The following is a 134,368-nucleotide window of genomic DNA, read 5'->3' as shown; positions in this document are numbered from 1 at the left end:
TTCTCTGTGAATTTGTCTTTTAAATAAAAATAACCAAGTCTCATGAAATAAGGAATAATTAGCACCAAAAGGAAAGTAACAAGTGTTGCTCAGGATATTAAGAAGGTAGAAATTTTGCTCTCTCACACACACAAACTCTTAAATAAATGACATGAGTTTTTGATAAATGGGCATATAGCTGAGCAGCTTTTTGTTCAGAGGGCTTTATAGAGGTTGTGTGTATTTTCTGCCATCTTCTGGTCATGGTTTGGAATAACCACTGCAGAAGTGTTTGCATTCTTTAATGAAGGATTGAATTCCAGAATTTGAGAGAAGGCAAGTCTAGGTTCTGTTCAGTCATTGGCTTCACACAGGTAAAATTTTTTAGTAGCTTCATGTGTTTCCTTCCCATAATAATATGCACAAAACTTCCAGCTTATTCCTACTTTGGGCAAAGTATGACATCTTTCCTATAATGGGAAATAATTTGGATACATTTTCCAGCAAGAGTCCTGAGTCACAGAAGCCTCTGCATTAAAGAAACTGTAATCTCTTTCATAGTTAGGGAAAGTCTGGAGCTTAAATGGCTTTGGCAGACTTTGAGTATTTGCAATCATCCCTATGATAGTAAATCCATTAGCTGTGCCTCCATACTAATCGGCAAACATGAATATTCTTGCTGCGCTTCTGTAATTGAGAATCAAGGATGTGCTACGTCCACTCATGATAGGAAACCCAAGGCATTTCTTTTACAATCCGGCAGGCTTCTCTGTACACTAGACCCAGTTTTAAAGATATTTATTTATTTATTTGAAAAATCAGAGTTGCAGAGAGAGAGGTAGTCACGAGGAGAGATCTACCTACTACTTCATCCCCCCAAATGGCTACGATGACAGAGCTGGCTTGTGGTCTGCAACCAGCAGCCAGAGATTTCATCCAGGTGCCACAAGGATGCCCAGCTCTCGGGCCATCTTCTGTTGCTTTCCTAGGCACGTTATTTGTGGAGAACTGGATCGGAAGATTGGAAGTGAGGCGGCCAGGACTTGAACTGACACCCATGTGGGACGCGGGAGGTGCACACAGCGAGTTAAATTGCTGTTCCAAAAGGCCTGCCTCATGGAATCCATTTTTTTGAGTATCTGCTCTCTGCTCTCCACTGAGACCAGTGACCTTGAATGCTGTCTTTTGCTATGCTTACTAGGAATGTTCTTGACTCCCATTATCCCACAAACATAATTATATGTACACACACATTTACATGCACATACTATTTTCATGAGTCAATTCAATTCAGTATTGACATTCAGTCATGGCATTCCTCTCCAGCAAAGAGCTTGGCAGCAGCTGTGAGACTGCTCATGTGTCATTGTGACCGCAGTTGCTGTGGTTTTTTTGGACTCACATTGTTGGAGATATTTAGGGTATTCATCACATGCAGGTTCATACACATATTCTCTTCATTGAAGTACATGGGTTCTAGTCTCTTACAAGAGATGTGACATTTGATGAAAAAATGTGAAACATTTTCTTTTTTTAAAGATTTATTTATTTTTATTGGAAAGGTGGATATACAGAGAGGAGGAGAGACAGAGAGGAAGATCTTCTGTCCCAGGTGACCTCAACGGCTGGTGCTGCGCCGATCCAAAGCCAAGGAGCCAGGAGCTCTTCCGGGTCTCCCACGCAGGTACAGGATCCCAAGGCCTTGGGCCATCATCGACTGCTTTCCCAGGCCACAAGCAGGGAGCTGGATGGGAAGCAGGTCCACCGGGATTAGAACCGGCGTCCATATGGGATCCCGGTGTGTGCAAGGTGAGGACTTTACCACTACACTATCGCGCCAGGCCTGAGACACATTTTCTTTCGTATATACTTCAAATTCAAAATCAAAGAGTATATTCATGGGGGGAAAATGAAAGAAAAGTTCCAACAACACATTTCTAGTTTGTGGGTCCTGTATGTGTTGATATTTATTATCTATATTTCTTAAATTGTCATGTTTACAAAAAATCTGGCAAGGATTTTGCTTCTAATAACTTCAATGTAGCCTGCTGTCTAGGAATATTAAAATAGCTTATATTTGTTTACTTCTTAAATCTTGTCTTTCTGCCACTAAGTTTTTAAAAATATATGAATACTATTGAATTAAGCATGTTTTCTCTGTTCTCACTGGTTCAAGTTTGTTTCCTGATGAGTCAGTCTGAATAAGCAACAGCACTTGGCAAAAAAAACATGCTGGTAAATTTTTCTGGACTTTGACATTTTGCTAGTAATGTACTAACTTACTTAGTAGACATGTAACATGAAGACAAATATTGATGCACCTGTGTATGTTTTCAGAGGTGTTGGGTAAATGATATTTGAATGTTTCTATTATTATTTGCCATGATACACTTTTTGCAGGTATAGGATTTCCCCTTTCCCCTCCCCTCTTTAACCCATCCTGTTTTCCCCTCCCATCATTTTCCCCTGTATTATTACAGTAGTATCGTCCTGTACTAACAGCTACACGTTTGACAACTAACTGACATTTTAAGCACAAAAGCACTTGTCTCACTAAAATATTACGTGAGTTTCGTGACAGAATTTTGAAAAACTAGATTATATTTCCTTATGGAAATATATTCTAAAAAGACATGGGTAAATCTATAATGCCCGACAAAAGTAGATTTGTTTAGTTGACTTTTGTTATGTTGTGACACAATAAAGCTATCGATCAAGTAAGTGATCCAAACAACTTGCTGAAATAAAAAGATGATCATATTAGAAATGTGATGTTCACTTAAAAATACCATGTTAGAGCCTGGCGTGGTGGCCTAGCAGCTAAAATCATTTCCTTGAACACAGCAGGATCCTATCTGAGCATCAGTTCTAATCCCGGTGGCCCCGCTTCCCATCCAGCTCCCTGCTTGTGGCCTGGGAAAGCAGTTGAGGATGGACCAAAGCTTTGGGATCCTGCATCTGCGTGGGGGACTCAGAAGAAGCTCCTGGCTTCTTGGCTTTGGATTGACACAGCACCAGCCATTGTGGTCACTTGGGGAGTGAATCATCGGACAGAAGATCTTCCTCTCTGTCTCTCCTCCTCTCTGTATATCTGACTTTACAATATAAATAAAAATAAATAAAATAATTTTAAAAATACCATGTCAACATCTCTAGCTATAATTAAAAGTAAGTGCACTTGTTTTTGGGATGCTTTTGGCAGATTTTTTCATGAAATTGGAGTTTTCATTGTGTCTAGATAGCAAATATGCTCACACAAAGTGACTAGCAACAGAAATCAGGTGGAGAAAGACATGTTGACATTTGAAGGTACCATGTTAATCATACTTTTCTTTATTGTCAAGATTCTTGATTTTTGAAAATGTTTTGGATTTCTGGAAGCACTTTAGATTTAAAATGCTGAAATCCTTTTTTTTTTTTTTTTTTTGAGGATAAAAGAGATGAGTGTGTGCTAGTAGGGTAGTACAGTGGGGTAACTGGCTCCCTGGGATGACAGTGTCTGAGCATTTGTTCATATCCTGGTTGTTTCACTTCTGATTCAGCTCCTGGATACTACGCCTAGAAAAGCAGTGGAAAAAGAACCCAAGGGCTTGGACTTGGCTACAAACATGGGAGACCAGGATGGAATTCCAGAACACAGGATTTGGCCTGACCCAACCCCAGTTGTTGTGGCCATTGGGGACTAAACAATGGGAGGCCGATCTTTGTGTTTCGCTGTGTGTGTGTGTGTGTGTGTGTGTGTGTGTGTGTGAGAGAGAGAGAGAGAGAGAGAGAGAGAAAGACACAGAGAGAGACTTATCTCTCATCTCTGACTCTACTTTCAAATTAGTAAATAAACTTTTTTTTTTAAACAAGAAAATACTAATTTTCCCTTGGCATGAAAGAGCTGCACTGCTAGTCCATTGATCTATTCCCACATTCATAAAATTCTACTTCCACCTACTTTCCACATCTCAGGTTCTTTTTTATTTATTTATTTCTATTTGAAAGGCAGAGTTACAAAGAGAAGGAGAGACAGAAAGAGAGTATCTTCCATCTTCTGATTCTCTCTCCAAATGGCCCCGATGGCTGGAGCTGAGCCAGTCTGAAGCCAGGAGCCAGGAGCTTCTTTCACACTTCACACATGTTCAGGGACCCAAGGCCTTGGGGGCCTGTCCTCCACTGCTTTCAAAGACCATCTGCTGGGAGCTCTATTATAATTGGAGCAGCCAGAACAAGAGCTAGTGCCCATGTGAGATGCTCGTTACTGCAAAGCAGTGGGTTAGCCTATTGAGCCATAATGCTGGTCTCACATCTCAGGTTCTTACAGTAGAGTAGCAATGAACTCCACGGCAGTGTGTCCCAAAGTGTAGGAAAGTTGAATCTAGGAGGTCTACCCAACAGTGCACCTTCCTGCCTCTGCATGGTATCTGATTTTTTTCTCTTAAAATACTCAGTTCTATTTAAATTATTTATAATAAATGAATGGATGGATCTTAAGAAAATATATGAAGGTGTTTCATCTCTTTAATATTATAATCAATAGTCAATTATAGGCAACTCATGTCATAAAAATGTTTTTTCTATACTAGGCGATATAAACTAAGGCCAGATTTCTGTTGTGACTCAGAATGCTTTTTGAGTAATTCACACTGCTGCAATCAGCACATTCTGTCATAAGGGACTGCAGTGAGATGCCAAGAAAGAACAACAAAGCAATGTTGGTAATAATTACAACGATAATAGCAAATGTCAGGGTCTCCTGTTCCAACGTTCCTGTTGATGGTGGTACCTATCCTCAGTAAGTTGGCAAGGGGGTAACTGAAAAACAGGAGCTATGGATGTACTCCCCTAGTAAAAGAAGTGAGGGTTACCACACATTGAGGGAATCCAGGAGCTGGTGATGTTTTGATGTGTTCCAAGTAGACAGAACAATCTGCTAGAATTCATGCCCCTTTTGGTATGGTGCTGGGACAGCAGAAGTTTCCAAGTGCCCCAGGAATGGCACACAAAGGCGCTAAATGTGATGCAGAATAAATAAAATGGAGAGGAAATCTAAGAAATGATGTTTTATTTTAAAATTCCATTTGTAAAGAGTGTGGTTTCGAAAATACCACTTTAGATCACATTTACTGGGTTGAATTTAAATTTGTTGCTTAAAACATTTTTTTCTCCAATATTTAGAGAAAAAGATGAGTATGAAAGGTTATAGCAGGTTAAGAAAATAAGTGAGTCATTATTTCCCTATGACTTTGCAATGCACTGTTAGTCACTTGGTGACCTGGAAAGATTGGCTACATCGATTGCCCCGTGTCCTGTTGTTGGTCTCCTGCAGCTAGTCAAACCACCTGGGTTTCCTTGGTTATGGCACCCCTAAGGCAGAACTTCTGAAGTTCTTTAATACCTATGTGTACTTGCCAGTGATACATTGTTTTGGATAAATGGAGAGTGCAATGGTAATTTATGTGCCTCTGAGAAAACAAATGTGGAAAACACGTGGTGTGTATTTGGTCCAGCTTCAAGTGAAGCCACTGCTCCTATGTTGGAGTGCCTGGACTGAGTGCAAGCCATCCCAATTTCACTACAACTTCCTTCTGTTGCACAGAATGAAACTCTCTGGGAGACTGTGGATCTTGGCCTAAGTGATTGGGGGTCCCTGTTTTCCATATGCGAAGCTTGGATTGAGGCTTGATCTCTTGGATTCAGTCTTGCCCAACTTGGGTTGGTGCAGGCATTTGAGAAGAGAATCAGAAGGTGGATGATCTCTCTCTATGTCTCTCTCTCTCTCTCTGTCTGTCTCTTTATTTTATATATATATATATAGTGGAAAACTGAAATAGATATTTTAAAAACTCAAACCAGTTGAAAATACAGTAATATGGGGAAAATAGGAAATATAATAAGACATTTTAGATGTTGATTTTGTTTTCCCCAAGACTTTTATGTGAATTATTTAGCTGTGCTTTTACAATAATTTCAGAATGACAGGCTAACTTAAATGTTTAGTATTCTTAGGAGCAAACTTAGCCGTGATGTGTATGTACCTCCATCTAGTGGTAATAAACCAGAATTACATGTCATGAAATTCCCAAGATAATCAGAATTAAATAATCCACTGGCTGTTCTCTGAATAGAACGCAGCCAATGTTTTCGCTCAGAGACAGACACATTTATTTCCTTCTTATGTCTAACTGAGGCGTTTGAGGTAACCTATCACATAAGTCAGTTCGTAGGATCTCACTGGGGCAGGAATATAATTGTTCTCATTAGTAAAGAACTGGTAAAGAAAAATACATTACTATGACTTAGGTACCAAATGTTTAGCACTGGCACATGTCCAGCTAAGTCATGACTGACTACTTGTATCAAGCGTGGTCTTTTTCTGCACTGCAGGGCTTACTCTCCCAGCAGACTGAAGCTTCTAAACAGGCACCTAGCTGTATTGTCCTCTCTGAAGATTCTCTTCATGAGCGGATGCATCCCCTGACCCCAGTTCCTGACAGTCCACATTCCAGAGTCAAACGTTAGGCTGTTGTTCTACAACTCCGAGTAACTCGGAAGAGTTCTACAACTGTTAAAGCTTCTTGTGGGGATAAGCTGTGGCTTGCACTGTGATGACATCACAGACCAGTTTCTCCCTGGGCTTAATCCTCCTTTGTCTCCTCACGGGTGAAGTGCAAACCTGAATATCCTCCCACAATACACATCCTACATTCTCATCTTCATCTCATGGCAGCTTCTCTTGTTGGAGGAAACCACCTGGGACACTTGATAACATCCAGTGTTCATTTCAGACCACTTTCAGGAAGCTGTCCAGGATATTGCCTCTGGTGAATGTGGTCAACCTTCTTCCTTTCCCGGCATGCAGCTGGTTAAAGTTACATGTAAGTCTGCATGGTTGCTGCAACAGAGTTATAAATTCTGGCTTTAGCAAGTGGTTGCATTGAGTCAAGTTCTCACTTTACATACAGATACTTCTTTTCTTCTCTCTTTTTCTTTTCTTTTTTTTTTTCTTTTTGTTGTTTTAATTCTGTCAACAGTTAAGTTTGGCTTTTCAATCCTACTGCAGTTCTTTCCATTTCTCCTTACACACGGATGGCTTATACAGGTTACAGGGGCAAGCTTTGGCCTAGTGATACAGCCACTGGTTAGGATGCCCTGGCCCCACATCAGAGATTCTGGGATCAGTGTCCAACTCCATCTCCTAGTTCCAGATTCCTGGTAGTGCAGGTCCCAGGAGGTGACAGCAATGATTCAAGCAGTTGGGTTCCTGCCATCCACTTGGGACATCTGGGTTTAGTGTCCTGGGCTCCATTTCAGCTATTGTGGACATTTGGGGTGTGAGCTTCACTGGATTGAAGCTCTTTTAGGTGCATAATCTGTACCTCAAATAAATCAACACAAACGTTAAGAAAAGCTTATATTGTATTTCCCACAGTCTCATGTTTCCTTTGAAATATTTCTCAAATTTATTGGTACACTTAATAGTTCCTGTTTTTATTCCTCAGCAGCTGAATATATTCATCATTGCATTATTTTCTATTTTTTAATTCACCTTAATTCCACAGGAAGAAGTTCTTTGAAGATGAGATTCGGCTTTCCATTTTTGTTTGTTTGTTTTTTTCAGCTCGTAGTTGTGTTTACTTGTTAATTTGGCAGGAGTTCAAATTCTATTTTCTTGAAGGGAGATAGGCAGTTAAGAGCAGGGTCCCTGGAGCTAGCCTGGCAGATTTTGATTACAAGTCTCAGCAATTATGAATTTATTAAATTGCAATGGTTTGATAGTGCTACCCACTTGATGAGATTATTGAAAGTAATGAGTTGATAGAAGCCAGTAGAGAATATCTACCATTACTAAGTGCCACACACGTGACCAACAGCACCCAGCACAGGCATTCTATAAAAGTCATAGGCTTTGTTTTATCCAAATAACTTCTTGCATTATCTTAAAAAAATAAGAAAAAAAGAATTAGCAACTGTGCTGGTATACTGGTATTGTTAACGCAATTTTGGCATTGCCAGACCCGGAATGCCTACCAGGTTCTGGCCTTTTTTGTGCCAGCAGTGTAACACTTACCTAAATGCATGGCAATGTAGGCAGCTGCTGCCAGTTATCTTGTTTTTGAACTGCCTGCGGGCCATTTCTTGTATGTCCTGACTGCTGAGGTCACCAATTCTCTCAACGCAGTCTCAGTGTCCTTCGTATTCACGCTTCTCATCAGGTCTTTCTTCCCTAACCATATGATCCTATTAGCAGTTCTTTGGTCAGAACTCTATCCAACAATCATACTCTTTATTGTTAAGAGAGAAAATTCCAACTCTGCATTGAAAGAGTAAGGCACAAAGAGATTTTTCCTTTTTTTTTTTTTAAGATTTATTTTTATTACAAAGTCAGATCTACAGAGAGGAGGAGAGACAGAGAGGAAGATCTTCCGTCGGATGATTCACTCCCCAAGTGAGCCACAACGGGCCGGTGCGCGCCGATCTGAAGCCGGGAACCAGGAACCTCCTCCAGGTCTCCCACGCAGGTGCAGGGTCCCAATGCATTGGGCCGTCCTCAACTGCTTTCCCAGGCCACGAGCAGGGAGCTGGATGGGAAGTGGAGCTGCCGGGATTAGAACCGGCGTCCATATGGGATCCCGGGGCATTCAAAGCGAGGACTTTAGCTGCTAGACCACGCCGCCGGGCCCACAAAGAGATTTTTAAGTGGAAACCAGCAGGAACATGGCTGCTGCCTCACCTTTGCAGTCTGCATTTGTCACAAAAGCCATACCAGAAATGGCAATAATGGACTTCATTGGCAAGGTACCAGTGCTTTACGCTGGTGGTAGCTAGAAGTGTTTAACACCAATTGTGTTTGGTTGGTTGATAGCGGTAAAGCTTTCACATTGACACTGATTTTTACCTGCAGATTTTTTTTTTTTTTGAAAATTTCAAGAGAGAGCTGTCTAAATTGTGGGTCTTTTCCCTACTTCTTTTTACTATATATTTCAACTTTATCCCAATAAAAAATCTGTTTACTTAATGTCAATTGCTCTGTGGGAAATTTTCACTACATTTGATAAATACAGTGATAAACAGTGTCCTGAAAACCGAGTGTGAGCATGCCACACATCAAGGCATAGGTTCAAATTGCTTTTAAAATTTTGATATTTGGGCGCAGTACCTCAGTGGCTAAAGTCCTTGTCTTGCATGCACCAGGATCCCATCATGGGTGCCGGTTCTAATCCCCGGCAGCCCCACTTCAGCTGTGGCCACAGTCGCCATTTGGTGAGTGAATCAGCAGATGGAAGATCTTGCTGTCTCCCCACTTCTCTGTATATCTGACTTTCCAATAAAAATAAATAGTAATAACATTTTAGTATTTATGATATATCTGTTAGCATTCTTAGAATATTTGTGTGTCATTCTCTTTAACTGCATGAATCCCAGTCATGAACACACATTTCATAGCTCACTGTTTTATTGATAGTTTTAAAGTACTGACTCATGAAAGGATGGATAACTGGTGCTCAGTGCAATTAATCTCAGAAACGAGAAACAAATTCAACATGCTTGTTGATTTATTTTTTTATCCAGAAGTAATTGTCTAATTTTTGGTAACTTCAAAGTTTTTGAATTGTAACACTGGTGCAGTAACCATTATAAGTAAATACTGAGGTCAATAATGCAAGAGAAATCATTGTTGGTTTAAGAGGCAATACAATATTGCAAATTGCGTAGTTTCAAGAATGAAAAAGATGGAGTGTGTCTCTGTTTCCATAATTAAGCAGGGCAACAGAGGAATGCTTTAGGTTAGAACTGTATAAAGGGAGTTGCAAGTAATTCTGATGACTTAATAGAAATCGCCTTCAAAATATATGTACAGTTGGGCCCGGTGCGATAGCGTAGCGGTTAAAGTCCTCGCCTTGAATGAGCCAGGATCCAATGTAGGTGTTGGTTCTAATCCCGGCAGCTCCACTTCCCATCCAGCTCCCTGCTTGTGGCCTGGGAAAGCAGCTGAGGACGGCCCAAAGCTTTGGGACCCTGCACCCGCGTGGGAGACTCAGAAGAAGCTCCTGGCTTCAAATTGGCTCAGCTCCAGCCGTTGAGGCCACTTGGGGAGTGAACCATCGGATGGAAGATCTTCCTTTCTGTCTCTCCTCCTCTCTGTATAACAGCTTTTCTAATACAAATAAATAAATCTTATATATATATAAGATTTATAAGATTTATATCTTATATATTTATAAGATTTATAAGATTTATAAGATTTATAAGATTTATATAAGATTTATATATATATATATATATATATATATACAGTTCAGAAAATGTTGAGGCATCACTCATTCCTTGTACGAGATGGATATCTTAGCAATAAATGGAAGTTCAATATTTGATTTAGCATTGAAGATAACAGAGTTCATAACAGATTCTTTTTTCTATTACAAAATTATCTTGACATTGATAGACCCTAGGAATATTGCTGCCTTTGATTTTGTGGAGATGTGTGGAGAAAATGCTTTCGTTTCTGGATAGGAAATACGTTGTAGAATACGCATTTTTGTTTCTGTATTTCTCCCTCCTTTGAAAGCTGTTGAAATCAATCCAGTGGCTGAAATTCAGATGCTCTTTGGGCTTTTGGGGATAATAACAGTAGACAGAAATGGGATCTTTGATGAAATAACTGCTGGAAATATGAAAGGAGAAATAAAAAAACTAACAAAAGGAAATATCAAAAAATGAAAGGAGTTAATGGAAATCTACTATTATTAAGAGAGAGTATCCTTTTTTTAATGAATTATTTTGTTTGTAAGACACACACACACACACACACACACACACACATGCATACAGTCACAGAAATCTTTCTTCTGCCGGGTTCATTCAATTCTCTCCAAATGGTTGGATTGACTGGCCCAGACTGAAAGCGTGAGCCTGGAACGTCATCCGGGTCCCGTACCTGAGCAGCAAGGGCCAGGGTGTTTGACTGATCCTGTGCTGCTTTATCCAGCACATTAGCAGGGAGCTGGAAGTGAACAGTGCTCAGAATTTTGGAATTGCAGGTGGTAGCTTATATCACATAATTACAGGAATTTCTTGCTCCTTTTGTGGTTTTAGGGCAATTTCAGGAACATGCAGGAGGCTGGGGCAAGCAGCCTGTAGGTGAGGACTGAGTGCAAAATAGAGCAAATACACTTAGCTCTGTCGTCTTTGACCTGGTAACAGAAAGGGATACAACTGACCAGGAAAAGAGGACGTGAGGAGAGTAGACAGAGATTGCCTTGGATAGAGGAAATGCCTGTTGTTAGCAAAACAGAGGGAGGGAACTGGGAACTGCTGACAGCGACATAAAATATGTCAGGATTGATGATGTTACAATTATTTTCAACACATCAAATAAAAGTAAAATGAAGAGGAAAACTGGTCTGCAGGCCTAACTAATACAACTAATAAATACACTGGTCAGGAAACATTCATCAGGTAGCTCTAGGACTGCACCAGAAAGACACTAAAAAACATATCAAAGAAAGAATGGTTATCTGGAAAGTGAACACAACTGAAATTAAACCCAAGAGATGATTCAAACAAACACAATGGAAATCTAAGTGGTAATCAGACAATTAAACTACATACCTTCTTCTTTAATTTTATCTTTTATTAGAAAGGCAGATCAGATTAACAAAGAGAAGGACAGATAAAATTCTTCCATCTGTTGGTTCACTCCCCAAATGGTCACAACAGCCTGAGCTGAATCCATTCTAAGTTAGCAGCCAGCAGTTCTTCTGGGTCTCCCATTCAGGTGCAGAGTCCCAAGGCTTTGTGCCATCCTCTGCTGTTTTCCCAGGCCACAGTCGGGTAGCTGCATGGGAAGTGGTGTAGCCAGGACACAAACTGATACCCACATGGGATCCCCATGCTTGCAAGGTGAGGATTTTGCTATTCAGCCATTGTGCCGTGCCCCTAAAACATATGTTATTAGTGATACTGGAGACAAGTTACCACATAGTTCAAAAGAAAAAATTAAAATTTGAAAGGATGGCTTGCATAATTAATCAAATATAAATATAGATAATGCATTAGTTATGAGATTCTCCACAATGATTATATAAGACACTAGTTATTATTCTACAAGCAAGCCCTTGAATAGCTCAATGTGATGCTCAGGTTAATAAAAGGTTTACAATCCTCAGTATAATATGGTTAAATGGAAGAGCCAGAAAAAAATTTCAAAGCTCAGATTTCATTCTAGGCTTTCCAGATCAGAAGGTTTTAATGACGTGTGGTCTTACTCCATCTTTTGGCACAGTTTCATTGCCTCTAAGGAAGTATCCAGAAACTTTGTTTCTAGTTAATTAACTACAAGGAAGTAATGAAATTTTGAAGACAAGTTGTAGACAGACCTGTGTAGATTTATGACAATCTATTCTGCCAAATAAGGTTGTTGTATTACTGAGATACTATTAAAATACTATCATAATGTATGCTAAGCAATTTGTCAGGCATCTGAATAGAATAACTATTTACAACAATGATTTGTATGTTCCACAATTTTGACTCAGAAATCTAGTAGATCAAGACGTAGTATTTGCAACTGAGATCTGCGGAAATGAAATAACTGTCTCTTCAGAAATCACAAGTTTGCACATTTTTTTTTGAGAATTCTAACAATATACTCACATGATTCTTTTGGTAATTTTATTCATTTCATGTGTTGTAAAAGTTCTGATATCTGCCAGCTTTTCTAATCAATACAGGTTTTAATACACCAGGGTGATAGATAAATCATTCTTTGAAACTTCTATAAGATGGCATAAAGTTTCAGTGAAAGCTCAAACAAGATCCACTTGAACTCAAGTGATAGCCTCCAACAGGCTTACAAACTGTAATGTGCATGTACTGCCATCTAGTGGTCATATGTTGGAATTACTTTTTCGAAGGCCTTTTTCTCTGCTTTTTAAATTTTTCATTAGTTCTTAACATACTGAATGTAGCTTGTACAATTGTAAGAACATAATGTCGCTTCCTTTGCCCCACCCTCTCTTACTCCTCTTCCTTCCATAATTGTTCCTCCTCCTTGTCTTTCTGTTTTCATTTTTGAGATAATATTTTAAATTTATATTACAGTAGCAAGGCTTAATACTTCACAGTATCAGAAATTCAATCAATGAAAAGGAAAAGGGCCTAGTTTGGTGGAAATATTGTCAATTACTATAAACAATTATAGGACAGAGGAAAAGTACCAGCCATAGGGTTATCACAGATCATTAAAATTATAGTGATATAACATTATTATCCACTGGCTTGACCAAGGCATAAAACAAAGTTTTATAAAACTGTATTTGTTTTGATACTAATACAAAATTTGTTCTTATTTGCTTTGCTCAATTATTTTATTTGCATAAAATTTGTAGATTTCACATTTTGTATGAAATGGATTTAGGAGCATAGGAGACCTTCCTCATATCCGCTCATTTATTTTTTTCCTCCAACTTGCTACAAATTCATTTACTTCACAGTAATACACTTAACATTCCAACATGTAAAGATGTCATGATATAGCAAATCAAAAAAAAAAACCGTCAAAATTTTACTGTTATTTCAGAGCACAAAGGTTATGAACATCTGTTAATTCCCACTATATTAATCTCACAAACATTACATTTGTGTTCTGTGTATTAGTTGTTAAGATCAGAGATAACTTATATTTGTCTTTATTTGTTTAGAAAAAGATTTATTTATCCTTATTGAAGACAGAGTTACAGAAAGAAGGAGAGACAGAGACAAAGATATTCCCTCCATTGGCTCACTTCTCAAATGGCCACAAGGACCAGAGATGAGCCAATCTGAAGTAAGCCAGGAGCTTCTTTCAGGCCTCCCATGTGAGTGCAGGGTCCCAAAGCCTTGGCCCATCCTTTGCTGCTTCCCCAGGCCACAAGCAGGGGCTACTAGATAGGAAGTGTAGCACCCAGTACATGAACCCTTATGGGATGCTGGCTCTAGCAAGGGGAGAGGATTTAGCCAATTGAGCCATCATGCTGTGCCCATTACGTCTGTATTTTTGGAACTGGATTATTTCACTAAGCATAATGATTTCCAGCTAGAACCAATTTGTTGCAAAAGACAAGATTCTGTTCCTTCTTATGGCTCAGTAGTATTCCAGAGTGTATAACTATCACATTTTCTTTATCCAATCACCATCTGATGGGTATCTGAGCTGGTTCCACATCTTAGCTCTAGTGGTTTGCACTGCTATTCAACATGGAGGTAGAGAAAACTTCCTCACATGCAGAGTTCATTCTGTCTAGATATATATTCCCAGGAGTAGAATGGCTGGGTCACATGCAAACCCATTTTCTGAGAAATAACTCTCCATACTCTATCCCGTAATTGTTGTATTAGCTTAGATGTCCGCGGCAGGGGGTTAGGGTATATTTTTTCTGATATTCTCACTAGCATTTCTTGTTGTATGATTTTTATTTGACAGCCATTCTTGTTGGCTGAGCTGGAACCTCACTGTGATTTTTGTTTGGTTGTTTTTTCATTTGTTTGTTTTTTTGCATTCCCCTGAAAGTTAGAGAATCTGAGAATTTTTTCATATCTATATCAGCCATTTGAATCTCATCCTTTGAAAAATGCCTGTCAACATCCTTTTTCTATTTCTTAAATGGATTGTTTATTCCTGCTGCTCTTACGTTTCAGTGGTCTACTCTGCTATGGTTTGTAGGGATATACATGTGGCTTGGAGATGAATAAAGATTTCCCTGGGTGTTTATCTGCTGCACAGAGAGTGCAGTGTCAATCTTGCTGAAAAAAGTGATATAGACTTGGTGTTGGGCCCAGGGTGATAGTGTAGTGGTTAAGTCCTTGCCTTGAATGCACCGGGATCCCATATGAGCGCCAATTCTAATCCCCGCGGCACCGCTTCCCATCCAGCTCTCTGCCTGTGGCCTGGGAAAGCAGTCAAGGACAGCCCAAGGCTTTGGGACCCTGCACCTGCATGGGAGACCTGGAAGAAGCTCCTGGCTCTTGGCTTCAGATTGGCTTAGCTGCAGGCGTTGCGACAGCTTCGGGAGTGAATCATTGGATGGAAGATCTTTCTCTCTGCTTCTCCTCCTCTCTGTATATCTGCTTTTCCAATAATAATAAATAAATCTTTTAAAAAATGATATAGACTTGGCATTGAGGGAGAAATGGGTGGATGTCCCCTTGTCCTACTGGTAAACCTGAACGATTTTGGGGATTGTGGCACTGACTATGTTTGCTTTAGGACCATGCAATATGGGTGGATCCTTCCTTAGGCTCAGCTAGGACAGTCTAACGGGTAATGTGGATTATACTACCAACAGTCCTAGGAATAGAAGATGTGAACTGAACCTTGTTTAAGGCCTACAGATTTTATTCTGGAGGGATGGAGTTCAGGTAGGGCCTTCCCTAAGTCCACTAGGCAGATTACAGCAGAGATTGTTGAGCTAATTGCTACAGTACTGGTGTAGCAGGGAGTAGGGGGTGTTATAACTCAGATGTTTCAGCGTGGGGGCAGATTATTTCATGGTCTGTTTCTCATTTTAGTTGTCAGAAACTAAGGTGAGCCCTTTGGCTCGAAGAACATATATCTGGGCCTAATGTCCAAAAACTCCCACGGTTTAAAATGCAGGGCATCTGTCCTCCATTGTACACGTTGCCCTGACCCTGACTGTGACACTGAGGCCTGAAGGCACACTGCATGCCTTTTTACTGTACAGTGTGGCAATCTGTGGTGATGGGGTGGGGAAGGAAAACCATGCAGTTTCCCTACTCTGAGTCCAGCAGCTGTTCAGATCCCAGTCAGTGTTCCAGGCTGAAGTAAAAGTCAGTGGAACTCCCCATAATATAACATGGTGAGCAATGGGGCATGTAGCAATTTCTTCCTACCTTGACATGGTGAGGTGGTGGCTCAGAGCCAGAAGCTGGCTGTAAATGTGGCTTGCTCAGGGAGAAAAACTCCCCAAGTGAGCGCAACGACCGGTGCTGCGCCAATCCGAAGCCAGGAACCTGGAACCTCCTCCAGGTCTCCCACATGGGTGCAGGAGCCCAAAGCTTTGGGCCGTCTTCAACTGCTTGAGCAGGCCACAAGCAGGGAGCTGGATGGGAAGTGGAGCAGGCAGGATTAGAACCAGCGCCCATATGGGATCCTGGGCGTTCAGGGTGAGGACTTTAGCCACTAGGCCACACCGCTGGGCCCTACACTTTTCTAACTAATCTGTGTTTTGTTTATTCTAGCTGGCCTGTGGGGAAGAGGTACATGATATTTCCCCCTCTCAGGCCCAGTGTGATAGCCTAGCAGCTAAATCCTCATCTTGCACTCTACAGGATCCCAAATGGTTGCTGGTTTCTTTGGTTCCCATCCAGCTCCCTGCTTGTGGCCTGGGAATGCACTAGAGGATGGCCCAAAGCCTTGGGACCTTGCACATGTGTGGAAGTCCTGGAAGGACTTCCAGGCACCTGACTTTATATCAGCTTAGTTCTGGCCATTGTGAGCAGTTGGAGAGTGAACCAGTGGGTGGTGGATCTTTCTCTCTATACATCCTACTTTCCCATAAAAAATAAATAACTCGTAATAATAAAAAAAGAATTTTGCCTCTTCTCTTACAATACATGTTCTACCAATTAGGTAGATCTAGCATATGCAATTTGTGTTTAAAGATTTATTTATTTTTATTGAAAGGCAGATATACAGAGAGGAGGAGAGATAGAGAGGAATATCTTCCATCCAATGGTTCACTCCCCAAGTGGCTACAACGGCTGAAGCTGCACCAATCTGAAGCCAGGAGCCAGGAGCTCCTCCGGGTCTTCTGCGTAGGTGCAGGCTCCCAAGGCTTTGGGCCGTCCTCGACTGCTTTCCCAGGCCACAAGCAGGGAGCTGGATGGGAATAGGGGCAGCCGGGATTAGAACCAGCACAATATGGGTCCCGGCATGTGCAAGGTGAGTACTTTAACTACTATGCTATCACGCCGGGCCCTAGCATATGCAATTTGAACAAAAAGTGAACGGTCTTGAATACTTTACTTGGTTGTGATATACGAGAACTTAAATGGAAAGCCATGGCTTCACATCAAGAGAACATGATTCTTAGGTTGGCATTCATGACTTGGAGACAAACCAAAGGTTTGGATCTGGAATAGGAACCACTGTATGCTGTGGATGTGAGAGCTAGAGTTTGCTGTCGAAAGTTTTGATCTTCACTTTTGCAAATATTGAATTTAAATTAGTGAATAAGTGTATAAACACAAAATTAGGGAATGAATTCATCTCAGATTGCTAAAATTTGAGCTAATGGTTGTAGACTTCAATTTCTCCATATCAGATCTTTCAATGTGCCTTAAAATTCCAATGCACTTGAACAGACAGGCCTTTGTCTGTACTGTGATCTTGTTCTCAACAATACACCTCATTCTATCCTTGAGATTCCCTGAACTGCCACACTGGAAATTTGGCATGCATAATGTGTGAGTGAATGCTGTGTCTTCATAGAATTATTTCTTTCCCATATTTTGCTATGTTATATATATATGTGTGTGTTTTAATTTATTTTAAATGAAGGAGACAGTATGGGTTATGTATAAGCAACATGCTTTCAATGGAATCAGTGTCAGATATGTATTTTGCTAAATTAATGACATAACTTATTTCTTCTTGCTCCACAAATGTGCAGATAGATACTACAGTGAGAGATGATAAATTTAAACAACTTGCAAGTAGGTAATATTCATTGTGGATATTGAGATTGGACTCTTGGTTGCTCGTAGATTTTTAATGATTAGTTTGCAATAAATGCAAAAGCAGAAAGTGAAGAATTTACTCACGCAGAAAAACCTCAGATTGGAGCCAGCAAAGAAAAACAGGAAGGGAGTTCAAACAGGTAAGACAGTGCTTAGTCACAGGTTTCTGTTGGGGGCTCAATCATGTCATCGTGAGCTGAGTTTTGTCAAGCTATCAACTCTAAATCATATCCTCTATACTTGAAGCAGCTGATGAACTCAATCTTTCATTCCAGCAGTAAAAAAGCTTTAAAACATCACTTCGTAATGTATTGGGACAGGCTGGGTAGCACAGATAATACTGGTGTCCATATATAATTATTGAAAATTGTGATCGTTAGCATAAATAAGCTGAAGTGAAATTCATCAAAAATATTAGAATAAAATAAACTAAGGAAAAGATACCATACAAATGACATCTCTTCATCTCTCTGGAGCATTATAATTGTTGTAACAGAGTTATTTTATCTCAGTGTCGCAGTTACAAGTAGCATTGCAGAGTAATTTAAGTGATGAATGACTGCATCCCAAAGCTCTCACTCTTGTCTCACAGTTGGTGAGTTCATCATAGAAGAGGCAGGGATTAGCTGAAAGAAAACAGTACATTTATATAACATTGTCTATTTAAAAGCTCTACTTATTTATTTGTTTACTAAAATATAATATGAAATAGAGAGAATTTACCGAATAAATGCCTACAGCAACCAAGACAGGATTAGGCTGAACCCAGAGGCTTGAAACTCAATATCATTCTCTCATATATTTCACTAAAATATGTTTCTAATATTTTCACTAAAAATATTTTGTAGAAATACAATTACAAATATCAGATATAGATCCTTTTTTCAAGCATGCAATTGCTTTTTTTTGCTAAACATCAATGCCATTGGCAATATAAATTAAAACAATTTTGTTAATTTCCTTTTGATTTATTTAATAATGTATAATTTAATATTTAAAATATTGCTGTGCAATAATAGAAGTAATATATATAATGTTAAAACTAAATTGAAAGTACACATTGAATAAGTGTATAATATCTCTCACCCAAGAAGCATTTTAAATTACATTACATGATTTTTTCAACTTATTCTACTCCATAACATCTGTACACGTACATATCAAGTACATTTAAGAGTAAAATTATGCACATTATTATGAAGAGTTCCAATATTTTCAACATAAACTTATTTAATTATTTTGAAAGGGAGAGAAATAGACAGTAATAGAGAGAGATCCCATCCACTGGCTCACTCCTGAACACCTGTAACAGCCGAGACTGGGCCATGCTGAAGGCGGGAGTTTGGAACTCTGAGTCTCCCATGTGGGAGAAAGGGACCCATGTTCTTGAGTTTTTTCTGAGAGTGCACATTAGCAAGAAGCTTGGATGGAGAACTTAACAGGCTTCAAACCAGGACACTCAGAGCTATGATGTAAGCATGTCATGCAGACTTTTATTGCTGCATTGACCAAGAACCCCCAAATCCTTTGTATTTTAGAACTGTAATAGCAAGTAAAAATTTGCTAAAGCATCTTTTAATGTGAGTTTTTCTATTAAAATTAGTCAAGGATTTTTATATTTGAAGGCAAATGTGCCTGTAATTTCTTTACCTCCTTTAATATATTTTTTAGAATTTTATTAAATCTTCATCATTTAACTAAAAAGTAAAAATTTCAAACCCTTTCATTTTTAGTGATAAAGATCAGCCATGTTGAGTTCATAACAATTTTATAAGCTTTACACCCACATTTATGTGTTTTTAAATTATTTTTATCTGTATTCTTCTGTTTTCTTACTTCCCCCAAATTATCTTTCAGTTGCATGGATAATGATTATATTAGATTTATCAAAATGTGACAGAGATGGTATGTGGGTGTCATATTATGACCTGAGTCACTTACAGATGAAAGCATATATTTGATTGTTTTTTTACGATCAGTAATTGACAAGGTTATTACAACACATTGTCTTTAATCAGTTACTCATTGCTAATGCAATGTATTCTGTTATACAGTAGTCTGAGAATGACGAGTTTTTCTTTATAAATTAAATATTTTTTCTCTGAATCTTTAAGAATTTTTAGAGCCTCTTTTATTTTTGTCTGTTTCTATACTTGGCCCAATTTTATAAATACTTTTTAGGAATTTTTTTGCCTTGTATTCAAATTAAATGGATTGTATCTACATATCTAGGTTTAAAATTTTTAGTATCACTTTTACTAAATATAGCCAATTCTTAGAGTCATGTGCTTCATTAATACCCATTACTTGCAAGTTACAAAATACATATCACTTAGGATTCCACCAAAGAATGTTCTAGAACAATAATTCTCTTTCTTATTTTTCTTTTATTTCTGTGACATTTCTTTTCATGTAACAACAAACATTGGTCTTTTCTGCTGGATTAAAAAATACCACTCCTGCTTCTTTCTGCTAAGGTACAAATGACTGGCTGGTACTTCAAAGGGAGAGACAATTGTTTTCAGCTACATTTCTTCTCAGAAATGGAATATGGAAAAGTAAAATCAAGATAAAAAAATAGAATCAGGAGAAGAAAAGTGTTTTGCTACAGACATTGAAATTATGAATCCACTCTATCTAGGGATTAAGAAAGGAACTTTAACAGTCAATGATAGTTGTGATGAATATAGACACACATTTGGTTAATACCTAATCTGAAGTTAGACATACTTAGGAAACAAAAGGTGATGCTTTAAAGGCAGTGTGAGCACCAGCTAAGTTCTCACTGCCCAGGAGTTTCAAAGGAAACAGTTTGGTCTCTCACTTAAAAAAAAAAAGTTTAGGGCACCAAAAATGGACAGGCAATTAGGGAGTCCCCCAGTGAGAATACTGATGAAGAAAGCAATGCACCGGTGTGTGAACTATATTAAGGAGTTCAGAAATGTCTTTAAAGCTGGGGAAAAAAAATACAGCACTTACAGCATTTTACACACATTAACCTTAATTAATCTGAATAAGGGCTCAAGCTCTCACACCTGGACATTCCAAAGTCCACTACCATTAATTAAATCATAGATTTTCTTGCATTAGAACGGGGATTGGGGAAGATAAAGAGAAATAATTTTGATATTTCTTACAGTAAGTTTGAGATGAAAATTGTAAAAAAGAGAAATGAAATGTTGCTCAGTGATTAATATAGACAGATATCCCAGATCAATGGGTTAAGTTTAAGAAAATTGAATTTGTAACAGATGTAACACTTACTGCAAAGCTTATCATCACAGTGAGTTGGACAATCTCCACAAGGTGTGCCCTTCTTATAGGGCAAATAAATTCTTTCAGGATCATTTCCCCTTAAAGAAGGAAACAAAACGTTGTCAAATATATAAAATTTTACTCTCTAGCAAAAACAAAATTTGAAAATTAATCATGTTTACTTTCTTGTAAATAACCAGTGACACTAATTGTTAATACGGATGTGGTATATCTATATACACACAAACACGTAGATACATGTGATTTTTAAGCAAATGCAACCAGTGATTTTGATTTACCTAAAAATATTTTCCAGAGGATGTGCACCTCTTTCTGCACAGTCACATCCCTAATCCTACTCGGGACTACTGCTTCTCAACTTCTGGCAAGAGCAGAGCATTTGAGCCAGCTACTGTAAGATGCTGTCTTTGTTAATGGTGAAAAAATTTTTTTTCAAGATATTATGGAAAACAGCATGGTAATGTTACCTTTTAATTATTAACACTTGCATATTTTATGGGGACCAATGCAAAATCTCAACACACATATTTGGTGGAAACTATCAAATAAATTAATTGGCATTTCATTTTTCTTTTTACACTTGCAGCCTGTGAACTCCACTTTCCTAGTTTTCATATGGCCCATGGTGTATTATCATCAAATACAGCCCCCTCCATATGCCATGAAACACTAGAATTTTTCTAACTGTATTTTGGTGTCTGCTGTACAACTTTCCTTTATCTCCACTCCCTGGTGCTTCACAAGCTTTCATAAGCACCACTGTTGCTTTAGAGCTGACCACGTCTGAACAAATGAAAAGTTCCTACATGTGGCACAATTTCTAAAAGCATATCTTAAGTGAGTTGAATTGAAAATACTCTAATTTCACCTTGCAAGATGTCATTAAGAACTTGATACATATTAATGTTTTGTGTAGAAATACGTTTTATGTAGAAGCATGCCTCTCCTCCATACTATGGAGTTACAAGCAGGGTGTTCAACACCTGCTTTTGCATGTGCCACAATCACACGTGTTCGGCATGAGCAAAAGATATTGGATACAAATATTTCATTCTGAGTTACTTGGCATGTGAGGAAAGAGACGCAGGTGACCAAAAACAATATGAACGTAATATGTGAGTTTTAATTAGTATCACATAAATCAGAAAACTCACATTCGGATTGAAAAAGAATCTGATATTTGTATGTTTGACACCACAGCTGTTAAAATTTCACTTTATAATTGCTAAGTTCTCTAAGAGGCTTAGGAAGTTGGATTAAGATTGGGCAGGGAAAACTCAATCTCCACAGCACTCTGTGTGCCTCACCTTCTGTTTTTGGTTCATTATGGTTCACAACAGGTCACAAACTCCTCCAAAATGTGCCTGCGGTATGTTTTAGTATGGTAGTCATCACTGCCTTCAGGACAGCTTGCATAAGCGAACACTATCCAATTTGTAACGGTTGAGATCAGATATGATAAGTACGGGCAATAACTTCTGTAGACCTCCATAGCTATTATATACGCAGTCTGGTGAATCTAGCAGTGAAATTGGAGGCCCATTTAAAATCTATGCGTTTTATCATGTTATCACATTAAATATGCTTATTAATTCATCATGAACGTGTTTGACTGTGGTACACATGTGAGAATCACTCATTAAACACCATGTTTGTGTCTCCTTACTATGGAGGTTTACTTGTACAATATATTTAGCCGTAGGAGGCATGTAGACCATCATCATGAATTTTCATCAGTGGAAGTGACATCAAATTGGAATTTGTAGGTGAACACATGTAGTTCTGAATAACTTTGCTTTTCTCATAACCACCTCTGGACTCGTGAAGTAAAGCTCTGAGGTTATCCTTGTTTTGTTGATCGTGTTTCATAGGCACAGGAGAAGGGAGAAGGAAGCCATTTACTCACTGAAACAGTCTTTATAACTTCTCTAAGATTTATAACTAGCATCTGTGACAGAATCTATGACATCTATGAAATTTAGTTTCTAAACAGAAGACACAGTATTATTTTAATAATGATTAAAGAAATGAAATTTTCAGTGAAAAGAATTTTAAAATTTATGAACAAATTTGCAAATTTTTTGGTAAATTTTGAGAGAATACATATTAATCTTTTAAAAGATTTATCTATTTTATTGGAAAATCAGATATACAGAGAGGAGAGGCAGAGAGGAAGATCTTCCATTGGATGATTCACTCCCCAAGTGGCCACAATGGCCAGTGCTGCACCGATCTGAAGCCAGGAGCCAGGAGCTTCTTCCAGAACTCCCACGCAGGTGCAGGGTCCCCTCTACTGCTTTCCCAGGCCACAAGCAGGGAGCTGGATGGGAAGTGGGACTGCCGGGACCAGAACTGGTGTCCATTTGGGATTCCAGCACATGCAAGGTGAGGACTTTCACCACTGAGCTACCGTGTTGGGCCCTATATATTAATTTTAAACCATAAAGCTAAGAATAGGAAAGAACATACCATTAAGTTTGTTTCCTACTCCATTTCCACTCCATTTCAGCCCACACTGGCCTTGCATGTGGATTGCAGAGGCTAGATCAGAGGCAGAAAACCTCAACCTGATGTCCCAGAATCCTGGCCTCGAAATTCCAGGTCTTGAATTCTAAACCTATTTCTGTTTTTGATGAAGTAAATATCCCTGTGCTTTTGCTTAAATTAGCTTCCAAGAAACTTGTGTCTTTGTGTGAATAACTTGTTACTGCAGAATCATCGACAAATAGCAAGACTACCATTAATTCAGTCCGAATTATTATGTTCTATTAATGTGATATTAGTACTTTAAGAAAAATATGGTACAGAAATATAAAGATGTGTGTGCATGTGAATGAGTCTGTGAAATTTTGTGGGCATTGATAGAGTCATTTATCCATAAAGTTCTACCTAATTTAAAAAATATTTTCTTTTACAACTTTCAAAAAAAAACTATGCTAGATTTTTTTTTTTTTAGGGGAACATAGTTTTAAAAGCTGTGAGAATTCGGTAACACGTACTCATGACAATAGTGACAAACATAGAGATAGTAAAATAGCTTTTCTTTTCGACATACTGTAACACCACAGCCAATGAGGTAAGAACTGGCCCAAATGAGCTGTAAAGATAAAGGAATTATTTTATTATTCATTTGATATTAAATGAATACAATATCAATGCTTTCATTCTGTTTAAATGTGTGAATTGTTGCTTTTAGGATGCTTAGAACACACTTATTAAGAAGTCCTAGAATTAATAGGATTCCTATGTGTCTTGATAATACACATACACATATATATCCCTGGTTACTGATAGTAAAAATCATGCAGAATAATCCTGCTTTGGTGGATAGAAGATTATCACTTTTTATATTCATGTATTTGTCTTTGGATATACATACACACACACATTGAGTGTTTCTAATTAAGAATCCTCAACATTCCTTTTGAATGTGATATGAGATATATTATATATATATGTGTTATATATATATGTATACTAAAGCAAAGAAGTGGTATTGATTATTTTGCAATAAATAGGCTAATGCTGAAAATGAACAAAAATAATTAACCATTGTACACATGGAATGTGTATGCACTTTGTCCTCATTTCTCAGATCATAATATCATGTTTACCTTGGGATGATTAGAACACAGCGTTAACACTCCTAAGTTCAACCTTGATTGGATGTAGAAAGTGAAGATCTCATTAAGAAATACAAATGGCTAACACTAACTCTAGCTTATTCTCTCCTCATTGCCACAGGTATATGGAAAATCAATTAACATGAAGAAGGCTGTTTACATAATAGCCCTACCTAGAAACTTAATCATAGAAGGTAGTTTTCTAATGGATCAGAAAATGTACATTGTGTACAGTGAATTGTCTTTCAAGGCACAGTGATCTAGGCTCAATTCCATCTCTACCACTTCTTTGATGAGTGGTACTTAGCAGTGACCAAATGAGATGTAATTAAGCTACACTCAACCTCATAAATGGTTGTTTGGAATCAAGCAATAAACATCATCAATGGGCATACCCAAATCTCCAGTTGCTGGAACAATAGTTGTTTTGTATTTTATTATTGCATTTCCCATGATTTTATAAATTATTCATTCATTTATTTAAGCTTATTTTAAATTTTAAAGACAGAAATTCTAAAACGGGGAAATTCTGAAAGGGAATCAGAGACACACATTCAAGGAGATAATTTATGAATTATTTCATATCCAGATGGCCTTAAGAACTGGGACTGGGCCAAGCGGAAGCCAGCAGTCCACTCTATGCAGGTGTTCTACATGGTTTGTAGGAAACTAGCTACTTGATCTGTCACCTCCTCCTGCAGAGTGCACCTAGAAAGACGTTAGACTCTGGATCTCAGACTCTCACTCTGATATGTGAAGCAGGCATTCCAACTTGCATTTTCACCACTGTGATAAATATTGGCATCAATTTTTCCTTATTTAGTATTTACGTCTTTAATGTATTTTAGGATTTTTGGTTAATGCATGTTTTACTAGAAAACTGGATTTTTTTGAAACATGAATTACATTAAATCACTTCTTAATGACTCCCCACTCCTCCCAGGGTCTACTTTTATAGCCCCACTATTTTGAAATCCTTCCAACCAATTAGCAATAATCTCGATGCTTTCTCTTACATCAACGGTAGATAATCTTAAAATGAAAATCAAAATCACTATAGTTAGAACAGCATTAAAAGAATAAAATACATAGATGTATTAAAAAACTGGAACAACTGCTCCGACTCCAAACAGTGCAGAGTATGTGTACCTATTCCTCCTTCACTTGAAAAATGCAGAGCATATATGAGCTGCAAACTTAAGAATCCACTATTAGGCCCACCCTAGTGAATCTTTTTATTGACAGAGCTCCGCAGCTCCTACTACTAGGAATAATCCTGGATGTTAAAAAGACAAAATAACATCCAGGATTATTCCTAGTAGTAGGAGCTGCGGAGGCTGCAACCCGCACTGGTTTATGCGAAGTCCGAGTATGTGCTGGGCAAAACCAGGCTGGACTGCAATACCCATTGGTTCCAATGGAAGTTGGGGCTGAAAACAGAACCAACCCAGCAATTGCAACCACCAGCTGATCGTGGCGATGGACTGCGCCAGGCCCTGTGCTTGCTAGAACATACAAGAATCTGGTCTGGTAATACCTCAAAGTTTGTTCGGGGATCTCCCCAATTGAAATGCCGGACTCAGAACCCTAACCAAGACAAGACAGAAGAAAGAACAAGTCAATCAACCACCTCAGCTGTATGTTGGCAGCGAAATACTGGGCAAATGGAGACTCTGTGATGGACTATGTCAATCAGTGGATTCTTCAACGACCTCATCATGCTTGGAGTGGCGAAACTGGCAGCGATTTATAACCGGTGAACTATTAAAACCACTTGAGCAAGTATCTCAGAGCATGCCCCACATCCGGGACTTGGGGTGGGTGAAAAACTGGGTTGGGCTTCTCCCTCAATATCCCTCTTTACCTCAGATACATGAAGGAAACAATATGGACATAATAGTCTTACCCACTTCCCTATAGCCCTTGAACCTTTTTACCGTAATTAACTATGTAAAGATTGTCAAAAATGTAATAAAAACTCAGTTTTCACACTGTAAAAAAAAAAAAAAAAGCAACCTGAAGAAAAACAATAAAAAAAATAAAGCTGATGGTATCTGAAGCAAAAAAAAAATGAAAGTCTGACACACTATATAATATGACTTTGGATTTAATATATTATGCTAAATGAAGTAAGACACGAAGAACACGACAAATGTCGTATGTTTCCATCTAACTGAGTTATTTCAAATACTCAAAATTCCTAGAGATGGAAAATAAATGGTCCTTGCCAGAGTGTGGAGGAGGGAAGCAGGATCAACATTGTTAAGTAGGGGCAGAGTTTCCATTTGTGGAAGGTTAAATTGTTCTTCTGGTAGTGGTTGCTCTACCATTGGAGTGTACTTGACACTTCTGGCCAACTATTCTGTATAACTCAAAAATGATTAAAATGATAATCTTCCTGGCATGTACGTTTATTTCACCTCAATAGTAGTCCCATAGCCAATGGGTGTTGTTACCTGAGTGTAATGATGAGTTATAACCAAATCCTGTGATACATATTTTCCATAGCTGAAATTTTTAGACTCGCTATACCAGATTCCAATCACTTGGGACCATGAGTAAGGCAAAGCTGACATATAAATGTTTTCTCCACAAAAGGTATCTGAAAGGAGGAAATAGTTCAGGGTCATACTCTCAAAAATTGGAATTATTATACAAGGACACTTTTCTCATTTATATTCTTTGGTGGCTGCACTGATTAGACAGTAGAGGCAAAATTGGTTGTATTCCACCTGGAAATCTTTCTCCTTGGGAATGATCTGGGGTTGATCAATTTAATGAACAATAAAAGTAGAAGATAATGAATAATTCTTGAAATCAGATGAATTGACATTTGCAACCGTAAAGCTGATGGAGAAGGTTGAAAATAAATTAAGAGTGATAAGCAGGTTCTTTGGCTTGAAAGCAGCCTCAACTGATTTCATCATGCAGTGAACTTAAAATGAATATTTGTTTGTTTAGGCATCCACTGGTGGTATGGGTTCCTGACTGAAAATGGAGTTGAGGAATAATCTTCCTCTGTCTGGATCCAAGAAAATCGAGATTGCTAATTCACTGCTCAGTAATATTAAGTCACAATTTACAATAGTCTGAATGTGTAGATGACATATTAATACTTTTTAGTCATTTTATAATAAAATATATGTTCAGAATTTAGGTACAGATTGATATCTGTGCAGAAAGCATTAATTGTTTTTAAACTAACACAATTTTGTATCCTAAAATAAGCTCTTTTTATGAATTAAAGATATTTCTCCAGATAGTGCAGTAAAATTGCCTATGATATATTTCATATATGTACTTCTCCATTTTCTAAAATTAAAGTAATGTCAATGGTAATTTGTGGGTAGCCAAGACTAACTAAATGTAAGAAAAATCTATAATTGCCTGGATAAATTCTTTATCAACCTTGAGAGCCTTGGTTTCTTTTCTCCTGAAGATCAGAATTTAGAATCGAAACATTTACGTATTCAAGTTGTAAACATCAGTGAGAACAAAGCAGTTATCAGCACACCCCAGTACCAGCAAACGCAGCCGGGATGACGCGGTTCACTGCTCCTGGTTTCATTAAGTCCCTGCCTTGTGTGTGTGTGTGTTGAAAAATAAGTCATACTGATATATACCTACTTTCAAGTCTCCTGTCAATTGGGTCACTCCCTTCCGTATCACAGTACTTTGACACAGTTCTTGCGTTTTCTGCAGCGTCTTCTCCCCAACTCTGCAGTAGAAGAAAATAAAAATCATATCAATGAACATTTCCATGATAAGATTCTAGTTTGTTGCTTCTAAAACTCCAGGGATTGTGAACTCTAGAGTTATACAAACAAAAACATTTGGAATACACACAGACTGTAAATGAAAGGATAGAAAAAGAAAATCAAAAGAAAACAGTGCAGTTTTAATCGTATCAGCAAAATATTGAACGTGATTCGGGCCAACAGACAATATGGAGTTGCTCAGGATTACTAGCTTCAGGGAAACACAAACAGAAATGTCAATGAATGTCATCTTGCTCTAATTAGAATGATTATTTTCTGAAAATTAAAAAACTAACATGCTGACAAGATTGTGGAAAAAAGAGTACCTTAATATACTGTTGGTGGAAATGCAAATTGGTATCATCGCTGTGGAAAACCATATAGAGTCATTAGAAAACTAAAAATGTAACTAACATATGGAAATGTGTCCTAAGGAAGTGAAATCAACATATCAAAGATGAGACTCATGCACCCTTGTTTGCAATAGCAGAATTCATGATAACAAAGATTTAAAATGGGCCCAGCAGCGTGGCCTAGCGGCTAAAGTCCTCGCCTTCAACGACCCGGGATCCCATATGGGTGCCAGCAGCTCCACTTCCCATCCAGCTCCCTGCTTGTGCCCTGGGAAAGCAGTCGAGGACGGCCCGATGCATTGGGACCCTACACCCGCGTGGGAGACCCGGAAGAGGTTCCTGGTTCCCAGCTTCGGATTGGCACAGCACCGGCCGTTGCAGCTCACTTGGGGAGTGAATCATCAGACGGAAGACCTTCCTCTCTGTCTCTCCTCTTCTCTGTATATCTGACTTTGTAATAAAAATAAATAAATCTTTAAAAAAAACCAAAGATATAAAATGAGCCTAGATGTTTATCAAGACATCACTGAAAAAAAATGAAGTATGAGTATTTAATGAAATATTACTAAGCCGTGGGAAGGATGTGATCTTTCATATATTTGTGTATGAACACCTCATTTTGTGATATTATCATTCTTGTTCAAGAAAAAGTCATTTATGCATATGTGTACACTATCCATACGTGAGGTAGATGTGACAATATTTTAAGTTTGTTAAATTTTAGAACTAAAATATAAATTAATAGAAATCTAAAAAGAAATTCAATTCATTGAACTGGCCCTTGAATTCAGAAAATCCATTTTGGTAAGGACATTCAGATATATCTTCTCTTTCAGAAGCTGGAAAGAATTTAAGCTAGTTTTTTCAGGAAAACAGCTGACTTAGAAATCTACCCTACTTGTTTTGTAGCAGTCGAATTGCAAGCACTATTTTATACATTAAACCTCATTTTCTGCGTCTGCAGAGAATGACTCACTCTTAGTTCCCAAATATTTGTATAGCAAGTATAACACAATAATCCTTGTATTCTGTTAATCGGACCTCAATAAGTGCTGACTGTCATTAGAAGCAAGATCAGAGCCAAGCCACTTCCTCAAGAACTGAATAACAGTAAGAACTGAAACTCCATGTCTTTGTGTATTGTTTCACTTTAGCCTAGCAACAATATACAAAGAAGGTGCTGCTATTTCTTCCATGTGAAAAGGGAGGTAAATGAGCCAAGGCATTTTGAACAGCTTTCAAGGATCACACTACCAAAACTAACATAGAGGGAATTTAAATTCAAATAGTTTGGCTACAAAAAGTGTGTTTTAAATTCTCCATGAATTTTGACTGTGCTGGGCACTTCATGGCAGGTGACAGGTGGAAGCTTTGGCTCAGTTGATGTGATGATGTGGCTAATGGTGTTTTAACAGTCTATAAAACCTCTTAACAGCCTGCACTTTTATCTGTATATAACATAGTAATAACAAAAGCTGTAGAGTTTGCTATTATTATTATTATTATTATTATTATTATTATTATTATTATTAAGTGCATTGCATTATGTGACACAGTTTCATAGACTCTGGAATTCCCCCAACCCCTCAGTTTGCTTTGACTGTCATTCAGCTACGGATATTGAACTACTACTGAGAATATGTATGCTGCCATCTACTGGCACTTCTCTGGAATTAACCTTCAGTTTGACGAAATCTCTAAACATACTGGAAACATACTAGAAGTCTGGCACTGGGGGAAAACATGGTCTCCTAGGTGTTGATTGTTTCTTACAAAGCATGAAGGATTTACTTCAGTGTAACAGTGTAACTGAGGAGGCAGAGATGAAACAACGCACCTCATCTACACAAAACAAATATTATTTCCAATTTTTGCTAGTCTGGATAGTCTAAATTTCAGGGAAGGAGGCTGAGATTACCCATAAATCTGAGATAAATGTGAGGTTCATCACCTTATATTACCCATGTCTTCATCCAATTTTTTTTTCTTGTAAAAGAGTATCCCAAGTGTTTGGTGCGATAGCATAGTGGTTGAAGTTCTCGCCTTGAGCCCGCCGGGATCCCATACGGTCACTGGTTCTAATCCTGGCGGCCCCGCTTCTCATCCAGCTCCCTGATTGTGGTCTGGGAAATCAGTCAAGGATGAGCCAAAGCCTTGGGACCTGCACCTGTGGGAGACCCAGAGGAAGCTCCTGGCTCTGGCTTCGGATTGGCTCAGCTTCAGTAGTTGCAGCCGCTTGCGTAGTGAACCTTGGGACGGAAAATTTCCTCTTTGTCTCTCCTCCTTTCTGCATATCTGGCTTTCCAATAAAAATAAATAATTTTTTTAGAGTGTCCCAGGTTTATATCAGAAAGGCTGCTTCTCTATGATCTTATGGATTGCCAAGACTAGTGAACAGATTCGTCAGTATTTTTTTGGAAGCACCAGCTGGACATCTTAACTCTTAAATGCATTTTATTCAGTGAGGCCAACTAGGAAAAACTTTGGCAATTTGTTAATGTAAGTTTGTTGTGCATGCTGTCAGCAGCTGTGTGAACTGGGAAGGTATGGTGGTCTCCATGTCAGACTTCTTATATCAGGTTCTTGGAGTATAAGACCTAGGAATTGTGCTGTACTTTAGAGTTACTCGGGTGCCTCTCCAGTACAGTAAAACTTAAGCAGCCCTGTTCCAGGTCTTTAAGAATGAAGTTGCACTGCCTGAACCAGAACTGTTTGATTGTGGTCAACAGAATGTATAATTGCCTTATTAGGCCTAGGCTTCCTTTTTGCCTTGTCATTGATCTGTTGTGACCTACTGACTTTTCTTACGTTAGAAGCACCTAGAACTGAATAAAATCCTAGTAAACACCTTTATTTTTTACTATAATCGCCAACATGCATTGCTTTTTTTCTTACCATCTTCTGCATGTTGCTGGCTTCAGGAAGTACTTTTCTCCTAATGGTGTTGTGCAGATTCACGATTTCTTCCTGGACAGCTGTTGATTCAGTCAGCAGGGTTTTTAAAGCTGCCTCATGCTGTTATTAGAAAGTTACTAATTATGCAACTTCTTTTGAATGGATCTTGTCATATATATTGTTTGCAGATTCATATACTATTTATAACAAATGAATGTTGATCTTCAGCATTTTTGAGTTGATGTTTCTCAGTATATCAGATAATATTTTCCATTGTGACTGTTTCTTAAAAGTTTATTTATTGGAAGGTCAGTGTGGCAGAGAAAGGGAAAGATGGAGGAAGAAGAGTTCTCCCAACCACTGTTTTACTCCGTAGTGGGTGCAATGGCAGGATGCAAAGGCTGAAGGCAGGAACCTTACAGTGATCCAAGTGTTTAGATCATCTTCCGTTCCCTCCCAAGATGCATTTGCAGGATGCTGGATTGCCAAGTGGAGTCGCTAGACTTTGCAGCAGCACACCAGTCTATGGTCATTCCAGTGTAAGCTTAACATGCTATGCCACGATGTCCACTCCTAGTGTCTTTGTTTTGTAAAGTCAGGTGACAACAACAGAAAGAAAGATAAGGAGAGGGAGAAAGGAAGAGTGAGCAAAAGAATCTTCCTTCTACTCTTTCAATCCCCAGATTATTACAACAGACAGGGATAATTCGGGTCTATGTAAGGAAACCATAAATCCGTCTCCCACGTGGTTGGCAGCATCTCAGGTACTTGAGCCATCATCTGTTTAGTTCCGTGGTGCATTTACAGGTGGCTGGATTGAAAATGGAATAGCTGGGACTTGAACTGGTTCTCATATGAAATCCCAGCGTTGACAGCAGTGGACTAACTCACTGTGCTACACTGCTGGATTCCTGTCCTTAGTTTAGAGGATTTCTGAATGTTACAATGATAACATACTGATGTTCAAACTGGTACATTTTTTATTACAGTTTTTAAAACTTAGAATTGAATTTGTAGGGTAGGCTGAAGCATGTTTCATTTTAAATAGGAACTGCAGTGGAGCATGTATTGAAATCATGCTTTACAGACTCCTCTTTCTTGCCTCATCCTTCGCTTCTCCAGCCTCCAAGCAAGAATATAGTTGCTTTTAAAATAAAATGCTTGCGTTTGAATCCTTGTCTAGCTATATACGCCTGGGAAATTCAATACTGAAAAGATGACTATTGAATATATATCCTCAACTATATCCACTTAGGTGCTTTTTCTAATTATTTGTTTAGGAATACAATAGTATCCGCAAATAAGCATGTTCAGAAACAAAAAGGAAACATAAATTAATCTATAATTCTAGAACTTGTGACACTTAAATTTTATTTTGCTGCTTTATAAGCAGGAAAAATACATAGCCCGAACTGTTTTAGTTTGACATTAACTCTTATAGAAAGCATTTTTGTATGTGCTAAACCACATCTACCCGTCCTTTTTTTTCCCCCGTCCTTTTATTAAATGGCAAAACGGATGCAGTATAATTTGCCTGATATATGTTTCTTCCCAAGCTATGGCAGGACTTTCATCAAAATTCATTCACAGATATAATTCCAAACTTGGAAATAGTCTGTTTCTAGTTGTTTAATGCTTGTATAAATTCATTTATTTATTTGAGAGGAAGAGAGAGACAAGGCAGTGAGAGGGAGAGAAAAATGTTCCTATGTACTGATTCATCTCCAATCCTGATATTGTCCCCAGCTAAGGCTGAAGTTTAGATTCAGGAATTCAGTCTAAGATTCCCAGGGACCTAATTACTTGAGCCATTAGTGCTGCCTCACAGATTTCATATTAGTAGGGAGATGGAGTCAAACAGAGACAGGTATGAAAAGCTGGTATTGCAGTACCTAAATTTCTGGGCATGCATGAAAAGCAGACTAAGCACCCACACTTGTGACTCACACCAACAGTGTTAGAGCATATACAGAGGGCAGAAATAATGACCTGCAGAAGGTCCTCTAGAGTTTGCTGCGTTGATGTCATTTCCTCAAAAGCATTGTCTTGTGGCACCACTTTCCGCTCAGCAAGGTGCTCTGGGGTGGATTACAGCAGAAGTTTCCGATTCAAATCATTCCATATAGTATTTGCAGATCATAACTCTACTTACTCCAGTGAAACTTCTGTTATTTACTTCTGTTTCCTCATCCCTCACCACTTATTTAGTCTCCAGGTGTGGCGTCTCTCTCATTTCCTTTTATGTTCTGTTCAGAAATTAATTTTCTGAAATATTCATCGTGTACCCACATTTTCTCACGGTCATCTTCTTTGACCCTTGAACTCTTCCCCCTTTAGGACTTGCCTCATCTCCTCTTCTGCTTCTAATGCTCATGACCATCAACTGTATTTTATGATGTCACAGCTCCCAAACCACTAACCCCAACATTGCTCTGTCTGCTCAGAATGTCTCCTAAATTGTGAAGATAGGCCACTCTATCTCCAACTAATTTTTAATTCTCATTCTGCATTTTTTCTTGGTCTTGCCTTTGTATAATACACCTTTAAAAAAATTAGGCAGCTTTTCTGAAATACTGATCCATTTTCTGGTCACTCACACTTAGAAGTATCTGATCTGGGAATATATCAACTTTGGAGGACAGTAGCAATTCCGTTGGCTATACTATCTGTTGAGAATTTCCAGAAAATACATTCCACCAAATAAGGCATTGATATCACTCCAACTTAGTCTGACTATCCTCAAATTATCCCTTTATTTTGCTCTTTAATTCTGCTCAACAGCCTGGTAAATGCATTTACTTTGTCTAAAACACCATTGGAAACTTTGTACTCTTCCCCTGCTTATGTGTATTTCTCTCGATAGATTGTTCTCAGTAAGTTTCGATTTCTTTTCCTGGTCTACCAAGCAACCTATTCTTTCTTCCATTTAATGGGTCATTCTTTTTAATCTTAGTTCCCCTCCAGTCTTTTCATTATTTCATTGTTTTCCATCTTTGTCCAAATCTCATGTTATTCTATTTATTTGCGTTGTATTTATCTTCACCCACCCTCTCTTTTTAGCCCATCTCAAAGGTGTCTAATCCTGATTATGACACTTATATTTTATAATGATACCTTCCCTTACCTACTTTCCCAAGCAAATATTATTTTATTGCCTGCACTTGCAAGGGAAGGATTAGCTAATTGAGCCATTGTGCCAAGCCCTCTAATATTTTTTTCTAAAAGCATTTGTCCAGGACCTGATGCAGTAGCCTTGTGACTAAAGTCCTTGTCTTGTATGTGTCAAGATTCCATACAGGTGCTGGTTTGTGTCCTGGATAATCCGCTTCCCATCCAGCTCCCTGCTTGTGCCTGAGAAAGCAGTCAAAGATGGCCCAAAACCTTGGGACCCTGCACCCGTGTGGCGTATCCATGAGAAGCTCCAGGAATCTGGCTTCAAATCAGCTCAGCTCTGGCCACTGTGGCCACTTGGGGAGTGAATCAGCAGATGGAAGATATTTCTCTCTGCCTTTCCAATAAAAATAAACTAAATATTAAAAAAATGTCTTTGTCCTACCTGATTTACTGATTTTCTTGACTACACTTTCTTGTAGTACAGTTTCTTGAAGGCAGTTTTTTGGTGTGAGGGGCATTGGTGTTTCTTCACTGTCTTACCTTGCAGACTTCTCTTCTGACATGCCTTTTGCTCGGCTTCTTGCAAGCCCCCCAGAAATCACAACTCACTAATGCTTTGTTATTTTTGCATTCTTTCTCCCATCTCTCATCCAATATTTCAAAATCTGTTCTCTAGTTACCCATCAGAGCAAAGACTTATAAAACACATGGAATTTGCTGCTCTGTGTGAATCTTTAATGTCTGTGAGAAGGCATTTTAATTTCTCGTCCTTTGTTGAGTATATGCTCCTACTTTGCCTCAGTCACAGAGCATTTATTTAAGGTGTCCCAATGTGCCAGTTTCCATCCTGCCTAAAAGCACGCACCCTCACATGCACTTTTAACAGCATGTATGCATCATTTCACCTTGCAAGGTTAACGTGTGTTTGGGTTTCAGACCCATTGTGTCCTCAAGGAGGTCTCGAATTGCCTCAGAATAGATCAGACCCCCTTTTTATTTTAGTAATTTTGATGCATTCATGTCTTGTCGTAGCGAGAAACCTTATAACTCATGGTATTCTGACAATCTTGATTGCCATTATTTGACCGTTTTATTATACAGGAGTTTAAATCCTAAAAGCAAATAATGCTAACGAGAGAGTGGAAACTTAATCCTACTTGTTACACAGATTTGAGGCCTTTGGAGGTTAAGATTGGATTTAATCAGGGGTTTGTCCAACTAGACTGCTGGTCTCAGACCCTGGCCACAGGGAAAATCATCAGATGTGTGGTCTGATCTTGGAGTGCATTCATTGGGGCTGAGCCTCCTCAGCTGCTACTACCTGTGCGGTGGACAGTATGTCCAGATGCACACAGGGGGAATGCTGGCCATCGTCCACGCCAGCAGGGGATGTCAGGTGCCTCATCAGAGGATGAAAAGCAGAACAGTTTGGACAATTCTCCTGACCAAGCTCCACAGCATGTGCTTGGGTCTACAGATACACTAAAGTGTATTGATTTGTCAATCAATAGACCTTGGAGCAATTTTCTCAACCCTAAAACAACAAAACCAACAATTTCTTAGAACTTTCAAAACCACTTAAATAATACCCTCTGAACACTCTTCTCCACATTGGGGTCTCTGGGCATCATCGAATGACCATCCACTATCACTGGCTGCTGATGTGGTTTGACTGCAAGAAATGGCCCCCTCCCTACTCCCCTACAGACACGGGAGAAAAAAAATGAAACATTTATCAGACCCACTTTCCTCCACACCTAATCAGAGGCTCACATGAGCATGCATCTCTCAATTATGTAAGGAATATTTTAAAAATTAAACATTAAAAAAGATGGGATCAGATCATTCAGATAAACCACTCATGATTGAATCTCTGTGACTTTAAAAAGGGAGATTGATCACAGATGATAGTTGTGGACAAATCCACGTTCTGCCTCTTGCCTGATAAAGGACTGTACGCTTTGAACTCTGTCGGTAAGAATCCGGTTACTAGAGGTTGAATCGGTGACCACCCAACTCCAACTTTGGATTTTGCACCCTCAGATCCTATGAAACAAAATAGCCTCTCTTCTTTATAAGTAACCAGTCTGAAGTATTTTGTTATGGTAATAAAGGCTAAATGATATATTCAACTTATCTAGGAGTAAATGAAGCAGAACAAAAAAAAGTTGTTGGAGTTTACATTTCATATTAAAAATGCCTGAATTACGGATAGATTTGATGAAGTAGTTCTTATACTCCTAGTTTTTATTTTGAGATTTTTGTCACAATTATTATTATTATTATTTATAATAAAAAATGCATGGAACCATAAAACTATACACTGATGAGATTTGATTTCAGGACACACCCACACTTTATCATTAAACCCTGGCCTATGCCTTCACCTCACTATTCTTTTTTGTTCTTTTCTCTGTAGCAGTGCATTAAGAATCACATTCTTATAATAGGACTATTGGGATAACTAAAGGAATAATTGGTGAAATCACTTTCATAACTGTGCTTGCAGCCCTCCTGTTGTACAGAGTTAAATATTATCTTTATCTACAAAGTAATTTGAAGAAGCATATAATCATTCCATACTCTTGGGGTCAAAACAGGCAGGAAGCCAGAGACAGCAGCCAAAAACAAGAAGTATTTCATTGCCAACCCTGAAAAGAAAAGTAACACAATTTTATATCACTTTCAATTCATGCAATAATGTTTTGTATTAAAGCCTTTAAAACTGCTTTTACACATGTTTGGATTTCTTGCAAAAAAAGGCACCTACAGTTTCAGATTAAATACTTTATATTAGTTAATAATAGAGAAATGTGGAACTGTGCTTAGAAGAATAATGGATTCCCCAAAATAAAGTTGTCTTAATTTTTCAGAATATTTATTTATTTATTTACTTACTTATCTATTTATTTATTTAGATATTTCTTCCATATGCTGGTTTGCTCCCTAAATGGCCACAGTGGTCTGAGCTGGAGCCAGAAGATTCTTCTGGGTACTCAGTGTGGGTACAGAAGCCAAGGACTTGGGCCACCCTCTGCTGGTTTCCAGATTGTTAAACTGGGAGATGGAATGGGAATGGAGCAGCTGGGAGGCAAACTGGTGTCCACGTGGGACGCTGGTACTGCAGTCAGGGGACTAACTAACTTGCTATGCAATTATATTGACCCCAGTTTTTAGAACCTTTGAATACGCTATGTTGTGAAACAAAGCAGCAGATGTGATTCAAATTGCAAATCAAGTGATTGATTTGAAGTGGGACTATTATTATAGATTACAAAAAGGATGCAATGTAAACTCCGAGGTACTTCAACGCGGAAGTCAGAGTCAGAAGGGAAAATGCCAGTGATGCATTTTGGATTCTGAATAGCTAAGGACCACAAGCTAAGGCAAGCGGTCTCTGGCAGTGGGAAGTCTAAGACACACCGTTCCCTCTAGAGTTCCTGTGCTGACCCCTTGATTTTCATGCAGTGCGAGTCCATCTTATTTGTTCATCTCACAAACCACAAACTACTAAAACATGCTTTAAGAAACCAGATTTAAGACAATCTGTGCAAGAGGACACTAGCATGAGATCACAGCCAGATGAGATTGGAATTCCCCATGGCTTATAAAGAAGAGAAGTGATCTTAGTAATTTTTGTATTTGACTTAATAGGTTGTACTAGATGAAAATGATTCTGTGAGTAATTATTATTGCGAGTCAGGAAAAGAAAAGTAAGCAACCTTCCCCTTTATTTTCACTTGATATTGTTAGCTAACACTAGTATGATGATAAATTTAAGTTTTACAATTAAACCTGGTAACCTCTCATATTTACCAAGGTTTTGTATTTGTCCTGCTACTTAGCAAAAATGGTTTTGTTTCTCATTTTACAGAAATTAATATTTTATGGACCAAGAGAATGATTTGCACTAAATCCCTTTTCATTTACCATTGCTAACAAACTTTCCCTGCACTCTGCTTCACACAATGGATAAGAGGAGAATTCCACAAATCGGTACTTTCAGGGAACATACTCATCCAAACAATCACAGCTTATTTTTCTTTTAATTTTTAATTTTACTTCTTTTTATTATTATCATTTTATGATACAGTTCCACAGGCCCTGGGGTTTCTTTTATCCGCTCCCCTCTCACTGAGTTCCCCTATATCATTACTATTGTACAGCTCTTCATACACAGTCTTATGTCCATCATTGTGGGCATGGACAATAGCAGGATGTCCAGCATCCTGTTGTCCAGATAAAGTAAACAGTTTCATTGGTAGTCCATCTTTAGTCTGGAAGTAGAGATGCATACTGCATTGTATCTTCACATCTGGATATAATAGTCTCCATTACACAGTTACTATACATCCCTTTAAATGAAAAGCCACAAAACAAAATCAACAACAGGAAGAAAAAAAAAAAGAAATTAACAACACCATGAAGTTAAAAAACATACTACTGAATGACTAATGTGTCACTGAAGAAATGAAAATCAAGAACCTTCTTAAAGAAAATGATACTACTGTATGATCTATGAGTCAATGAAGAATTGAATCAGAAGAAAGTGTTTTGAAGAGGTGAAACTAACAAAAAAAATCAAAATCTGTGAGATATAGTTTGCCGCTGATCTTTGTTGATGAAATAAGTCTCCTGTAGGCAACATATAGATTAATTTTGTCTTGTAATTCATGACATTTGATTGAAAAGTTTAAGCCATTTACATTCAGGGTTAATGTGAATTGGTGATAATTTAGTCCTGTCACTTCAGCAATGGGTTATGCATTGATTGAGTCTTCTGTTGTTATTTTACTGGGATGTTCTTTGCATTTGCTTTTGGCTTTGATGGGTGCTATTCTTTTTCTCTGTTAAGACAATATCTTTAAGTACCATTTGTAGGGCAGGTTTGCAAGAGGTATATTCTTTTAACATTTCTTCACTGTGGAAAAATTTTATTTCAGTTTCAAAGACAAAGGAAAGTTTTGCTGGGTATGTTATCCTGGGCCGACAATTTTTTACATTTAGAATCTGGAATATGTCGCTCCATTCTCTTTTGGCCTGTAGAGTTTCCTGTGACAGGTATCCTGTGAGTTTGATTGGCGTTCCTTTATGTCAGTTGATTATATTCATGTGTACATTTATGTATCTTTTCCTTATGTTTAATTGAAGAGAGCTTGATGATCACGTGTCTTGGTGAAGATAACTTTTGGTCAAGCTTACTGGGAGTTCTGTAACCCTCTTGGATGTTGTTTCCCAATTCTTTCTCTAAATTAGGGAATTTTTCCCTCATTATTTCATTGAATACACATTTAATCCCAGCTTCTCTTTCTGCACCTTCTGCGACTCCCAGAACTCTTATATTTGTCCTTTTAATAGTGTCTTTCAATTCTTGATTACCTCTTTTTTAGTATGATCCAGCTCTGCTTCCAGCTTTTTGTTTGTTTCCCCCTGGTGACAGGAAATATCTTCTGGTTTTGAGATTCTTCTGCATCCTTCATTCTACTTTGGAGACTCTCCAAATCTTTCAATTTGCTCTACTGTATTCTTAATTTCTGATATATCAGCTTTCACTTGATTCATTTCCAGTGTTGCATATTCCTTGAATTCCTTGAATGCCTGCTTTATGTGCTTCTCATTGTTGATAAAAAGTTTTATAACAAGGGTTTTGAATTCTGTATCCCCCATTTTCTCAATGTATTCCTTGGTGAACTCTGAGGTTGCCAAAGGGTTTTGCTCCTTTGCAGAGTAGTCTTAAGTAATATTCATGGTGCTTCTGTCTCTTCTTTTGCTTTTGTCATTGTACTTCTGGTTAGCATGTTCTTCTCCTTAGGGTAGGTTTCTAAGCTGTGTCACCTACAAGTCTGTAGGTTGTTTTTACTTATTGCAGTTGGCACATGGCTCTTTGTTTGCAATCAGTTGTGCCACTCCCTCCCCTGAGTTCCAGGTTTGGGTTCTTATGTTAGATTTCCATCGTGGTCTCCATAGCCCCAGCTCCTGGCTCACCGGACTTCACCTCCTGTGATATTGTGCTGAGATTGCACCATTGTCTGTACAACCTTTCTCTCACTTCCTGCTGCAGAAGGTCTCAGGATTAGGGAGACACCAGGTGTCCTATATAGCTAGGTTGTTGTTGGTAGTGATCTTTCTGGAACCTGTTGACCATTAGGTCTGAGCATCACACAAACCTATTTTAACCTATATGACGCCATAGTCAGTATTATTTCCCTGTGGGACCAGTGCAATGCAACGAGCTCAGCAAGTTCTTACGAACTCAGCGCATGCGCAGCTCACTGTTGTCCCTGTAGTCTCAACGTTTTTCCACACTGTACAAAATGTAGAGTTCTTGATCTGCTGGACTTCAGGTCTGAGGGCTACCCAGACCTATCTTGGATGGAACCTGTAGGATGCCATGTTGTTGCAGTTAGCTGAGCCAGAAATGAGTTCACTCCCAGGTCAGTGCAAACGCACTACTGTCCATAGCCCTTGCCTTCTTAAACAAAATGATGCCTGATGCGGCTCTAGGCGGCTGACTAGGTTGTGAAATCCACTGTTTTCCCACTGCCCATCTAGGATCTGCCGCTATGTCTCTGTTCCTGGTCAAATCAAACAGACCAGCAGGATGGCAGTTCGTTGTTTGGGTTCACCTTCTGAGTCCCGGTGAAAGTCCCTTCCCACCTGGTTGCTGGTATATTTCTGGCTGCTGATGCAATTCAAATCACCTCTGGCTGAATGCCACTGGGGTATCAGTCACTGCAACACCACCCGTTGTGTCAGCTACTTTCCTGTGTCTGTCAATGCCCAGGTATCCCTCTGCTGTTGTTCTATCCTTTCCTATTTCCTCGAATGTGTCCTCTATGCTTCACACTGGCTAATATTTCTCCGTCTGTTTAAACGTGTCCTTACCCTATTCCACCGTCTTGATTCTCTCGCATCTTATTTTTCTTTTGCGTCTTGTGCACTTTTGCTTTTCTCTCTGCAAAGGTTCGTAGACTATTATAACCTAAAAGCCACAGTATTATGGTGATAAAAATACGTATACGTTCATCTGATTCTCATACTTAATTTTACCAAATGCTGTAAAGCAAATTTTTTTTGTTTTGTTTTGTTTTGTTTTTCATTAATTACATTGTATTATGTGACACAGTTACATAGATACTTGGGTTCTCTCCACCTCTCCCCAAACCCTCCCACCATGGTGGATTCCTCCACCTTGTTGCATAACCACAGCTCAAGTTCAGTTGAGATTCCCCCATTGCAAGCGTATACCAAACATAGAGTCCAGCATCTTATTGTCCAGTCAAGTTTCAAGGTTTTTTTTTGTTATATACCTTCTTTGTTTTTCAAGATACAGTTCCTTAGGCTCAGGAATTTCCCCTCCCACACTCATTCTCCCACCTCACTGTTTTCTCCTATATTGTAACAATAGTTTAGTTTTCAACAGCAGTCACAAATCCATCTTCCGCATTTTAAGTGTATCCTGACACTGCAGACACATAGAGAATGGCATAAATTCTGGTGTTCTATTGTGTTCATTAATGGAAAAAAGGTAAAAAGGCGGCTCTCAAATATAGCAGGTTAATCTGTACTCACACACTAGTACTTACAACATATACATATATACATACGCATATATTGAACTCCGTGTATGAAGCATATTTGCTAGCGTGAAGTGCATATATACAGCATGCATACTACATAAGTACTCACTAAGCTATTAGTATCACAGAGCTTTCTATAATTTCTACAAGTGCAATTTCTGCAGAAATTTTTGGGGATGATATGTACCTATTATCTTGGCTGTTATGATGTTTCCATTACGATCCACTTCAGTTATGTTTCAAAAGTACATAGGCTTGGTGTGGCACGGTAGCTTAGTGGCTTAAGTCCTCACCTTGCATACACTGGGATCCCATATGGGCTCCAGTTCATGTCCCAGCTGTTCCACTTCCCTTCTGGTTCCTTGCCTGTGACCAAAGAAAGCAACAGGGGACAGTCCAAAGACTTGGGTCACTAAACCTGTGTGGGAGACCTGGATGAAGCTCCTGGCTCCTGGCTTCAGGTCAGCTCAGCTCTGGCCATTTTGGCCACTTGAGAAGTGAACCAGCATAAGGAAGATTTTCCTATGTAAATCTAACTTTCTGATAAAAATAAATAAATCTTAAAAAAGAAAGAAAACTGAAATTTTGATATTTAGTTATTTTCCCTATGTGCAAAACTGGTTGGATTTACATTTGAAAACATAAAACATCATTATACAAAGTTTTATGATGTTTTTTAGTATGTAGTTTCTGTATTTGAATTATCAGCAGTATTTTGACATTTTAAATAGCTTATCATTTGCTTAGTATTTTGTTCAACTTTTATACTGTTCATTATTTCTCAGTATAAGTAATGTGATCATATTTTTATACATATGCCTCTACTATTGTAGGTCTTTTTTCATGAATTATCATGAAATTTGAGCCCCAGAAATAAAAATGTATTTAACCATGTGATTTTCCTCTTCTTAGATGATGTGCATATAAATTTATTTCCAAGAACATATGATATATATTTGATTAATATTTTAAAAATTAATTTATTTCTGGACTATTAAAATATTTCATTAAGAGAGATGGACATGTGACTGTGAAGGACTACCCTACTGCAATAATATTGAGGGAATTAGTTGGGGAGAAGCCTTGGGGAGGGAGGAAACCCCAGAGCCTATGGAATTACATTGTAAAATAACAATAACAATAGTAATAATAACAACAACATCCAGTAAAAAAAAAATACCAAGACACGCACACCATTAATTTAATTCAATAAGATATGCTAAAAATCATACTAACAGTATTCTCTTCTATGACAATGCAAAACCTACAATTCTCTGAAAATCAATGACATCCAACATGTTTGGGAGATACAGTTGTTATTCAAACTCAGAGGAGTTTATAAAGCAACTAATGTTAACTAATGTTCTTTTCAGAATGCCACAATCTGCTCTTAATGGGACACTGTTTTATTGTTATTGTTCAATATTCACATAGATCCTTGGGGAAATTTCGTCTACATGAAGAAATGAGTTCTTAGGACAAAGTTCTAAGGACAGCTGAGGAAAAAGTTTACACATGAAGAAAGACATTTATAGGATATGAGAAATGTATTCAGAATTTAGGAAGAGAATTGAATCCAAGTAATTATAAAGGTAGTCCCATAGGCCTAGAGTTATTAAAATACATATTTAGTGCTCTTAGGTTGTTCTAGGAGATACAGTTCAAAGCTGGGATACAGAAGCTAGCACTGTAGTACAATAGGTTAAACTACTGCCTACAACATGACTTCCTCTATGGGTGCCGGTTTGAGTCCTGGCTGCTCCACTCTATTAGTGTTTCTGGGAAAGTTGAGGATTGGAAGCCCAAGTGCTAGGATCCTTGCACTGATGTGGAAGACTTGGAAGAAGCTCCAGATTCCGGGTTTTGGTCTGGCACAGTCCCAGACATTGTGGTCAATTATTGAGAAAATCAGAGTATGGAAGATGTCTCTCTCTCTCTCCTCTCTCTTGTCGTAAGTCTGCTGTGGGAAATTGCCCCTGGATCTCTGCCTGCTACCTGGTGGGTGTGCCTATGACCTGAGACACAGGTTCAAACCTTGCAAGGGTATCTAACATGACCTGTGACATGACTGGAGCGTCTAAAGGAAGAGACATGCCTTCTAGCCAATTACAATGTCATTGTTGGGTGGGGGGACTGTTGGGACCACCCTCTGTCTTCCCCTTTTCCTAGTCTATATTATAAGTTTGTAATTGGTTCACAATATCCAGCCATGTTCCATCAGACTGTCCTCGGTCATTGTGCAGTTGAAGAACATTGTCGCCTTACCCACTCGGTGTTCTTGAGGCCTGCAGGTGGGAATCCCTCCGAGTCTGCCCTTAAAATAAATACACACATAAATAAATAATACATACATTTATAAATAAACCTATGCATTTTTCAAAAGTTGAGAGTCAGAGGGTAGAACTGAAGGAATGTGATCTTACAACCATTGCACAGGATAACTTCCAGAGCCTAGTCGAGGGTTAACTGCCAGGATAGGCTACACAATTCTCCACTGTTGGTAGGACCGCAAACCTAAATGGTAAGTAGGCCCTTTCAATGAAACAAGTAAACAGCTTCTTAACCACAAAAAAAGGCACAGAAGTATTACAGAAAAATCAATGGCATCATTTTATTAGCATCAATTCCTTCTTAATGTTATTTCACACACAAAAGGCTAACATGAGAGTATGCAAGACACTTCATGCAAGATGTGGTTAAAATATAGGTTTCTTTTGGTGCAAACATTTTGAAATTCATACATAGGTATTTTTAGCACTGTACTCATTTAGGTGAACGTTCTAAATACTCGTATTCTTAGAGTTTTTATATAATATAAATTTGATGTATTAGATTTTTTTAAGATTTGCAAAGTCAGATATACAAAGAGGAGGAAAGATAGAGAAGATGATCTTCTGTCCAATAGTTCACTCCCCAGTTGACCAAAATGGCTGGAGCTGAGCCAGTCTGAAGATCTAAATGATAAGACTACCTTATATCAGCAAGACAGAAATTATCAAGTATCTTTTTAAATGAAAATCTGGTGTCATTTGAAGTGTGTACTTACATTCTTTCCTAAATTCTCCCATTGACTTTTTCTCTTGATTTCTTCACTAGAGTCAATTTAATCCATTAAATTATGTATGAAAAAAAAACCATGGGGAAATGAGAAGAAGAATGTGATTTCTAGCTTGGGGGATAGATTTCTGAACATAAAACTTTCTAAAGCAGAGAGTTGAAGAATGGTTCACAGACTGGAACATGTTCGTTGAATGGCAATGGAAACTGAAAAGGAAGTGAGGGAGCAGAGAATGTTCATAGAGAAAATGTTGCCAAATACAGTTGGTTTGAGGTGGAACTTAAAGAAGTATGTGCTTTATAGAGTCCAACATTAACCTGAAGACGTCGGAGACATGAAGCAAGATTGGAGACTGATGGGAGGAGGAAGAGTTGCAGAAAGTTTGGACAGCTCAAAAGATCCTCTGTCCAAGTTTTCCATCTTTGTTGTTGTTGTTTTTGTTGCTGTTGTTGTTCTGGTTCTGTCTGAAGTTACTTTGTTGTCCTTGTAAACCAAAAAATTTATTCAATTTTTCCATGAAGTGCCTAACAACTCGCCAGTGGAAAATGTGTTACTGTTGCAGCAGAATTCAGAAGATAAAAGCAGAAATATTAGAGCTTTTTAAGACAAACTTCTCTGGTCTTGCTGATAAACACCCAGAAAGGAAAACTAGCACTAAAAATTGCACACATATAGCCAGATTTTTTTTGTTTTTTGGTTGAGGGAGATGTTGTGAAACCAAAAACAAACCTAAGTTTATCTGTTAATTAATTTTTAACATTTTGTCAACAGAGAACTTTACACAATATCTGAAATAAAACTCACAAGTTACTGAGTAAGTTTTTTTTCTCTCCACATTGTAAGGAAAATAATGGAAAGAATTCTGTTAACGTCACCAAATCAGCATGATTTATATATTGGAAATATATGATTGTCATCTATTTCTTGCTACACTGCTGTTAATAAAAACGAATGTTGATTCAACAGCAAGTCAAATGTTTATGGAAAGTTATTTGCTATTGTTTTGTCTGTTGGTCCTGTCAATTCTTGGCATTGCTCTACCCAACACAATGCTTTCTCTATTTATATCAGTGATATAATATAGAATTGTTATCCAGATTCAAATATGGCTTTAAAAGAATTTGGGAAGTGTTGCAAAGCAAAGAATAAGTTGATTGCATGTGAGCTCCAAATATGTGTGCCAGTTGGCTGCTTCTCTTCAGATCTCTATTGTCATTGACTGTTCTTGTTCTATTTCAGCTTTTTAGCTAAGTAGGAAATGCTCTGCTCTGACTTTTTTCTCCCCAGGACAAAACAAAATGACATATTGGTGTAACATATGACCTTAGAATATTTCAAAAAGCTTGTGGAAAATGAAATTTAATGATGTTTATTTTGATGTGAAAAAACTTAAAATCCATGCTTACTTATAATATAGCATAATAGAATATTTTTAATTATTTCCATGTAAGGCAGCCATCAGACCACAGATGAGGAATAAATTATTAGTATACCATATTTTAAAAAATATATGTAATGATTTATATAAGATTTAAAGTATTACTCACTCAATTTTGGCTACTAAAGATTTTAGAAAGCAGAAACATATAACAGTGAAAGAAATAACTAGCATCCATTCGTTAAACATGAATTGATTATGTTTGCGCTAAAAGATTTACAGGTATTTTATGTCTGTCATACTCTGAGGACAAGATTCAACTTGATCTGTGAGACACACATATGTTGATACGCACTCATATGAGGGTACCTTAGAAAGCTCATTTAAAGATTGTTTTGGGGCAAAATTGTTGAAGTGCATGATAAATGTTTCATAATATCCATTTTTTCATGTATCATGAAAAAAATCATCATCCTCATATGTTTCATACATTCATGTCTACATCCATTTCTATGTGTTTTTTCCTGATTCATTACATTTACTTACATCCTCTTGTGGCTGGATAGCCTCTCTCCTTTTTCTTTCTCTGTGCTCATACCCTGACTGAGGACTGTGTGATTTGAATCTGGATATTGTGTTGCAGTGTTTGGTAAAATCATCTTTAAGTTTCAAAATCTTCTATGTTGCAATGTACTCTGGATCAATAACTCTAGACTTTCCCACAAACTTACATTCACATATTTTTAGATATTATCACATCCAAACATCTGTCATGTCATTGCCAAAGAAGTAACTAAACAAACAAACAAACCAAAAAAACTGGCATTCTAAGAAACCCTTATCATTGAACACTGTCCTCCTGTGATCCTATAATATGGCTTTTGTATTCAACCATGCAGGTCAATACCCAAATGCTCTTACATTCAATTTTGCTTGTATATTTCTTATATGAAACAATCCCAAGGCTTAACAACTTGAAACATTAAATATATTTGCTCACCCTCTCTGGAGATCAGAAGTTCTGCAATATCATGACTGAGCAGTTTTGTGTTATATCTCCTTACTTGTGATGATGTTAGGGCTACAAATATTTTCCTCTCTGATGGCTTAATTGCTTTCAGGTTGATGCACTCAAATGACTTGCAGGCTGACTTTGTTCTCTGGTGCAGAGGTTTAGCTGTTCCCCAGAATGAGCTTTGACCGTCTGAGACCATGTCTTGTACCTGGTGAAGTGAACAAGAGCACAATAAGCGCAGCAATGTATTCTAGGAAACCAGTTGAGAAGCTGCTTTTCATGATCAGAGACAAATTTGATTTAGTTATTAAAGAGCATAAGCAAAGGGCATAAGTATCAGAAGATTAGGATTGTTGTAGACATCATAGAAGTTGCTCTCATAGACTCCTGTACTCTTAACTCTGGAACTGGCTTTTCCTGTCTCTTATTTAAACAAAGGCTTAGATTTTTTCTCTGTCAGGAGGACATCAGTAGACGCTGATGTTTGTCAAGAGTAAATGTTTTTCAACATCACATCCAAAACAGGTCGAAAACAGATGCAGAGGTTTAAAGGTTGATATCCTGCCAACATTCGTTTATTGGAACTTAAAACTTAATTCCACCATATTAGAAAATGGAACCTTCTGGGAAACCATACACCATTCAGGGTGAGCCCTCATTGTAACAGGGTGAAATGTTAGAGTGAGTGCACACAACAGTCACCCATTGGGTTAGATTGACCTTCCTCCCCTAAGGAGGAACCAACTCCCAGGAACTGGGCCCCAAGAAAGGAGGAACTAGGTACAGGGAACTGAGCCCCATGAAAAATGGAACCAATTTCCAAGAAGTTAAACTGTAACTATAACTGTAGAATTGCCCATCTTGGCTCTAACCTGCTTATTGTAGTTTTTATATACTTGCTTGTTTACTTGCCAGCATAAGGATCAGTAGAATGTGAGTTTTGTTCCTTAAAAGCTCACTGCCGTGATAGCTCAGGTTTGTCACCTTCAGAACTGTTCTGAGTGGGGGCAGTCACAAGTGGTTAATAAAACTCCCCAAATTCTAAATTGACTTTGGTGATGTTTTGTACAGTATGTCTCATAACATCATGAATGGAATTAATGTCCTCATAAAAGGGGCTGCAGGATGTGGTTTTGCCCCTCCCACCATTTGCAGACATAATTAGAGGGTATACCAGGTATGACGAACTGGCACCATCACCAAATTTTGAATATGACAATGCCGTTAACTTGGACTTCTCTGCCTTCAGGAGTATGATCAATAGATTTCTGCTGTTTACAATTGATCTAATTTAAGGTATTTTTGTTTTGCGTGAATGGGCTAAAAACAGAAAAATAAATAAACTGTACCATATGAAAAAAAAAGTCCCAGCCAATTTTAAGCATAACAATTGCATCTTCCTTTAAAAATATATATACTGTAGAGAGTTAGAGTTTATTTGGAATTTGAATCAGAATAAAAGTCGATAAGAAATAAATGACATGGGACCAGCACGGTAGCCTACTGGCTAAAGTTGTCACCTTGCCTGTGCTGGGATCCCATAATAGTGCCAGTTAATATCCTGGCTGCTCCAGTTTCCTTTCAGTTCCCTGCTTGTGGCCTGGGAAAACAGTTGAGGATGGCCCAAAGTCCTGGGACTCTGTACCAGCATGACAGACCTGGAAGAAGCTCCTGGCTCCTGGCTCCTGGCTTTGGATGGGCTCAGTTCCAGTCACTTCAGCTACTTGAGGAATGAACCAGCGAATGGAAGATCTTTCTCTCTGTATCTCCTTCTCTATGTAAATCTGCTTTTGCAATAAAAATGAATAAATCTTAAAAAACAGAAATAAATGAAATACACAAATTAGGTAGTTAGAGAAGAATTTTTTAGTGATAATTTCTTAATATGTGAGTGGAGCATGAGAAAAAAATATTCATAACCCAGAAATGGTAAGTACATTAATCACTTTTAACCTTAAAATGTGAGGGGAAGGAGAAACGAAGAAATCTGGGAAGTCATGAGAGTTCTGTGGAAAAGGGACTTTAAGATAGATGAGACCTTGAGCTAGCCTACGATAATATTTCAGAAGAAATATCTACTGACGTTGGTCACTTATCCCAAAGCCGCATTCTGGAGACCCTGTTTATATAATCATGTAAGTATGTGCTAGAATTTATTATTCTCAACTGCTGGGACATCAAACTATATTGGCTGCTTTTGAGTTCTAAAGTTGTTTTCTGCTTCAAATAATCCTCAACTTTTACAAGGGTTTATGTAAACTTTAGTTTGTGTTTCTAACAAATTCAACTCTGCCCAAAACACTTTTCAATGTTTACATTTCCTTACGATTGCAAATTACATATCAATCAATGCCTTTTGTTTTTGCTAAGACAGAACACACACTGAAAGGAGACAGAAATCATCACACCACCATGGTTGAGCTGACACTGGACGTTGCAATACATGTAAGCAGGTTATGTTAGAAAACAATTTTACCAAGGACCAAATGTTTGGGAAGAGAAAGCACTAAGATAATAGTTGAATCTGATAGCAAATAGTAGTCTGAGACAGGTACATCTGTAGCAATTTATAAAGTTGACTTCTAAGAGTGGATTAAGGTGTCAAAAAGCCTGAGTCCAAATGTGCTGTGACTTACATGGATGAGTTCCACTGTATATCTCTGCTTGCATAAAGAATAGTAATAATATTGTCCACCAGCATTAGTATAATGATAAAATGATTTTATTGTGTCTGAATAATCTGGATATTTTCAAACAAAAAGTTACACTGTCATCTCTGTAATAATCTGCAACTTCAAATGAGACAGAAATCAGACAAAAAATACAGAGATTTTGATTTGAAATGATCATCAAGTTCTATGAATGAGGAACCATAACATTTGTATTCATGACCAAAGAAAGTGTATGCTTGATTTCCTTCTAATATGATACACTAATTTATTCTAAAATGTTTAATAGCTGTCAATACTGCCAGATGATGTAGAAGATGATGAATGCAGTTTTGAATACAATTTTCCAGCTAGCAAGGACTCTTCCTTTTAGAACTTTCATGGATTAAGAAAATAGATACAGAATTGTTGGGGTCCGTGCAGTGGATGTGGGGGACAGGATGGTGTGAAGAGTATTGTTCCATTGTAGGCAGGGTTGCAAGGAACTTCCCACTATACGGCAGGGCCGGGGCGGATGCCTCCACAACCACCTGAATGCAGCTCCACCTTCCTTTGCATGGATACCGGACCACCCTGGGAAGAATTCTAATCCATCCAGGCATTGTTTGCTACTGTGAGGCTGGTTTTTTACACAATGTGAGCTTGGAGGTTAATGTCAATAATAATGTCTTACAAAAGGGCCTTCTATTATTCCTACTGTCTTGGCTGTCTCCATTGACCTTATGCTAATCAAGGGACCTATATTTAGGGTTTCATTCTTTCCTTGATCTTTAGGGTCTCCTTTTCTTTGTGATACAAGATTAAGTTGTAGAGTAAGAATTGTAGTAGGAACTTCTACTGTTTTTAGGTAAAGCAAATGGCAGAATTATCCTTAGAAACATCCACTTGACCATGACGTAAAAAGTCTGAGCCAGAGTTTGACTGATTCTGTATAAATAAAGTGGACAGCTTTATTGCATGGTCCACTATCATCAAGGAATTCTGGTGGTCTGTCTTTTTCTTTATTCTCTCTTTGCGCCGACTCCACGCACCCTTCACGAGTTCCGAACCTCAGCCGGAGCTGGACTCCGGCACAGGATGATGACCAAGACATCAATGCTTCAAAGGAAGTTCATCAAGAAGGGCAATGATTCATGCTGACCAATAACATTGAAATTGGGTCATCGTGATATTCTGCTGGCATCACCAGAGCATCCTGCTGGTATCAATGGGAGAGAGAGTATAGCTTTTGAAAATGGGCAGGCTCACTGAGGATATAAGCCGGGCAGAAATGGAGTTGAAATCAAGGCCACATTCTCCTAAATCCTGCTTCCAGGGTCTGAGACAAGAACCAGTGTTGATGTGAATGTCACAGGGGTAACTTTACCAGGGACGCCACAATGCCGACTCCTTAAAGTTGTTTCTCAATCTTAGTCCACTTACTTGATAAAATGCAACTTTTCCAACTAATTTGATGTCCAGATTTTACCTCTCTGCATAGACACTAACATATACTGACATCAATAATCTAAGACACAAATAAAGAGTTACAGCCTTGAATAAGTTTGGGGGAGGCAATTTTAATTCAGATCATAAATAGAAAGAGAAGTTTCCTTCAGGATATCACTTTAAAAATCATTTCATGGATCATGCAACCAGCTGCTTCATTTCTGCTTCTTTCCTCAGGCCATCAGCAGGGAGTTGGACTGGGAGTAGAACAGCCAAGATTTGAACTGGGATCTGTATTAGATTCCAGTATTGCACATTGTGGTCTAATATACTATGCCATGACATCAGCCCCTATTCCGCTTTAATTCTATGTGACTAATGCTATTATGTGGGGACAGGACTATTAGTATAACAAAACAGGTTACAAAGTACTTGGTACATTTCATGGTCAGAAAAAACATAGAAACTATTGCTTTTCATTCTAATGTTCAATATACACAAAATCATTCAAGATTTACACAACTGGAGAGCTTATAAATTGGAGAGGCTTAATCATTTCCTACTTTTTTGTAAAATACAATTTATAAAGAGAAAAGCATGCAAATCTTCAGCATGTAGCTCCATGTATATTTACAAAATGAATATGTCCACATGTAATCAGTTCAGTGGTAAACTACATCCTGCAGCCTGGAAACTGAATGTAATCTTATTTGGGAAAGGGGGCTTCACAAGCGCTAATTAAGAATCTTGAACTAAGAATTATTGTAGATTATCTAGTTGGAAGTTAAATCCAATGATAACTCTAAGAGACGGAAGGAAAAAAAGACAAAGATTCAGAAAAGTTGGCCATGTAAAGTAGAGAAAGAATTAGGGGTTATGTAAGTACTGGCAGAAGCACAGTTTGCAGGCACACACAGGAGCATCGTGGGTTTCATTCTAGGGACTTCAGAGGTAGCATGGCCTGCCTATACCTTGATTTCAGACTTGTGGTTTCCAGAGCTATGAGGGGCAATTGGAAAGTTAGATTTACAGAGAGAAGGAAAGACAGAGCAAAAGGTCTTCCTTTGGCTAGCTCCCTTAGTGGCCATAGTAGCTAGAGCCAAGCCCATCTGAAGCCAGGAATCAGGAGCTCCTTCTGGATCACTAGGTAGGTCCAGGGTCCCAAGGACTTGGGCCTTTCTATGCTGCTTTCCCAGGCCACAGCCGAGACATGAACCAGCACCTATATGGGATCCCGGTGCTTGCAAAAGAAGGATACAGACAATTGCGCCATCATGCCAGGCCCACAATTTTGAATTCTGCAGGAGTAAAGTCATACAATATTTTTATGCTTAGCTTTTTCTTTTTGGTTCTGTATTTATTTATGTTGATGTATGTAATAACATTCCAATTATTCTAAGGTTTGAATAAAATACGTTTAAAAAGTACACAACTCATTAGACTGTCAATATGCATGTTGCTTAGTTTTGGCTAGTTTGAATGATAGTATGACTTTTATCACACCATTACATAGTCTTGTACAGCTTTTAGGATTCATATGCATATTTTTCATTGTATGTAGAAATTAAGATACTGAATCACATTAAAACTTAGTTTATGGACCTGGCGACATGGCCTAGCAGCTAAAGACCTCGCCTTGAACGTGCTGGAATCCCATATGGTCACCGGTTCTAATCCTGGCGGACCTGCTTCCCTTCCAGCTCTCTGCTTGTGGGCTGGGAATGCAGTTGAGGACGGCCCAAAGTATTGCGACCCTGCACCCACATGGGAGACCTGAAAGAGCTCCTGGCTCCTGGCTTCGGATCAGCACATCACCGGATGTTGCGGTCACTTGGGGAGTGAATCATCGCACGGAAGATCTTCCTCTCTGTCTCTCCTCCTCTCTGTATATCTGACTTTTCAATAAAAATAAATAAGTCTTTTAAAAAACTTAGTTTATTTAGTTCCTTCCTCAAAAATTATCTTTCAGTGGCTTTTGTTCTAAACAGATTAAATTGAACCCTTTATTCTCACTTACTATGCCCAAGCATTCTACATGAGCAAAAGGGAAGAAACTCTAGCCTACATTGCTACAGTAAGAAATCTTTTCTTTGTTCTGCAGAGACATTCCAATTTGTATGTGTTCTTAAAGTTCCCTAATGATTCTAGGAAGACATTAACCTTAAGAGCACTCACTGTCTAACGTCCTAAAAGAGCGTTCTCAGCAGAGATTCTCAGCAGGATTCAGTCCCAGTGTTCATTTACAACTGCAAGCCACCGAGGTCTAGTCATTGAGCTTGGGGATGTAAGAATTCTTGCATGATGTTTTCTCGCCTAATCCAAACCAGGGTTTGTGTCACAAAATCACCTTCAATGTTTCGCGTAGTTTCCTCCAATCCCCTCACCCCCATAGGGACTCCACAAAACTACAGTTAAAAATGTCATTATTTAAAAATCAGCAAAATGAGTGAATCACATGAATAATATCTGATTTTTTAAAAAATGTATGTATTTATTTATAATTGGCAAGTCAGATATACAGACAGGAAAGAGACAGAAAGGAGGCGCTTCCGTCCAATCAGTCACTGCCCAAGTGGCTGAAGTGCCAGAGCTGGGCTCATCCAAAGCCAAGAGCCAGGAGCCTGGGTCTCCCATGCGGGTGCAGGGTCCCAAGGCTATTGTGCCATCCAAGACTGCTTCCCCAGACTACAAGTAAGGAGCTGAGTGGGAAACGGGGCTAATTGGATTAGAACCGTTGCCCATATGGAATTCCAGTGCATGTAAGGCAGGGACTTTAGCTGCTAGGTTACCATGCAGGGTCCAATGTCTGATAATTTTGTGTGTATTTGCCCACTATTAAATTAAATTTTTATCCAAAAATGTCATTGTTCCTCACTGATTAATTATCTAAGTATTAATTATTTCAGTATTGTTTAATACTGAGTAGTCAGATTAGTTTACTATCAATAATGAAAGAGAGCAAACTAAACTAGTCAGAACGTGTGTGTGTGTGTGTGTGTGTGTGTGTGTGTGTGTGTGTGAGTTCTAGTAAGATCCTAACTGTAGAGGCTCCTAGAGACAGCAAAAAGATGAATTCCTGCTAGAGAGAGGTACTTGATCATTGAACTCAAGCACTACTGTGTAGGAGCTGGCACTTATCCCAGTATCTTGAATTTTAACTGCTAGATCAAATGCCCATCCTAAAAAAGGCGTTTTTTAAATGTGTGCCCTATAGATGTTCCACAAAGGACTTTCCTAAACCCAAAAGGAGAAATGATTACAGAATCCCTGTCTTTGGAGAGTGCTGAAATTTTAGTGGTGACAATAAATAGTGCAGATGGGAATCTGAGATAACCAGACAGATGGTGGCAAGGCAAGAATAGCACTGCTGGAGTGAGAGCTGAGCAGATGGTGCAATGGCAGAGGCCACAGCAGCCTTCAGCCGGGAGAGGTACAAGTTCATGGTTAAAGACTCCAAAACAGCTGTCCTGAACCTCATACAATATGAGGTCATTATTTCAAGGATCATTTGCTAGTGTGCACTGGTATTAGTTGTTAGGTAAAGACAAACAATGGTTGTTGAACAGAAGGGTGCCTCTGTAAAAATGCTGCCATATTTTACTGATGCATCAGGGAACAGTAAAGAATAATCCTTTTAAGTATAATGGTAGCTATAAAAAGACCCACTGTTTGCATTATGATGGATATATTTCATGTACTACCAAAACACAGAATTTCTTAAACGTCTTGCTCAGCTTAATTTATGGTATGAAAACCTTCAGACGCGTAAGAAACATGGGATAATTTCTAAAAAACATAACATTTTTCCTTTTAAGCCATCAATCAGAAATTTTAGGGTCAAGTTATAAATTTGACATTAATAAATTTCTTTTCAGGGAATCATTTGACAACTGAATTTAGACTTTATAAGGGTATTTTAAGGAAAGTTGGAAGTAGTCAAATCCATGTGAGTAAGCATACATGTAAATTTTGGCTACTGTATATGGAAAACTTCCATGGGATAATTGGGGATGCACATGGAGCCTCACCCAAGTGCTCAGTGCCTTTCTCCTTGGTTTTTTTCCATTGCTCAAGTCCATTTATATCTGATGGGCGTCTCCTAAGAGAATAGGAAGGTTTACCTTCCAAACTCCTCTCTATTTGTCTCTGAAAATGACTCTGTCCTCCATGTTGGGGTGTCATTATCCCAAGATTCACAATGGGAAACTTCCTGCTGGGCAGGAAATATCAGTGAATATGGGTGATTTAGGAAATCAAGCATAGCTTGATGTAACTCAGACTAGAATAGGATGTGAGTCTTACAAATACGAGGTAAAATCTGAATAGCCGCACTGAAGAATAGAAACCTTATTCTTCTAAGACTCTTCAAATGGAAGCAGTATTCAGACACTTGCTAGTTTTTGATATTCATTTGTACAAAGGCATCCTAAAATTTAAGGAATCTTAGCAATATTACCCTCTCACACTTTCTTTTCCTGTTTCAAAATGTGTTCCTTCTAAAATTGATAGACAAAAACCAAATAATTGCTAAATATTTTACCATGGGGCCATGAAGTTACAATTCTGCAATCTATAATTTAATGAGTAGTAAAGTGTATGGCCTACATTTAGAACAAAATCAGTTCTAGAGTTATATTCATGTAAGGAAATAGCATCATCATGCCATTGTTGAAAGCTTGACTATATTATGAAAATGGCTCACCTTAAAACTCGTTTCTCTGGAGCTGATACTGTGGTGTAGCTTATTAAACTTCTACTTGTGGTATTGTATCCCTTTGGCCTATAGAAAAAGTCCAATCCTGATGGCTCTGCTTCCGATTCAGCTCCCTGTTAATGACATGGGAAAGCAGAGGAGGATGGTCCCAGGGCTTGGGTCCGTGTACCCACTGGGAAATCCAGAGGAACTTTCTGTTGCCTAAATTCAGGACTGGCCCACATTTGTCCTTTTACAGCCATTTGAGGAGTAATCCTGCAGATGGAAGATCTCTCTAGGATTCTGTCAAATAAAATTAAATAAATCTTAAAAGAACATCTTATTTTTTACGTTCCCTGAACTAAAAAGTTTAGTCTTAAAAAGTTTCAAGGATTGAAAGACATCAAATAGTCTCTGATTTTGTAAAATTGTCAGCAACATACATATATGTTGTCACTTAATGTTCACTTCTACTCTCATTTTTCAGGTGAAAGATCCAGTACCACTTTGTAAGTAGTAGAGATCGGATTTAAATCTTCCTGATTTCAGGACATGCTAGTGTACTTCAAAGAATTTTTGGAAAAAATGTAATTAAAAGATGCATTGATTTTAGGGCAACTTTTAAAATTAGAATGTATGTGTAGTTGTTTCATCACATGCATTTTTCTTGAACTTTTTTTGAACATGTGGGAGCTCGAATCACTGTGACTTTGGAAGAAATAAACAGTACTGTTTACCAGTTTATTTCTAGGCCCAGAAGTAACATGTGTCACATTTACTCAGAGTTTGAAGGTTGTAGCTGCTATCAATTCAGCCATAATGGACTAAGGGAAACAGTCAAAGTATTTTGTGAGCACCTCTGTAGCTCATTGATATGTAAGTCACTGAAATAATATTTTGATTTCAAGAAAGAATTATTATGGTATATATCTTAATTTTGCCTCACATGTAAAATAAATATAATAGAGCTCGTACTTTGAAAGAAGATTTAGCCCAACTTATTACTTAGTTATGCTATGTAAGTTAATCATTCATAGTCTAATTCAAATTTTGTAACAATGCTCACTTTCTAAATGGTCCACAAATTATAAGTTTTGCTAATAATAAATTTTGACCTGTATATGTTCCTATTTTTGTAGATCAGTGTAAAATCTTTTTTTTTTAAAGATTTATTTTATTTTTATTACAAAGTCAGATATACTGAGAGGAGGAGAGATAGAGAGGAAGTGGAGCTGCCGGGATTAGAACCAGCGGCCATATGGGATCAAGGCAAGGACCTTAGCCACTAGGCCACGCTGCCAAGCCCAAAATTTTTTGTTTTTGCATGTTATAAATATAGTGAAGGATTTAAAAAATTAGGATTTAAGTATCTTAGCAATTGAAGGATTCAACTTAGAGGGCAGAAATGCTTGCCTTTGCTTTTCCGAACAGGTTTTAAACATCCCGTGACACATGATTAGCAGGATATCTCTGGACTGTCCTTTTTAAACAGGGGTCAAATGAAGACTATTCCAGATCGGCCATAGACTTTCTGTACAGAGCAATCAGGCAAGATAAATTTTTTCTGTGCTTAGTATGGTGCAATTCTTCTGAGCTTTTCTTATTTTTCCAAGAATACTTTATAAAATCATTGTTAATGTTTTACAAATATTCAATTAATAAGAGTTTATTTTGACTGAAAGTGTTCCTGCTTCATTGCCTTCTGTCACTACATAATAATCATAACTAGGGAAATAATTAATTTCCATTCTAAAAATTCCTATAGGATTAACTGATTTTTTTTTTTTTTTGGCAATGCTCATGAATACTTGGAGATATGCCAAAAATAAATCATGAAGAATTGCTATGTGTTAGGACACTTAGCTCCCAAATAGATTACTGTCAGCATGTAGCAGCTGCGAGGTGGTGACACCATGGCAGGTCATATTCTCAACTAGATTTGGCAATCCTTTGAGTAATGGAAGCCAAGGCTTGTTAACCTCGACTTGGGCTCAAATGCCCCACTAAAAATCTCTTTTCCCTCACTAACATAGAGCTGCCAAAGCTTCGTTTGAGGCTAATGAGTACATCTGATGCAAAAGGTGACTACCCAAGTGAGTAGATTATATTTAGCACCTGTGTGGTATGTGAACTGTCTCTGTAGAGCACTTGTGATCAAAAAGGCTTGCTGGGCTTGGTGAATGTGCGATTTATTCTAAACAGAAGGATGTAAAAGTTATGATTTGCTTCAGTCCCCACATGCCACTGGGAATCCATAGTATTACGACCAGTTAACTTACAACTTATTACTTAGTGTATTCTACATACATAGCCATGGTTGTTGTATGGCCACTTGTGGTAAATGAATTGAATCTAAAATGCATTTGCTAAAGCATGTTATTTTCCATGCATAAAAATGAACTAAACTGATACTTAAATATAATAATTATTAAATATTATTATTATTGTTTTATTTTACAGGTATTTGTAAAATAAATGAAACTAATATCACATTTAGTGAGTAGACAGTTGCAAAATGGCATTACAGATTTGTTTTTAATTAAACTACAGGAAAAATATTTGTTACTTTCAATCAAGCTTTATTTTGTCTGTTCAGACAGATTTTCCTAGTTAAAAAAATTCTGTTATGTATTTTACTTATCAGTATAAATAAGTAAAAAATACATATATTTTATGTGCAGATGTAAGATTGAGAAACTTGTCTTTAGTGTTAAGTATCTATTACTATAGATACATTATAAGTGCTTTGTTCTTTGATCTGACATATATAGCAACGTGGCAAAAAATGTTCTGTGAGCAAAGTGTATAGGAACTTGTTTAATAAAGTTTATGGAAAAGTGTAATTAAAAGCAAGCTTACTTTGGTCCCGAAAAACTTGAACCCCATTTTTAAAATAATGTACATTTTCCATAAACCGTTTGAGAAGTTCTTGAGTTCCGAATATCTTAGCACTTGGATATTGGTTGAAGGGATTGAGAAAAAACCTATGCAATTAGAATGAGTTTTATGGTTACAAAATGAATATGATATAATCTCTTGTTGTATCTGTTGGGGTCAATTGCTTATCTGGTCCCTTGGCATTTCTTCTTACAAAAACCACGAAATGAGTTTACTTTACAGAAGACACAGAGGTTGAATACGTAGTCAAGGTCACATAACTATGGAATTTTTGAGTGGGATTTAAACCCATTGCTTTTTCATCTTTGCTTAAGATCTTTTACTGTAAAACTCTGAAATTCTCTTACATTTTTCTCAGTATTAGATTTATTTTCTTTCTAAACAGAATAGCACATAAGAATCTTTTTTTTTTTTAGTACTTTAGGTATTAAAATGTAAGCCAAAATGTATAAAATTGAAGAATCTTGATTAATTGTGTTGTCAGAATGTTGAATTTCTCTCATCTGAAGAGATTTTCCCTTCTTAGGTATATCAAGTTAATAAAACACCTTGAGACGTAGGAGGTATTTAATCTTTTTTTAAAAGATTTTATTTCATTTTTATTGTAAAGTCAGACATACGGAGAGGAGGAGAAACACAGAGGAAGATCCTCCATCCGATGATTCACTCCTCAAGTGACTGCAACGCCTGGTGCTATGTCTACTCGAAGCCAGGAGCCAGGAATTTCCTCCAGGTCCCCCACGCGGTGAAGGGTCCCAAGGCCTTGGGCCATCCTTGACTGCTTTCACAGGCCACAAGCAGGGAGCTGGATGGGAAGCGGGGCCATCAGGGCTAGAGCCGGCGCCCATATGGGATTCCAGTGAGTCCAAAGCAAGAACTTTAGCTGCTAGGCCACGGCGCTGCTATTTCCATGCATTTCTGAAATGTCTATGTGCAGATTTATAATTGAATATAAAACTTAGATTCTGGTGAATATTTTTAATTTTAATTTTCAAATTTGTGTGAGTTAAATATAGTGAAAATTAAAAGTATTCTTTATACCAATTAAAAATTATCTTTGTTATCATCACACATGAGCTCAGAAACTTCCTGTTCAAATCAACATTTTGTTTTGTTTTGGAATTTGACAGAGCTTCTATTCCTTTTGATCACTGTACTATGCACAGAATACAACTTATTTTATCTATAGTTAAATATAAACGTGTCTTGGAAATATTTGTGCAATAGCAGGATGTAGAATTTGTGATTGATGCTGAAGGATTATATATGGCTCTAACAACACGGGGAAAACAGTGGAGTAGGGGAGACCGGGAAAAGAGCAAGGGAGGTATGGTAGAAATTTCCTATGCCTATAAAACCATACCATGAAAAGCAATAAAAACATATTTTGAGAGAATGGTTATTTTGTGTATTAGTTGGACACTAACATCCCACGTTTGGTTGCTAGTCTACCCTGTGATTCTGTATATTCTGCCAATATACTCCCTACCTCTCACACCGGAGATGGATTGTCTTCTGGATGTCTGGGTCTGACCCGGCCTCTCTGGCTAGTGAAAGCATTTAGGGAGTAAACCAGTGGATTGGCAATGTCTGTAGGCATTTGTCTCTCTCCCTTTCAAACACACACACACACACACACACACACACACACACACACACGGTTTAAAGTGCTTTGGAGAGCTCTTCTGGTAAATATATTAGAGACAGTTCACACTGTATGTCCATATTAAAAAAAATGGTAACAGCAGACAAAACATTCTTGGTACAAATCTAAAAACAAAAAATACACTCATGCTTAAAAGCAGACACATTTCTCAAAGGGTCAGAAATGAAATGAATACAAACAGAATGGTCCCTTGATGGAGGAAAGCTAGAAAGACTCACTACTAGAAATGCCTAGTAGTATATCTATATTCCTCTAAGGAAGGCATCTAACAGTGTCCCACCCACTGTGAAGGAACAGAGGACTGGATAGAGACCACCTGTTTGCAACTAGAAGATGTAAACATTTTGTCCCTGGCTATGATCTGACACCCACAAGCAGCAAGATGCCTTATTATCAGCAAAGGACAGTGGCAGCCTTCAATCAGAAGCCTAGCCAAAGTATGCACGGACTCCGGAGTGGTATTAATTATATATCCTCCAGACAGTAACAATCGGTTTTTACTTGAGAAGCCTGGAATCCAATGAAAGCAAGCACAGACCAAACAAACAAACCTAGAAACGTATGAAAGAAAACAACCAGCCAGCCAAGAAATTCGTTCCCCAACTATTGCTGCCAGAAGAAACATTAGTTTCATGGAATGATCCCAATAAGAGATCACTCCTAAGATAACCAAAATAAAATGATCAAAAAAGGGATTAGAATAAGACTGAATAAGTGTTTCCAAAAAAAAAAATAACAAGAATTTAAAAAACAGAAAGCTGTGAAATGAAATCAGTTGGATATGTATCAAGAACTGTTGGATATGAAGAAAGAAAATACTATTAATCTTAGAAACAAACAAACATGTTACCCAAGTGCATTGCCCCTCCCTTGGAGAGATTTTAGTTCCTTTAACACTGAATGGATGAAGTGATTCTGTTGTGTATCAGCCTGGAATTTCACAAGGTTATTATCTGCAAGGAAACAGCATGTCCCTCAATGAAGCCCTGAACATGGCAGTTAGAAAACAGAGCATTGAGACTGGATCTCCACAGATAGGCATAGTGGCTTAGTGAAGAAAGTCACTGCTCGGGATGCATGCATTCCGTATCACCTCCACTTCTGAGTTAGCTTCTTGTTGATGCACCTGGAAGGCAGCAGATGATGATTCATCCTTGTGAAATGTCTTGATGGATTTCTATGACTCTTGGTTTCAATCTGATACAGCCTGGCTATGGCAAGCATTCGATAGGAGATCTAGCAAATGGGATCTGTCTATTTCACACACTGTTTCTATATTGCTCTCTCATAAAAATAAGTACATAAAGCCAAATTCTGAATTTCAATCTACTTAGTTGATAAAAAATATTTTCTGTGGCCAAGACTAAAACAACATATCAATGCTTTGAAGAACTTACATTGATATGTGTTGCCTTGACAAGACAAAAAAAAAGCATATTTCTCTAGCATTTATGATAGGCAACAATCTTTTTATGAACTTATGTCTTTGATTTTTAAAACTCCAATGGTTGTATACTTGAAAGCAAACTTTTAGCCTAAGACCTGGTCTGCCTGAATCCCATAACTGTCAATTCTCAAGGCATCTTCCATGCTCAGGGGTCACTTCTACTCCAACTAGCCATCATTTCTAGGGGAAAAAAAAGTGTCACCAGCCAGATGACCATTGTGATGCTATTTTTATATAAAAGAATATTTTGTTGTAACTTAGAGGGTTACAGAATACTTTATTCAATCACTTTATGCATACATGATTCTACTTAATGCTAAATCAGGAAAAATGTGGGTGCAACCCATTCAGGCCCTCAGGGTCTGGTTTGTGCAGTGTGTGCTGAAAATGCTGAGTGAGCCAAGAAGCTGTCAGCAGCACAATTGCTGATGCCAAGAGAGGCCTTCGCAGACTGCTTGCTGCTGGCACCATTCTTTCCCTGACAGTGACACCGACTGTGAGAAGGACACCACTGCTGCCGTTCTGGTCCTTGTCAGAACAAGCAATCACAAGGTCTACAACCAGTATCTCCCAGGAATCAAATACAAAGCAATTTAGCTAGTGGAAGATTCAGGGGAATCAAAAGCAAAATCAAAGCTTCAGCTAGGAATAGTACGTGGACTGTCGTATCTTCCACAACCACGTTTTAGGTAACAAATGAGAGTGACGAGAAATAGAGATTTTTACCATCTGCTTAATTCTGAAAACTATATTTTCCAGTTTTCCATTGACATATTTCCATAGCTCCTCAGAGCAATGACAAGATTTGTTGCAAATGGAAACTAAAACTAGCATTTTACTCCAAATCCTGCCCCCATTCATAATTTTAATATGATCTTACATACAATACTTTGTGAGATAGATTGAAATCTAGTTTCTTTACTAAGATTGCAGCTGAAACAGTAATTGCTATTATTCACTTGCAAGTTTTTAACAAAATCTTCTAGAGATCAAAGCTAATAATTGCCAAAAGGTTTAACATTTAAATTATCAACATGATTTCTGTATTATTGCAACACATATGGGACTTCTAAAATGTTCCAAAAGATTTTTTCAATCTATGCAAATTAGTAGGTTTACATATTGCAAAGGTGTGAACCCATCCACATTCCAACCTTTCAGATTTTTGGGGCCAGTGTCTGCACAATGTGACACACCAAGAGTGCATTGTCCTTTCTATCATTAAACATTAAATAGAGCCTTTTCTTTTTTTTTTTTTTAAGGATGGTGAAAATTTTGAATTTTGAAATGAAGTTTTCTAGATGCAATATTTTTAGTCCTCTAGCATTTTATTGGGTTTAATAATCTACTACCAGGGATCTCATAAAATGTACTGTCTTCTGGAAATATTCTGAATGACATAGAGTATTAATATGTTTTTCATGGAAACACAACGTAGATGGTAATGCAGCTACTGTTTCATTGCTGAGGTCCAGGATCTATGCTCTTGCTCCTTTCCCCATATCTCTGCAGATCTTTTTCTAGTCATCACTTATCCAAGTTTCAACTCAGCTGATTTCTGAGAATTAACTTGATTAAATTTAATTTTATTTAAGAACTTAAGCAAAACCATTGTTAGTTGTCACTTGACAATGACACTTCTTTCATTATTTGTTCATATTTGTATGTCCTCTGTCTGCGTCTGTCAAAATTTATGTCCCTGCATTTGCTTTGTCAGTGCTTAATTTTTAGTAACACTGATTTTCACTCATTCTGGAAACGTAAATATCTCATGGCAGAACACATTTGCAGGATATATAGAAATCGTCTAGACATCAAACAACACTAAGGGATTATTATATCTATAGAATTATATACCTATCTATGCATTCACATACTATGTTTATATGTTATACTTATATACAATAATTTATAGGTTAAGTATATATTTGTTTAAATGTCCTACATGCTTGTATTTTGTATATATATTATGTATATTAAATAGTTACTTTAGTTACTTATAAGGGAAGGAATTATTGGTTCATTTCTCAAATTTTTACAGTAGACAACATGGCCAGGAGTCAGAAAATCATTCTGTATCTCTCAGATGGGTAGCAGAGACCCAGGTACTGAAGTCGTTACTACAACCAATGGTACTCTTAGCAAGAATCTGGAATTACAATCTGACGCTAGATTTGAACCTAAGCACTTTATATGGACTGTAGCATCTGAAGTGTTTTCTTACTGGCTATGTCAAACATTGCCCACCCTCATCCCCAAACCACTGGAAGCTTATTTAGCATCAAAACATGGAATTGAAATCAGATTACTGGTGTTGTAATCCAGGTAGTATTCATAATATTGTTTGTTTGATCGTTGGTAAGAGTCTTAACTTCTCTTCACATGAGTTTCATAATCTGTAAATTGAAACAGTGCTTATACTGGTCATTGCCCTATGGAATTCTTGGTGTAATGAACCTACTACATTGCAGCTCAAAGGACAGTTCATGAATCAATACCATCAGTAATGCAGAACGTCATCCCAAGAAGAAAGACACTCATGTTACTTCTTGTTTAGGAAAAAATCAGACGTACACACATTTTTGTTCTTTTTCTAGGAAACATGGGGGATTGAATGATATAGATATAAGAAACAAAGTTTGTAATAAAAATACTTATTTATCATTTGGAAAGCAGATTAACATACAGATAATATGGTTTTTCCCTCTACTGCTTTGAGGTTCACTACTCCCCAATTAACCCTAATAGCCAGGGTTGGGCCAGGTCAAAGCAAGTATCCAGCAGCTTCACCTGGGCCTCCCACATGATCACAGTGCCCAAGCACTTGGACCTTTTTCTGTTGCATCCCCAGGTGCATTAGTAGGGATCTGGGACTACACATGGGATGCTGGGAGTACAAGCGACATCTCAGTTAGCTGCATTACAGAACTGGCCACAAGAAATATGTTTATTAATTTTTGCTCCTGTTTCTCTAGGTAACTGACATATTGTGTAAAGCATTGAAAATTAAAGTGTTTTTAATTTATTATTATTTTCTATGATACTGTTTTGTAGGTATAGGGCTTTTTTTCCTCCTTCTCTCCCTATTTTCTTAAATGATAGTTTAAACTTTACCTTGACTTTGGCAAAGAAGAATAGGAAGAAAATGTGTTAAGCACGTTCCTTGATGTTATTTGAAAAATTCTACAGATGAAAATTCCTACTTGAATAATAACTAGAAATAGGCTATACCTTCTGTTCTATTAAGGCAGGGCATAATCTTTCATATTGAGCATTGATGATGATCTTAAAGTATCTGTGCAGGTATTGCGTTTGTTAATTTGAGTGTGTTTCTGTTGGAGTATGAACATTATGTGTGGGATCTAAATCACTTCATGAATATTCCCAATTGCAAATCATTGTTTCATGATCATTGACTCTAATCATATGCTATTTTTCTCCAGGACATATTACTTTTTAAAATAATTAAAAATTTAAAATTTGAGGTCAGTCAAAATGATACTGAATCAAGCATGAGAGGACTTGAAAAAGCTAAAGGAAAATAGAATTAAAGATTTCTGGGGCCAGTTCCATGAAATAGTAGGTTAAACCTCTGCCTGTGGTGCCAGCCTAGTCCCAGCAGCTTCACTTTCTATCCAAATTCTTGGTGTGGCTTGTGAAAGCATCAGCTGATGCTTCAAATCTTACGGCCCATGTACCCATGTGGGAGACCTGGAAGAAGCTCATTGCTTCTGGCTTCGGATGAGCTCAGCAATGGATGTTGCAGCCATTTAGGAGTAAATTAGTGTATGGCAGACTTTTCTCTCTATCCCTTCTCCTGTAACTCTACTATTCAACTGTTACAACCACTGTGGAAGCCAATATGGAGAGTGCTAAGACAATTGTAAATTGATCTGCTGTATGATCCGGTAATCCTACTTCTAGGAATATGCCAAAAGGATGTAATCTGCATGTGAGAATCTGACCTGTGATCTTATATTTACAGCAGCACAACCTGCAATAGCAAAGACATAGAAACAACCCAGATGCCCATCAAAAGAGGAGCGGATAAAGAAACTGCAGTAAATTGCTCTATGGAATACCATTCAGCATTAAAAAGAATGGAATTCAACCATTTGTTACAAAATTATTCAAACTAGTGACTATCATGCTCAGTAAAATAAGCCAATGTCCAAAGGACAGACATCATATGTTCTCTCTGATATAAGGCAACATTCATGCAAACTACAAAGCAAACAGATATATGGATAAACATATATATGCATATATTTATCTAGAGTAACTGTATAATGAAGACTAACACACCACAAAATGGGGATGCATCACAGTATGAATCTCTACTTCAGAATAAAAGATGGACTTCAAATTAAAATGTTGAATATATCTTAAAAAAAGGATGTTGGTCTTTCTACCATTGTCTATACCTAAAATGTCAAGATACACTTTAAAGAAGAATGATGGACTTATGTCTGTTGTAGGACTAAACTAATGTTATGATACAGTGGAAAGCAGTAGGAGGAGACTAGCTGGGTGTAAATGGAAGGAGAAATCCTGAGCCTAAGTCACTACATTATCAAAAATAAAAAATAAATAAATTTAAAAATCTTAAAAAGATGTCTATTTGGTGAACAAATTGTTAAGATTAATGCACATTTTTCTTTAATGTACACTTTCATAAACACTTTGAACACACATACATGCAAAGATTCCAAAACTGAAATAAATTTAATTTTTAATATTATTCTGCACAAAACTTTTTGGCATAGTCTCAACTAAAGACTCAGGTGAAAACTACTAAATTTATAATTTATTATTTGTGGTACCTTGACTGGGTTTAGCTTGCTCTGAATCTCATTTTCCCATATAAAAGTGATGTCACCATAGTAGGATTATCTATTATTAGGAAGATTCCTGCTATGATTTCATGATCATCACTCTTCAAGTTCTCTTGTCCTGAATGATTTCTTTTTCAATAATAAAGTATAGCATAATGTCTGTTAACTCCACAAATAGCTGAATGATTTCTTAAAGTAAGATTAAATAAACTCACAGATCATACAAAGCTATTATATGATTTTTAAAATTTTTATTTATTTGCAAAATAGACTGAGAGAAAAAGAGAAAAAAGGAAAGAGGATGGCTACAGGTTCACTCCCCAAATGACTGCAACATCTGGTGTAAGCCAGGCCATTGTCAGGAGTGAGGAATTCCACCCAAGTTTCCATGTGAATGGCAGGAGCCTAAGCACTTGTTCGGTCCTCTAGTGCATTTCAGATGCATGATTAGGAAGCTAGATAGGAAGCAGGGAACCTGGAATTTGAACTGGGCCCTCTAATATGTTTTGCAGACACTCACAACTATAGCATAACTTGCTGTACCACAACGCCTTTCTTGTTCTACATATTTTAGTGCCCACTCTTGGATTGTCATAATGTCAACAGATTTAAGGCCCAAAGATAAGACTACTTAGAATGAGGTGAAGACATGGCAAAATAATGAAAGTTTCATTATAGGACAGTTATCTGCTCTGTTGAAGTTCATATCAAATCAAGATTATCTTCATGAAGAATGGTTAGAGCTGGAGAAAATCAGAATCTACTTTCTGGTGTAGGAATAAAGGAGAAGGACAATTTTTTTCATTTTCTTAATTTTTTTGTTTTTATATTTTTATTTTGAATTTTTGAATTATGTGGTAAAATTTTGTATGGACTGGGATTCCTCCCCCAAACTCCCACCCCCAACAGATTTTTCCCATTTTCCTACAATGCTATAGTCCTTCATAAGGAATCACAGTTCTATCAGTCTCTTATTTAAGTGTACCCCGACACTGCTGGTACAGACAGACAGTCTAGCATCCCATTGTCTACACATTTCCAACAGTTTTATTGGAAATCCATTTTTCATCTGGAAGCAGGAATGAATATTGCATTATACCCCCACATCTGAATATGGTGGACCCCAGTACTCTATCACTATACATTTCCATAATTGAGAAGCCATGAAACAAGGTCAACAACTGCTATGAGTTAGAACAGCCACAACAACAACATCAACAACAAATTACAGCACCGTGAAAAAATTGCTCCACTGAGTAACTAACATATGGGTGACGAAAAGGAAACACATAAGTCTCTTGGGAAAAATCATGCCAACTTGTAATCCAATGAAACTGAGATTAAAAACAAAAAAACACATGCAATGTAGCAAAAAAAAAAAAAAAAACCAGTATGGATTGGATTATTGAAGTTACTCTTTCCATGCTGATTTTCTTATATAAGAGAGAGCATGTGGTATTTGTTCTTTTGTGATTGATCATTTCACTGAGCATAATGGTCTCTAGTTGGGACCACCCAGTTGTAAATAGTATAATTTCATTTTTCTTAATAGTTGAATAATATTTCATGGAGTAGATGTGCCTCAGTTTCTTTAACCACTCTTCTTTGGAAACACATCTGGATTGTTCCCATGTCTGTGCTATTGTAGATTGTGCTGCCTCAAATACAGGATTACAGATCCTCTTTTCATATGCAGATTTAATTTCAATTGGTTATATTCCTAGAAGCAGGATAGCTTGGTCATATGGCAGATTTATTTGCAATTCTCCAAGCACTCTCCATATTAATTTCCACAGTGGTTGTACTAGCCTACACTCCCACCAGCAGTGAAGGAGGGTACATCACTCTCTGATGGCCAGGGAGCCTGAGCATCTTTTCAAATATCTATTAGCTGTTTGAATCTCTTCTTTTGAAAAATTTCTGTTCATTTCTTTTGCCCATTTTGTTACATTTTTTTTTCTGTCCCTGAGTTTCTGAAGCACTTTGTAAATCCTAGCTATTACTCCCCTGTCACTTGTGTAGTGTGCAAAAATTTTCTCCCATTCTGTTGGTTGCTTCTTCACTTTGTTAATTGTTTCCTTTGCTGTACAGAGCAGGAGAATTTTTAAATGTGAAAAATTTGAGAAGATTTTTTTTAGCATAATACAGTTTATAAAAGACTGGAATGAAGTCAAATTTCATGCAATTTATGCTTTATATGGAGTGTGTTGATGGAGATAGGTAAAAGGATTTCTTTTTTTTTTTTTTTAAGGAGTTGCCGTTCTAAGATCTTACTTTCAAAGCAAGAGTTATTAAAACAACAGGCAAACATAGAGTAGGTTGGGGCCCGTGCAGTGAAATAAGAGGCTAATTCTCTGCCCGTGGTGTTGGCATCCAATATGGAGCCTATTTCTTATTTCTGCTTCTCCAATTATTTTTTTTAGATTTATTGATTTTTATTGGAAAGTCAGATATACAGAGAGGAGGAGAAATAGAGAGGAAGATCTTCTGTCTGTTGATTCACTCCCCAAATAGCCCCAATGGCCGGAGCTGTGCTGATCCAAAGCCAGAAGGCCAGAGCTTCTTCCAGATTGCCCATGCTGGTGCAGGGTTCCAAGGTTTTGATCTGTCTTTGACTGCTTTCCCAGGCCATAAGCAGGGAGCTGACTGGGAAGCGGGGCCACCGGGATTAGAACTTGTGCCCATGTGGCATCCTGGCACATGCAAAGTGAGGACTTTAGCCGCTAGGCTACGGCACAGTGTCTTTCTTCTCCTGTTCTGTTCCAGCTCTCTGATAATGGTCTGTGAAAGCAAAGGAAGATGGCCCAAATCCTTTGGACTGCTAAATCCCTGTGGGAGAATCATAATTGACCCCTGGCTCCTGGATACAACCGGCCCAGCTCAGGCTGTAGCAGCCATTTGGGAAATGAACCAGTGAACGGAAGATCTCTCCTTTCTGGCTCTGATTATAATTTTATACAAAAATAACAGATATGATAACTTACTTTGTATAATGCTTTTTAATAAGAGTTTCTGTGTCATGTTCATTCTCTTCTGAGGAGAAAATTTGTTTTGAAACATATGTTTTTAATTTAGAATAGATTAGAACACATGAAATATTTTAGGTAAATAATCCGCAAATGAAATGAGCAAGCGCCTTTAATTTGTGTTATGCATTGTTATGGTTTACGAGTAAAGTGAAAAAAATTTAAGAATGGAATTCTTTTTTTTTAACAGTTAAGCGATGTTTTAAATCCTGCTTTTGTTTTTAAATCTTTCTTATTAAAAAAGATAGTAAGAAAGTTTGGATGTTTAATTTGCCCTTTTCTTGTTTGTATTTCTCTTCCTTCCCTCTTCTTCCCTTTTTCCTTCCTCCCTTTCTTTTTTTCTTTCCAACTTCCTTCTTTCCTTCCATAACAGGCACAGTTGCTTTACTAAAATCATCTTTGGAGACTCTGCATTCTGTCTCTGGGAATTTAGTAATTCGTTGCATTGTCATTATTACACAGCAAGCTTTCTCTGGGCTGTCCTTACAGTTGTAAAGTATAACTAGTTTGGCGACTTGCACATGCCAACAAGCAGTAAAATCTAAAGGGATAATTGCATTTCATGAGCAGATATAAGTGAGACTAAAGAGATAGATTGAAAGATCAGAGTATTGGTTTTGTTAGTCTGGTTATAGTTTTACAGATTTTTGAAGTCTTAACTGCTTGCTCAGATGGTTAAAGGAGTAAGAAAGAATAGAGAAGCATAGTGTATAGCGATTTTTTTTTAAATCATGCACATAAACAGCATGTTAGGTAACAACATGTGTTCATAATATGAGCCTTGAATACTTTAAAGGTGACAAATTGACAGCTTCAGGGGAAAAAGTGTCTCCTATCAGAGACTGGGTACCAACTGACAGTGACACTGTTCCCATCACACTTCTCTCAGCGCGCCTCAACCAGGCTCTGGTGGTGCTGGTGATTTGCAAATGTCTGCATGCGTTTCACATCCTATGGCCAGTACGGTTCCTGGGTTTTCTGCAGAGACCACCAGTAAATGAGCTAATTATTTCTGGTCTTCAGATAGGCCACCCCTGAGATTTGCTGAATAGACTGAGGTCAGTTCTTTTACAAGCTATCCCATGTTTCCCTGAGTTACTCTCAGAAGTGGTCAGATGGGACTTTGCATTGAAGAACTAGAAGCAAAGACTCCAAAAACAATCTCTGAAATCATAGAAATAGCCACTATTTTGCCAGCATTCAAGAATGAGATTTCATAATCTCTGAAAATTGTTTTTTCCCTGACTGCTTGCTGTCTCCCTTATTTCTGTATGAATAAGCTGTTTGGGGCTTTACTTAAGTGTTTCATTTTTAAAGTTTTCATGGCATTGTACAGGGTTTGTGACATATCACTCATGTCTTATTTTAGAGGGTGAGTAATTAGCATCTTTCACAAGTAGGCAGGATTTGCCCTAGTGATTTCATTCTCTGATGAAGGTGCTAACTTGGTGTGAAACTGTAATATGTTGGGTGATTTATTAAGTCTCCATTGATGGGTAAAAATCACATGCCTGCCTTTACTGCTGAGAAAGTTCACAGCATTCATTTGAAAGGGATGATATTTAAAAAGTGATGTTGGTGTGATTGAATGTGTGAATGTGTATAATGAAGTCAACTCAGATAGCTTCTTTATGATTAGATTGTATTAAAATTATGTAGCAGCTCCTTGCAAAGAGACACATGTTTATCTTTAAGAGTAGCTGTCAGTCATACTGTCTTTTACTGGGAGTTACAAAGGAAAAAAAATCATACCTGTTTTTAAATCACCAAATAGAATGTATTATATAAACACTAGCTCCAAACCATTTGTACATAGGACATTTAAGATTATGGGAAACAAATTTCTCAAGAAATCTCCAAAGAAATCATGTCAGTGCATACATCATTAGATTTACTATATTGAATTTTCCTTAGCTTATTTCTACTCTAAGCATGTTTTTCATATTCAGTGTGAGAATTCATAATTGACTTAACAGACATTGATTCCAATAAAAGGTAGCCTCTGACAGCCCTGAGTAACATCTGTTGCTTTTCTTTATTTATCCTGCATCTCCAAAGAAGACCTATTATCTAATAAAAAGAAAGAAAAAGCAAGAGTTCCTTTACACAGGAGAAATCTGTATGTCTCAAAGATGGTTTAAACTGGCATTATGTATTTCTTTTAAAGATGTGATAGGATTACGGTTATTCAGATGGTATTTCTGTCAAAAATTAAATCTCAGATACCACATACTTATCATAAAGCAACAACAGAAATTGAATGTTTTACAAATAATTTGTCCTAAGTAATTTCAAATTATTCTTTAAATGTCGGTCAAAAATTTGAATACTGTCAAAGACAACTAATGAGTCCTGAACACTAATGCAATGTGTGATCTTTTACTGGATTTTTACTGGGATAAATATTCTTTTTTAAAAGAAGATATATTGATGGTATTTGCACAGTTAAGAAGGACGAAGGCCCATGAGGACCACTGATTAGGGTGGGGAGGGTCAAGGAATTGGGGAAAGTGGATGAGACAATGGTTTTTATGTATTTTTTCTTTCTGTATCTGGAGAAAAGGAGGGACAGAGTGGAGAGGGCTGCTCTCACTTAACTGCATTAGGAACTAGGGGTGGGAAGCGGCCATCTGATGTGATTTCAGGTTCTCCTATGTGGAGCATATTCCAAGGGTATTGCTAAAGTTGTTTCAGTAGTTCGTGGTGTTGTTGATTTCATTATTCCAAGGTTGATGAAATTCTATCGAGGTCCATGAGCTAACATAGCTCACTTACAGTCTCCATTCAACAAGATACTTGCTGTAAAAGCGTGGCCAGGACAATTGTCCAACTTGTTTTGCTCTCTGTGGTACCAGATTCTCTGTAGGCCTCAAGGATCTGTAATGACCCACATGTGCATCTGGGCATGCTGCCCACTGCATAGACTTCAGCAATTGAGGAGGCTCGGTTCTGACACATGCATTCCACGGTCAGACTGAACATTTCGTGATTTTCTCCATGACTGGGATTTTGAGAACAGAGGTCTAGTTGAGGGGGGACAAAAACCTCAGCAGAGGTGACAGCAGAATGGATTCCTGTGTGTGCCAGCCAATGTGAGGCATGGTTCAGTCTATCACCAATATCAGCCTACACAGACACTGGTAGTTGCAGTTGCTGGATCAGTTCTGTCCACAGCCCCATTTCATACATAAACTAATGGATGCTGCAGCCCAGTCCAATCCTGTCCATTACATACCCATCCCTCACACACACCAGTGGAAACTGCAGCCTAGTAGGAGTGAGTCCAAAAGGTTTCACCAGGCCCACTCTCAGCCTCAGCTCGAGTACATTCTAGTATATATAGCAGACTGGTCCAGCTGGTCCTGCATTCAGCTTGGGTCTCATATGCGTCAATAGGTGTTGGAGCCTAGCTGATCCCAACTGACTCCACTATCCAGCCCACAGTTACGATGGTGGATACTATTGCTTGTCCAGCCAGGCCTACCCCCATCCCTGGTTCTCATGCTTGCTGGTGAGAGCTGAAGTCCATCAGAGGGGTGTACATACTTTCTTTACTAGGCCCACTCCAAGACTTGGATCTTGTACTTTCTAAGTGGTAATGCAGTCTAGCTTGCCAGGATTTGGCATTGTCCCAGCTGATGCCGTAACAAAGTCAAAGCAGATTGCACTTAGTCTGATTTATGTATGTGCCAGCAGATATGATCAGTTAGCCTACCCTGACTCTCATCTTAACCCAACTCACATGTAGACCAACAGGTACTGTAGTCGTGGTACACCCCAAGTTCCAACTCTCAAACTCACCAGCAGGAGCAATGGCCCATTATGGGAGCCCACACCACTCCCAATCCAGGGATCTTATGTGAGCTGGTGGGTGCTGTAACCCAGTCTGGCATTACCCAGTTCACCATGGCATTCACCATTGGATGCTGAAGCTTGGCCCCAGTTCCAGCTCATGCTGGTGGGTTCTGCTGGCCAGCAAAGCCCAGCCATCCACCAGTCATGGCCCAAAGTGAACTGGCTGGTGTTGAGGCCTAACCTGACCTGTTCTGCACCACGTCCTATTTCTCATGTTAGCCAGTGTATGGTATGAACTGACCCAGCCCAGCCAGACCCCAGAACTGAGCCATACATATGTTGGTGGTTGCTCCAACTCAGGCTGCTCCTAGCATTACTTATTGGGTTCAACTGCAGGGACTGTACAAGCTCCTTTATCAAGCCATCTGCCAGTTGCAAATCTCATGTACACTGGTAGTTCTTGGCCCAGCCAGAATTGCCCAACCTCCTGTCCTGGAAGGTAAAATTGCCTTGTCTGACCAGCCTACACCTATTATGGCTCTTATCATTTACTGCTAAAGCCCTGCTCAACCTGGCCCATCCCCAGACCTAGCTCTCACGTATGCCAGGGGATGCCAAGACCTAGACTGGCCTGACCAACTTCATACTGGCTCTTGGCAGCACCAGAGAATGCTGGAGCCTAGTCCAGTCAGGCACACTCCAGATCTGGTCCACACCAATGCCGAGGAATATTGCAGTCATATCTAGCCAGTTCATTGCCCTCATTTCAGCTCTTATACTCACCAGTTGAAACTTCAACCCAACCAGGATGTCCCCTTAGCTCCTCAACCAGGCCTGCTCCCAGCCACAGCTTTTGGCACATGCTGGTGGTTGCTCTGACCCAGCCTGGCATAACCCATACCCCAGCTTGGTCTTTGCTTTTGGATGTTCCAGCCCGGCTTAGCCTGGCCAGTTTCCATTCCCAACTCCAGCTGGTGAGTGTTGCATCCTCACCTACCCAGCTTACTACCATCTCTGGCTTCCATACATTTTGGTATGTGTGATAGTCAAGCTCAAAATAGCCCACATCTTTTCTTGGTTCCTACACACTTTAGTGTGATACAGTTTGGCCCATCCTTGCCAAGTCCACCCCCCAACGCAACCGATAAACCTGCTGACAAGTAGAGAAGCCTTTCCCAGCCTGACCAATACACAGCAGGAGCTGCAGCCTACCAGAAACGTTCCCCAGATTTCCCCACCAGGCTCACTCCCAGACCCAGATCTCAGACATGCCAGCATGTGCTAGGCCCATATCTGGCTTAGTCAGCTCCCTAGTCTCTACGTTTGTGTGTTTTGGTGGATCTTTCAGGCTGTATTGACCCACATTCAATTTTTCTTGTTTTTTAAATCAATGAACATGATATGTTACTCTGTTTATTTAAGATTTCATTAATCTTCAGAATTGATTTTTGGGTTGAGTACACAGCTCTTACCCTTAATATGTTAAATTTCTTTCAAAAAATTTAATTTTGATGATGTTTATGTAGTTGATCAGGATGGGGAAGATTGAGAGCTAGGGAAAATTGGGTGTAATCATTGTTTCCAAATGTTTAAGCTTTTCTTCCTGTATCTCAAGGAAGGGGAACATAAAGGGAGAAAACATACCCACTCTCCTAATCACCCCAGTATCCAGTGATGGGGAATGGCCACCTGATACCAACCCAGGGTCCTCAATGTAGCAAAGTAGCTTTGCTAGTTTGAAATGTTGTTAATCTCACTGATCCAAGAGTAAGGAATGCCTTCCAATGTCCATTGGGCCACATAGTTGCCCTTAGAGTTCCTATTCACCCAGATATTTGCTGTCATCATTTGGTTGGGGTAGCTGTTGAGTTTGTTGTTTCATCCTTTCTCTGCTATTATATCAGATTCCATATGCAGGTCCCGATGGGCTGCCATATCATCTGAGCTGACCATTCACTTCTCAGTCTTTTCCACTGAGAAGGGCCAGCTCTGACACATCAATTCCACAGCCAGACCATCAATCCTGGATGTGAGTCCCCAGGCGACTGCATGTCCCCTCCTACCCACCCCCAATTCTTGGATGCACCTGCAGGTGCTGCAGTCCCACAAGGGTAAGCCCATATATTCCCCCTCAGAATCTTCCCCCAGTCTTGGTTCTCTCACATGCTGTTTAGTGTCATGGCCTGGCCTAATGTGACCCATCCTCTATTCTGACACCCACTAACAGGTACTGTGGTCCAGCCCTGCCAGGTAGGCTCCCAACCCTAGTTTTCATGTACACTGTCTAACCCTGCTCTGGTTTCCCACTTGGGTGGATGCTTTAGTCTGACCCAGAAAGATCTTTCCATTTCCCCACTTGAAAACTCTCAAACCCCTTGCTCACCTCAAATATAGTGGCCTTGTCAGCAGAAGTTTCCCAGAAGTCATTCTTTACCTGCAATGTACTCCCTCTGTGATCCCCCATCTCACATATCTCATATCTTTTTCCTGATCAGACTAGGATTTTTGAAAACTGCTTTTGAGGGGATAATAAGAAGTAAAATCTATGGATAGCAAAATTATTTAGAGTGTTAATTCTCTTCATGCATTTGGAAAGCTTGTAACATCAAAATGAAAGTAGCCTAGTAGCTAAAGTCCTCACCTTGCATGAGGGATCCATACAAGCGCCAGTTCTAATCCTAGCAGCCTTGCTTCCTATCCAGCTCCCTGCTTGTGGGTGGGAAAGCAGTCAAGGGCGGCCCAAAACTTTGGGACCCTGCACCTGTGTGGGGGACCCAGAAGAGGCTCCAGGTTCCTGGGTTCAGATCAGCTCAGCTCCAGCCATTGTGGCCATCTGGGAAGTGAATCAAAGAAAGGAAGATCTTCCTCTCTATTTCTCCTCCTCTCTGTATATCTGAATTCCAATACAAATACAAAAAGAAAAAAAGAAAAAATAAAGAAAGTAATAGCAAAAATACAATATCTTTAAATATAAAGGTAAATAATGAAGTAAACATAAAAACACTCTGGAGGAAATGGGCCTGTTAAAAAGAACGTAAAAAATCAAATGATATTTTAGATATCAATGGGTGATGAGTGACAGCTGGTTAGACTTCTGGTTTTGACACTGGCATCTGATAACCAAATGATAACCATTTTGAATGCTTGCTACTCTACTTCTGATTCAGCCTACCTGCTTATGCTTTTGGCAACACAGCAAAAGGTGGCCCCAAAACACGGGCCCATTTTTTGTGTTGGGAGATGCAAATGTCTCCTGGACTTGTCCAAGCCCAGTCTTGTCTGTGGAGTAAATCAGTGCATGGAAGACTCTCTCTCCCACCCCCTCTGTCACTAGGCCTTTCAAATAAATAAATCCTTAAAAATCAATTGTATTTATTCTACAGTGCTGCGATGACTCTCAGGGTCAACTACGGAGCAGGATAGCAGTGATGACCATGCGGGTTATAGTGATGTTAAGCTGGATCCCTACAGTCGAACTTCAGCATTAAGCATTTACATTATCTTTCAAGAATAACAAATAAAAATTTTACAAATTATAACATTTCAGTAATGTCTTTAACATAGGCAAAAAAACACACCTCATATTCAGTATCAGGAAGAAAACAAAGACACAGCAGCATCCAAAAAAAAAATGCAAGTTAAGGAAGTAATTCAGCTGGATGCAGAGTAAAAGATGCTGTATTATTATGAGAAAGATGCAATAACAACAAAAAACATACATCGACAGACTTTTTGGAAGACACAACTTAAATAGATTTATAGAATGAGAAGAAGAAATAAAAGGAGAGAGAAGAAATAATGGGTGAGGTGTCAGAAGACAGTTAGAAGACAGACATGCTTAGAGGTAGTAGCTTAGCCTCAGGCAGGAAAAAAATCCCTCATTACAGGAATGAAATAGACATTTTGTGAAATGACTGTCATTTTAGCCATTGTGTATACTCCATGGAACTGTGGTCTTCCTACCTTTTATTTGTTGAATAATACAGTCAATGGTGGCTTAAGCTTGTGAATGCAGTATATTAAAATTATATTTTTGGAAAAGTTAATGAAAAGAGGTGGGATAATGGATGAAGAGAATTGGAAATGAGGCATGGAAACATGGTTGTCATCTTGGAACTGTACCTATGGAATGTCCCAATGCAACTGTCTTTATAAAAATAAATAAATAAACTTGGGGAAAAAAGACAATATGGATAGCTATATTCAGAGGGCAGACAGAACACAGCATTTCTGCACTACAGTCAAAATAGTTCATTGTTGAAGTCTTTTTGTAAAATGATAAGTAAGCTGTGGCAGGAATGGTAGGAAATATTACTGTAATAAAGATCCCATTTTGGGTACTGAGAAAGAGAGCAAAACAGAAAAACTTTAAATCAGGGTTATAAGATGACCACAGAGTAAACGTTTTCTGTTACAGCATGCAGCAATACAGGCACAGAAGATGGGAACTGAAGCAATGCAAGGTTAAATTTTTTTTTAGTGTGAGCTGTACAAGGTGATGGAAAATATTGTTGATAAAGTTGTTGAAATTTATCACTTGTTCTTACAGAATACACTGAAAATGAAATATTTATTTTTATTTATTTATTTTTTGTGTGGTATATCCCTTTTTAGGGAGGGGCAAATCTAGATCTGTTATAAACAGACATAATCATTCTTGTTGACATGATGCCTAGAAGTTAAATATAATAACAGTATATGGATAATATGTAAAAATCAAAACCACAAACTCAATCATGTATTGATTGTAACCTCTTTTCTTCAATGTGATCTATTTTTAAAATTAGGTGAAATAGGATCTCATAAGACTTTTGATACAACCTAAAATATACTTGTGAAATTATATAGAGTACATGTGTGATACTTTTCTGTTCTCTTTCATTGTTGTGAAATAGAATATGTATGCATATGCTTGGTATACATAACCATGTCCAGACACTGTAAGTATTATCTGAAGCCCCATTATTATACATGCATGGGGCACAGGGTCCTAATTTGCTGAAAAAGAGGCATGTGAAGGAGGCTGCTGTCAGCCTTTTTCATGACACCAAATACACTTCTGATTGTATCTGGGCCAGGCCTACTTGAGCTGAGAAACAAAGCGAGTTTCTCCTTCACAGAGCTGTGCAGCTGCCATCTTGGTGCTTGGTCTTTGAATTGCACTCTGGGAAACTGTCCTTTACCTTTGTTGAACATTTACTCATTTGCTCTTGAAGACAATTTTCTGCCTTTGGAAGCAATAGTTATGGAGCTATTTGTTCTTTCTGGAATTATTTTGAAGGGAATCCTTTCCAAATTACAGGTAAATAAAAGGGTTTATTAATGAATTAATGCATGCAATATAGATAATGCTCACTGAATCTTTCTGAAATAATAAAAATAATCTTGCAATTATTTTTTCATAAACCTCAAGTGACTAAAACTTGAGCAGAAATTATAGTTAAAATTCATTATTTTTTATTTTAATTACATTTCATTTTATGTCACAGTTTCATGGGCTCTGGGAATCCCCAACCCCTCCCTGTACCCTCCCCCCATGGTGGCTTTCTCCACCTTGTTGCAGTAGTACAGTTCAAATCCAGTCATGATTCTGTCATTGCAAGCATGTACCATACCTAGAGTCCAGCATCTTACTGTCCAGATTAATTTAACAGTTTCTTGGGGAGACCATCTCTGGTCTGAAAATAGAGCTGGCAGAATATCATCCTGTCCAATGAAAAGCCACAACATAACATTAACAACAATTTACAACATTATGGAGTTAATTGACATGGTATTGAGTGACCAGTGTGTTAGAAAATGCAGGTTCTTAACCACATCCTGTGACTACTTCTCTGACATTTCAATTTTAGTTTATACACAACAGGCTTATACACCTTAAAATGGCTATAGGGTACTATTCAGCTGTCTCGTGTCTATTTCATTTTTGTATTTAGCAGTTTATAGTATTAAAGCATATTTTTTACTGAACCTGGCTGATTTCAGGATAGTCCAAACTGGCTTAGAATACTAACAAGGACTATGTCAACAGTTGAGGCGCAGGACAGTTTTAGGAAGGGTGTACAGAGAAATCCTCACTACCTTAGTGAGGAGTAACTAATCTTTGTGTCCTACCTAGTAAGGTATATGTGAGTCCAAGCTGACAATTTCCTGTCTGGTTCTAAGCTTTCCTTGTTGTTCTCTGTCTAGCTAATCTAATATTGTTTTTTTGGGGGGGGTGCTCCGGAGCGACCCTGATGGTCATCGCAAGAGAGTGTGGGGATCCAAAGTTGGAGCTAAGTAAGGATCAGAGAAAGCTCGCCACCTGAGTCCCGATGGAAGTTTACTGATCTTCTGTTTCTGAGGTCCACTCAGGGCTCCCGGCTATTTTTCTGATGACATTAGATCCTGTGAGGAAGGATCTGGGCATCTTCCATCCGATGTGGGAGATCTAAAATGGAATGGATGACCTCAGAGTACTTGACCTACAAGGGCAGTCCAATTCCCCATGGTCTCCTTGGCAGTTTTGATATAGTCGTTGGTGCCCATACTGATAGTCCTAAGTAGGGATCTCCAAGTCTCCAGGGTTGGGATACAAGCCTCCTCCTGTCCTCCTGCTCCACTCTGGGCCCTCCACCCCCTGCTCTGTGCATTTGATCTGCTGTTAAGAGAGTGTCAGGATCAGTCTTGATTCCCCCTGTATGTCTTTACAGTTTTGCTAAGTCTAATGCTGGTTCAAGTCTGTTATCTATAAGTTACCTGTCGTATTCTTGATAGGTTATAATTAACATCTTCCCCACACATTCTAAGGAGATGCAAGATTTCTCTGCTCTCCGGACCCATTATGGAATAACATAGGGTCTTAAAAGTGTATTAGGTTTTATAACTCTTTGATGTAGATCCTAAGCAGTCTGACTCCCATTGATTGTTGGTTCATTGTTACATCACAATATCTTAGTGCATGTGATACAGGCTGTTTGAGGTTGAAATAATATTGCAATTTACAGGTACTATTTTTCAGATTGACATCATTTCATCTTAAATTAAGGCAAACATGTGGCATTAACCTTTTGGGATTGGTTCATTTCCCTTAGCATAATGGTTTCCAGTTGGGTCCATTTGCCCACAAAGAACAGCATTTTCATTTTTTTAAATAGCTAAGTAGTATTCCATATAGTAGATGAACCATAGCTTTCATATCCAGTCTTCTGTTGATGGGTATTTTGGCTGTGATAGCCTAACCCAGCATGGCCTGTGCTCCAACCTGATTTCTGCACTTGCTGGCTGAAGTTTGCTCAGCCTTACCCAGTTTGACCCCTTCCAAAGCCAACCCACACCTTAGCCAACAGTTGGATCTACCTTACCCAGACTGCCCAGGTCCCAGGCCTGGATCATGTGCTCACCAGCGGAAGTTATGTCCCACTAGGGGAGTGTTCCAGGTTCCTCCACTCAGGTCACTCACAGACCCAGATCTCATGAATGCCAGCAGGTGTTAGGCCCTTGCCCAGCATAGTCTGCTCCTCCATTTTGGCCTAGTATAAGCTGGTGAATGTTGCATCCCGGCCTGCCCTATATCCTGTTTTAGGATGCAAATGTGGGTGCTGCAGCCTGGACCTTCACAGACTATTCTCGGACCCTGTAACAATGAGTATTGGCATGTTTCATGGTCACACTTAGCTCAGCTCATTACCAGCTTAACTCTTGAGCTAACCAGTAAGACCTGCATTTCCACAGGGTTTGGCAAACATATCCCCCACAAAATCTGCCTCTGGACCTGATTTTCTTGTGTCCTGGTTAGTGTCATGGCCCTGTCAAATGTGACCCATCCCCTGTTCTGACATTCAGTCAGATACTGGGATCTAGTTCTGCTAGACAGGCTCCCAACCTTGGCTGACATGTGGTAGTCAGCAATGTTCCATGCTAACAAGCACAACTCTGGATGCCCATGTGGGCTGGTGCATGTGTCTGACCCATACAGATCTTTCCGTCTCTCCCCTCCAAACCACCAGGTCTCAGTCCCTTCATTCACCTGTAAGTACAGTGGTAATGTCATTGATAGTCCTTCCAGATTCATTCCTCATCTACGTGTAATGTGGCCTTATCCATGGATGTCCTTAGGCAGTAATTCCAAACCCTAAGACCCCAGAGATCACTGTCAGGCAGCCCAGCCCCATTGTTGCTCTGGCAGCCCTCCAGCCCAGCATTTGTCCACCACTTGGCAGTGGTAGCTAGGGAGCTATGAGTCCCAGCAAGAAGCTTGGCCTGGCACAAGTTTTGCCAGCCACAGCCATGTGGCTGGGAGATTCAGACACCCTAACCTTTGAGCAGATAACCTGGACTTCACGTACCAACATGGCTGCAGTGGGAAGAGCTATTCTTAAAGTCTAAGTAGCATTGGTGATGCTGTGGCAATCAGGATTAATACACTACATATTATGGATGGTGCCATAGAGCATCAGTTTAAGCCTCTGCCGTCTCGGCATTCCATATGAGCACCAGGTTTGATTCATGGTTGCTTTATTTTCTGAATCAGCTTCCTGATAATTGTCTCAGACAGCAGTGAAAGATTTCCCAAGTGAACTCTCCTGAACCCATGTGGGAAACAAAAAAGCAGCTCCTGGCTCTGGGCTTCAGACTGGAGCAGTTAAGGTCATTGTGATCATTTTAGAAGTGAACCAATCTGTGGAAGAAATCTCTCCCTATCCTGCTGTGCAATTCTTCCCTCCAAATAATAAATTAACAAATCTTAACAAAAATCTAAATATGCTGGAAAGTACAGGTTTGTGTTGGTGTCCGTGCAGTAGGTGTGGATGACAAGAAGGTGTAAAGAGAACAGCTCCCCTGTTTGGCAGGGCCCAGGGGCAATTTCAGCTTTTTGGCAGGACCCAGCGGATGTCTCTCTGACCACCTTGATGTGGTTTCACCCCCCGTGTTTGCATGGACACTCACACACTCCTCTAAGAATTCTGTAATCTATTGAGGCATTCTTGTTTGCCCATTAGATGGTTTTTGCAACTGATGTGAGCTTGAGAGTTAATGTCGCTGATAATGTCTTAGTGAGTGGGCCTTTTATAATTTACACACAGGAGCACAATTAATCCCATGCCATTTCTGGACCCCTTATTGGGTATTTAACGATTGCCTCAGAATCTGGCCCAGACATGTAGCACACCTTCTCAGGAAGGGCTTGATAAATATCCTAAATATTAATGCAAGTGATGGGAGTAAGAGCTGAAACTAAAATGGCAATAATTATAGTTACTGTGATCTCAAAGGCTAGCTTGTCTTTGCAATTTCTTTGGAGCATAGAAAGTGTAACTGTTTTAGTTGCTTTTATAATTTTTAGCTAGAGGAATAAAGGATGCTTTTATTAAAGAAATAGGTCTTTAATTATTGTTTCATTCTTTATGGGGTTGTAGAACCTATAGTTGTAGGGGGATTTAGCATTTGAAACTTTTGTCTTGGGTTTTTATGTCTTTTTTTCTTTGTAACCTATTCTTCCCATTAAATGATGGGAAAATTGTAGAAATAGAAATGTGGTAGGAATATAATACTGATTAGCAGGTAATCGTATGTGCCTTGGCCTTGGAGTCCTGGCTGTCACCCCATGGCTACTACTGAAGACTAAATAAAGGCTTGCTTTGAAGAATATGAATACATTATTTTGCAGAATTATCTGTAGGGGCACCTGCTTAGCCCTGAAGTACAGGCAGAATGACCAAATGTCTGTACATACCGCCTTAGTCTTGAAGTAAAAATAGAACAATGGGTTGTGTGTGTAGAAGCTTGTGATGTGTCTGAGAAAATAAAAAGGACAGCTTCTTCTTGAGCTGTTACAAGAGGGCACTGAGTGACAGTGCTCATGTATTTTCTTAGCGTGAACTCCACACCCCTTCTCCAGCTCTGAACTTGGCTGGAGCTGGACTCCAGCAGGTTTGATGGAGAAGTAACTATTTGAGACAAGATGGGAAAAATGAGGTTGTTAGTTAAACATGTGTCTGAAGGATAAACTTTTCTGACAGATGAAACAATAAAGGCAAAAAAAAAAAGATTGTAAGAAATCTGCTGGGATTTTGTAAGGTTTAAGCAAGGTGGCAGCATGATTAGACAATAGGTAGAAGTAGAGGATTGATGGACTAGAATTGTGTAATGGAAGACATAATATTTAAGACCTTGTAGACTATGAGAAAGACTAGGGTTTTAAAAATTATTTAATTAGTTAATTACTTAATTAACTTTGTACTGGAAAGTCAGATTTACAGAGAGAAGGAGAAACTGAGAGAAAGTTCTTCTACGTACTGGTTCACTCAAACAGAGCAGAGCTGAGCCAGGAGCTGCACTTCCCATCCAGCTCCCTTCTTGTGGCCTAGGAAAGCAGAAGCTGCACCCACATGAAAGACCTGAAGAAACTCCTGGCTCATTCAGGTACAGGGTCCCAAGGCTTTGGGTGATCTGTTACTGCTTTCATAGGGGTTCAAACTGAGCCCCATATGGATCCTGGTGCATACAAGAGCTTAGCCACTTGGCTACCATGCCAGTCCCAAAAGTCTAGGCTCTTACAAGAGAAAAATGGAGAACTTCAAAGTTTTTTTGGGCAAATAGTGACAAAGCAGTAGTTTTAAAGGAAAAAGCTATCCAACAATGCCACATGCCCCTAGAAATATATATGTGTCACTAGAGTTTAGGTTAGTAAACTGTTATAAGCCAACCTGTGTAAGGCTATATCCTGTAACATCAAGCTAAAGAACTAGAAGATCACAATCTTGAAAACTAATATCCTTTCCTAATGATAACTTGTTTCATATTATCTATCAGCTGTATCCTGCTACAAGAGAAGTTGTTAGGTAAGATGCATGGATTCCACATTCTAGGGGATCCTCATGTTCACTACAAAATATACTTTTTTATATTAGAAAATTCATCCAAGCTATAAGTATAACAAAATCACTACTATTTTTTTGTTCAAAGACTCCTGCAGCAGTTCACATAGCAGTAGTTTCTCTAGCTTCTATTATTCATATGATACTATTACTGTGTTCTTTAATATATTCTTATTTTCTACAAACAGAACTATTTGCTAGGCTATGCTTAGATCAGTTTATCTAATTATTCTCAAAGATCATCACTGATTCCTGCTCTAGACTCCAGAATATACTCATCTACTCTCTCAATTTCTTACATATTAAAATAAGGTAGAGATGCTTCATTGCTTTTCTTTGTTTTTCTCAGCTCCAAGGTATTACATTTAAGATACTCTGTAATAATTTTTATGAAAACACTCTTGATGTTATTACATCAGACTTTTGATATCTTTTGGAAAATATAGCAAGATTTGGGAAGGATATATTTATTAATTTTGAAAATCCATCTATTTTTGTAGAGAAAGAAGGAATAAGACAGAGTAGCAGTGAGGGGGTAGTGTAAACAGGCAGAAAGAAATGGAGAGAATTCCCAGTCTTCAAAAGTCAATTAATTAATTAATTAAAATTAATTTTTATTGAAAAGGCAGACATACAGAGAGCTGGGGAGAAAGAGAGAAAGATCATCCATCTGATGTTTCACTCCCCAAGTGGCTACAGCAGCTGGAGCTGAGCTGATTCGAAGCCAGGAGCCAGGAAGTATGAGCCTCTTCCAGATATTTCATGCAGATGCAGGGTCCCAAGCCTTTGGGTTGCTCTCGGTTGCGTTCCCAGCCCACAAGCAGGGAGCTGGATGAGAAGCGGGGCTGCTGGGATTAGAACCAGTGCCCATATTGGATCCCAGCACACACAAGATGAAGATTTTAGCCACAAGGGTATTGCAGTGGGTCCAGAATTACCAATTTTAAATTGATTTCCAAAGATGCCTGCAATGGACAAGGCTGGTCAGGTTAAACCTGGAACCAAGAAATTCTATCAATATCTTTCTTGTGAATGACAAACACTCAGCTACTTGAGCCATCATCAAGAGTGTACACAAGAGTGCCACAAGAGTGCACACAAACAGGAAGTTGGAATGGGACTAAAGTCAGGACTTAAATCCAAGCACTTAAAAATGGGATGCATGCATCAAAACTGGCATCTTCGCAACTATGCTATATGATGTCTCTGCATTCCATTATTTCTAAGTCAGTATTTTGTTTAACTGCACAGGAGAATACATAGCATGGTGTAGCTCATCTTTATATTTTTCCATTTTTATTGTTATTAATTGCCATGATATAATTTTATAGATTTAGACATTTCTCCTTCTCCTTCCCTCCCTTCCTTCCCACTTGCCCCCTCTCATCATGCCATCCACCTCCCACACACTATTATTATGGTAATACAGTCCTTTAGTAACAGTTAGAGGTTAGATATTCTGTTATTTAAGCATATCCTGACATTAACAGTTCATTTTTATTTTATCTTAGCACATGAAACTTAGAGAGTATTCAATTACCTTAATATTAGTTTATTAATCAAAATAGTTAATGCAGTTGAAATTTTAACTTTGCTGTAGTTTAAAATGCAGAAATTGATTTTTTACATTTTTTAGGTTATCTTATTTTTTGGAATCACAAATTTACATAATATTAAAATTAGTAAACTATATCTACCATAGAAGGCCCTTAGGAGGTAAGGCGAGCTTTCTAACCCTTGCCCTCCTGCAATCTGGTCTGGCATTTGGTTGTGTAAAATAATTTTAATTGATGAGTGCATAGATAGTATACTTTTGTATTTACTTTTGAACATCTTCTGATCTTTTGGAGAAATGGATTATTCAACTAGTAAAAATCAAATAGCCTTTATTTTTTAATAAATAAATAACAGTGTTTACAATAGTAAATCTAAATACCCATACAGAGGACTGATTTACAAGTGAAAATTTTTAGTGTCTTCTTTTGCCTTATTCGTTGCTTTGACTAAAATTTTACAAATTTATTCCTAGTGTACTTCTGAAAAATATGAAACGTACTTACAGTAAAAAAAAATAACTTAAATAACCAAATCCTGGAATGGAGATATCCAGGTCTTATATATTGTTTATTTTATTTCTGTTTGCTCGTTCATCCCTTATTTGATTGTTTATTTTTTTCTGCTAATTTTGGCATTATTTTGCTGTTGTTTTTCTAGCTCCTTCTGACATATAGGTCAGTATGTTCAGATAAGCATTAATTGAAATGAACTTTCCTCTTTAAGCTGCCCTAACTGTGACCCAAAAGTTTTGATATGTTGTGATGATGACTTCATTAGTTTCAAGAATTTTATTTTATTTTATTTTTGATTTCTTCTATAACGCATTGTTCATTTATCAGCTTGTTGGTCAGTCTCCAAGTATTTGCATGTCTTCTGAGATATTTTGACTTGTAGATTTCCATATTTACTACATGATGGTCTGAGAAGATGCATGGTATGATTTCTATTTTTTTTTTTAATATTTCTTTATTGGGCCCAACATGATAGCCTGGTGGCTGAAGTCCTTGTCTTGCATGTGTGAAGATTCCATGTGGGTTTTGGGTAATGTCTGTGCTCACTTATCCAGCTCCCTGCTTAAGGCCTGGGAAAGCAGTAGAATATGGCCCAAAGCCTTGGGACCCTGCCTCCACATGGCAGACCCAAAGGAGTTTTCTGGCTTCTGCTTTGGATTGGCTCAACTCCACCCATTGTGGCCACTTTGGGAATGAACCAGTGGACAGAAGAACTTTCTCTTTAATTCATCTCTCTGTAAATCTGATTTTCCAATAAAAACAATGAACCCTAAATTTTAAAATTTATTTTTACTGCAAAGATATCTCAGATTTATGAGGAGAAGCAGGGACAGAAAGAAAGATCTTCCATCTGCTGATTCATTCTCCAAGTGGGTGCAATGGCTGGAAATGAGCCCATCCAAAGCCAAGGGTCAGGAGCTTCCTATGGACATCCCAAACAGGTGCAGGGATCCAAGGCATTGGGACCTCCTCTACTGCCTTTCCAGACCATAATCATACCGTTAATGGGAAGTGGTGCAGCTGGAACATGAACCACTGTCCATATGGAATCCTGGTGCTTGCAAGGTAGATTTATACAGTCAGCCATTGCACCAGGCACATGATTTCAATCTTTTAAATTTTTCTGAGGGTTGTATTGTTCCTATAATGTGATCAATCCTGGAGAATATTTCATGTACTGATAAAAAATGCGTATTTTGTATCTGTAGGATAAAGGATTTTGTAGATATCAATGAAGTCCACTAATTCTGTTGTCTGGGTGGGATCTGTTGTTCCCTTACTGAGTTGCTGGCTTGTTGAACTGTCACTTGAGGCAAGTGGAGTGTTACGGCCCCTCACTGTGATCGTTTAAATTGGTATTTGTATCATGTAGCTAGGTGCCCTGGCATTTGGTGCCTTTATTATCATGATTTCTTCTTGCTCAGTGAATCGCTTGATCATTATGTGATGTCCTTTTTTAACCCATTAATGCATTTCATGCCAAAGTCTATATTATCTGATATTGAAATGGCTGTACTTGTTGTTTTATTTTTTTTTCTTTCCATTAGCCTGGAATATCCTTTTCATGTTTCAAATACAAATGAGAAAGAAAATATTAGCTTTGCTAGTCTAGTAAAAGCGAAGATAGAAATCCATAATTGGGACATGATATTGATGATGAACAGGAACTTAAACTGTCATTGGCATGAAAAACAAAATTCCATACAAAGAGAATGCCTGCCAATAACCAAAAGCCCATCTCCAACCCCAGGAGATTAAGTTTAATTCTGGTAAACAAAATGAAATCCTGGGGAAGTTTTTCTTGTGGTAGTTTCACAAAGGTATAAAGTTGTAAAATTACATCATCTGGGAAGGTATATGCGAATGTTTAGGAAATGAAACTTGAATGTAATGGGACACTGCTGAAACGTGTTCAGGTATTCAAAACTCAGGCACAGAAAATGCAGTTACATCAGTTATATATGACTTCAAAATATACACCCTAATCCTAGAAGTTACGTGGAAAATTATCAGGGTTGATTATCAAGAAGACAATGTGGAAATCAGCTTTCTAAAACTGAAATAATTTGCTTTCAGGCATTCTAACTTTGCGGCTGCTGTGATTATTGAAGGATGAAGTGGGTTACTCTTTGCAGGAATACATTAGGAGGAATTCAAGCATCCAATGGGTACATGGGTTAGAAAGAACTGTACAGTATCTTCTAACCCTACAAGTTATTTAGAAAGTGAATCAGCCTGGCACCTGGACCATTGACTTCCCACAATGAACTGGCTGTTCCTGTCTACGTTATTAGATGCCAAAGCCCAAAGAGCATGGAAGATCATTTTGTACGGTCACTGAACTGTGCGTACTAGAACTCCTAGATCTCTAAGATGAATTCTAGGACTGTTGTTAGAATCAGCGTTTTAGAGTTAACATTATTTAAATATTATGTGGCTTTCTTTCTGAGTTTATGTGTGTGTATCAGAAACAACAATCTAAAACCATTTCTTAGAGCTGAATCTACAACATACTTTGATGTTTTTGAGTCACAAAGATTTTTAACTCAATGTTTACCTTATGAATCTTCCCTTTAATTTTCAATTTCATTTCTTAATTCTCTGTTACTTTACTCAAAACAGCCACACGTAGACTTTGTTCTGTGTCTTGTCGTTTTTTAGTATATGGTCAAACCATTAATCTCATTTATTTTCATTATCCATACTTGTGGGAGATAATAGGGTCAAGTTTATGGTGAAACCTGCATGAGAGTTTTGCAACTAATTCTCGGCACAGAAATAATTCAATCAATGCTAGCCATTATATTAGTTTTCAAAGTAATTCTCATTTTAAATGCTGAAATTTCTTCATTTACTACTTTTCAAGTCTGTAAGCAGAGATCTGGATAAGAAACGGAGCAGCCGGGCCTGGTGTGATGGCCTAGTGCCTAAATCCTTGCCTTGCACATTCTGGGATCCCATATGGACATCAGTTTGTGTCTTGGGTGCTCCATTTCCTGTCTGGCTCCCTGCTTGTGCTCTGGGAAAGTGGTGGAGGATGGCTTGGAACCCTGTACCTGCATGGGAGAGCCATAGGAGGGTCCTGGCTCCTGGCTTCGAATCGGCTCAACTCTAGTAGTTGCGACCACTTGGGATGGACTCAGTGGATAGATGACCTTTCTCTGTCTCTCCTCTCTGTGAAATATGACTTTCCAATAAAAATAAAATAAATCCTACAAAAAAAGAAATGGAGCAACCAGGATACAAACCAGGATCTGTATTGGATGCCAATATTGGCAGACTGAGTATAAGTATCCCGCGCCACCATATCAGCCCAATGGTTTCTAACATTTTTCAACTTTCTGTCATGTGAATATTCTCACCTTGGTCCATTTCAAGGCACAAACATCAATTCATTGACATGAAAGTTGAGAGGGAGGTACAAACTTTTGTGCATAAATCTGATGACAATTGTCTTAAGAATGTTATTAAATGTGTGTGCTCATAATTATAATATGGCTTATAGTTATAAAATGTGCTCAAGAATATGTATAACATTATTCACAGTGGTTCGCTTTGGATATGATTATGAATTTAAGATGTGTCTGATGAAAGGGAGTTTTTCATTTTTAATCTGTATTTTATTTTTTAAAAAAATTAGTTGAGATACGACACATAGTATGCATCTGTACTCCTGAATTAAGGTAGGAAACCCAACGAAACTTACAAATAAAATTTTATAATGCAGTACTAGGTATATCACCTTTTTCTATATTTACTGTGTAATGATACATTTGAGAATCAGAAAGGTACATTTGTATCTTGTACTAAAGAACTATACTGTTAAAAAAAAAAGAACTATACTGTTGTGCTAACTGGGGGACAAATGGTGAGAGTGAAAAATGGGAAGAGAGGAACTACAAAGGGAGGGATGAACCCCTATGTCTATTAAACTATATGGTGAAAAGTAATAAATATAAAAAAGAAAATGTGCATCCATTGTAAAAATGTATTTAGCTTTGTTTCCATAGACTGAATATGCCTATAAAATCACTCTTTATATTCAGAACTAAACATGTCAATCTCACCAATATCTGTCAATCACTTTTCACTGATATCCAGGAATAACCATTATTTTCATTTTTTTTGAAGACTTATTTATTTGTTTTAATTTATTTGAAAGGCAGGGTTTAGAGAGCGCAAGCAAGGAAGAGTTACACAGAGATCTTCTATCCCTTGGTTTATTCCCCAAATGGCTCTAACAGACAGGATAGGATTAGGCAGGAGCCAGGAGCTTTGTTTGGCTCTCCCACATGGATAGAGGGACCCAAGCATGTGAGTCATCTTTTGCTGCTTTCCCACATGCATTATGAGGGTGCTGGGTCAGACATGGATGGGGCTGGTGCTTTGTAGTCTAAACCTCTTCAGTGCAAACATCCCATGTATGCACTGATTTGTGTCCTGGTTACTGCACTTCTGATCCGTCTCTACTTTTAGCCTTGAAAAGCAATGGAAGGTGGCTCAAGTCCTTGTACCCCTGAACACACTGGGAGACATGCGAGAAATTTTTGGCTTCTGGCTTCAGATTAGCTTTGCTCTGGCTATTGTGGCCATTTGGGAAGTGAAATAGTAGATGGAAAAATCCCTCTTTCTCTCTCTTTTTTTCTCCCTGTGTTTCTGCCCTTCAAATGAAAACAAATAAATAAATCTTTTATTTAAAAAATCGGAACATCCAAGCTTGAACTGGTGTCCATATGGCATGGTGGCAGTGTGGGTGGCAGCTTAGCCCATTGAATTGTAGAGTTATTCCCATTATCCTAACTTCTAATAGCATACAAGTAGCTTCTTTACAAAAGTGGTAGCATCTACATTACAGTACTTATCTAATCCACATATTTAAAGTTATAGAGATTAATTTTGGCTAGTGAATACTGAAGTATTAATCATAAATAAAAATGCTATGAAAATTTCTGATTCATGAAATGTGGTAAAACACTTTCATGCAATGACTTTTGGTATCTTTAAGCAGTAATAGATAATATAAACAATAAAATTATAAATGGTATCATGATGAAGAGTTGGAGAGCATTATTATTATATAGAAATACAGTGTAATGACATAACATATCATTTGATGATGGCCTAAAAATATTCCATACAGTGGAGATAGGTAATACATGCCTGAATTAGTCTTCTCCCAACTTATGCCAATACTGTCTTAGGTAGCTTGAATTTGATTCTGTTCTACATATGTCCATGTAGCTCCCGAAACGGCCAGTCTCTGAAATGGAATTTTTTTCACATTGTTTGATCGATTTTCAACTTTGAGTTCAATAAGTCAGTATCATTCTAGGAATTCTAATATCTGAATGGAAGTTGTATTTAAAAATTTTAGAGATACATCTTTTTATTTTTTCCTAAAATGTTCAAAGAGTTGCATTTCATGTAGGTGATAATGAAACTTTGACTTTGATCTACTGAATGACTAGTAGGTTGTGTAAGCCTTTGGGTATATCTCTTTAGATAAACTACGTACATTAAAGTATTTTAGTTTGACTCCACTTAGAATACAGTTGTGTCAGCAGGAAACAGGTTTGCAATTTCAAATTGCTAACCAGTCTGCTGTGGAAATACATTCATTAATTGAAGAGATTAATGTTCAACTTTGTTACCTGTGGTCCGAATAATTACTGCTTGAGACCTAGGCACAAGGATGGATTTAGTTGAGAAAAAGAGAGGACAGGCAAAAGAATAAAAGGTTGTAGCTACTCTCCTGCAGCACAAATGGCATTTTCCCTGAGGCCTCTTACAGGCGATGCCTCACCTGCTGGTCAACCTTGTGGAGAATACAGCAGGATAAATGCCAGCAGAAACAAAGACTGACTCAGAAGAAGAAGAATAAATCTCACATCACTTTTAAAATTCCCGTGTTCCTATGGAGTCTTAACAGTGACCAAATAGGTTTTACTGGAAAGCAAGTGAGAAACCTGAGCCACTGATGTAGGATAAGGGATGATAATATGTCTACATGCAAAATCAGGCCAGACTTTAATTGTTTTTTTTATTGCAACCTCATCTCAACTTTCACAAAAATGTGAGTGGATTAAAGAGTTGAAAATCCTGGGTCCGGAGGAATAACCTATTCGTTAAACCCTTGCCTTCCACTCACTGGGCTCCGGTTGGTGTCTCGACCACTCTACTGACCATCCAACTCCCTGCCTGTGGCCTTGGAAAGCAGTAGAGGACAGCCCAAAGCCTTGAGACCCTGCACCCATGCGGGAGGCCTCTGGTTTCTGGCTCCAGGCTCCTTGCTTCAGATTGCCTTGGCTCTAGCCACTGCAGCCACTTGGGGAGTGAATCAGAAGACAGAAAACCTTTCTCTTTGTTTCTCCTCCCTGCAGATATGACATGCCAACAAAAATTTAAAAAAAGAAATAAATGGATACTACTTAAAAATTTGAAAGAGTTGAAAATCCTAAAGAATAGCTATTTCAATTCCTGAAATTCCAGTGAAAAGGAATTTGATAAAGAGATGAAATAATAATGTTTTGAATATGTCATCATTACTTTTCTTTTTTTAATCAGGAGAGAAATTTTCAGTGACTGTGGATGTTTAGCCACAGCTGAGGGATTATGATGGATGAAAAAGCCAAACCAAAACAGAACAAACCTGGTAGATATAATTTATTTCTACTTACGTTGGTAGAATTGAGAATGTAGAGTAAAATCTAAGAATAAGGCACAAACAAGGAACAAAGCAGAAACTGAAAAGTCGAATTCCTGCTTAGCTATCTCCTTCACTTGAAAGTTCTTTCTTGGATCTTCTCAACCCCAACCACATTTGAAGACATTTTATTCCATTTCATTTTTCTTCAGACAAACAGATTTCTTTTTTTAAAAAAGAGTTATTGATTTTTATTGGCAAAACAGATTTACAGAGAGAAGGAGAGAGAGGCAGAGAAGATCTTGTACCCGCTAGATCATTCCCCAAATGACTGCAATGGCCAGAGCTAAGTTAACTCAAAGCCAGGAGGCAGGAGAATCTTCTAGGGGTTTCATGCAGGTGCAGTGTCCCATGGCTTTGGACCATCCTCTACTTCTTTTCCAGGCAATAAGAAAAATTGCCAGGACATGAACCAGTACCCATATGGGATTCTAGCACTTGCACGTGAGGATTTAACTACTGAGCCATTGTGCCTGGCACCAAGCAAATAGATGTTATTAAAATTTGATCTCAACATATATATGTAAGTATAGTATAACTAAAATAGTAAAATATAACATTGTATAATGAAAATATCATGCATAATGAGGCTGAAATGTTAAATAATAATAGTATTATATACATCCTTACGGAAATAATGACAATCATTACTGTTTTTTGCATTATTAAAATATGTTTATTAATTGCAGGGACTGCATTTAACTTTAGTTGGCTTATCTTGTATTAAACTATGCCAAACATGTAGTGAAGTTCAATGATTATTTTACAGATAATTACATTGCATCTTAGAGAATAAATGATAATTTATAGCCTAATCCTGTATCTTAAAAATAGTAAATTTGAAATCCAAACCGAGGCAATTTGTACTGGAAAGAGGAAGAACATATCATTATGAATCTATGCCCAAATCCTGATTTTTTTCCCCCACATAATCTGTGAACTTAAAGATTGATGTTATAGTTTTCTGAATCATAGGAAGGCCTGTCATTTTTCATTATCCTTAAGTTATAATGTTTGGTTTTGTGGTAGTTACCAATATTTCAACTTATAAAGTTTATAAGGTTGAATGTATTTTATAATGGGTAGAAATTTCCAAGTAGAGTTTCAAAGTTAAAAAATTGAAATGACACAATATGGATTAAAAAACTTGTTTGGTTTTGCTATAGTTCAGATGTTGTTGAGGAATTACTGCTGAGGATCTTCCATGGATCAGGCCACTGTACACATAGGTAACTGACGGGCTGAGAACAAATGGTTTGAAGGGGGGAATAGGAGGGCCTTTAAGGATCAGACCAAAGTACAAACATACATGAGAAACCTGAGCTGGAGTAGTTAGCATCGACCATCACTGAGCACTACTTACGGCAGACAAAAGCTAAGGCTGGGGTCTACCAGTGACAGTCAGAACAAGAGGTGGGTGACAATAGCTAGCACAGGAGAGATTTGGGTCTGGTAGCAGAATCTGTGGGGTTGGGATTTCCATTGTTGAGGACAAAAGCTGGATTGTGGGTAGAGGGCTGGGCTGGACATGGCTACAGCCTCCCTTTGCACAGGTGTGGACTGAGTCTGGGGAGCAACAGACTGGCTACACTCTAGCATCCACTGGTACTTGTGAGAGCCAACATGGATGTAGAATGGATTGAGCTAGGTCTTAAATTCTGAACCACACAAAAGCTATGTCTGGGCACCCAGCAGACGTGGTTGGGGTGCAACACCCAACAGTAAGAACTAAAATGGTTGTATGTTGGTTGAGAGCAAGGCCACTGTTTCTGGCAGGACAAGAGGTAGACAAAGTCAACCTGGGCCAAAGACCCACCAGTGCGTGCAAGGTTTGCCATTGGGAGGAGATCTGAGAGAAGCTTGGGTAACTCCTTTGTCAGGATGCAGTCCCTACAGGTAGGGCAAGAATCAAGGCAAGGAGCAGCCCAGACCATGCCAGGTTACAGTATCCACCAGCATACATGTGGATCATTTTTAGACAGACCAGCCTGGGCCAGTTCATAAAATCCACCGGCAGATCTGAGAACCAGTACAGGGACTAGGTTGGGCCACAACACCACCAGTTCACATTAGGGCCAGGGCAGGGATCTTGCTGGGCTAGGCTAGGCTGAAATACCCACAAGCAGGAGCTGGAACTTCTAGGGGACAAGCTGGATTGAGCTAGTTGTGCAGTGTGATAGTGGATGCTGAGAGGAGGCAAGCCATGCCAGCCTGGGGTCAGTGGGAGCCAGGTTCATGAGCCCTGGGAGATGGGGAATTTGGTGAGGCTCAGGTCAACTGACCCAGGTCCTGGGACCTGCCTGTGAGGTGGGTGCTGAGTACAGGAGCCAAAGGGTCAGGGGATCTAGCGGGGCTCACAACACTTGGCCTGAGTCCTAGGGCTCACTTGCAAGGGTTGCTAAGTTCGTGAGCCCCAGGAGTGGGAATTGCAGTGGTTCACGCTGCCTGACCTGGGTCTCTGTGCCCACAAGTGAGGTGAGTTCTGGGTTTGTGAGCCCCAGGGCTGTAGGATCCAGCGAGGCTTCGGTTGCCTGGTTTGGGTCCTTGTATCTGCCTGTGAAGGGTGTGCTAGGTTCATGAGCCCTGGGTTTGGAAGATCTGATGGAACTCAGGTCACCTGGCCTGGGTCCTTGGGCCCACCTCTGAGGATGTGCTGGGTTTGTGAGCCCTGGGAGTGAGGGATCTGGCAGGGTTTGTGTGCCCTGGCCCAGGTCCTTGGGCATGCCTGCAAGAGTATGTGAAAAAGGCGGAGCAGCGGATGCAGAACCTGATGCTATATGGAAATATAGCAACCCATTTAGTATTATAGCAGAAGGAGTGCAGAACAAATTGGGCAACTCCCCCAGCAACATGATGACAGCAAAAATCTGGGTGAATGAAGACTTGATGTTGACTAGGTCAGCCAACGAATGTTGGGAGGGCTGCATCATCCTTGGATTGGCGAAACTGCAGCGTTGTAGAACTATCCAAACCACTTGGGCAAAACCCTTGGAATATATACACATCACGGTTGATATCAGGCAGTGGTTCTCCATCTCTTGTACTGGGACATTTGGGAGACTGAATGTGGGTTCCCCCTTTATCTCTCTCCTTACTCCAGAAACAGCAAGAAGAAATAGCAAATTTGAAAATAATTATTTCACCCACTTTTCCCTAAGCTTTGATCTTTCACAGCCTGATCAACCATGTAATCATCACGAAAAATTTTAAAAACAAGAAAATTGAAATGACAGTGTGGATTGAATAAAGTGTTTGTTCGGCTTTGCTGTAGTTCAGATGCCATTTTCCCAGATTTTATGTACTAAGGATTTTGTCTTCATTATGGTGAGTTGATAATGATGGGATCTGTAAGAGAGGGAGTTGAGTGAGAACAACCTTACGCTCTGCTTTTGTAATCTGGGAGTAAAGTAACTCTCCTGTGATCCTGAAATAGTTCTTGCAGCAAAAATGACTGTGGAGAAAACAGAAATACAGAGAAAGAGAAAGGATTCTTACTCTGTGATTTCACTGATCTTCTCCTTGCACTATCCTCTACTACTACCTCCCTATATGCCAAATCCATGGGTTTTCTGGATCTCATTCTTTTAGCCCACAAAATTATATATTATACAATTAGTAAGGTTGTTATATGTGATACAACATTATTTTATATAGGATTTACCTATTATTTATTATACATCATGTCACTATTTATTAATAAAAAGTAGACTAACGTAACATATATGTGTTGTGCTGTATTTGATATTGAAAATTATGTAGTTTGTGAACATGGTATAAAACAACAGATTCCAGTGTTTGTTAGGGTGCAGTAGCAGTAAATAGCTGCAAGCAGTGGTGAGAAAAAAATATTACAAAAACATATTCCACAGATTGAATTAATAATACAATCTGGTATATACCTATTTATCTGCAGGCACACATGAGTTTGGGAATACTACTTTAAAGCCTCATGGTGATCTGTTAAATTTCAGACTTCAGAGTTGGAAAATATCAAGCTTTATTGACTTGTAGGGCAAAACTGCTGATGCTTACAAACTTCAATTCACATGACTCACAGACTCTGTAAACATTATTTACTTATTAACCTGATTTGGTTAACCTAAGAAACATTTTTAATGCAGTTTTCTCTATAAAATTAGAATTCTGTTCATTTTGGTTTAGGTCTGTGGCCTTAAATTTATGGCTCTTTAAGTCACCTTGTGTGTTTCACAGAGATTGATCTTCCTCACTTAATTTTTTTTAAAGATTTTTATTTATTTTATTGGAAAGTCAGATATACAGAGAGGAGGAGAGACAGAGAGGAAGATCTTCCGTCCGATGATTCACTCCCCAAGTGAGTCTCAATGGCCGGTGCGCACCGATCCGAAGCCGGGAACCAGAAACCTCTTCCAGGTCTCCCACGTGGGTGCAGGAGCCCAAAGCTTTGGGCCATCCTCAACTGCTTTCCCAGGCCACAAGCAGGGAGCTGGATGGGAAGTGGAGCTGCCAGGATTAGAACCGGCGCCCATATGGGATCCCGGGGCATTCAAGGCGAGGACTTAAGCTGCTAGGCCATGCCGCCGGGCCCCCTCACTTAATTTTTGTGAGCATTAGATTCATTTATTTTTTTAAGATTTATTTATTTATTTAGTTGTATTGGAAAGGCAGATACAGAGAAGAGATACAGAGAGAAAGGTCTTCTATCTGCTGGTTCACTCTGCAAGTGGCCACAGTGGATGGAGCTGAGCTGGCCAAGAGCCAGGAGCTTCTTTTGTGTCTCCCATGTGAGTACAGGGTCCCAAGGCTTTGGGCCATCCTCTTCCGCTTTCCTAGGCCACAAGCAGGCAGCTGGATGGGAAGTGGATCAGCCAGGCCAAGAATGTGTGCCCATACTGGATCCTTGCTGGTGCGAGGCAAGGATTTAGGCAATAGGTCATTGCACTGGGTACCAGATACCTTTATGTCTTAATGTACACACTACATTAAAAATGGTAAGATCATTGACAAGTTCTGGATGTCTTTAGCAAGTTAGTGCTTTTTGTACTTATCACACTGTGTTCTTTCTTTCCTGTTCAGATTTTAGTTTTGGATGACTCTAGCTAAAATTAGACCTCCTAGGTTAGATGTTACACACCCAGGCCTTCTTCCTTTCCTTACTTCAAAATCCAGTTTCTTAAAATTTCTGGTTCAAACAACAGAAGGATCTAAGTGGGTGTAGACAGACTTGCAGTAAAAACAGGTCCTTTGATCCTTGACCTGATGAAAATTCATTTGTTTCTTTTCATTGGTTACTCTTAACTTCTCTCATACTTGTAAGTATATTTCTACTAACTTGTATAACTTTCTGTTATCAAGTGTTCTTCTGTCAAGTAACAGAGCATTTTATATATCTCCCATTGTTGTCAAATTTCTTAGGAGAAAACCCAACTTTTTAAATAATATGTAATGTGTATGAAATGTCTTTTCATTGTGTAATGAAAAGAACACAGAATGTTGGTAACATAGTTTCATTTATTATTCATTTTTGTATATTGTTTTAAGACTATTGTTTTAGTCTTCAAACATGTTGACTTTTATTTCAGACTTCTACTTACAACAGGTAGCATTTAGCTTTGTGCAGGAACCAACTGTTTTTTCAAATTGACGACACATATGTCTACATTTCCCTTTGTTGACAAAGCAAGAATAGGTGTCTTTCATGGCACATTTCACTGGTAAAAAGAAAGGAAAACTTGCATAAATCATTGAGTCCCAAGACAGTTGCTGAGGTAAAAATCAAATGTAGCTTTACACTCTCAGGTTGGGATTTGGGATGACGTTTGCTTTGCATTTTTCTAGTAGTAACTTTCATGTTTTTTTTTTTCTGCTTCATTGTCACTTTTCTCTCCATCCTCCGGCTGAGTTTAGCAGTGGTTAAAATTGTGTTTTTCATAAAAAAATTTCAAAGTTGATATGGTTTTATCCAAAGTAGTTCAAGGATAGAGACAAAACAGTTCAATGGCTACTTACTTACCAGGCTTAATTTTTTGATAACTTAATTGAAGTACTATGCCTAGGTAATGTGTATGGGCACATGCATATGCATTTAAAGAAAAATTAGACCTGCAGTTTAGATAGCATTTTGTCATATATTTCAAGCCACATGTGATCACTCTTTTACTGTATATATTAATGATATTATCTTAAGTGTATATTTCAGAAAGATACTATTTTTTTCTCTTGATGCCAGAGAAGAAAATATTGTCTCACCAACTTACAAATGCATCCTTGGATTACACTATCCTACACGATGGCTTTGAAGCATATATGTTGACTTCACTAGACGAATAACATAGCTTGACAGCTGTCAAGAACCATAATGAAGAGAAAGAATAGCATTATTTAAATGAGAATTTTGAATTAGCATTTCTCCAGTAGTAATGAAATAGCAACTAGTTTCTCTCTAGATAACGACTATTATATCATATGAAAATTCACTTTTATGCACATCAGGGTGTTCAACATTTTTTTATTATTTTTTATTGCATTTCTTTTATATAAAAGCACACACACACACACACACACATACACAGTGTCTCTCTGGCTTCAGCAGATACTGAAAATAGCATTGAGTTTTTCACAATTTTTTTCCAGAGTGGGTCATATTAGGAACACATGTAAATGTTGATAATACTATTGGAGTTACTATTTTATACAAACAGATTTATATTAAATATAAGTATTCTCTCTTTTAATGTAACACCTGTTTGATGTATAAAAATTAATGCTTATTTTAATTGTTTTGAGTTTAGATGCTGTGATATAATAACAGTTCTCACGATTATCCCATAAATCTTGTTTGAATTTAAAAGAACTGATGCCATTTATATCTTGTATACAAGATTCTTAGATGGTGAAATTTTAAAATTTACTTAAAGGTGGACTTAAGATTTAAGAACTTTTCTTCGCTTTTCTTGCAAAATGGATGGATTTAGAGTCCTACAAACTTGAATTATACAAGTTCTACCACAATAAATGTCAAAGGAAAGTTTCTATGAGATAACGTGTCTAAAACATACTGATTTTTAAGATATTTCAACAAAATGTAAAAAATAATTATAACACTCTATGAGAAAGCTGTGTTCTCTTTTATACTCTGTACTAAGCAATTTACACATTTATATATCATTAATCTTCATAGTATTCTGAAATATGCCTAATATTAGCTTATAGATGAGCTTTAGAAGCTTAAATCACCTGGAACATTTATAAATAGTCAACACATGGTAGAAATGAAATCTGAACCCAGGCAGCACTTGAGTCAAGCCAATATTAACTATATTATCTGTGTAATATTGATTGCTGTGTAGTTGGACTTGATATATTAGAGATATTAAAATCATTATTTTATACTAAAGAAGTTGAAAGTGTCATTTTAAATTGACATTAACAGAGTAAATGATGTAAAATATAATAACCCAACCACTAAGTTGCTGGGAACCACACTCTTCCTGTTATACTCACAGTTCCCAACATTTCATAAGGACTCAGATAATTATAACCTATCTGGCTTGTCTTTCTAGACTACCAGCCATGTCTTCTAAGTCTTTAAATTCTTAATCTCCCACAGTGATATTCCACACTGCGAGGCATCTTTTTGAGTAAAATCAAAAGATGTTTTGTTTTTGTTTATGATTCATTCTAGGCACCTTAACAAATTATTCTCTTGGTAGTTTGTTCACTCACTTATGTTCAGTTTTGACATCAACCAAAATTTCAATCCCCAAGATTTCAGTCTTCAGAAATCTATTTTACCCTCTCAATAATCATTTCTGTTTTACCTGGTGTTAATAATGACGGCAGCAAGAAAAATAAAACAAAGAAGAGAGGAATCTTCATCATTGAAGAATATCAATCACACCAAAAAGCTGTGGAATCTTTGATAGAGGAATGTAGAGTGTATCTTTTGATTCTTCTCTCCATACAGTGATATGAACTGAGTCATTCATGTTTCTTAAAAGGTACCACACCTACTAACAGAGCCTGGGGCAAGAGTGCTGGGCATTCCTTTTCTTTTATGTTTGAAATATAAAACACTTATGACATCCCAGCTGATTATTCTGTTTTCTGGTTAGTAATTATCTACCAAATCTCAATGACACATGTAATTTCCTGCAGGAGTGTCAAAGAATGCAAACATAAGAATTTAATCTTTGCTTTCACTTTTTATTGTTTTTCTTAAGCAGCTATGAAAAACTGAAAAAAAATTGCTGCTGAATTTTAAAACTAGTAGAACTTGTTATTTCCCAATGCATTATTTTAATTACTAAATATTTTTATTATCTACAATTATTAATAAAGCATCAAACTTCAAAGACAAATTATTCTTTTTTCATGTTTATTTTTATTGAAAAAGCAGGTTTACAAAGAGAAGAGACAAGAAGAAATATCTTTCATCTGCTGGTTCACTCCCCAAGTGGCCACAATGGGTGGAGCTGAGCCAAAGCCAGGATCCAGGAGCTTCTTTCAGGTGTTGTGGGGTTCCAAGGTTTTGGGCTGTCCTCTGATTTCCCAGGGAAAAGCAGAAAGCAGGATGGGAAGTGGAGCAGCTGGGGCAAAAATAGCACCCATATGGGATCTTGGTGAGGAGAAGGTGAGGATGCAGCCACTGAGTTATCCTGTTGTGCCCAAAATTATTACCTTTCAAAATATGTATGTATTTATTTGAAAGGCAATGTTACAGAGAGAGATGGTGAGAAGCAGAATGACAAGTGAGCTTCCATTCTCTGATTCAATCCTCATAAGGGTACAATGACAGAATTGGACCAGATTGAAAGTAGAACCAGAAACTTCTACTGGGTCTCCCATGTAGGTGCCGGAGTCTAAGGCCTTGGGTCTTCTGACTGCTGTTTCTTCAGGGGTGTTGTTTAAGAGTTGGATTGGAAGTGGGAAGTGGAGAAGCTAGCATACATATGGGAGGCAGGCATTGCAGTCCCTAGCTTTAGTGCTATGGCACAGTGCTGGCCCTCATATGAGTCTTCACCGCTTTTGTACACAATGTAGATATTAGTGGCATTGATATTACCATGCATACACACAATCAAACAGGTATACAACCATATAAAATGTATGAAATGTTACATGTGCAAGTTGCCAAATGGTAACACTAGGAATAAGTACTAATCTATATTAATATGAGTGTGAATTATTAAATGTTTTGTATGTGTAGTTATTTTAGCTATATTTACACAAAGGAATGGTTCGTAAAATATTCTATTAATATTTTGCTTTGCTTTGATTTTTATATTCATTAAAGACATGATAAGAATTGCTAAGAATGGCAGTTATCATGGCCTATTAAAGATTAACATCTCAATTCACAAGTATTAAAGTTTTCTGCTCTTGGAGAATAGGGAAGAACTTCCATTAATGATTAAAAATAGGATAAACATTACTGTGCTTAATTGCTAAACAAAGCAGCCTGGTGCATTGCAAAATTATTCAGTAGCTTTGATGTGGCAAATATTTGAATTTCTGCAGGAAATCTAAGAAAAGACTTGCAAAAATGTAATTGAATCTGTTTTAACTTTTCATTATGATTTAGAGTAGATCCAAAGCCTTCTATGCCAGGCTATACCTGATAACTTATATGCCAGGTAATAAAGAATAAGGTAAAATTGTAATGGAGTATCCTGAGTAAAATTGTTCTTTTAAAATAATTTCTGGTCTATCACTATTATTTTGTTTTATTTTTCATTAGAGATCTGAACCCAGTGAGAATATCTAAAATACTAATTGAAATTTGTTACTTGGAAGGAATCCTACACCAAAACAGGGACCAAAACGTGTTGGGGATTTGAAAGAGGTGCACCTCAAAAAGCAAGTTTAAGTCATATAGTGAACATGGTAGGAAAATAAAAACAATTAATATCACTATTAGTATAGGATCAGAAGTGAGAAATCTGGATAAGATTTGAAGATTTAAGAAAAGAAGATGAAAATATGTACAGTGTCAGCATTTAAGAATGAGTTTTAAAAAAATAATTACCGCAGGGGACAGTGTGGTGGCTTACAGGCTGATCCTCTGCTCGGAAGCACCAGCATCTCTCTTTTTTTAAAATTTCATTTCATTTTATGACACAGTTTCATAGGCTCTGGGATCCCCCAACCCCTCCCTGTACCCTCCCCCATGGTGGCTTTCTCCACCTTGTTGCAGTAGTACAGTTCAAATCCAGTCATGATTCTTTCATTGCAAGCATGCACCATACATAGAGTCCAGCATCTCATTGTCCAGATAAATTTAACAGTTTCTTTTTTTATTTATCTTTTAATTTTATTATCATTTAAAAAATTTTATGGTACAATAGCATAGGATATAGGATTTTCCTACTTCCTCCCCAAATTCCCAACCCTCGACTTATATTCTCCATATTATTACAATAGTATAGTCCTTCATAAGCAGTCCTATGTCTATCAGTCTGTTATTTAAGTGTGTCCTGACATTGCTAGTTCAGACAATGGAAGACAGTGCAGCATCTTATTGTCAAGATAAATCCAACAGTTTCAGTTGGAGGCCATGTTTGATTTGGAAGTAGAGATGCACACTGCATTGTATCTTCACAACTGGATATGATAGTCCCCATTACACTGTCACTATACTTTCCCTCAAACAAGAAGCCATGAAACAAATTCAACAACAGGAATGCGGTTTAAAGAAAAAGCTACAGCTCCGTGGAGTTAAACAACTGCTACTGAATAACCAATGTATCGATGAAGAAGTTACTTTTGTTGCTGTTGCTGTTAGCTTTATAAAAAAAAAACTTGGGATAGCATGTGTAATATCTTTATAAACCAACTGAACAAAGATTTTTAGAATATATATAAATACATATTTATATACAAACTTACATTTGTGCATTGTCATTTTATTTTTTCCATAAACAATGACTTTACAATTGTTATTAAGCCTTCACTGAGCATACAATCTTGAGGATTCATTAAGTCAGAAAATGATTAATTCTGGTCTTTGGATATCCTGTTGTATACTCTGTGTAACACACTCTCTCTCTCTCTCTCTCTCTCTCTCTGTTTGCTAGCATCCTGATACACAATTAGCATGTGATTCCTTTGTAATTGACTAATGAAAGATAAATTAAAATTTGTCAATGAATTTCATTTCACTTATCCAGGAAAAAAAAGTCTGTGGACCCCAAATCAGAGCATCGATATGAGAACAGCATGACTTAAGATATTTTATTTCTATTTTAAGAGATTAATGGTCCTGGAGTTGCCTAGGACCATTAATAACTGAAATAATGAATGGCATCAACCCATCAAAAAGACAGGCATGGATTAGCTTAGTGAAAACAGCACAAACGGGTGGATTTAGTGACCTTTTGACAGGCATGCCAAAGGAAGCTTCTGACCACTTACAGCAGAATGTTAATAGCTCATGCAACACTGACAGCTCTGAAGTGAGAAGCGGCTAATCTCTATTTGTAATATCCACAGTTGAAGGGGAAAAATAAGTAGTTCTCCTTAAGCATGGGATAAGCATTAACTGTCTAAAAATTTTGGGAATGTTCTACAAGTCTGAAAGTTAGAGAAAAGAGAACAGAGCAATGAACGATTGCTTTTATTTTACTTCTGAAACAAAATATCTGATCAGAGCAGAATGCAAGTCTTAAAAATGGATCAATAAATGTCAGTCAGCTCTTATTAGCATATCTATGCCTTAGTATCTTATTAGTATTTGTGTGCTACAAGCAATTCACATACAAATTTTGATTAAAATTTACCATCTAGATGTGAATAGACACGAATGATGCTTAGACTCTATTTTTTTACATATTATTATTATTATTATTATTATTATCATTTTATGATACAGTTTCATAGGCTCCTGGCATTTCCCTTATCCTCTCTCCAATTCCCCCCCACTTAGTTCCTCTATATCATTACTAACATATAATTCTTCATACACAGTCATATGTCCATCATTGTGGGCATGGACAACGGTACAGAGTCCAGCATCCTATTGTCAAGATAGAGTGACAATGACAAATGACATTTCATTGTAAGTCCATCTTTGTCTGGAAACAGAAATGCATACTACATTGTATCCTCACATCTGGATGTTAGTCTCCATTTCACAGCTACTGTACATCCCCTTAAATGAAAAGTCATAATACAGAATCAATAATAGAAAGAAAAATAGAAATTTACGATGCCATGAAGTTAAATAACATGTTACTAGATATGACAGTCTCCATTACACAGCTACTATACATCCCCTTAAATGAAAAGCCACAAAACAAAATCAACATCAGGAAGAAAAAAGCAATTAACAACACTATGAAGTAAATAGCATGCTATTAAATGACTAACGTGTAGCTGAAGAAATAAAAATCAAGAACCTTCTTGAAGAAAATGATGCCACTGCATGATCTATGAGTCATTGAATGATTTAATCAGAAGAAAGTCTTTTGAAGAGATGAAACTAACAGGAAACAACAAAATCCATGTGATATAGTTTCCGCTGATTTTTGTTGGTGAAGTGTGTCTCTTCTAGACAATAAATAGATGAGTTTTGTTTTTTAATACAGTCTACTAATCTATGATGTTTGATTTAGCTTAAACCATTTACATTCAGAGTTTAATATGTATGGGTGGTACTTTGGTCCTGTCATTTTGGGAATGGATTGTTCATTGGTTTAGTCTTCTGTTGTCTTTTTACTGGGATGTTCTTCCCATTTGCCTTTGGTTTTGGTAGGTGCTATTCCTTTTCTCTGTCAAGAGAACATGTTGAAGTATCATTTGTAGGGCAGGTTTGGAAGAGGCAAATTCTTTTAACTTTTCTTTACTGTGGAAGAATTTTATTTCATTTTCAAAGACAAAAGAAAGCTTTGCTGGGTATGTTATCCTAGGCCGACAATTTTTTTCTTTTAGAATCTGGAAAATGTCACTCCATTCTCCTCTTGCCTGTAGAGTTTCCTAGGAGAGATCTCCTGTGAGTTTAATTGGCATTCCCTTATATGTCAATTGATTTTTTTTATGTGCACATTTAAGGATCTTTTCCTTATGTTAAATTGAAGAGAGCTTAATAATCATGTGTCTAAGCCTCAGACCTGATGGCCAGCAGATCAAAATTTCTAGTAGTGGTACATCAGGTGCCATTTTGCACACTGTGGCAATAGCTTTAGGACTGCAGGGGACAACAGTGAACTATGAATGTGCTGAGCTCATGAGAACTCACTGTGTTCCATGGATTGCCCTGATCCCGCAGGAAAATAATACCGACTGTGGCATCATACAGGTCAAAATAGGTCCGTGTGGCACCCAGACCTAACGTCCAACAGGTTCCGACAATATCGGCACCACCAACATCCTAACTATATAGGACACCTGGTGTCTCTCTAATCCTGGGACCTGCTCCAACCAGAAGTGGGAGAAAGGTTGCAGAGACAATGGTACAGCCTCAAAACGGTATCACAGGAGGTGGAGATTGGTGAGTCAGGAGCTAGGGCTGTGGAGACCACGGTGGAAGTCTAACATAAGAACCCAGACCTGGAACTTGCTGGAGGTTGTGGCAAAAGTGGCTGCAAGCAAAGAGTTGTATACCAACTGCAATAAGTAAAATCACATTGTAGACCTGTGGGTGACACAGCTTAGAACCCTGCACCAAGGAGAAAAACCTGTTAACCATTTGGTGCCTGGCTCTGCCTCCTGGCTGCCCAACTGCAAGCTCTGGGGTTTTGGTTCTTTGAATTGCTGCTTAGGTAGCTCCATGTTGATCCCACTGTGCTTCTGGGATGTCAGTCAATCCTAAAGATTCCCAACAACAGAGTAATTTTCCTTTAACGGTAAGCGAGGGTAATGACACCTGGTAGATTGGAGGGGGAGGGACCAGATGATACTTATGGATGAGACTGATACATCAAAAGTCCTTCAAATCCTGTGTAGAACTTGTAATCACTGAGCAATGCTGACCACCAAACACCAGTCCATTCAAAAGCTAAGGCTCGGGGTTTATCTAGCAGGATCATACCCTACTATCTGACATGATGATGGATCAGGAGATGGGTCACATTAGGCAGGGCCATGACATTAACTAGCACACGAGAGAACCATATCTGGAGTAGATTCTGTGGGGGATGTGTGGGCCAAAACCTGTGGAAATACTAGCCCCACTGATTAGCACAAGAGTTGGGGTGTTGATGGACTAAGCTAGGTGTGATCAAGGAGCTTGCCATCACTCACTGGTGAAGGAACCGACAACAGTCTGGACTGGTCAAGGCAGCAGCACCTGAATGTGCATCCAGAATAGGGTGTGGGGTGGGCCGGGCTGCAATGTTCACCAGCTCATACAAGGCCAAAAGGAAGGTCAGACTATGCCAGACACTGTCTCAAAACCCAATGGCATGTATGAGAACTGGGTCAGGGAGTGGATCAAGGAGAGGAACTTGGGAAACTCCCCTGGCGGGTCATAGCTTCTGCTTCTGCTAGTGAACACATGGTCCAGACCTGGGGACCATGTAGCTCCCACAGCTGGCTAATGTGCGGGTTGGTAATGGAACAGGGTGGACTGGGCAGGACTGAGCAAACCTTGGCTCACAAGCAAAATTAGAAATCAGGATGGAGTGCAGGTCATGCCGAGCTAGGCTCTTGCAACTACTGGTCTGTGTGAGACAGGTACGCTAAGTCACAGCATCTAAGGCAGGGGCCAGGACAGGTGAGGGGCTGTACCAAGCTGAGTCAGAGCAACTACTGGCATGCATGCAAGCTATGGCTAGGAACAGGCCCGGTTGGGGAGCTAAGGGGACATCCTAGCTGGGTTGAGGTTCCCACCAAGGAGCACATGGGCTGGAATGGGGCTGCATCCTAATCACGATACAGTTGTAATCTCCCTTGGCACAAGTGTGGACTGGGACTGAGCACAGCAATCCGGGCTAGACTCCAACACCTTCTGGTGCTCTGGAGGACCACGGTAGATATGGGATGGACTAGGCTAGGTCTCAGCCCCTTTTGAGCCTAGTCTGAGCTGTTTGTGTTTATGGACGAGCCATGTCCTGGCTGAAACATCCAACAGCAATAACCGGATTGGGTTGAAGGCTTGTCAGCAAAGGCCACTATTCCTATTAGGACAGGAGGTGAACTGAGCAGGGCTGGCTCATGGACCCCTTGGTTTGCGCGAATTCTGGCATTCGGAAAGGTTCTGATGTAGGAGCCTGGGCAACTCCTCTGATAGGACAACAGTCCCTGCAGGTAAGCGCAAGAAGCATGATAGGAAACAGCCCAGACAGGCCATGGAACCTATCCCACTGGCATACATTTGGCATGGGTCAGGGGCAGACCAGGCTGAATCAGTTCACATCAGCCGCTGTTGAATCTGAGCACCAAAGCAGAGTGTGGGTCGAGCCAGGTTTGGTCGTGACAAAAAACAGTGCACATTACGGAGTGCCAAGGTGAGGTTACCTGTACTGGATGTGGCCGCAGCGCCCAACAGTACATGTGAATACCAGGAGGGAGGAGGTGAAGCTGGCAAGGGGTATATGGGGGCGGCTCCCCTGGAGGACAGCTACTCCCACTGGAGAGCGTGAGCTGGAATGGGGGCAGGCCAGACTAGGCAGAGCTACAACACCTGTGAACCTCATGTGCATTAGATCAAGCAAAAGCCAGGCTGGGCTGATTGTTCCTCCTGGTGCAAGCATAAATAGAGTGGATGAGGGTTGGTTGGGCTTTGTCACAGCATTAGCTGGCAGAAACTGGCATTGGGGACTAATTCTGTCAAGTTAAACGGCAGGAATATTAAACAAAATTAGTTTTTCAGTTCTTAGAGGCACTTTCACTTTATCTTCTTTCATTTTATATGTGACTAAATTAATATTTAGAAAGAAAGGTAGCACCGTTGGTTTACATATAAACTTGTTTATTTCATAGGCTTTAAAAACAATATTCAAGGTTTTTGTATAGGTCCACAACTTCTTTGTTCAAAACGATGTCTTCTTTTCAATATTAATCCTCAAGAAATATTCTTTCAACACAGCAAATCTTACTTCGTGTGGGACATATGTCAACTTGTTTTTCACTTAAGAAACACTTTCTCTTACACGAACCTTTCTATCTTAAGCAACGATCAGCTTCCACAAAAGAACATGAAGCTACAGTAAAAAAGAGAAACTGAAATTATTATCTTTTGTTTGAGCATACATCTTTTGATAAAAATAGTATGTACACATTATAATAAGTTTAAAAAGTATTATAAGACATGAACATACCATAAATATTTTAGAATTCTAGGCATTTGTAAAATTAAAACATTTTAAATTAATATATGATTAATAGTGGGCAAAATATTTTTCTTTCCAAGGAGATTCAAGATAATTTTTCAGCTATGTAGTATTTTCTTGGAACTATATAATTTATTCAGTCTTTCAGCTATTTTTGGATAATAACTTTCTGTATAAGGTTGTAGTAGTTTTGATTATGATTAATGTGTATTATATTGATATAGCCCCAAAATTGTTTAAACACATCAGAATCTAGGAACGTAACTCATTCTGCCGCTGACAATCCATATAATTTTTACCCCAAATAAAATAATCTGATTGATTCATTGTTATTTTAACTTTTATGTTTTTAGTCATCTTTGATATCTCTTTTCCCAATTGATCAATAATTTGTTAATTATTTTGGAGATGATTTTTGAGTGTTTATTAAATATAATATTTTTATATATTTTACCACTTATATTTAACACAAATAATTTTTCATTATTGATGTTTTTGTTAGTGATAGTTTTTAGGCAAAAGTAGTTTTATTTTTAGACAAATACAGATTTACTTTCCAAAATGTAAATGTTTTAATTAAGATATAGAGAAATACACAAAATAGATTCCAAGTTGTATAAATTATTCCTCGTTCACAGTATGACATTCTAGCAAAAGCACCCTTGTTGTAATGTTTACATACTAAATTGTTCTCTGGAAATTAATTGTTAGTGTCAGAACATAGCTGATTTAGAGCTTCATTTGTTCTGGACAAGTTAACGATTGTCCCACACAACTTATTGAAAAATTGCTCTCATCCTTTGAGATGACATTCATTATACTATCAAATAATGCTTTTATATGTCAAGTTTGTACAAATTCTAAATCATCTTTAACGCTCTACATTGCATTTTGAAAATACATGTAGATTTTCGAAATAAAATCAGCTTAGATTATACAAATGTACAGCAGAAAAAGCATCTTTTTGCTTCAACTTCTTTTATGTATACACTTCATAAAGAAACACAACAAGCTGAAGAGCTCAAACATGTAAATGTTTACAAATGCAAACATGTAAATGTTGAGCTAAGTGTGTAATAAAATAAAAAAATACCACCAAGCGTGGTAGCCTAGCGGCTAAAATCCTCGCCTTGCACACACCAGGATCCCGTATGGTTGCCGGTTCTAATCACAGTGGCCTTGTTTCCTTCCAGCTCCCTGCTTATGGCCAGGGAAAGTAGTCAAGGACAGCCCAAAGCCCTGGGATCCTGTCCCCACATGGGAGACCCAGAAGATACTCTGGGCTCCTGGTTTAGGATTGGCTTAGCTCCAGCCATTGCTGTCACTTGGGGAGTGAATCATTGGAAGTAAAATCTTTCTCTTTGTCTCTCCTCCTCTCTGTATATCTGACTTTGCAATAAAAATAGATAAAAAATAAAGCACTTGTATAAACTAGCTAGATCAAGAAATAGAACATGGCCAGCATGACATTTGTGATTTATCATGATCATAATGAAATGTTAACAGCTCATTTGCAAGAATCATCACTATATTGATTTATAACATGATTGCTGTTTTCTTTTACTTTAATCCATAAAGCATTTCTAAATTCATTTTTTTAGCTTTTTTGCACAGCAATATAATTGAAAAGAAAATTGGACTTCAGCACATGAAAGCATAAACTGAAATTGTGGGGTAGATATATTGCTGTGCTTCTGTCCTTTGAGTAGATACCCAGTAGTGGGGTTGCTGGATCGTAGGGAAGTGCCATTTCCAGAATTTAAAGAAATCTCAATATTATGTTCCACATTTGGCTTCACTAATTTAAATCCCTGCAGTGCATGAGGGTTCCCCTTTCTTCACATTCTAACTAGTATTTATTACTTTTCAGCATTTTTTTTTGAGAACTTTTAACACAGATATAGGGTGCTTCTATTGCTGGGATTTTGATCTACATTTCCCTAATAGCTTCTGACAACAAGTTCTTTTTTCATCTTGGGCTATTGTTGTTCCCTCCCAATTTCTTTTCCTTCTTCTATTTTTTTAAATATATAATTCTATATTCTTTTCTCAATTTACAGGTAGGACTCTATCAAAATGTTAGTTGTAATGAATTATACAAGGCACTTTTGGTACTGATCTCAAAGGAAAATTTCAAGCATGTTTCCATTTACTGTATTTACGACAGAATTACTTTTATACTGATCGATTTTAGTATGTGAAAGAACTTAATTTTTAAGCGAAATTGTTAATTTGAAAAAAACCACTGAAATATCGAAGTTTACTGAAACCAGCTTTTGTTATTGTCTCGTTTATGTCATTTCTCCTTTAAGCTGAAATTCAAACTTCTAATGCTGTTAGACTTTGACTCTTGGTTTTAAGTTTCTTTTCATTCTTTTAAAAAATAAATCATAAAGTTGCTTTATTTTTAATTGAAAGGCAAGGTTACAAAGAGACGGACAGAGAGAGAGAAAATGAGAGAGAAAACATATCTTCCATCTGCTGGTTCTTTCCCCAAATAGTCACAACAGTTAGTGCTGAGCTGATCTAAATCCAGGAGCTTGATTGGGATCTTCTATATGGGTGCAGAGACTCAACCACTTGAACCATCCTTCACTGCTCTCTCAGGACTTAAGCAGGGAGCTGAATTGGAAATAGAGTAGCCAGGAGTTGAATGGGTGCCCTTTTAGTATGCTGGCACCACAGGCAGTGATACCTACTATGTCACAGCACTACATGAGAAGCTGGCATTGCAGGCAATAGTTTAATTGGTTATGCGACAATAATGACCCCTCTTCAATATTCTTAATTCAGACTCCCATGTACTTTGAATTATATTCTCAAGCTACCAAAGACGTCATGCATTGTGTGTTTTAAGATTCATCACCTGTTCTTTAAATACGTATTTTTTTCTTTTATTCCAAAGATAAGAGAGGGAGCAGGTCTTCCGTTTGCTGTTCTACTTCATCCTCATCAACTACCCACTTAGAATTGTTCATAGCTTTATTTTAACTTTCAGGTTTTAATAATGACCAAAGACACTATTGTACAACTCATATGTAATATTTGGTGGATGGCATTAAAGCAATCCACTCTGATACCTTGTGATTTCCTCTTCATTTCATTGGACTGATGATAGTAACAAAAAGCATTTTTGTTTGAATTCCCCAGTGAATTTTTCAGCTTATTATTTGTTGGATAGTCAAAAGACAATGTAAAGCTTGCAGCAGTAGAAAGAGTTATATGTGAAATTTAAATTTCAAGCTTATTTCTAAATATTCTTTTATTTTCTTCACTCACTGTCACATATGCTGTAAAATCTGTAAAATATTTTGAGTAATAAGGTTCTTCAAAGTATTGTTAGATGAAGAGCTAAGCATTGTATCTAAATCTTTCCAGTTGATTCCAGCTTCTCTTTTGATACATGATATATTCCTTGAGCTCCTAATTTTTCAAGAGCTGAGTGGACTGTGTATGAACTTAAAATTTTAACTCCTTTGCTAAAGTTCAGATTATGTAAGTGCCTTGTATCAAGAAAGATTACAATGACTATCAGGAGCTTCATAGTTAAAAATACTGGAAATACTTTATTATTTTTTTAAAATTAATTCATGGGTCATTGTTGTATTCTTCATTGATGCAGTAACTAATTTAAAAAATATGTTTGAGGTACTGTATCTTATGTTTTCTCTTTTATTCATGGCTCAACATATTCTAAGGTACATCCAGGATCATTTTATAGATTGTATTATTTATATCCCAAAGGACATATCCTGTTGTCCTTATTCCATTCATTTTCCATGGGTCCTACTTACATTTATGCCAAAATTCTGAGTCTTCAAAATGAATTTAATAAATTATAATTTTACTTATTATTTCAATATCTAAACAGAAATCCAAGAGACAAGCAAGTTGAAGGAATATATTTCTTTTTCAGAAATTTTTGCAGTTTAAAATTGAAAATTGTATTTGTAAAAAATGTCCATGCAATTACAAATGTAGAAACCAAGATAGCTTCTTCCTCAGTATGATACATATACGTAAGCATTTTAATTGACATTTTAATTTTGTTAAGCATCCCAGTCTGCAAAATTATACTATAAAATTCAAAAATTCAAAAGAAACATTTAGCAAAAAAGAACTCTGCTTTTAAATAATCCAATATTTCCATTTGTAGTTGCAGGATGTATGTTTGAAAAAATACTAAGTATATGTCTTACCTGGTAGAATCAAAGCCATATAACTCAGAAAATGGAGCAGATAGTACAACATCTTCATTTTGTAGAAAAGTCTAGTTGAAAAATTATAAAGGAGAATCTAGAACTTTTAAATTGACCCATGAACTTTTGGTATTTATAGTTTTTCTAGTAAAAAGGACACACTGTTAACCGGAAATTGTTTTTCTCCTGTGTACCTGTCTCTGCTCCACTGACTACAGCTGTGGGTAGAATTATTGAAATTTAAAACATCTCACATCAATTAAGCTTTAGTGGATAACTAAAACTTGCTATTTCCGTATTGCTATTTGCTAAAACTTGCTATTTCCATATCTGTGAGGGTCAATTAAACACCAATAAAAAAGGGTGAGTGTGAATTGGACTTAAGAAAAATAACAATTTCTTTTTGTCTGAGATACAGAAAACTTGTGTATTTTTAAAATATTTAGTACACTTCAAAAATGCATTTTGTTCACTGATCCAATATGCAAACACATCAATGTGTCTCATGTTCCACACCTTAAAATACACAGATCTCATTAGTTTCTTCCAATTCATTACTTCATGAGGGCAAAATGCTAAGCCTAACCCTTTTGTTCCTTATTATTGTTACTTTTTCAGCTACAACTGAATGGAACTCTCTTTTCACCCAGAAATATCTAAGTAGTCCTGAAATTTATATACAAAGTATCAGCTAAAATTACATAATGGAAAGAGATTTAATAAGGAATAACAATAGCTTCCCGCTTCAATCTCCCTGTAAACTCTTACAGTATATATTCACAAAAGAATCAGAATTGGTTTATATGTTGTTGAGTTTACCCATCAGTATATGACTTTGTTTCTAAAACAAGGTTTGAGATTATTTCCTCTTTTTAATGGTGTTCTCAATATTTAATTTTTAATGCTTTCTATAGATTATATTCAACATTTAAATAACAACTCTTCATCACCTTTAATCACAATACTGGTCTTCCCTATGTAAAATGAAGTTTCATCTATACAGTTTCATTGATTTCAGCATTCTGCTCTAATGTTTACCATCTCATTTATTCATTACATAGTTCTTTATGATATATACTACATAATGGGATTTGGGAAGCTATATTTTCTATTTTTATTTTTTGAAAATGCTCTATGATGCCTTCCACAATGACTCTTCAGTTTTTTTCCAGCCTTGGAGTTGTTTCCATACACGAGGGCCATTGATTTCTGTTCTTTTGTGTGTGTGTGTGTGTGTGTGCCCTGTCACTTTACAAAACTTTCATAAAAGCTCTAGTAGTCTTTTTTGAGACTATGTATATAATTATACCATATACAAACAGAGATAGTTTGACATTTTCTTCTCCAATTTGAATTTTTTTTTCTTCTTGTATAAAAGCTCTTGTGAGAACTTCTACTACTATGTTAGATAGCGGTGACAACAGTTGACATCTTTGTCAAGTTCCAGATCTTAGTAGGAAAGCTTCCAGTCTTTCCTCATTCAGTATGATGCTGGCATTGTGTTTTCATAAAGTGCTTTTATTATGTTGTGGAGTGTTCCTTCTAATGACTAGCTTGCTTAGAGTTTTTAGTATGAAGGACTGTTGTGTTTTATCATATGATTTTTGTTCTTCAATTTGTTGATGTGTGGTAACACGTTTATACATTTGTGTATGTTTAACTATCCCAGCATGCCAGGGGTAAATCACACTTTGTCTGGGTGAATGATCTGCCTGATGTATTTTTATATTCTGTTGGATAGCATTGAAGTTTTTAATATAGATATCCATCAGTGTTATTGGTCTGTAGGAATCTTTCTCTGTTGTGTCTTTGTATGGTTTTTGTGTTAAGATGATGTTGGCCTCCAAGCAAGAGTTTGGAAGGATTGCCTCTCTTTGAGTTTTTTTGAATAGTTCATGTGGCATTGGGGTCAGTTCTTGGAATGCTTTGTAGAATTCAGCAGTGAAGCCATCTGATTTCAGGCTTTTCTTTGGGAGGGCTTTCATTACTGATTCAATGTCTGTCACTGTTATAGGTCTACTTAGATTTTCTATTGCCTCATGCTTTAGTTTTGGTAGATGGTATGAGTCCAGGAAATGATTGCTTTTTTGCAAGCCTTCTGATTTGTTGATGTATAGTTGCCTGTAGCAATTTCTGATGATTGTCTGTATGGCTGAGCTATCTGCTGCTTTATTGCCTTTTCCACGTATGACCCTATTAATTCTTGAAACAACTATACCGACAGATTTAAGGACAAAGATAGATGCCAGTGCAATAATAGTTGGAGACCTCAACCTCCCATTAATATCAATATATGAAATTCTTCCACAATAAAGGAAAGCTCAAAGAATATACGTGTACTAGACCTGCTCTTCAAATGATGCTTACAGATATTCTCTTGACAGAGAAAAAAATAGCACGTAACAAACCCAAAGGCAAAAAGGGAGAACATCTAAATAAAACGACAACAGAATACTTAAACAATGAACAAACCATTATTGAAATTACATTAACAAATTACTAACTGTCCGTATTAAACCTGAACGTAAATAGCTTAAGTTCATAAACTGAACATCATAGATTAGTGGGCTGGATCAAACAACCAAAAAACTATCTATCTGTTGTCAACAGGAAGTACATCTCACCAACAATTATCAGTGGAAACTGTATCTCATTGATTTTGATGTTTTTGTTTTTATTTTCATTTCTACAAAACATGTTTTTTTTCCCATATTAAATTCTTCACTGACTCATAGTTCATACGACAGCACCATATTTCTTCAACAAGTTCCTTGATTTTTTTTCATTTCTTCAGGGAAATATTAGTCATTCAGTGGCATGTTATCTAACTTCTTGATGTTTAAGTTTCTGTCTTTATAATTTTGTAATAGAGACAATTATATCCATATGTGAAGATGCAATGTAGCATGTAACTCTACTTCCAGATTGAAGATGGAGTTTCAATGAAACTGTTAGATTTATCTTTACAATAGGATGTTGGACTCTCTGCCATGATCCAAGCATGCCATGTCAGGATCCACTTAAACAGCAGAATGATGGATATATGACTGTTTGTGAACAAATACACTATTTTTAAAATACAGGGTAAATCAGAGTGGGGGGTTGGAATTATTGGGTTGGTTAAGGGAAATCCCGGAGACTATGGAAATATATCAAAAATAATATAAAAATAAAAATGTTAAAAAAGAAATCCACTAAAGGATCTCATACTCCTATAGTCAACTGATTTTTGACAAGCAAAATGAGTTAAAGCCAGGAAAAGTAGGTTGTCTTTTTGAGAAATACTCCTTGGAAAACAGGGTATATGTACATGAGTATGCAGTAAGAGCGCTATTGCACACCTTGTACAAAATTATCTCAAAACGGATTAAACATCTAAATTTATGTCCTAATACCAATCATCAGATGAAAATGTTAGAAAAACATTGCAAGACACAGTCATGGGAAAAGACTTCTTGGAAAAATAAAACAAAATGAGTAGCAGCAACAACACAAAAGCACAAGCAACTAAAGGAAAAATAAGTAAATGGGAGTATGTCAAGCCAATCTTCTGTATTGTAGAGAAAAACACCAGCCAAGAGAATGGGCTGCCGATAGAATGAGAGAAAATGTTTTAAACTGTACAACTGATAGAGGATAAATATATTTATAAAAATCCCAAGAACTGAACAACGGTGAAATAGCAGTTCATTTAAGAAAAGGGCATAGGACATAAAGAGATATTTTACAATGGATGAAATTCAATAGGCCCACATGCATATATTTTTTAAAAAGCTCAGGTTTACTAGCCATCATGCAACTTTATTTAAACATGAATGCTGGTAAGGATGTTGGAAAAAAGTTACCCTGATCTGCTCTTGATGGGAAAGTCAACTCCTGCATCTACCATAGAAGACAGCATAGAGTTCATTAAGAAATGTGAAAATAGATTCACCGCATTATCCAACATCCCCACTCCTGGGAATTTGCCTCCACTCTTCCCCCTCAGAAAATGAAGTCAGCATAATGAATAGTTATCTCAATGTTTAAAACCACTTAATTTACTAGAGCTAAGATATAGATTAAGTCCTGATACTAATCAGCTGAGGACTGGATAAAGGGAATGTACTATATATATCATGGACCACTCACTTATTTAAAAATGCATGGAATCTTATCTTTTGCTACTGAATGGACTCAACCAGGCCTCATTATGTTTAATGAAGTTTAAGCCAGTTTCAAAAAGAAGAATATCATGTTTTCTCATGTTACAAAACAATGTAATTTATAGAGATTGAGAGATTAACATTCTGAAATTTGATTATTGATTATAGCTTTGATTTTAGTTCTCAGGCATAGCAGAAAGGTTTCTTTTTTCTCTTTTTTATTACTTTAGTATGAATTTTATTATCACAATAATAATAATAATAATAATTATTATTATTATTTGGTGTTTTCCACTTTCTAAATATTGATTTCTTTAATAAAATGCTGTAACTGTGATTGGAAAGTGAAATTAAACTATGCTATTGTTAAAAAAATTATGGGGAAGGAGGCATGTGGTTGGGGAGTACAGAAGGAGGGAGGGTGGGGTGGAAGCCTCACTTGAGTTCTTAAATCTGAATTGAGATATATGTGAAATTTGTTCATGTATATAAATAGAAACAAAGAAAAATATAGAAGAAAAGAATAAAGAAAAATAAAAGTTACAAAATATAAAAAGGCTCTTTGCTTGTAATTGGAAAGACAGGTATATGGCAGCATTATTTATAAAAGCTAACATGTAGAAAAATACAAAAATCTTAACTGCTAACTGGATTAAATGTATAAATACACAATCAGTGGATATTAAGTCGTAAGAGTAAGGGATAAGATGCTATTATTTGTGAAACATGCCAAGTAAATATAAGAGAAGCACAAAAATTGAAGAAGCGTATGTGCATGATTTACATTCATAAGTGGAATTTGAAATAATAATAAGCCCACATATGTTGAGAGTGGAATGACCTTTACTGCAGACCAAAAGCACAAATGTCATAGCTAGGAGAAAGAAGTTCTGATGTTCTTTTGGATAGTAGTGTCCTCAAAAACATAAATGGTGGCTTATCTTGTTTTAAAGATCAAAAAATATTTTATTATTTTTATGAAGAAGAGATATTAAAATGTTGATGTTATAGATAAGTTCACCCTAAATTAAATGTTACACAATATACATATGATGGAAGACATTGCATGACACAAAATAAACATCACTTTCATTTTCAAGTTCTGCTTTTATTTAAGAAAAGACTCCTTGGTTTTGTTTGTAACTGGTTAACTTGCAGGGGTAACAAATAATTAATTTGGAAAATTTTATTTGAAGGTTGATCTACAAAGGGTCTTCAAGAATTTCATGAAATACAAAGATTCTGAAAATATAACTTCTGTGCAAAAAAAATCTCAGTTTCCCATCAACATTTTAAAGTTTGACATTTCTGTGTAATAAATTTACTTTGAAATGTGTTGAATTAAAAAAAACACAAGTATTTTATTATGTTCAAGCATTGTGTGGAACATAATAAATCACACAAGATGACAGGAGAGGTTATCTCTTTCCTGGTATGTCTGACAGTTACTTTGGGAAATATTAATATTCAGTTAAATTCCCCGAATTATTCTTTTTACATTCTGTTTTTGAGGTTTGAGGTCATTTTTTTTATACCTGATGTTAATATAGTTGTACAGAATGGTATGGATCAACAGATAGGAAAAACTGAGTGTGATTTTTGTTTCCAAATGTTCTATTTTTCCTTCCTGCTTCTGGGGTGATTGCAGGGGTGGGGAGTGGGAGGAAGCCATACCCGGCCTCCCAATCACCCAAGTATCCAGGGATGGGGAATGGCCACCTGATATCAACCAAGGGTCCCAATGTGGTGCACAATCTGTGGGTTCTGCCCAGGTGTTTTTGACAACTCTGAAATATTGTCTATATGACTAATCCCAGGATTCAATGTCCACTGGCTGACATAGTGACCTTAGACTCCTTTCGTACATATATTTGCTGTCATCATTTTGCTTGGGTAGCTGTTCAGTTTGCTCTGTCCTTCTTCTGGGATGGTACAGATGTTCCCTGCACAGCTAAATGGGGGTAATGTATCCTGCATGTGGATCTGGACCGTCTGTTCACTATTCCATTTTTTCCACTGACGAGGTCCATTTCTGGCAGGTGAGCCAAGGACCTGGCCAGGTGACCCAGACCTGATCAGAACCCCCACCCTTTGGGCTCATGGATTTGACACCCACCTTGCAGGTGTGCCCAAGGACCTGGGCCAAGATTGGCCCCAACCAGAACCCTTGCCTTCCTTCTTCAAGGTTTAGGGACACTGAACCCATTATACAGGTGCACAAGGCCCAGGCCAAGTGACCTGGAGCCCGCTGGACCCCATGACCCTGGGGCTCATGTACCCAGCGCCTACCATGTAGATGGTTCAAGGAATTGCTTTCTGAAAGCAAAGATGATTCAAGCTTATTACTCTATTATTCTAGAAATAAAATTTAGGGTTTTTTTCTTTTTTTAGTTGCTTTTTTATTTTTTATTTTAAATTTTGAATTTTATGGTTCAAGAATTCCATGCAATACAAAAAAATGAGAAAAAATAACATTTACATAAAAAATCCAGTTTTACATGAACTTTTAAATATTTTGTTTCTCTTCAATTGCTAACTTTGAGATGTGTTTCATCAAAAAACACAAAAACATGTTTTACTATGTTTAAGAACTGTGTGGAACAGAACCAATCACATATAAATGATGGGATAGGTTATCCACTTCCTGGTATGTGTGACAGTTACTTTGAGAAAAGTTAATCTTCAGTTAAATTGCCCCAGTTATTGTCTTTTCAACTTGTTTGTGGGTTCCAATGTTTCCTCATGTAAATCAAATGTGACTCCTTGGAATTTCAGACATTTTGTTCTTTATCTTTGTAATTTCTTTGGTATGTTTGTCTCATTGCTTTAGATAATGTCTCCACAAATCTCTGGTTGAATCATATTTTTATTACCTGAACTTCACACAATATATATCAGAAACATCAAATCTTAACATGTACAGATGTTACTTTGTAAATCTAAATTCATTTTATTTTCATTTTGTGAACACATTGTTAAGTAATGTATCCAAGTAAAATTTCCTCATAAATGTCCAATTCAGTGAATTTCTTTATTTTCCTCATTAGGAAGAATTCTGCTCTAATTTTTTATGTTATTCAGAGGAGTATAATATAATGTAAGAGAGAAACATACTTGGTGGCTACATTTAAACGCTATGAGTTAAACTTTTACTGAGACTTCATAATGTATGGAAACATTTATGTTCAAATTAATTCATGAGTATTATGAAAGTTGGAGTAGAATGTGGAAGCTTGGAAACACAAATTCACTGAAGAGAAGAAAAAGAAAGAAACATTAAACATTGAATTATATAATGATAGATGTTAAATAAAATTCTTGAGGACCTTGAGAGTAGATTCTTGGAATCTCCGCCTGTGTTCATGATTTAGTACAATGGCTCTAGATGCAAAATTGAAAGAACCATTTTTTGTATATTTGGGTTTTTCCAATTTTGTATTATTTTAGAATAAGAAAAGATGTACTCTTCAAATGTTTTTACAATGCCTTTATTTGGTTTGCACTAAAATAGCTTATTACAAGAATAGAAAATACGACAATCATGAATTCATCACTTTAAAATACTCATTTTTGTCTCCAGTATTGTGGTGTAATGAATAAAGCCACTGCTGGCATTCTTAGGCATTTATTCATTCACTATCTGCCCCCACTTTTTTGCTTTTTCTTATTTTATTGTTATTGCTTTCATGATACCATTTTGTAGGTAGAAGATTGCCTCACACCATGTCGCCTCTCCCCTCCCCATTTCTCTTCCCTCCATTTGCCCCCACATTGTCTCTTGTGATCCAGCTCCCTGATGATGGCCTGGAGAACAGAATTCAAAGATGGTTCCAGCATCTGGTCTCCCATCACCCACTTAGGAATCCTGGGTGAATTTCCTGGCTCAGATTTCAGCCTGACCCAGCTCTGACAATTGTGGCCACTTGAGGAGCATACCAGTATATGTAAAAAAAAAAAATCTCTCTGTCTCTCTGTCTCTTCTCTCTGTAACTCTGCCTTTCAAATAATTTTACCATTTTTAAAAATTAATAATATTTCTTGAGTTTTAACATTTTGTCTGAAGTTTCTATTTGTTTGGTGTATATTAACATAGGTGAGATTTAATATACTTATTTTTTTCAGATTTGTTTACCATTTAATATAACTACTTTTATAATATTGTCTTCTTAGGTGATTATATGCATGTGTAAATACATATACATATATATACACACATGCATATATATGAAAATATACATGTGTATTTTGATATATTTCAGACCTTAAGTTGAAATAAATATATATATTGTTCAAGCTAAACAATTATGTTATACTATGAAAATGTAGCATTAGCTGTGACTGACTATTCATAAACAAAAAATCTTCTCTACAAGGTGAATACAGAGATCCTGAATGAAAGGGGAATATAAAGGGTGGTGGCCGTTTCTCACATCACTGCAAAAACAGCTGCCATCTTGTAAAGATACCATGCTTTCTTCTTTATTTCCCTCATCCTAAATCAATAGTGAACTTACCATTGGCAAGACATGTGTATACGACAGACTCACTCATTCGCAAGCAAATTGGTAAAGAGTATAAAATATTTTTATTGAAGTGTTTTTAGTAAAACAAATATAGACATTGGTTTTCAAAACCTCAGAGTGATTACGTTTCTGAATAATACTACTTTCTGAGATTGTACATATATTTATTTGTGATAAAGTAACTGCTAAGTATGACAGAAGATTTATAAATGTTGCAATCTCAAATGAGTCAAACATAATATTAAGTAGTATTAAGTGCTGGAATGAAATTTACATCTTTGTGAATTCTGTTGGTTCTAGCGATTTAGAGGCAAATAATGTACCCGTGCTACACAGCAGGGTATTTCTCCACAATAAATAGCTACAAACTCTTGGGGGCTGCATGTATTCCTGCAGACACCACGAATACGGTAACATTCTTGTCTAGTTCTTTTAATTTCTTTTGATTCTTCATGTTGAGCTAAGGAAAAAAAATGTGATTATAAATTCAATTTTTTTTACATGTTATTGTCATGTTTATTACCATAGAATATCAGAAATTGCCCAAGAAAGCTGATTTCAAATTTGTCACACTTTGAATGAGAAAATGCGGATGAATGCAAAATCTTTGATTGATAGAATCTAAAATTTCATTCCTGCAGTTGTGCTCAGGCAAATATATCAAATATCTTTTGATCTGTATACAGATAATGTTTGTTCAGCGGTATTTTATGTCTCATGGCATTTGGGTTTTTGATTTTTGTTTGAAGAAGTGAAACATTCTCAATAACCCCATTTGTATATGTTTTCTCAAGAATAAAAAATCATATAAAAGAGACAATGTAAATGCTTTGTGTCCTAAGTAAATGTTCACCTCCAATTGGTTCCTTTCCAATTCTCCTACTGCTTGGTTAGTTTTGTAAAGGCTTCATTTCGACAACAATTCTCAATTCCATTTTTACAACTACCAGCTCATCACATCATATTTTGAAAGAGAAAGCAATAGGGAACTCTTGACTCACAGCTTAATCAAACCAATAAAACATTTTTAATACTACATCTTGTGGGGAATAATCCCACTGTTTTATCAACTGCCAATTCTTTTCACTTCTTCCGAAACAGAGAGATTTCTCTCATGAGGTTTTCCTATGAAGTCCACTTAAAAATGATCATTTTTTTTTCTAAGAATGAAACATTTTGCCCTTAACACCTTTCTCATATTGTTAAGTATTACCTGCAGGACCACAAGATACAGTGAAGGTGAAGACGAAGATCATAAAAATGCAAAGTATCTTCATTGTTGGTGGAAATACTGGAACAGAGTTGGAACAAAGCTCTAAATGTCTTCAATGGAAAACGAACTCTAGTTTTTATAGCCTTTTCAGGGTGATTATGATTCTGCAGAATGCTGCCTTTCCAGATTGAGCACATATTCCTCTCAGGGTTGTGAAACAGACAAAAGTATAATAGAACGACTGGGTTCATATTGGTCTTAAGGAGTCAAACATGAACTCATTGTCATTTCCAGGAAGAAATGGACTGAAAATATTCTTAGTTACTATCTAATTGAAAGCACAATCAATATCATTGATACATTCAGTGATGCTTTCTTGAGCAATTATGATATGTCAGGCTCTGTTCTGATTACTTCCAGTTGTTAAACCACTTTATTCTTGTGACAAATTCTGTAACATAAGAAGATTATATAGTTACTGATAAAGCTGAGTGGCAGATGATATGATGGCTCAATTTTCTGTATTCCAGCAATAAGAACTGGCATCCCGTATGGACATGTGTTCTTTCCCATGCTGTTTTACTTCCCATCCAGCTTTCTGCTTGTGGCCTGAGAAAGCAGCACAGTAAGACTTGATTCTGGGGACTCTTCATTTGCTTGGGAGACCTAGAGAATTCACCCTGTCTCCTGGCTTCAGCTCAGCTTGGCTCTACCCATTGCAGCCACTTGCGAAGTGAACCAACAGATATAAATTTTTTTTCTCTCTCTTCTCTGTAAAACTAACTTTACCATAAAAAATAAGTCTAAAAACAAAAAACTGAGAGTGAATCTTTGATAATATGTGACAGGGTTAGTCATCTCAATCACCATTCTCTCCTCACCCAGAGCTGCCTAATGGGTTTCCATTGTTTGAAGTCACTCTCTACACATATGAAATAAGTCAGATATTGCTTCTGGTGGATTACTTTTCTATAAATCGAAACTACTCTGTAATAGAGTACTTGCATTGTTGGATTCAATGTTATGTTTGTGTGACCCTGTGCAATCACTCATTAGCTATTTCCTTGCCTTGGACATGCTGGGATCCCATATGTTTGCTGGTTCATATCCCAACACATACACTTTGCATCGAGCTCCATGCTTGTGGCCAGGGAAGTCAGCATAGAATGGCTCTAAGTCATGGGACCCTGCATGTGTCTGGGAGATGCAGAGGAGGTTCCTGGCTCTTGGCTTCAGATTGGACCACTCCATTCATTGCTGCTTCTTGGGTGTGAACCACTGGATGAAATGGTTTTCTTTTGTGTATCTGCTTCTCTCTTTTGATTTGCTGCATTCCCTGATAACTAGGTAGGAACTAGATTGGAATTGGAGCAGCAAGGATATAAATTAATTATCCATGTAGGAGGGCAATTTATTTTTTTCTTAAGACTGATGCATTTATCTTGAAGAGAGAGGAAGAGAGAGCGTTCTTACTCCAATTCATGTTGCATTGTGGAATGTCAGTATTGTATTTGGCAGACTTATCGGCGGCTGTGTTACAACACTGCTTGTAACATAAGCTCTTTTCTAATCTTGCATGAGTTTATTTGATATTTCACAAAAAATGAAGAAAATTACTGCATATTATATATTTTTATTGAAGATGAGCAAAAACCAAATTCATGAAGAATTCTGGTGAGACTGGTAGTTCTCTGTTATTTGAAAAGCAAGGATTTGGGTGTAGGGTGGTACTTTGGTATAGTGGTCCAAGCTTCCATCTGTGGCACTAGCATCCCATATGAGCACTTGTTCATGTTCTGGCTGCTTCAGTTCCCCTCTAAGCTCCCCATTCATGGCTTGCTAAAGCAGAAAAGGATTGTTCATATTCTTTGCCTGTGGCACCCTCAGGGGTGAACTGGAAAAGCTCCTGGCTCCTGGCTTTGGATCAGCCCACCTGGGGTCGTTTCAGCCATCTGCAGAGTGGACCAGCATTAGGACAAATCTTTCTCTCTCTCTCTCTCTCTCTCTCTCTCTCTCTCTCTCTCTCTCTCTCTCTCTCTCTTTCTCTCTTTCTCTCTCTCCCTCTCTGTCTTTCTCCCTGCCTACCTACACCCAAATCTCGAGCGTTCAATGCAAGGAGTTTAGCCACTAGGCTACTACACAGTACCCCAGTAATCACTTCGTATAATGTGTAAGAAGATGTCTGCCCTCTTCACTTTTAAAAAAGATGTTTGAGCTGTATATTTGACATTAATGAAGAGCTATGTTAGAAAGAGGAAGGCAACATAAAGGAAAGAGGCTTTGAGATACACAAATTAATGTATGGTTCGAGAGAATATAAAAGAAAGTTGTAGATGAGTAAAGAAGACACACCTATTTGAATTTATAGCCACTTAAAATGCCTATTTTACACATTGTTTTTAATACTTTCTAATATTTGTGCTAAGTCCTAACTTTGTGATTTGAAGGGAGATGGTATCTTGTAAGTGATAAACATACCGTCACAGTATGTTTACCACTTTGTGATACTATGTACTGAGTGAGCCATCTCAATGTGATTAATATGATGATCATAGTTTAAAATTTTAACCTTGAAAACAGAGTATATATGAAAAATAAGATATTATTTATTTACCGTTATATATATGTCCTCCTTAAATCTGGTTCAATTTTAAAGCTAGAATTATAATTGTGCATTAAACACCTCATTCATGTATTTTGTATATGATCAACCTCTGTGTGTCAATGTAGTTTTTTGTTGTTGTTATTTTCTTCATGAGAGTAATAGAAGGAGAGAGAGAGAGAGAGAGAGAGAGAGAAACTACTCCTACTTATTCATTTTCTAAATGCCTGCAATAAATGGACCTGGGATATTTTCGTTGTGCAAGCATATTGCCACCTAACAAAAGAATGAAAACAGAAATTGTCATTAGGAATGTTTCAGGTGGATTAGAAATGAAGAGTTGAAAAATAAAAGTAGTGAGAATAAATGTTTGAGAATGGCTTTACAAGAAAAGTTACATGAAGAAGCAATAAGAGAGAGCACAGAGAAAAGGAGAGTGAAAAGAAATAGATTGATTAGTAGAGGCAGCTCTGATATTTTAGTTAAAAAACAAAAAACAAGCAAAAAAGCCAACTTCCTGAAATCTGTTGTGAATGTGAGTTAATCTTTTTTGGAATATGAATGTTAAAAAGGTCAGGTTTCAATCTAATACTTATGGAGCAAAATTGAGGTGATTCGCCTCCTTCAAGTTCCCTGATGGTGCACCTGAGCGTGTAAGCGTTCCTCGTTTGTGAAGCACACTGCATGGCAGAGCCAGGGTTCGCTGTCTCAGTAGGCTGTGCTGACAACAACGTAAAAGGGGTAGTGTGGCAGTGACTATTGTTTCATCAGTCTTCCCTATCTGCGTTTGCTGTGGTTGAACTTGTGAAAAAATGCAGGGATACATGAAGAGCATTTTACAGAGGAGACAGATGTAGGAGGAGAAGCAGTTCTCTTCAGGTATGTTCCCAGCAAAATGGGAACAAAATGCTGAATAAGAGAATGTAACACAGAAATATAACTGCTGCTATTGATAAAGCTGAGTGACTTTCATACAACATTGTAGTTGACGTTATAGATATAAAAATAGAGGTTCAAGGATTAGCATTTTTCTTAATCTTAAAACCACTGATTACTGATTAATGTTCACAGTTCCAAGTAAGGTATTCCGTTGACTTGATCATGGTGTGTGTGTGTGTGTGTGTGTGTGTGTGTGTGTGTGTGTGTGATGCTAGTTTACTAGCTCGTTATTTACTTGCAACATGCATGCTAACCAAGAAATAACTACAAAGATCTCCTGTATACTTAAAAGAAAAATTCCAATCCATGTGTTAGAATTACTTAAAGGAAAAAAAAAAAACAAATGTCAGAAATACGAATTTCCATGGGAGGTGAAATTTCATGAAGTGAAAATCAATGAGATTGCAAGTATGAAGCTCTGCAGAATTCAGGATGTGTTCATACATTGCGCACATTGAGAGGGCATTCAGGATATTTTCATACATCGTCCACAGCTGTGTTTTCCAAATTTTAGAACCCCATTGAAACTACATGCTATTGAAACGGACTATAACTGAAGAAATCCTTATTATGCTGTTTTAAACAGTAAGACATGTTGCATGCTATTATACAAGGTTGGTTAATCTTAACAACATTAAGATTGTTAATAATTCTCTAGAAATGCTTTCTGAATCTCCAGATTTCCTTTTTCAAATATTATTAATGTGGTTTTAAAAGTGTCTTCCCAAGTTCCAGATCTGCCTGTGACAATACAGCAAACACGATGTAGGTGAGTGATTGAATAGTTTTTCCCTGATCATGGATTTCTGCATTTGGACAGTCGATCCTTGCATCTCCCCTGTCTCTTGCAGAGTCTTGCAGTTTCTGCTGCATTCGCTTTGATCATCTTATGTTCTCCATTGAAGCTGCTGGTCAACCTTCATTACCTTCTGTCTTTACCTTAGGACTCTTCTGTGTGCTCATGACTTTGGGTTTCACTGCTCTTGTAGTGATCCTGAATTCTCTATCTAGTCAGAAGAGGGACCCTTTCTGTTCCATTCTTCATTTCTGCCATCATCGTTGCAAAAATGTTTCCCCTCTCCTGACCTATTTTCATAACACATTTTTCAAGGTTTTCAAATGAGGTATTCATGCACTGCTATCTTCCTCCATATTTTTATTGTGGCAAGTGCAGAATTTCTTGTCACTATCCCAAGCAATGTTTGTTTTTAATGTCCTATGCATGAATGCAACAATGAGGGTGTTAACTACATGGTTGTGGTAAATGTGTGCTTGTTGCTCTATGTGGTTATACTTTCCTCATCACTTCCTACAATAAGTTAACTTCTACATTATAGATTTTTGTTTCTTCCCTTGTGTACCATGTGTTACTATCTCATTCCACTGAATGCAGCAACGTAATAAATAGGGAAATATATATAATTTCAGGGTGTTCATGACAGTAAATCTTTGCCACACTCCTAGAAGCAGGTACCTTTTTTTTTGCTTATTTGAAACGTGATTTTGGTCAATGATATGAAGTTTCAAACATGAATATAAAATGGAAGAACTTTTCTTTAAAGCTACACTATAAAGATTTGAGATACAAAGTTATCTCTACAATGTACAAGTTGAAAATTTGCAAAGTTATACATCTGTTTGGATACCTATAACTCCCAATTGGGATTAAATAAAATTATTTTTTGGCTTTTTGAATTTGTAACTAGAACTTCCATGTTCCAGAATCATTGGGATGATATCTAAAATGAGTGGAAAAAACTCACAGTGATCAAAATTAGTTAATTTAGATAGTTGAAATACTGCTAATAATTATAAAGAAAAATGGATTTGACTTTATTTAGTCATTTTACATTTTGGGGGTCCATATCCTTTTTTAAATTAATTTATTTTTGCTGGAAAGTCAGCTGAACAAAGAGAGAGACAGAAAGCAATATTTCCTGTCCGCTGGTACACTCCCTAATGGGGTGGGGGGTGGGATGCAGTGGAGCCAAAAGACAAGTGAGTGGAGCCAAAAGAGAAGTGGAGCATCCTGGACACAAATGGGAGCCCATATAGGAACCTGATGCATGTGAGACAAGGAGTGGTGGGCCCAGGCCATAGGCATTTTAAAGAATCATTTGACTGCCCCCTTTCTTCTCCTTTCTGAGTATATTTTGTCAATACCGTCAAGATGTCTTCAAAATGTGATCCTAAGTTAAAAAAAATTAAGGCACTATGACTATAGTTCAAGCATTCAAACTGTTAAGAGCGTTTCTAAATATTGAAATTCTAACATTTTTGTCCAATATAACCAACTAGAAGGCAGGTTAAGTAAAGATTACAGGGTCCTAACACAAAATTTTTATTCAATGTTTCTTAGCCATATAAAATTGCATGTTTAGCAAATTCTCAAGTAATGCTAAAATTGTTGCTTTAAGGACCTTTTTCTGTATTCTTGAAGCTTTGAGTATATTTTTCTACGTTGAGTTTGACAAATGTTCTCTGTCAAGGACAGTTTCTCAGGCTTTGCTCTCTAAGATGAAAACCTGAGGATATTCTGTAGATATTTAAGTAAGAGAGGATGTGAAGCACATTGTGGCACTGTGGGTGAGGTTGTTACTTTGATTGTGTTTTCCATATGGTAGTGCCTGGGTTTGAATCCCTCATCTGCTCCTAATTCAACTTCTTCTATGCACACACTGAGGGGCAGCAGGTGATACATTACTTATTTGAGTCACTACCATCTTTGTGGAAGACTGCAGTGAGTTTCTTTATTTGTAACCTCAGCCTAGCTCAGCCCCAGCTGTTAGGAGCTTTTGAGGAGTGAACCATGACCAGGAGGCAAACATATCTCTCTTTTCTCTCTGTCTCTGTGTCTCTGTGTCTCTCTCTCTCTGTCTCTCTCTGTCCCATTCTCTCTCTTCTTTCCCATTGTCTAAGGGCCCAACACTGATCTGTTTAGTAGTCAGTTTTCTTATGCTGGTAGGATAAGGTTCCTACTGTTGAGTTTCCTCTGTGAGTTCCTTTAAATCACAGATTCCATGTGTCAAACTTCATTTAAACTTTTTTGTGTTGCAACTATTAATAATATATAATTAATTTGCTGGGAGAACATCATTAAAATTAAATCAATTCATTAGAATCAAGGATTTTATACTTTTATCTATATCATCAATGCCATTCAATATCAGAATGTTGGAATTGTAACTGCTGCTGAAGGCCTATGGCATCATAGTAATAACAAGGAAAACCACGGAGGTAGAAGGAAAATGAAAAAAGTTCCTGTGCCTATGGAAATGATCATGAAAAAAATTTAAATATTAAAAATTATGTCATCTCAAAAATATAATGATCTAAGTCTCTCCCAAAATTTAATAGTAAGCAAAGTTTTGGAAAGAAGATCATAAGTATTTTCTGTAAGAAAAAAAAAGAAAGGAAAATAAAAAAAAGAAAGCGAGAGAGATACATCGATTGCTACATTAATTATTCATTCTTCTAAAATTCAAAAGCCACCAATGAACATAATAGAGACTAAATTTCTTTGTACATAAGTAGACATATTTATGATTTAACATCGTATTACCATTAAAGCTTATAAGCACTTTGTTTTTATCTACTCTTGAGTAACATGCACCTCTGTTCCAGGTTTGATGCTCAATATGACTTCCGTATTCCAGAGTTTATACGCAGCACTGGTTTCTCCATTTAATGCAGTATCCATAATCATACTCAACATCGTCACAAAATGGTTTGCATATTCCTTTCACTTTTTGGCATCTTTCAAATCTGTACTTTGGTGACAAATTACTTCCGGCTGTAATCAAGAGTGATATCTTAAGTTATCAGTCTATTATCCATCAGGATGCCCTTTTCTAAGAAGAGACAAAATCTATTCTGAATGGGAGATAACTTGCAAGGAAACTGGAGAGTGTAGAACACCTGGTTACATTGCAGCACCATTTACTGGCTAAGAAAGTAACAAAGGTAAAAAGTCTTTTACAAGCACAAAATGTGTGTGAGTTTTTCCAGTAGTTCACATTATAGGTGCATCTCAGCACGATTCTGGGTGAGGGCTCTTAACATGCTCTCCTTTATAAACTTCTGAGGGTCAGTCTTATTTTCCACATTTTATTAAGGTAATTCCTATAGTTCCCTAAAAACCTTCCATTTAATTTTTGTTGGTTTTTGATTTTAGACTTCATCTTGCTGCATGTTAAACGTATCCTTTACCAAATGATTCGTTCTCCATTCTAGACTTACTCTTAATCCTTTCTTTCAGTCTGGTAAAACACATAAAGATCTCTTTCACCCAATATGTAACTTTTGGTAATTGGTTGGTTTAGTTAGGTTTTTGCATTCAAAATATAAATCTCTGCATGTTTGCTATTATTTCTTATAATTCTTAGTATATCCTTACTATTAAAACATAATGGCCATGCAAATTTTTACTAATGAAGTTTTATATTCAGAAAGCTAACATGCTTTAGCTGTATACACACACACACACACACTCACACACACACATATACGCGTAGTTTTATTGTATGTTACTTTTCCAGTTAAGTGAAGCCCATTATAAATCTTCTAGGTTTTTGTGAAAAATCAAACACATTGAAAAGATGTTCTGAGGTTCCAAAACATTGCTTTTGTATTCATTAATAAAACAAAAGTAACTGATAACAAAAGTTGTTATTATAGGATTTTATTTTCCAATGATTCAAATGTGCTTAAGTATGTTCTTAGAATAGCAAAAAAACTTTGGGCGTAGACATTGTATCTTCCAAATTTGATCAGTGCATGTAGTTTATCTGGGGTCATCATTTTTCCTATCTGTCTGACATTACACAATAAAAATAGCTATCAAAATATTTGAAATATTTAATGCTGTAATTGGGTATGCAAAAACTTCATTGAAATGTTTATGATAAATTAGAACAAATATGGCTTCAAATCATAACAGGTCTACTCTTTGAATTACATAGAATATAATCAATCGACATTTATGAAGTTAATTGATTTCAGCTTAAAGTGGCAGGCATTTCTTTGTGTACAGAATATTCTCTGAAAGTTAGGTTCAAAGTTGCATAGGAAGTAGAGGAAACTTGAAGTGTACCAAATTTATTATTTTTGATGAAGTGGATAGAAAAGATAAGTAAATTAAAGTTAAGAGATTGCCAGGAGGTTTTGGTCATGTAAGCTGCATTCAGCAATTCCCTCCAATAGCAAATTACATCTCTGGTGTGAGTGGCCCTTCAAAACCCCCAGGCTCCTGGTTTCAGATAGGCTGAGTTCTGGCACAGTGACCACTTAACAAGTGAATCCATGGTCAGATGAAAGAGGAATCTGCCTATTCTTACAGGAAGAATGCTTTTTCTACATCAGTAAATCCGGCCTATGAAGAACATCTATACCCTCTGATGACTCCTGCAGGATTTAAAAAATAAATATGATCAGACCTCGCCTCTAGTCCCTGAATGGTGGCAGTCTTCCATGTATGCTTGTCTGGCCCCGATATTGGGACCTGTATTTGTTATATGTCTTCTGCTCATGTTAGCTCCTTGTTTCCTCAGGTTCATCCGTTCATGTATGCAATAGGTTTCCCACGTGGCCATCGTTGAAATGTTGCTGCACCCATATACACAACTACCCACTTTCTCCCTTAATGGTCACCCATTGTCCTTTCCATCTCAGTGGGCTGGTGACCTTTTCCCTCAATGACTCAGCTCAGCAGGAAGCAGCCACAAGATCAATGCTGTCCTCATTCCTAGAAAAGGTTTGTAATGTAAGGCCCAGACAGGTGGGTGAGGGTTGGCTAGGAAGAGGCTGAGAAGGGTGGCTGATAAGGCCATACCAGGAGAAGGTAGCTCCCTCCTTGGCCAGCACTCACATGTGGATTCACCAGATATAAGGGGAGCCTCTAACACTCTAGCACCGTGTAAGGTACATGCCTTTGGAGCCCAACTCCCATCCTTAGGACTGCCTGATGAAAACAATCCCTCACATCCCCCGGATGTGACTTTGCTGGACTGTTGTCTATGCTGGAACAGTAAACCTCATCAGGGAGTACTCCCAAAAAACTATGTTTTAAGCTGAACTCTATTCTGCGCGGACTTCAGGTTCTGAACACAAGCACAAGCCTTACACCATTAATCGATCAAGAGAAACAAGTACTCATTGGAACAAAAAATATATTCATATTAAAATAATAGGAATGCCTTGTTTTCTGAAGAAATATTTATCAACATAGTATATGAAAGCAATATGAATGCATCACAAAGTTACATTCTTATTTTAAAATGATGACTTATGTGCTCGGCGCAGGATCGCTGAGGCCAAAGTCCATGCTCTGTTTGTGGCTGGGGACCCATATAGGCACCAGTTCTGGGCCAGGATGCTCCATTTCCCACCCAGCTCCCTGCTGGTGGTCTGTGAAAGCAGTATAGGAAGGCCCCAAGCCTTGGGAATCTGCACCCATATGGGAGACCCAGAAGATGACCCTGGTTTCAGATAGCGTAAGCCACTTGGCAAGTAAAGCAGTGGTCAGAAGATCTTTCTGTCTGTCTCTCCTTCTCTCTATAGGTCTGGTTTTCCAATAAAAACAAATAAATCTTTAATAATATATACACTATTACTTACAGAATTGTGGCTAATGTAAATTATGGCTAACAATTCAGCATTAT

General features: G+C 37.7%; 2 protein-coding genes across 2 annotated transcripts; both read right to left on the bottom strand.

Annotated features, from left to right (window-relative positions):
* Positions 1-18,102: 18,102 nt before the first annotated feature.
* Positions 18,103-73,397, bottom strand: CRISP1 (cysteine rich secretory protein 1). Its single transcript, XM_058669713.1, has 9 exons — positions 73,212-73,397; positions 47,739-47,961; positions 37,306-37,373; positions 31,609-31,728; positions 28,230-28,320; positions 27,059-27,204; positions 23,979-24,076; positions 20,968-21,056; positions 18,103-18,329 (listed from the first exon to the last, which is right to left on the bottom strand). The coding sequence occupies exons 1-9, from the start codon at positions 73,395-73,397 to the stop codon at positions 18,202-18,204; spliced, it is 1,149 nt and encodes a 382-aa protein (XP_058525696.1). The 3' UTR covers positions 18,103-18,201.
* Positions 73,398-123,288: 49,891 nt separating this feature from the next.
* LOC105942111 (beta-defensin 110-like) lies at positions 123,289-131,527 on the bottom strand (the record flags this gene model as incomplete). The annotated part of the gene is made up of 2 exons (XM_058669709.1): positions 123,289-123,415; positions 131,272-131,527. A coding segment is annotated over one exon (159 nt), but the record flags the coding sequence as incomplete, so codon positions are not given.
* Between the last annotated feature and the right edge of the window lie 2,841 nt (positions 131,528-134,368).

Source organism: Ochotona princeps, chromosome 1 (genome assembly GCF_030435755.1).
Source record: "Ochotona princeps isolate mOchPri1 chromosome 1, mOchPri1.hap1, whole genome shotgun sequence".
Lineage (NCBI taxonomy): Eukaryota > Metazoa > Chordata > Mammalia > Lagomorpha > Ochotonidae > Ochotona > Ochotona princeps.
The sequence above is the reverse complement of the archived record's forward strand: the minus strand, read 5'-3'. Positions and strand labels throughout refer to the sequence as shown.

Excerpts from the sequence above, each read along its gene's own strand:
- CRISP1 (XM_058669713.1), bottom strand. The coding sequence starts at position 73,397 with ATGTTCAGTCTGACCGTGGAATGCATGTGTCAGAACCGAGCCTCCTCA. Across the intron at positions 28,321-31,608 it reads CCAGCAACATGCAGAAGATG|AGTTGGGGAGAAGACGCTGC; the intron begins GTAAGAAAAAAA and ends CTTCTACTGCAG. Across the intron at positions 21,057-23,978 it reads GTTTGTCACTATTGTCATGA|GGGAAATGATCCTGAAAGAA; the intron begins GTACGTGTTACC and ends TCCTTCTTTAAG.